The sequence below is a fragment of the Columba livia genome, chromosome 4 (genome assembly GCF_036013475.1).
Source record: "Columba livia isolate bColLiv1 breed racing homer chromosome 4, bColLiv1.pat.W.v2, whole genome shotgun sequence".
In the NCBI taxonomy this organism is placed as follows: domain Eukaryota; kingdom Metazoa; phylum Chordata; class Aves; order Columbiformes; family Columbidae; genus Columba; species Columba livia.
Window position 1 is genome coordinate 58,378,904 of NC_088605.1, and position 144,179 is coordinate 58,523,082.

General features: G+C 40.2%; 1 protein-coding gene and 1 long non-coding RNA gene across 25 annotated transcripts; one reads left to right on the plus strand and one right to left on the minus strand.

Annotated features, from left to right (window-relative positions):
• Positions 1 to 5,962: 5,962 nt before the first annotated feature.
• GAB1 (GRB2 associated binding protein 1) lies at positions 5,963 to 109,435 on the minus strand. 23 transcript variants are annotated; one of them, XM_065061965.1, is made up of 12 exons: positions 108,556 to 109,435; positions 49,101 to 49,395; positions 37,048 to 37,261; positions 33,836 to 33,916; positions 29,026 to 29,630; positions 26,815 to 26,900; positions 26,282 to 26,585; positions 13,695 to 13,784; positions 11,500 to 11,593; positions 8,822 to 8,897; positions 8,094 to 8,216; positions 5,963 to 7,841 (listed from the first exon to the last, which is right to left on the minus strand). In XM_065061965.1, the coding sequence occupies exons 1-12, from the start codon at positions 108,625 to 108,627 to the stop codon at positions 7,683 to 7,685; spliced, it is 2,199 nt and encodes a 732-aa protein (XP_064918037.1). In that variant the 5' UTR covers positions 108,628 to 109,435; the 3' UTR covers positions 5,963 to 7,682. The 23 variants fall into 23 exon arrangements, with proteins under 23 accessions (XP_064918037.1, XP_064918041.1, XP_064918035.1 ...); XM_065061969.1 differs by lacking the exon at positions 8,822 to 8,897 and adding an exon at positions 11,023 to 11,146 and having other exon boundaries at positions 26,282 to 26,492; positions 108,556 to 109,432; XM_065061963.1 differs by lacking the exon at positions 8,822 to 8,897 and adding an exon at positions 11,023 to 11,146 and having other exon boundaries at positions 108,556 to 109,431.
• Positions 16,962 to 20,689, plus strand: LOC110356958 (uncharacterized). Of its 2 annotated transcripts, none has more exons than XR_010472378.1 (3): positions 16,962 to 17,270; positions 18,053 to 18,154; positions 19,881 to 20,689. It is a non-coding gene; the product is annotated as an uncharacterized LOC110356958 (long non-coding RNA). The 2 variants fall into 2 exon arrangements; XR_010472379.1 differs by lacking the exon at positions 16,962 to 17,270 and adding an exon at positions 17,446 to 17,771.
• Positions 109,436 to 144,179: the final 34,744 nt, after the last annotated feature.

Sequence of the window (144,179 nt, forward strand, 5' to 3'; positions counted from 1 at the left end):
CTAAAAAAGTAATGATTTTTCAAGTCTCTAATTAAATAGTATTTGGGAAAAAAAGTCACATCAGAAAGACACAGGAAATCAAAGTAAGACCTCACCAAAGAACTAAGCGTCTCAGGGAAAACGTAACAGCATGTATTCAAATCACTATGATTCTGGGGATGTAAAAACCACAAAGAGAAAAGAAAAATCTGAGAGATTGTGTTCCCAGAACTGAGTTTTAGAGAAGTATCTGACCAGAAAGGAGTCAGACAAAGTTATAGCAGCAGCCCTGAGCAGAAAGGCCCAGCCAACAGAACTGATGGTGTTCAGAAGGAATGTTTTCAGAAAGAAACGGAAAAGGTCCACATGGCTGCGGTTTACCTGGAGATAGTCATACCTATAAATAGAAGATACTAAATAAAGATATACAGTTGAAATCAAGTTATTGGTTCTTTTTTCTCCTTTTGAGGGCTGAGTGATTATGTTTCATTGTGTTTTATTTTTTTCCCATTTATAGAACAGTAACTGCTTGTTTAATATAAAGTTTCCATCTTTCTACACAATACATCCTACTAAAAGAAAACCTCAAACATTTTAAAACTGTCAGCTGTAAATTTATCCCTAAACTTTCATGCAAGTACACCTCGACAAAAAATGCTGGAAACTGCTAATGAATCTGTGTGGTGAGGCACACACCACAAAACTACGTCTGGAATAACCTTACACAAAACCATCTCACAGGTCAAGACCAGACCTGACCATACATCAGCACCTATTCAGCTTCTCACCAAAATCTTCTAAGGGGAGTATGTCCCAGGGTAGCTTGGGTGGCTGGCTCAAGAAAGGTTGGGCGCCAACATTTTCCAAGCCTTAGTGCTGTACTTTAAAAGCTGGCCCTCCTCATGGTACACCAAAAGCAAGGCTAACCTACAAAAACCAGGGACCACAGATACCACTATAAAACTCTGGAGGTGAGCAATTTAATTCATAGCAAGATGCAGCACAGCCTGTGAAGGCTAATACCAAGTATACTTGCATTCCAGTCCCAAATGTTATCCTATTCCAAGCTGGGAAACAAAACCACCAGCCCACTCTAAAATAAAAGTTAATTTTTGCTTTGACTCTTAATGCAGCTTTTAAGCACACTGCTTTTCCAGAACTTGTTGGTGCTTCTCTGGCACTGGCTGCAGAATTTGTGTCCCCTTCTTCAAAGCTGAGCACTCAAATATGAAGGTACTTGCACTCCCCCATAAGAGAGTAAGGGAGCAAGGCAGATCAGAGGTTAAATCCTGCTTGTTGTTGGCTCCTTTATTTTTTTTTCTTTTTAAAAAAGTTCTTTAAGGGCTAAGTCTACTCTGTACTCCCTCATATTGAGCTGTCAGCAAGCAGAGCTAATGATAAAAATGTTATCAGGATGATCACTTCCGTCATTTATGCAGAAAGAAAAAAAGAAGAGTTAAAAAAGTATTTTTACAGTTTTGTTCCTAAACTTATTTTTACTCAGGTATGTAAATACAAGATTATTTTGAAAAAGTTGCTGGAACTTTTACACTTGTGTCTTGACTATTAAAGTCTGCTACTCAGAAGATCATACAACAGATTTGTGTGCCTGGGGAACCTGCAAACCTGTTATATTTAATGCCTTTTAAAAATGCCGCCCCATGCCAAACTAGATTATGGAGCCTCACTCTTAACACCATTTGTTTCAACACTTTGGTCTCAACTGTGATTAATTTCTAAAACGTAACTAAATACGTACACCATGATTTATATGTATTATGATGAAGACAACGTCAGCAGAGGGCTGAATGACCATTTTGACACAATTAACTCCAGACTCAAATTGAGATACTCTGGCAGGCCAGTTTGAGATATCTCCAAAACTCCCAGACCAGCATCCTTCATCATTAATAGGTAAGGGAAAAAAATCCTAAACGAACATTTAAATAAATCTGCATAGTTTACAAGCATGTAAATCCACCACACAAGTACACAGAAACAAGTAGTAATTACTTCCTCTGAAGTATATTCCCTGAATACAGCATAAAAAGATGAAATCTTCTCTACAGACTGGTAGGAATTCAGGAAAAATAAGGCATAATTATACTTTTATCCTATTCTGGCCATCTGATTAAAAAATGTAGTAAATGCAACTTCTATCTGCCTTCAGCTGCCTCATTTGTATTTGCTCACATCCAGTACAAATGACCAGCTTCCCAGATAATGACATATTTTCTGTAAACAGTGTTTTAGAGCAGAAATCTATACTTCACCTGAATCTTTAAGTGTTGTTCCTCAGGCATCCAGTGGCCCTGTTAGGTTGTTCAGCTCATCACAGGTAGTTCAAGAACAGCTCTACTCTCCTGCAATGTCTACAGCTTAACTTGAAAAAAATACTGAGATGTCCTACTGTGAGCTCTTTGTTTTTCTAAATCAAAAGCATTTTATTTCATACTTAAAAGCGCTCAGTTGATTCTAAAAGTGGTACTAAGCCTGCTTCTACTTTGTACTGAGCCTTCAGAGTATCTCCAGGACTGTATTTCCACACTCTTTCCCAAAGGACAACCAAGTCCCCTGGGTACAGTGGGGAAGCCCCACATACACACACTAGCAGCCAGCACCAGCCAAAAAGAACCTCAAGCAGCATTTAATAAAACCTTATTTAAATAGTAGCCAAATTCTTATTGGCCTTTTTCAAAATTTCTGTGACAGGCATTTTCTTCTTGTTTCACTGCAGATACAACTTACCAGGAAAAGGCTTGGCAACAATGAATCTTCAAGGATGAATCATGATGATTAGTACAAACGCTGATTTTATAACTGCAAGAAAATTTTGAGTCTCTGTTTTAACAGCTTTTTAATTTATCATGTAAACTGTATGGATTTTTTTTAATTTTACCATGTTTTTAAACAAAAATATTTCAAAATTAGTAAGTTTTGGTAACATTTTCTTTTTAAACACAGAAGAAAAATACTTTGGCCCATACCTTGTGGTTTAGAAACTCAAAAATAATTCTAATGGCTTACTAAATGTTGCATCACAGTGAGATATTTGTTTTGCAAGTTGGTTTTACCAAAATGTTTAGTCTTTCTTAATTTATGTGTGTTCACTGCAGGTTACACAACTATACACTTTTAATAAATCAAAGCAAATGCAGATCATCCCTTTCAAATAAAACATGTCATTGTCTTTTTAAAAAAAAAAAAATCTAAAAAGAAAACTACTGGTATAATAACAGTCTAGCTCTGTTTATCTAATGATGAGATGATAAAAGCCTTTCAACTAGTCACGCATCCAATACCTGCTACTCTCCCACTTCTGTTACTGAAAATTAACATCAAGGATGCTGAACCGTAAACATATACTGGGAAATATTCAATGACATTCTTCATAACCGTCTCAAACACCTTTTATTTTTGTCCCATTCTGCACCTCATCAGGTTGACACCTGTACCCAAATCGCTTGTTCAGTTAAAACAAAATCCAAACAAAAACCTCACAACTTGGTGTATTTGGTTCATCTACACCCAATCAACACAATGTTTTTGTGGAACATTTAGTATACTAACTGCTGACATGGAGCACATTAGTATTGCCATGTAATAAGACAAGCAACAAGAAATGAACCGTAAGAAGCAACGTTTGGTGCAATACACAGAGACCCAGAGGAATACAGAGGATTATCTCCAAATTTAAGTTCACCTGTGTATAGCACTCAGCTTCTTAGGAGCTACAGGTGCAAAACCTTCTTCTTGAGCAAATAACTATCCTTTGACTTTTCATTACACAAAACTCTGTTAAGAAAGGAGAGAATGGAAGGTTCGTCCAGGGCTGGTGAGTTTCCAAAGCAGTTTTTCAAGACTGGAATATAGATATATTGACTGCTGCAATCAGTAATAGCTAAGCTTAAATTTCACCATGATACAAATCTTGCTTAGCTCACAGTGCAATGTGAGAGCCAGAGAGTTGCCTGTCACTCCCTAATTAGCTATATGGAGCAATTAATTCTAAATTGCTTAATTAAAACAGCAAGACTGTAATTTGCTTGTATGCCCTATATGTGGCACTGTCACAACTGCCATAGGTGAATGGATTGTGGTTTTTCTACATAAATACAAATCTCAGTAAAGTAAAAAAGACTAATGATCACATTTCTAGATTTTCATCTTTTTCAGTGTCACTTTACACATTTTTAGGACAGAAGAGCTGCATGTTTGCACCTGCACTTTATGAGGTAATAGTGATTATATCACAGTGTGTAAAAGTCTGGCCATCAGTACTTACCAGATAACAAGTTGTTCAGGTTATAGCATAGCGACACCAAACCATTTTTAGAGCCCATCTTAGTGCACAAGGCACTAAGATTTCCTTGTGATTTTTGTGAGCAAGGTTTTGCATATTTGTAAAAGACCTATTACACACTTATATTTGTACTTTAAAATGACTCATTAACAACATGTAGAGCAATGAAAACTTTATCCTTAATTAGTAACATACTCTTTTAGTGAAACAAGAAAGAACTTACCTGTCAGAAAAGGAACACTAGACAAACACCACTGACAAACTACTTCTGCACTGCCATCTACTGCATTTTCCATCAGCACCCATCCCCCTAACTAGAATTTCCTTACAAAGTCAGTAATTGGAAGTTACACAAGGCTAACAACAGTCTAGCTTGCTTTCTACCACCTACAATTTTAGTATTCACATTTTCAATATTAACATCTTTAGACTGTCCAAGAACTCAGATCTGCAGCATGAAGCCCCACTCCAGTTTTATAGGTGAAAATGAGATGTATCATCCACACTTAATATAATGTCTCTGATTCTGAATGTTCTTTGGACAACATGTGAGAAAATGTATTACTGGAATTAGGGGAGAAAACTGCTTAAATACAAATTTTAGACTATTACTTAGAAAGCACTAAACTGTCTGTACAGGCAGAAATCTGCTGTTTTCCTTAACAAAAGGAAGGGAAAAAAGTATCAAAATTAAGAGTGGATTCTCAATCGTAATGAACATTGTGAATACTGCCAAATTTGAAATGAAGAAAGAATAAGTGTAATCTGTAAACCAAGGACTGAAATCAGCAAACTTAGAGCAAAACCACCTTGTACAACCAGCTGTACCAAGAGAGGCCAGCCTAGGACACCGATTCTTTTAGGCATATATACTTCACTACCACAGATGCTCAAAACATCTGAAAAAGTAGTACATATATATAAGTATCACTGCTTGATTACAAAAATCCAAAAGTTTTAAAAATAATATATAGTTTTGTAGTTGGTAAATATTTCAAGGACAGATGCGTTACACACAGATAAAAGATGAGCAGCCCTTACAAACCTTCTCCCTCAAATTCTCCTGTCCATTGAGAGAATAAAGAAATACGTGTTTGAAATATTCCAAGATCATCACTCATGCACACGTGAGTGTGCGACTCCGCAGTATAGATTCTTACCCCCAATGGCAAGAACCAAAACAATTATGTGGGATAAACAGCAAAGTGATTATCTAACCACATCTGCTACTGAGTAAGTGGAGATGCACCACTGCCATTCCACCAATGAAATGTTTAAAGACGATGCCCTAAAACAAAACATTAGTTCCCAAGTACTCACCATGCCTACAGGTGCTTCCGTTGTAACATCAGTCAAGAAGATTTTACTACTGGACAGAAAGACCATCAAAGCAGAGTTGAGCTATAGCTCCAGAATCTTTACGGATCTGAGCTACTTTTGATTAAGCGATCAAAGTCCCCCAGCTCATGTTACTTATTCTGGCTCCCAGAAGGCTTGAAATTCAGATTATTTAGCTGCTTGGTGTGGGGTTTTAAATGAGATATTAATTTTGAAGATAGTTTTAGCTGTACTTTTTTTGAGAGGTACTAAGAGGTAATCTACTGTTTTGAAGAAGTGTGGTTGGTATCTAAACACCTTCACAGGCGCATTTACATCGGCTTGCGGTTTCACAGGACAGAGTTTACACATCAAAACTGAACAACTTGATTTATTTAAAATTCACCTCAAAATGCATTGTGTTTAGTTTCTTTTTTTAAAAGGAACATTCGAAGCATCAAAATATTACTAATTTAAAAAGAACCTTTGTTAAGAATAAGATAATTTACATACTGTAGATTGTGGCTGTGAGGGGAGAGAAACAACCAATGGCACAGAACTAAGGCCAACATGCCGGAAAACAACACAGCTCTATGCTCAACTTTTACATCATCTGGATAAAATAAAACAATTGGGTAGGAAAATAAAACCAACCGCTTATTTGAGGATGTTAAAACAGTGTTAGTAAGTTTTCTATCTAGACCTAACTCATTCACATATTTAAAGAACTCTATCTTCTTCCAAATAACAAAAAATGTTTCTAAACCAAGGCAGATTATTATTTGGAACTGGCATAGTAAAATAAAGGATCACAGTATACAGAGCTTAAAATCCTGTACCAGGAAAGAGCAACAAGTGGTTTACAAGGGGATCATTTAAGTATATTATCTAATTTTTTAAAAACAGAGATATAAAATACCAGTTGCATAGGGATTTAAATATAAGGCCAAGCAGGAGATTAAAGTAAAACAGAGATCATAAGAAGGGCACTATGGTGTCAAAACATAGTATTTCCATTTGAATTAATGTCTAATTCAAAATCACAGTATTTTGCTAGGACTACAAACAGTGAATGTCAAACTGTCCCATTAATCTTGAACTGAAAACTGACATTAGAACTTCTAAATAGTACAAAACTAAAGCTCATTGTCTAAACCTGATCAGTGTATTAGCACAATAGTGCTTGGTACGTACCTGATTTATATACTCTACCTTCTGTAAATAATATAAAGGTTATTTCTTGTTAATGAGTGTGAGATCACAATATTACTGCATGCCATCAGTGGTTTGCAGGCTTACTTGGTATTTAATTATTCAGTCTTTAAAAGTGTAAGATCCCACCCTGCAGAATCTTCACCTATTGAACACAGAACACTGTCATTAATAAAATACAATAGAAGTTCCACCACTAACAACTAACGTAAGCCAGGATTGTAGGTCGAAACCCAGTATAGTTCATTATTATTAACTCACAGCAATTTTTGTTAGGAAGGTAACCTGTAGACTTACAAATAATCTTGCATGTATTAAATATAAACAAGTATGTAACTAACGGTCGTCTCTTGGCATTTCAAGTAGATTATTCAATTGTGAAAGTATTTCTGCAAAATCAATTTTAAGTTGTTAAAAATGAAGTTCAAATATTAATTTCCATATCTACATGTAGTTTAATTAACCTAAAATTTTAAGGAATAGTAGTGTAAGGAAAAAATTTCTCCAGATGAACTAGGCGTTAAGGTACACTAACTGGGAATACCTGAACCAACATTGTAACTGAAAAAGTGCATAAACATAGTAATACTACAAACGTGTTAACTACAGAAAAGGTTTTCTGAAAGCTGAGCAATGCTATTTTACATGTTATTTACAGGTTACAATTCTTCCAGAGACCACAGAGCCAATTTACGATCTTAAAAATTCCTTTGATATATCTCAATCGTCCTTTGGCTTCCATCCTCTTCAGTCAAGAACCTATTCACACGCCAGTGAACCAGGTACTGGGCAGCTGAACAACACTGCCGTTGTGGTCCTGCAACTCGTCAAAATTCACTCCTTTCTGTTCTCTGAAGAAAAAGCAGCGTTTTCATTTCACGCTTTTCGTAGGTGTTTCGGATTCTGTTGACTGCCTCCCATCAGTCCACGCCTCTCGTGTGCTCTTCAGCGCTAGCGTTTTCTGCTGGTCAACCACAACATAATCGACTCTTTCGTCTGCCACGCTGCTGCCTGAACCACTGCTCTTCTTCTGAGAAAAGCAAGGGAGAATGAAAAAAAAAGTTAAAATAAATTAACAACAAAAAGTATTATAAGTAGATGTCCCAAACAGATATAGAACAAGTACAGGTTTCTCTGAAAGGCCCAATATAAGCTCTCTGATTGCCTATTTGACCAACTAGTTAGGATGACCTCACTGGAGGTTCCCCCTTTCCCAGCAACTACTTCTGAAGAAATTTTAAACTCTTGATAGCAGAAATACAGGAGTTGAAGCTCTGCTTACCTTACGAGGTGGGGTAGATTTTCCAGAATCTAGGTCCAGATCTAAGTATTCCACTTGTTTGTCTCCTTTAGGTTTTACCATAGGGCTGCTTCCTCCATCAAGACTGTTGCTTCCAAACAAGTTCTGAAATTAGAATACAAATAACTTCAGCTACAAATGTACATGCTGATGGTCCACATCACCAAATATGCTTATTACAAACTGCCGAAATATTAAAGAATTGACTGAGATGTCTTGCAATCAGTTAAACCATGCAAATTTTACTGACATTGTATAACAAGGGGATATATTCTATCTAAATTGAAACTGGGACAGAGTGGAAAGCCAATGAATGGGAGAAAAAAAAAATCACCCAACCAACCCCCCCAAATTTAAGGTTGCCACCAAACCCATCTGTGCCTTCCACCTAATGTCCCTTTCATATCATGAGATAAGCATGGAGTGTGGTTTCTTCTTTTTAAATGCAGTGATGTTACATCTCAAATTTGACATTAATTACCAACTTTTTTATTTCCTTAAATTTCTGTTAAATACCTCACAATAGTGGCAAAACTTCAAATGAGCCATTTGCATTTCATTCAAAAGCAATAATGATTAAGCTGAAAATCGAAAAAGATTATTCAACTGCTAAGTCCAAAAGACTTTGGAAAATTGGTGCAGTGCTGTCTGAACTGAAGTTGCATTGCATATAGCTAAATTTCAATTAGCCCAGACTTTCACAACCTCACCTCCTCTGTCCTCTCCCAGCCTGATCCCTCCCTCTTAACAGGTGTTATAGGAACAGTACAATAGAAGGACTCTTCTCTAAAAGATAAAGAAAAAAAAAGGAAGACAGAGGGCAGCAGTCAGCAAAAAATGAAGAGGAAGGCAGAAGGAAAGACAGAAGGGTATGTCTGACAGCAACTTGAAAGAAAAAGCAGAATAATGCTGGTTTTATTAAATAAAACAGAAGTATGACATGTCCAAACAAGACGCTTCAAAGCTGATGACAGAAGATGAAAAAGTACGTGCTCCTTTCTAAGATGTATTTGGAACAAATAAAAGTTCTGAAACGTCTACGTGATTGGTGCTGTTTTAAAACAAAGGCCTTGAGATATCTGGAAATGCTCAGGTTCTCTAGGAAATAAAATATTTTAGGGTTTAAAACTTAATGGACTGGGCTTTTTACATTGAGGTTATCAATTACATCTGTATCATCCAATTCATTTAATATTAACTGGTAACAAGGACAAACAAACAACTGAGACAAAGTTCATTTTTGTTGTCCAAGTTCTCTAAACAAATTTCTGCACATTTAACATGCAAAAATCAGGTTTTGTATCAATGTTCCCTGCATAAATAAAAAAGCTATTACTCAAACAGAAAATAATCTGTTATTTCAAACAATCTAGACAAGCAGAACATATGCATTAGCAATCAGAAACTTTAAATATACATAAATGAAAATGAAAGGAAATCTGTAGAACAACCTTAAAGAATGAACGGTGCAAGCAAACAGAAGATATTAATGACAGGCTGTCTGAGGTGTGACATTAAATATACCATCTTGGCACTGAAATTAAACCCCTGAAACATCATTGTGAGAATTAACAGAAATCCTCAATTTGAATTGTGATTCTACCGCGGGCAGAACTGTGGGTATAGGTGATTGCAAACCTCTGTGTAAAACGGGACATTTTTCATATCTGTAAAACGGGACGCTACCGATTACTTACCAAAGCCTCTTGCAAGAGGGGGATAAGTTTTTACACCATCAGCTCCCTGCTGCCGGCAGGTCGGACATGGTACTGAGCCCAAGCCGGGATGCTCTGCAGGCTGGTGGGCTCGCACCAAGCCAGAGCTGCCCCAGAGGCATCAGCAGGGGCCTGGAGAGACTGGGGAGGGAGACTGGAGGAAAGTGGGAGGGCATCCAGAGCAGTAGGGGATGGGGAAGCAAGCAGCACTGCGAGAGGAGAGTCCAAGGAGCAGTGAAATAGGCGACAGCACAAGCCAGATAAGGTGGCGGACAGACAAACAGAACAAAAAAAAAGATGCTAGACAGGCCCTCCCCAGAGAAGGTCTTTCATAATGCTTTGAAGATGAAAAATGCTGCTTTATTCCCTGCTAAGAACCCAAGCAGTAAAGACGTGGTGAATGCTTTGAACTGTACTGAAGAAAAAGCTGAGACTCAGGTTTTCCTCCAGTGCTTTAGGGGTATTCTGGACCACATTTAATTCAGGCCTACTGTTTTAGTTCAGATCTACTGCCACTCTTTTACTTTAAAATACTATTATTGGTGGTTCTTCTTTTTCTCCCCCTCCCCAACAAAACCCACAACACACATCATTAACTGTTCCTAAGTAGCTTGACACTTACTGCACTGCAAGCTACAAATCTGAAACTTCATTATCTGAGAAAATTCTACAGATATTAAATACACAAACACCCCTTTTATCCTCTTTTTTGAAAAAAGCCTAATAAAAGGACACATCATTCGGTTGTTATGGAACGTAAGCAACAAATATCAATCCTTTTTTTTTTTCCCCTGTTTCTTCCACATTTCTTGGAAGATGCCCTTTTATTAAAGGTTTTATTAGAGGTCCTAATACAGTTTATTTTCCTTGATGACATAATACTGAACTGGTGCATAGCCCACGACTAGCAATTACAGACAAGAGGAGACAGTTTCTAGGGAAGAAGGAAAAAGAACAAGTAATGTGTTGAACTGTTTTGTACAACAGATATGCATATTATATGTGTGATTACGCTCTTAACTTCCTCAGTGAAATTTTACTAAAATTACAGTTTTTCTGCTGAGATTTACTATTATTTTGATCTAGAAGTATAAAGGAGGTGATGTGGTGATGCTGAGTGGAAGTATTTGTGTTCGCATGATTTAAAAGTAAGGACTGCACAGGAAGAGAGTAGTTAAGATGTAGATTTTACATACTGGATCCTCAGTGGACTGATTTGGATTCATGGATACATAATTCTCTTCACTGTCGTGCGAGTCACTGCTGGAAGTTGTGCTATGAACTGAATCCGGTCTGGGAGACATGGGAAACCTGGAGGAGCTAATTACCAGGAATTATTTTACAAACAATACATCTCGAATATCTTAAACCTCCTGGTAAACAACAAAAATAAGCATATTAGAGATGAAATTTTCATTCAAGTTTACTAGAGTATCACATTTCTTGGTTACACACAGTCCTTTATATTTAATATTACAAAATAAAAAGTCGTATGGACACACTTTATTTTAATGCACATGTACATATATATAATACATACACACATACACACACTTCCAAAGGAAACTTGAAATTGTATGACACAGGCTGAAAACATAATACATACATTTATTAATATTTATTAACTCTAGTCAAGGAAAACAATCTGAATGAGGAAAAGCTAAGAAACTTACTCTCGTGCAAAGCTTCTGGTGATAGGAGATCTAACTGGAGCTTGTAATTCTTCCCATTCAGGCAGAGGTTTAATTTCTAGTGGAGCTGGTTTTGCTATATAAGAAACAGACAATCTTAAAGCACAGAACATTCCCAAACAAAATCAATAGCTTTTCAAAGCCTAAATACAAACATATTACTATTTTTTAAATAGTAAACACCAGTTAGGAAAAGGAGTCACAGTTTAGTTCTCAGAAAGCCATGAACTATTAACTTATATTTTAAAATTTCCAAGTACTGAAAAGCAACAGCAATTAGGAAAAAAACAAAACAAAACCAAACCCACAATTTAAGAATTTTGCCAGTTACGCTTGTACATAGTAATTCTATTTTGAAAAGAGACTCTGAAAATGGCAGCATCACTTTCTGTGTTTGCCACAATGACTTGCTGAACTGACAGGCCCAGGATGGGGCTGACGGCCTGTTTCTGCTTAAACTGCCAGCAGAGCCAACTCCAGGCACCCTCCTTTGCTCACAATTACTATTGAGCAAACTCTGCCCTTACTGATTAGGTTTCACACCTCAAAGAGTGGGCAGGACCTGTAAGCTAAGAATAAGTTTGCAAAAATCAAGAGATGAGCCAACACCTCGCTTCAACTCCAAGGGGTGTTTGGCTGGTTATCCACGGACCAGCAGAGCAGCCGCGTGGTTGTGCAATGACAGCCAACAGCGTTCTGGAAAAGGTGCGATTTTTAAATTCCATTTTCAGAACAGAACCACAAATAGAGCATTAGCAAGAAACACCTTATCCCTCCAGATGGTTTGTTTGATGCCGCCTAAACATTAGAAAAAAAAATTACAGGACTTGTCACAGTTTGAATCTCAACTTCATCCTCCCTAGAACTGTTTTTAAAAATTAAATGCAATGTCACTGTAATGATACCCCTTCCTTTCTCCCCTCAGTCCCCTTCCCAGTTTGCTGCACATGATGAGGTTCACCAAGATGACATATCAGGCACTCCACTAGTTCCCGTGGAGTCAGAGCTGTCCTGAGCGACCATGTGAGGAATGGACAGAAATCAGGTGTTTCATTGGCATGGTTGTCTCACGGGAAAAAGCAGAACTGTACTCATTGTACTTTCATGATACTCACTCTTGAGATTTACTGAAAAGTCAGCTATCTCACATATTGAATACAAGGATTCACAATTCAAATTTTCTGGATGAGTATCAGTCTTTAGTATCCCAAGCAGGTTTCTCCTTTTCTTTGTTAAGAAGACATAATGATGCGCTCAAAGCACATCAGGCCTACTCCAATAATTCTGCCACTTAACTCACTTGCTCATGAAAAGCTGTCACCACAGACCCAGAGAGGAACTACAACTCACCTATCTCAAGATATAAGGTACCGTATGAGATAGGGTGGCAGAACTTGATGTAGGCAAGATGATGCTCAAGCCTGAGAGACACAAAAATGCTGAGCTTGGCTGGAGTCCTCTGGCAAGGCCTGAGACTCCACGGCAGGTACCAGAGGGAAGGGCACTGCTCCAGCAGAAAAAGGGCAATGACTTTGTCTATAGCCCACTGAGAACAGAAGGAATGTTTCATCCAGTTGCCATGGGCTTTAACCTCCAAAAGGTAACAATCAGGGACACTTAGTGAGATATTTTTTAAACAAGATTTGTAATTTCCTCCACTTCTTGCACCAATATAAGGCACCAACTCACCACCTCCGATAAAGCCCATCAGACTAATTGCAATGTGCATTCAGATGCATAACTAAATCTCTGCAGTAGTAAATGGCCAAAGGATCAATATTTTGCTTTATTTCAGTGTTTAGCCAACAGCAGGAGCCCCACATAAACAGTGATTTCAGGTTATTGCCTAAGTGAAGTTATTTCAAGGAACTTACAAGTCAGTCATATATACTTGCTTCTAAATAGACAGCAGCAAATGCAAAATATGAACAGGTAAAACTTAAAGAGACCAGAACACCATATTAAGGAATTGCTTCCATGTTCAAGACAGAAAGACTTTTAAGTCCTTATATAGGAAACTTTTTGCTTGGCAAGGAAAATGCATCCATGATCTTCGATTATAATAGAAGTAAAAAGACTATACAAGAGTTAAATTTATTCTAGAACAACAGTTTTCTTATTTTTTGTTTTATTTATTTTTATAAAACTCTATATACATACAGTGCTAAAGTACATACCCTTTCTTCTTGTAGTAAAGTCACCTACGGTTTGTGAATCAGTTCGCTCTAAACCATGTGGTTTAGGTCTTAAAATTTTAGGACTTTGACCTAATTGGTAAAAAGAAGACTCTCTTAATAATATTCTATTTGTAACTGGAAACTGGAATTTTGTAAGTAAACAGCATGAGCCCCTGCAGAAAGATTAACGCCACAAGCAGAAGCAAGCTGCTGAAAGAGGGTTTTGCAGTCTCACTAGGTCTCTCACTAAGGGCTTAAGCGCCAAACCAGAAACAAAGAAAACACTGCATGCAAGCAACTTGTCGGGGGCAAGCATAAAAGGTGTACAAAAAAGCTAAAAAGTGCATCAACAAATAGTGTGACTGATCATTAACCGTTTTCAACTTACATTACATAAAAAAAAAAATCCATATTTGAGGAATATCTATCATGATAGGAAAATAGTCATGTTTCAGATGCAAGCTATGGTAGTCTCAAAGAAATGAAATCTTTAATTAAATCTCTTAAGTCACAGTATTACTTTGGAAACAGTGATACTCTTGGGGGGCCTCCTGTCTACCATCCATCTCCTGCTTGACAAGCCTCAAGGATCTTTTTCCACACTGCATTTGTTAAACTTGCTCTCCAGAGGTCTACATCAGTCTATATCAAAACCACCTCTCCAAGCTTGCAGAAGAAGCAGGGTGACTTTCTCTCCAAGCGTGCGGACTGTTCCCACAGCAGGGCACAACCCAACCGCCACCACAAATGACGCTGTCAAAAAATGACATTCTCTAAGTATTTTTTTTTAATTGTATATACCTATCCCTTTAGACGACTCTGGTAACAAGTGGAGGAGTATGAACTAAGTAAACATATTGGAGTCAATAGGCTCCCTACAGGCAACAACATAACCCCCCACTCAGCAAGCAAGTTCTTGGCCACCCTGACCAAGCTTTAGGAGCATTTCAGGTCACACTGTCTATATTAAATAAATATGAACAATAACACGTAATAACCCCAACCTGTCATGAAAGTCTATCTGACAAAGTGTGTAATATTAGAAAAGGCAAGCGCCTTCAAGTGGTACACTGAGAAGCCATATGAAACGTAAATCTTTACAACAAACCAAATGAAAAGTATAAGTCTGATAATGTTTGCAAGTTGCCCTACAGCACAAAATGGAAAAAGGCTGGCAGGGAGTCAGATGTGGGCTGGTACTACCAGCAATGAGTGAGAATGCTTATAAAAAATAAACTTGGCAACAAATACCAGAAGCTTGCAAATCTGTACCCCAAGGGTTTTGCATATGAAGTGCTCTATTACTGTTATCACTGAAATATTGGAAATAATAAAGTAACAACAAGCAAGGTAAACAGAAAGGTTTTGTACTGTATCTTAACTTCTACACAGTGCTTGTGAGAGACCACGCAGGTAAGACATATATTATTTATTTACTACTAGTGCTGTGTAGCAACTTCCTTAAAAAGAAAAGGACACAAAGTGATTTTCACACAGACAGTTCTTCTTTAATTTCAAAATCAGATGCTCCCTTAAATGGCTCAAAGTGCTGATGAAAACACCAAGCAGTTGGGCAATGCTGACCAAAGACCCAGACTGTAAAGTGGTACAAAAAGCATTTCTGTAAAGCGTGCTGCTGACTGGGGCCAAATCAAAAGCATGACCCAACATGCTGGCATAGTTCATTCTAAGCTGATTTGATATTCCAGAGTACCTTGCCTACCACTCTATGATAAAAGCTTATCTATATAAAAAGGCCAAGATCTTAAAATCAATTGAAGTTCAAATTCAAACACCTTTTATTAAGAACAATTTGATGCTGAATATAATTACCTAATCATATTATAAAACTGTGGAACACAAGGTTAATCTGATTTAAAAGAAATCTGGCCTAACGCAACTCAGTTCAAAATGCCAATCAGCACATTAAGATATGAGCACAGATTGTAAGTATGATGAGAAATCTAGCAGAGGTACCAGGGTTAATGAAATTATTTAACCAGTGTGTACTTTATAACCTCTCTGCACTTACAACCAAACATATAATAGAGAAGATAAGTGCAAGGAACTCCAGGCTATGACTCATTATTTCTTCTGCTGTTAATGATGCTATGTGGTCTCGTGCAGCTAGCCTTCCTGCACTATGAACATCCCCATTTGTACAATGGGAATATTATGCAATAGCCTGCCTCATACTTAATTTAGCACTAATAAACCATCCTGGGACTTTCAGCAGAGCTATATAAATAAGTACAGGTCCCTATAATATTTATCTTCTGCACCGACAATAACATACAAAATGTTCCAGCATAAAATAAACCTGCTGAGCTTTCACCTCTTGCTTCTGAAAGAGTGTTCAACCTAAATAAATTTGGTGGCAAAACAGCTTATTGCTACCAACCAGCCAGGATAATGCAATTCCTCTGGTTTAATGTGTCACAGAGAATTAAAACGTTTGCACAGGCTTTGGGGTGTTTTTTTGCCTCTCTACAAAACAAAAAACCAAAAAGGTCTAATCTATATTGAGGAGATTATACTGTGCAAAAGAAGAGACCAGACAATGGAAAGGGGAGGGGGATCATAATCACAAAACTGAGGTTACTTATTTGTGTTTGTAGTGCAGAATTCCTCCATCCCGTTTTTGCCCATTTAAGAAGACAAAGTAACATGAGCTAGGGCACCGAAAGCCCTCAATAGTATCCCTTACTCCTTTCAAAAGACATTTTTAATACATTAATCAGGAATTCTGAAAGTGCCACTCTTTATCTAAAAATTGGCTGTTCTATCCCTAGCCAGACCTATGAACAGAAATACATATTTTTTAAAAAACTTAATACCTGAAGTATCATGACTGAAATTCTAAGTGCTGCTCCCAAGTGATCTCACTAATTTTCTCTGACAGCGTGTCCTAGTACCTCCAAGAAGAAATGAGCTGAATATAATCTGGAGAAGAAAGTGCCTCATACTTCTTCAGGCTCACATGTCCAAATTTATCTCATCTAATGTTTAGGCACTCATATAAGACAATGCTTTTAGCTTACACACCTATTCTGGGAAAGATAAGTCTGGGTTAAAAAATATGTAGTTCTTATATATATATGTATTTAAACTAAAAACAAAATAAACTGTGTTACAACACACTATATAGAAACCTAGGGGCGGGGGGGGGAGTTAAGGCAAGTGAAACCAACCAAACAAGAAGTGAAAATTAGATGTTTTCATTGTTCAGTCATGTCACCACCTGTGAAATGCAAAGGGCTACGGCCAAGAGAGAGAAGCTCAGCTTCTGCACGTTTTATCATTCAAATGCTGTGCAAGGGCACGCTGAGCTGAAAAATCACTAATGAAGTCTATTTTTCTAACAAATGGCTGCTTGTAAAAACTGCCAAGTAGAACAAGCGATTATGGATGAAGTGCTCGAGTGCATTCAGACGGCATGAATTCTGCTCCCGGCATTTCGGTGTGTGTCAATGCTGCCTTTGTCTGAGAAGTCATCAGGAGAAGAGTCCATTTCACATGTCCGATTTTGTTTCAAATAATGATTTAAACTGAAAACCCATTTGCTTTTTCCATCAGGTAATCCATTCTCTCTTCTTGCTTTCCATAAAACACTTGGAATATAACTTTTTTTGGGGGGGGGAGGGAAGGTACCACTGCAGCAAATTACTTCAGAGTAGGTGGGTCCTAACATTTTTGGTTTCGGGGATGTATGCCACTCATTGAAGAGCCTCATTTTGTTTGCAAGCCTGGAAGCACTAGTACTAAACCAGATTTCTGTTAAGAACTCTTCCGACTGCCTGCTCACTCCATGGCTTGCTGGCAATGGATTTTACATCAGGAAATTGCAGACGTCCTCACGAAAGAGGCCAACGCTCTATTTAAATAGCAGCTATTCAGGGCTTAAAATTTTAAAGTAAAACTACTAACGTGACAAAGTTTAAGAAACGTGTGATCTGTTAATGTTGTTTCCTGGCCAACGGGACTAATCCTCACAAGACAAGGAGATCAGATGCAGGAATGCCGGAGCACTGCTTTACTTGGAATAGGAGGGGGAGAGCAAGAGGCAAAAACGGCCACGTAAGTGTCCTGCATAAAAAAAAAAGTACTTTCAAAGACACCTAACTAACAGCAGCTTCCATTTGAAAAAAAAAAGGCATATTTCCCCCTTTTCTCTGTAGTCAGAAGCAACTGAAATTTGCACTGAGGTCCAAGAATTCCAGCACTCAGAACCTCTGTAGGTTTTTTCCTTAAAAAACAAGGCTGAAGCTCATGGTCTTACTCCCACAGGGTTTATTATTTGGTTTTCAGTTCTGCTGAATAACCTTCCCCTTTCCTTCTCTTCCTCTTCCTCACCCCAGTGAACTCTGATTCCTGAGTACATGGTCTTCAGCACCGAGCCCTACAAATATCCTGAATTTGCTTTCTCATCTCTGTTTTTATGAAGACTATTTCCTGCCAAGGTACTTCTAACTAGAAACATGTATTTAGTTATACAACGTTCATATTCATTTCCATACCAGTACTCAGCAACAGAGATATCAATAGTGTGCTTAGTTCTGGTCAGTGATACCACATGGATGGTGATAACTGCAGCCTCTTCAGGACAGTAAAAGCAAATTGAAATCAACTTATTATTTCAATATTATGAAATACTAAAAGCAGTCATCTAAAAATATGGTCTCCAGTTTTCCTAGACATATTTAATTTTCTCAGAATAACTTCTCTCAGAGCACTGGTACTCTCAATGCTCCAGAAGTTAAGAATAAATTGGAAAAAAAATCTGGGGGTTGGACTAGATGAACTTTAAAGGTCCCTTCCAACCCAAAGCATTCTAGGATTCTATGAAAATATCTGATTATAAAGAAGTCCAACTGCATCTGACAGCTAAGGTTCACTGATATTCATAAAATATTTGCCAAATGCCATGAAAACTATTCTGAGAATACCAAAGCTATTAATCATTCAAATGCTATTTGACTGCTCTAATTCGCAAGTAATGCTACATGTCTGTATTTAAAAATCTACCCAAGCATGATGAACTAAAAGCACTCAATAGCAAAGATGGTGGCTGAAGACAAAAGTGCAGTGTTCTGATGTTATTGATTAGCAGTTTAAAGCTGCACTAAAATTAATTAAGTCCATGGGATACTACTTGAGATCACTTTCGCTTTTTGTTTGTTTTAAACAAAACAAAAAACTAAAGGAGTTTAACTTATTCACTGGAAAATATTAATCTATAAAAAGCCAATGGAGTACCATGACAATACGTGTATCAAAATCTGAGTTTTGCTTGGAACAACATTAAGTGGTCAAGGAAGAAAAGAAAAATCACATGCAGGGAAAAATAAACAGGGTGTTATTACCCATGTTCCTGCTCTCCGTAGTATCTTTGGAGTTCAATACTGTCATCTCCACCACTAATATCAGAGCAAGTCTTGCAATTTGTCTTCAGAAAACTCATGTTTAATTTTTTTTAAAACCATGACGTCAGTAACCCACAGTTCCATTTGCAGCTGTGATGCAGCCAGCCCAACAAAATCTTTACTTGAAATTACTTGTGTTTCAAAGTTTTGTAAGACCAACCACAGCTGCAAGTTAAGGATGGGTGGATTGTAGGAAGGAGCTACATAAATTTCGTTTAAAACTATTAGGTAAAAAGTATCCTTGTAGAAGTAATTTAGTACAGCTCTGAAGGAAGCGTAATGTTAAGCTAAATGGAAGTTCGCAAGGTGCGGGGAAAAAGAAAAAATAAAAATCAATAAATTTGTATTCAGCCTGTGTTAGGAATTCTGAAGAAGCACCAAAATATCCCCAAAAATCTGATTTTTTAAATTCCTAAATGTAATGATCAGGAAGCGTATCCTACAAGCGTAAATGGAAGCATTAAATGCATGGATTTCCTAAAGAAAAAATGAACAGTATTACTGCTCTAAAAAGGCATCATGAAAATTAGTTTCTTTTTCAATAGATCTTCAGTTCTTGCTGCTGATTAAGAATCATCTTTCACAACTTTTCAATGCCTACTTGTCCTAAAGCCTGAGAAAATGAGTGATCCTTTATTTAAGAATATGCAAGAGAACCACGATAATACAGAATGCTGCAGTGTTGCCAACTTCTGATTTAATCATTATTTTTAAAGAAATGCCAGTTCCTGTGGTCACAAATGTCTTAACTGTTTCTCTGAAGTTCTATTTCAGGGTGCTGATGTGGTGCTCCTGCTACACCAGGATGTGCAACATGTTCACAGTGTCCAACTCAGACACTCAAGCATGTAAGTACTTCACAAGGAAACTGTTCACTAGGCTACTTATAACTAATTTTGTGATTAATGAGGGGTCTTTAATTTCCTTAACAACTACCTAATTTGTTTGGTATTTTTACAGCATCATATCGCACTACAACAACGGGTGATTTTGTTGGTCACCCAGAAGCATCACAGTGGGTCCCATGGGGGCCAGAATGTGGCAGATGCTTCCTGCCATGTGAAAGCTCCGCACACAATTACTTCTTCAAAGAAGTCCTGTGCTCTTAAATAAAGAATAATGGAATTCTCTACAAAGTTAATCTGGATGAGAGATGCTCATAAGTAGTCATAGCAAGATATACCCACATTTTTTATAAAGAATCTGCATACTTGTGGTTTAACCACACAAATTATGTCTTGTAACATCTTAAATGAGAATAATCTATAAGAAAAGCACCCAGATAAAAATTTTAACATTTATAAAACAATCACAAGTCCCAAATCAATGAGAATTCTTCTTCCTCTCCCCTGGTTTCTTTTGGTTGTTTGTTCTCTTGTTTTCAAGGTGCATTTGGGTTTTTTGTTGGCATGAAAAGAAACGCGTGGATGACTAGCAGTCTCTAAATCCCAGTTTACCACTTGCTGGACTGAAAATTACCATGGCCAAGCAGCAGTCTCTTTTAAATGCAATCATATGGACTCAAGTTGTAAGAAACATCTCAAATGAAATGCTGACGTATTTTTGCTGAAAGATTAGACTTTTGTAAAATAAAATAAAAGAAAATAAAAAATTTTTAAAAAAAGGTGAAAATGCACTATGCTTAGCTATTGGTTATTTTTGCCATCAGCAAACTAAGGACTGAACCAAACCCCAAACTAGGACTGAAAATCATCTTTAAAATAAGCTTGAATGTAATTCAACTCTAACAATCTTCGGACAAATGTAATGGCTACAAATGGAGCGAAGTCCAGTACCATTTTGTAGGCAGTGAGGTGGGAATCTGGAGTTCTTTACTCCCTCTGTCAAGAATCTGCTTGGTGATCCTGAGTGCATCGTTCTATCTCAGCTCCCCACAACCCTGCACTGGGATCTGTGCTAAACCAAACTCTCAAAGTGGTTTTAAGTACTACGGATCAAAAACATTACAAAAAAAGCAGTGCTACACTACACTTAAATAAATGAGGTTCAACTTCTGATTTCCATTCCATCATGGTCATGAATTGTTAATTCAGCCATATGCCCACTGCTCATACATTTCTTTCCAGAACCTTAAAAAAATCAACTTTGGCACAGAGACATGCTGCCCCTCAGAAAAGAGAAGTTACCAGTTACATTAAGTCAGGCATTAAACCAAGACTTTGAAGAACTGAGTTGCGCCATCTTCATTTCCTTCACTGACTCAACTGGTTGATTCAGATATTGAAAAACTACATTTTGTCAGTCCAGGTGGCAAGCCTCTATTTCTTAAGAGCTTTGAACTTCAGAGATGAGATGTATGCACCCCCCCCAAATGCTATATAGCTGTAAGGAGTCCTGCTGAACATCTCCTAAACAAGTATTTTATAAAAAGAAAAACAAACAAACAACTTCATTTGTAGATGTTTGATCTTAAAGACTTGCTTTAAAATCACAACCCTGACCCTCCTGCCTCAGAAATAACTCGTGGGGCAGCAGGGGCCATTATCAGGCCCAGAGGCCCACAGATGCCCTCCCACCTCTCAAACGCTACCTCCTGACCTATAAAAAGCAATTTACACCTCATCCCTTTTATTTTCAACCATGCACTTTCCTTCATCTCTAACTTACAACATGTTTGTAATGAAGACTGTCTGGATCACAAACCTCTGTCAGGCCTTAAAACTTCCCTGTGGATGGCCAGACATTCCCTGCGGCCCAGCAAGGTCTCCATCCTGTTGGCAGCATGGAGACCACAACCCTTCCTACATATTCTGAAGAGCCCCAGGGAAAGTAGGAGGTGGAGCAGAAGACAACCTGGCTGTTCTGTGCTGCCTTAGCTGCCTAGGGAGTCTGCACTGCATTTCAGCACCTTTCATTCTGCTGCTCCTTCCTACATAAATGGTATTTTGAAGAAGGAACGTGTGACTGTCAAAGCAAATGTCACAGAATCGCTCTGTGGCAGAACCAGTCAGAGTCTTTTAACAGCTCAGAGAATAAGACCTAACTGCATCGCAGGATGGGATATTTCTTCCGCTTGAAGCCTTTTGCTAGCGACAATGCTTCCAATTTAGCATCACAACTACATGCAACCATGGCAAGCTCAAGCAGCCAAAAAGCAGAAATACAAAATCAAATAGACCATAGTTCTTTATAATAAAATAAATAGCACCTTGAAAAAAATACAAAAGAGATTATTTTTGTCATTCAGTTACAGGTAAATGCAGAAAAGCACCTGGCCAAATGCTTTCCATTTTGTTGAAGCAATATATCACTTACCTTTTGGTATGCTTCTCTAAAGAAATAATAAAGCACTTGATTCAAGTAATTGAGGCAGGAAACAAACACCATGTTTTTGTAATTACTTTCAAGACTTCCAGAAAATACTGGAAGCTCATCGCATTTCCAGAAGTAACTCTGAGCTAGAGAAATGAAGCTACATGAAAATGTAGTGTACTCTCAAGGCTACATATATTTTTATATATATAGTAGATTTGTTTTTAATTTATTGTTATTTTTTCACCCATTTTCTAAACAAAAGCTATTTTAGAAATGGGTGGAAAAAGACACAGGACACGTCATAGCTCACCCTGGCTGTTCAGACGGATGGGAAAACTGAAGAGCCTCAGGCTCTCATAGCCAGGGTGCACAAGTGCCCTCTCAGAAGAATGTGCACATACTTGAGTGAATTTTGGACCTATTTATTACCTACATTTAGTTCATCCAAGCTACTGATTTTCCTAACTCGGTCCTCTGTCATACTCACTGCTTCTATGTAACTGTACCTGTTCTTAAAAATTTGAAGAATTTTAAGAATTTAGTAAGTTATCCAGAGCTTCAGGTGCTTATATCAGACCTTATATCATACCATTAGAGTCACTGCTGCTGATAGACAGATTGCCAGATCCTTGCTGCCCAACACATTATTAGAAATTATTAGAAATAGAAGAGATGCCAAGCATAAACATTTGACAAGAAAAAGCAGCACATTCTTCATGTGCTAGTCTCACCGTGTTATTTGTCAAATGCATTTTTAGCACTGAATGTAACAAACTTCCCTGGCCCACGCAGAAACTTTACTGAGGCAGAGCTAATGCTCACACGAAAGGTGATGGTGATATTTCTCAATGACACACACAGTTACCAAAAAGGAATTGCTACTTGGAGACAGTGCAAACACTATTTTTTTTTTTTTTTTCCCAGCAATCTGTAACAAATAAAAAAAGATCCAGCAGCTTCTTCAGACAGAACACTATATGGCCCTCATATACTTGGAGACCTTATCACCAACACACCTGATCTCTGCAGTAATACCATCTTTTGAGAAGCAGCAGCAGTCTCCAATAGAAATTCTTGAACAAATGGCATATTAAAAAAGGTTTTAAAGGAGCACTGCCCAGGTAACCATTTTAGGTACTGTTTCCTCCCTTTCTACATCTACCCAAGTTTTAATGAACATATCAGCCAACTTGATATTTTCTGTGCAATAATTCGTAGCAGAAAACCATTGTAACGCATTAATATAAGCAGAAACAATCTGATAATAGAAGTTGCTACACGAACTTGAAAGCTGGAAGAGCAACATAAGGCACAAACTTGTTTTAGTTAGGTAAGGGTACACTAAAACAAAAGTTTTGTCCTGCTTAATTCAAAAGGAACTGCAGTTTTATTTTCCCAAAGGTACTTCTGGAAAGAGTTATTTGCATGGAGAACTCAACTCCTGAAATGGCAACATATTACCATCCTGACGTGTCATTGTATCTGCTCTTTACAACAATGAAAGACTCACTGTAGTATGCATGATAAAATTTGAGTGAGCCAGTGTGTGTATGATACTGAGATAAACCCCTCAATGATAAATCAAAATCACTATCATTCCCAGGAGCCCAAGATCTACTACAGTTTTTTTCCAGCCCGAAAGCATTTACTACAGAATATTTACTTCTGGTGAGAGCTTTAAGGTATTTTTATTTTATTTCTCTAAATTATATTAAATAATCATATTATTTTACAGTTATTATTTTAGCTTCTAAAAGTCTACAGAAAAAAAATACAGGCACTCTATACTAATTAAGAGGCACTTTAGTACATCTAAAAATCTGTTCCCTGACGTTAGCTAGGTCTTTCTAGCTGTAAAGCATGTGAGGACGGGAGCAAATGAGGAGCCTGACACGTCACTTTTGGAAAGCAAACCACTAATTCAGTTTCAACAGGGAAGATGCAGGAGCACCGATGTTGCCCCAGCAGACACCTGTGTGACTCCTTGGCATCGCCAACAGCAAAAGTGAGCAGCTTTTCAACACAGGAATTTACCACTTTGGAAGGGCAAACACCTTTATCAGTAAAACACACAAACAGGCCAGTCAGGGAAACTATTTTAAAGCTGTTTAGTGTTTATTTTGAGAATATTTTCCAGTATCAGCTTTCATCAATCTGTCACTGTCCAGCGTCTCTTAAGAACTGAAGAGAACTGCTGTCTGGTAACATGGAAACAATGAGACACAAGCACAGAGGTCATGAAGAAGGCCATGCTGTGTTTCCTAAAGATGGACAGCCAGAACTAGATGTGGTGCTCCCCGTTTCAGACTGATATAATTTCTATCATTACGGTATTATCTGCTTCACTTAATTACAGGCTGGCTTTGCTCAGTGGTACAAATACTAATTTCAAGGTTTAGTTAGTGAATATTTTGGATCATCTGAATATTTGACATTGACTTCTCCTGAAAATGAAGTCAGCCATTCTCAATGTAAATACTAATTTTTCAAGCACATGATTTTCAAAATAGGACTTACTCAAATACAAAATAGTGCAGACAGTTGATCTAATGATTTTTAGCTCCCATTTGTACAAAAAAGTTAATTATCTTGTCTGAAAAAAGAACTGTGTAGTAGGGAAATCAGTTCCTTAAGCATTTACCTGTATTTGTGACAGGCTGGCTGCTAAAATGTTTTAGATTAACTGGAAAGAGATTCTTTATACAAGTATGTCTTATAGACACATCACAGCAGTGTCATCTTTGTTTCCTAAGAACACTGGCCACCCTATTTTAAGGAAAAGTAAACCCAGTACACACCAGATTCAAGACAGGCATTTTTTAGGATAGCTTTGGAGGGGCCCTCTAAATTGGTGGGGTTTTATTCCAATTCTGTCACTGAAGTTGTTGCAGCTTCCTCAGACTCATAAGAAACACCTTCCACACACTCAGCAGTTTAAAATATTTCCACATAAGGCTAGTTTTCCTTTTGCTTTATGATATTGTTTGATCTACCACACTCCATAATGGCAAGAAATTTTTCACCTACTACAGTCTATACAAATTTCAATGTAAGCATGGCACCCAGCTCCTGTGATAAAGCAAACACACCATAAGGGCTTCCTTGAATTAGCGGTTCCCTCTTCCCATTTAGATCTCAAGGAAAATATATACGGTAACCTCATAACCCATATGTTGAGCATCTTCCCGTGACTGCACCATGTGGCCATTAACATTTAAGCACTAAGTAGCCCCAACGTCAAGTGATTTTGCTTGCTTTTAGAGACTGAAATGAGGCCTTAACATTAACCTATTTAGTAGCAAACACTCTCTTTAATCTCATTTTTCCTTCACTCCTCAATTTGTAATAATTATTCTACATAACAATTTATAAGACCACTGCATACTTTCAATGGGACTATAAAGCAGCATGAAGTACAACTCATTCTTGTAATAATTAATTTCTAACGATGTTTACATGAAAAGCAAATACCCAAAATATTGAAATAAGTTATTCTTAATTTTTACTTCATACAGTGAAAATAGGTACTGATCCTGTACCAAGCATTGTTATGGCTATAAATTTGTATTCTATCCAATGCCTTGTGTGCTCTGTCCATCATAATGTGGTTAGCTGTCTTCTATGTATAAGGACTATAACTCGCAATTCTGTGTTATTTTTTCATTAGTATTTACAGCAATAAAATTTAAACCTATGCTTGTATTTGGCACTATTATTGTGATGTCTTAATATGGTGAAAAATAAGCTGTAACTTAAAGGAATTACAGGATAAAAATTATTTCATTAGAATTTCTAAAAATACAATCATTTTCCACCAATCAGAAGAAGGAAAAGCTATGTTGTTTTCTTAAACGATAAAAATCACCTTCTATTGCACATTTTCCTCACCTTTTCTGTCTGGTTTGAGGTTGCGATCCACTGGCGGTGGCTCACACTCTGCAGCAGGTACTGACCGTCTGGGAGGGGTCTTTGGGCTGGACCTGAAACCCATGTGAGCGGGAGGAGGGACTTGCTTTCCAAACAACGGAAAATCAAAGGTGCCTGGTGTCATTGGTACATAGTTCGTTTCCTGGATGGGTTCAGTGAAGCTGCTGGAATGCTGTCGTGGAGGAGAGTTGGGATTCATTGGGACATAATTTTCATCTAGATCTTCACTTGAAACACTTGCCACTGTCAACATGCTTCTGTTTTTCTAGAATTAACATATATTTCCTTTAACAAAATAAGTTATGCAATCAGCTGTGAATCATAAGAGTTTTTAACCTAATCTACTTAGATTAATATATTCTATTGAAACTGAAAAATAAAAAAATAAAATGAAAAAAAAATCACTAATACCATACAGCTTGCTTTTTCACACGGGAACAAAGAACATTCAAGCACTGTCACTGCTGCATCTCATCAGATCAAGTCATACTTACAAAGTGGTTATGGAAGCCCTCCAATGAATTAGATCTGTCATTCGGAAACGTTCGTGGAATATCATAACAGTCTTGAGAACTAATTTCTAAAGAAACAAGAAGAGAAAGCAGCTATTTATCATCCCTGTTCCTGTCACTTGGCACCAGGCACCCAGAGTCTGTTGTTATTTACTGTCTGCTTCTGAGAGCACACAAACACACCTCCTGAAGCTGCGGCCCATAGATTTTATCTATATACTTGACAGGACCGTGTTCACAAACAAACTTTGCACTCATCAGTCACAACTTGAAGCTCTTAGAGTGACATTTTTCCGCGGCAAGAAAATAAAAAGTAATTTCTCCTTTTAAAGGAACAGCAAAGCCTTAATTTCAAATAAGCAGACGTAAGAATTTATTGTAAGGGTGGACTCTGAGATACCAGGCCCTCAGGAAAAGCCTATTCTAAAATAAACAAACAGCAGATGTAATTTATGGTCTTGTAGAGAGGTTTTCTGATGGACCATCCCTCCCTTGGAAAGGGCTGATTTGACAGGATTTAATCCATTGTGGGAACAGGTGACTCTCAGCTACCGAGGGGCTTCCAGTTTGAGCAAATGGCTACAGAACCCAAGATCTTCCAGGTTTCACGGTCCTGGCTCTTGGCAGTTTGCAATAAGAAGGTCCTCAGCTTTGTGGCTTCTTCTCTGGCAGACAAGGGTGTTTGTGAGACACATGACTCCCAGGCCCTGCTGACCCATGTGGGTGACGGGCTGCCCCAGCCTGCAAGAGGCACACTCATCCTCTGGTGCCAAGACAGAAACTGTGGCCAAACTCCAGGTTTTAACCCCCTGCGTTGCCCTGAAAAAAAAGCTCCAAAGTTCTTTGGGGATTTCCACCTCAGAGGAAAAATAAACACCTCTGCTATTAAGCAACCAAATTACAGTAGTATTTTCAGAAAGGCTACTTTTCCTGACACTGGCCATCTCAGCTTTAGCGAAGTACTCGCTTGGACACTTAGCAAAACAAGAGAAGGTAAGTGAAGTGAAACAAATTAGGGTCTTCCAGGGTTTTCCTTTGTCATTTCAAAAAACTAATGACCACCACTATTATTATACTTAGCCTACAAAATAAATGACGAGCCGGATAACACTGGGTGACTGCATGATCACATTAATTCTGTAGATTGCCTCCTCTAAAAGCCCAGTCTCTGTCCCCTTTCTCGTTTCAGCCTCTCATCCCATATCTAGCATAACTCCAAGAATTCTCCTTTAAAATCCCCTCAGACATTGACTAACCAGTTTAAAATCTGACTTTTAAAATAACACTATAATGCTCACCTGCCTCAGGAACCTGAAAGAAATGAAACTTTTAGTCCAAGAGCAGTTAACAAGACTAAAACAACTGCTCTGTGTAACAATAAATATCAGCTTCCCAATCTCTACCTCTCACTGCATTTCTCAAATTTCAATCTGAGAGAATAAGAACAGGGGGGAAAAAAAAAATAGACAGACAACCACAAAATCACAAAAAAATACAACCAGACAGAAAAAAAACTCAAGGAGCAAAAAATTCTTTAAGTAGAAGTAGCTCCAGTAGATTTGCTAGGACCTGAAATACACTCAGCTGCTAAAGGAAAATACAGTTATTAAAAAAACAAAGCACTAGCACATCTGCAATAGTATGTATAGCTATCACAAGGAGATAAATAAAGTTCAGTGGCAATGATCACCCGATCTGGTTGTACATCAAGTCCCATTGACCTTCATGAAACACTTCTCAGCTTCTGCAGATTTGGACCACTATATGCTAACCTTACTTCAGTTATTCTGAAAGACTGTCAACAGCACTATTGAACTCAGCTATATGAGCTTATTCGCTAAAATAAACAAAGATTATTAGTTATTAACTGCTGTTTTCTAAAGACTCATAATTTCATCAACATCTAGGTCTTCAAATATTTTTGGCTAAGACTGAATGCCGCAGTGCAATATACATTCCTTACTGATGTTCTGTGCTTTGCTGTTCTGACAGTTTCCTTCAATAATCTTCTCTTATTTCTCTTTCTCACATAGTATTTTAAGCATTGTGATCACAGACGGCTTTGTGAAGGGCTATACACGTGTTTTTAAAGGCTACAAATATCCCTCATACCATTCAGCCCATTTGTATCATTCATATCGCAAGATTACATCATATTACACAAAAAATGTGAATAAAATACGGCATACTGACCTTTCCGAAAGATGTTCAGATCTACAGTTGAAATGGTATTACTGCGGGAGGGCGGCATTCCTGCCGTAGGGATGCAGTAACTACTATCAGTATCTGAAGCAGTGCGACTAATGCTACATGTTTCCACAGGAGAGCGATCTGTGGCGTGGTGAGGTTTTGGCGGGCGAGGTGGAGGAATATCTGGAATAGTCTCCAGTTTTGAAGTCTGAGACAACGTTCCCTCTGGAAAAGTTCGTGGAATCTGGTAAGTACCTCCAGGTGTGGGGGGAATGTCATAGCTAATGGAGATGTGTCTCATCTGCGCATCTAACGAAGATGTTGCTGATGGGGTATTGAAAACGTGTTGTTCTCCTTCTGCGTCAGTCCCAGACGGAGATGCCGCCTTCGGTAAAACATCCTGGGAGTAACTCCTGGGCAGGTTATAAAGGCCACAGTCTGTCAGCGTCAGTCCGGTACGAGAAGGTGGAGAGTCATAGACACCCTGCTGCTGAAAAAAGCCATTCACAGCATGCTTGCTCGCTGACGGAGCGGGATTTTTGTGGGAGGGCACGTTATCATTGCAGTCTGTTTCAGAACAGCTCGATTTTGCGGCGTCAGCGTGAGATCTACACATGAGATTAAAATGTTGATGAACATATAAAGAAAAACAAACACTACAAATAATAAGCACACCATTTAAAATGTAAGCAACTAAAAAGTCTATCAGTCTCTTCCAATTTATTTTTTTAAATAAAATGCAGAAACTCAATTTTTATATGGATGGTAGTACTTAAGAAACATCCTAAGTAATTACATACATACAAATCCATGCAGGTGAAACAGATAACAAAAGTGTGGAGCTTTGGCAGCAGCTAAACGATAAGTTGATGTTTCATAAAGCAAGTGATTTCCAGGAAGCCAATTTGGAGCAAAGTTTGGGGGCTGGCAAATTTGTTGTTTTTTCTTTTAACCCATACTGCAAACTAGCAGCAAACTTCAATGGCACTCCTAAAGGTAAAGATAATACACTCAGTCCTTGGGTGTACAGTACTTGCTAGTTCTAATCACTGCAAAAAAACCACAAACAACCCAAAATGGTAAGAGGAAAAAACAGGACTGCCTGTAACACCCTGAAGTGCATGCCTAAAGTTAGCTACTGATCACATAACACTGGTCCAAAATACATAGAGGAGAGAGAAATAACAGATATGAACAGAAAAAGGGGGAAGAAAGCATTCTCTCTAGGGAAATTTAAAATAAATAAATAAATAAATAAATAAATAAACCCATCGGATGTATGTGCAAGAGTGCTTTTGTGCTGAATGCAGTGATGGCAGTACTCTTACAGAAAACTGCACAGTAGTTTACCTTTGATTTCTTTGGAAAGTACATCTTTTGTAAGAACAGCATTCATTAATACTGATACTAACCAGCACCAGTAAACTTACATGAAAGTAAACACACTACCATCTTGCAATCTTGCTTTTTTGGTAAACCTCCCCAGTTACCTTGCTCCAGGCAGAGCATTTATCAGCCTGACCCCTTGCTTAAATGAAAGTCAAGACAGTGGCAAAATACTAACACAGGTGGAGTTAGTGCAGTCCATACACTTTTAGATCCATCATAGCATTATATTTCCTACCTTCATCACCACACTACCATACCATTGTGTTAATTTAAATGTATGCGTACAAATATCTCAGCATGTGCTTGTATCAATGAATAGCTGCTATACTACTCTTCCTAAGCTCTATTAAGCAACTGGACCATGCGGTTTACAAAACTTTTGAGGAATAAAATACATTAAAATCAAGGGCATGAGTATCATAAGAACCATTTTTTTCCTCTTATTTTAAGAGACTCTCTGCCTCAAAGTGATCACAACTAGAATTTATTATTCAAATTTCAATTTGTTCATAAGATCACACAAAACTTTCTTTCTTAAGAGACAGCTGGATTTATCTCCCAGGGCTCTGGTAACTTGAGGAGAAAGGAATCCAGTTTAACTATTTGTTTAGGTTTCCTCTACAGACACTGGAGAAATGGAGACTGTGTGAAACACAATCCGTTCTTCTTGGATATCCATCTAAACCCGGTGAATCACTCCCAAAGTGCTTCTCTGCCATCTATCAAGGGAACAAGCACGATTAGCTGAGAGCGGACATCTGCAGTCAAGAAAAATGTCCTTCACCTAACCAACTGCTTTTTGTTCTGTTGAACAGCAGAGATACAACCTTCCATGAGCCCAAATGGCTTATAAGAGTTCTTCTCCAGCTTTAATTATATCACCTTTTTTATTAGCTTGGGGGTTGTTTGTTTGGGTTTTTTTGTTTGTTTGTTTGTTTTTCATTAGAAAAAGCATACTAATTTTGTTCTGGTTACAGTTTTAAACACTGATTTAAGTTCTGTCACACTGATAGGGCTTGGTTTCTAGGTGACACTGACCATTCATCTGCATTTACTTTAAGAGACACCCCCAAAGATTAATGTTCTCATTAACTATTTATCCTTGGCACAACCAAGAAAATGAAACTTCATATATTCCTTATGATGCTGACGATTAAAAACCTATCTCTTGATTGCTAACAGTTTGCTTCCTTTGCCTCAGAGCTTCAAAAATTCACTGCAAAAAATAGATCATGCAGGACTGAAGGAACCACACGAGGTTCCATTGTGCCCAATAAGTTCTGACCATACTGGGTATGTACCAGTACCACTCTGAGCTCAGCCCCAGCTGCAGCCCTTGCTCTTTACTCAAAGGATTCATGCAGAAGTTCCTCACTTTCTAGACATACACTTCTAGTTCTGTGGTATTCATTCGGACCGAAGTCCCAGCAAAAGTCACGTGTGTTTTACAGAAGCAAGTATGGCAAGGATTGCGATCTGTGTTTTATATGATATAAAAATAAAGTGGGCAGTCTAGAGAAGCTGGACACTGACCATCAATTGTAGAACCAAATTATTAGTTCCAGTTCACTAGGATATACTTTAAAATAAATAATAAAAAACATTAAATAAAAATAAAATAAAATAAAAAAAATAAAAAATAAAAAAAATAAAAAATAAAAATAAAATAAAAAACTCCCAAAACAGGCTTACAAAGCCAGAACAGAAATGCACATAATAAAAAAAAGCTACACTCAGTGTTATTTTTCAATTCGCAGCTCATACATAGGATCACTTTTATCCACTTGGCCATGCATCACAGACATTAGGGCACATCATAATGATGCCATGTTATATTTGCCTTTAAAGATGCACAACATGCAAGAGTATGTAACCAAAGCTCAAGATGCAACAACGGCACACGTATAATGCAGTGCTTAAGGATTACCCATCATATATAATCAACAAATGTTATCATTTTTAAAATTAGAAGTTTTTTCTGGGTCTATGTGAATGCTGCTGTTTCTTTCTTGACCACAAGCACTTGTGAAAACAGAGGACTTTCAAAAACCATGACCCATGAAGCAGCCAGGCCTGTCATTTGCTTAGCTGATGGCAACAATTGACATTTCTCATTGTAAAAAGGCATTTCTGATTTACATTGTTTTTAAAAGTTATCTTTTGGAATCAACTCCTTAGCCTACTGAAATAATTTTCAAAATATGAATTCCAAAATCTGATTTTGCAAGACCAAAAGTTTGAAGACAGTCTGAAGCATGGGCCAACAAAGCTGTTTATGCCAAAATGAAGACAGGGAATTCAGCCTCTGAAGTGTAAATCGTTTTCAGAAGTCAGTATTAACCACTGACTATAAGAAGAACATGTACAATTTTGAAAATTTACAACGTATATTGGATACGCGCTACCTCAAGGAAATTAAGGTTAGAACGAGAGTTCAGGGACAGACTTACTCCTGCTTTTTTTTAAAAAAAAGAAAGGACTTTAGAAGCAGGATGCTTGGTGACTTCTGTATTTGAGAAATTTATCTGAAAGCTTTAATTCTTCCCATGCACTTCAGAACAGCTCAGAGAAAATAAAAATAATGAATTGGTTTAAATATTACATTAAGAATTTATTATTAAGATGTTTTAATGTGTTTGTTGTTTGGTGGGTTTTTTTTTTACACCTCAGTTTAAAATAACACCAAAGTTGGCTATAACACAATGAAAACTCCTTACCCTACTTATAAGCAGAGGATGACTGTGATATGGACTGAGTGTTATCACATGTCGGCATCACGTAACTGCAAATTATGCTAAGTGGCCAATCTATTCCTTCCTCAGTGCAAAACTGGACACCACTTTCCATATGTGAAGAAGAAATACCTGCACAGCCTGCTGTCTGTAGAGGTAAGGACTGCAGGATAAGAAGCATGGAGTGCAGGTGAGGTCTTGGGGGCAGGGCAAGCCCAACAAAAATGCTGCCTCCACTTGCTAAAATCTACTTGTTGACAGAGACCCAGCAAAAAATGCTTTTAAAGTGTTTTAGCCTGAGGAGCAATCATCTTATTTTTGAATATGCTGTATTCAGTGTGGCTTGACCCACTCATCCTTTCAAGCCGATTCTTTTCCTATCCGCAAGATCGATATGACCTATTAAACAGATCACTAGGAAAAAAGTGGCAGCAAAACTGCTCTCCCGTGCCAGCAATCCAGGAAAGAAACAGCAAGCATAGTAAAAATGTGGACAGATAAATAAGTGTAGCCAGCTCTATCTTGATTATAGCTATTTCCAGAAAATGGAAGGCCAGAGTCACATAGTTTTTCTATTAAAACTCACAGAACACCATGCAAGACATCTCAAACAAAAAAATAGTTTCAGGCAAGTTAATGGCTCTGTGATTAATTGCTCACACGCGTTCCAAGAATGGCTACTGTTCACTCACTGCAGTGGAATCTTTTTACTTTCAAAATCTTCTAATAGCAGGTATTCCTGCCCTTCTTCCGAGAGAAAGGCTGACCCTTGGCTGGTTCACAAACACCGGAAAGATGAGGAAGACAGCATTTAGTATTTCAATACACCTCTCGAATGAGCCAGAACAATAAGAATTTTGGAGAAAGTTTTTGGCTGCATTTTCTTCTTCACGATCCAAATACAAACCTTAAAAATCTCACTAAATGCTGCAGTCGAACAATGCTGTTTCTCAAGTTCGCAGTGATTAGAGCATAAAACTATTTGAGACAAAATACAGCACGATTACTACAGCTGCGAGTGCTGCACCCAATATATTCTCACAACAGTACACGGTGCATTGCATGACACCATTGCAAAATTATTTGTTAGTTCTGAAACAACAGAATTCTCTAAAATTTCAAAGAGGCAGCTTGGATACTACTTCTTTCTCAGTTACCTGCCTCACCTGGAAAAGAACCCAAATGCCTTGAAATAAAGTTCAATGGTTCCCAGATTACCTATGAAGTAATATGCAAACTTAAACCAGAAAATGTTCCCTCTTCATATCAGCAACTTTGAAGTCTAAAAGGAAAACATCATAGAAATAAACCATCCAACTAACAATACCTTCCTATTTAATTACATCTGTTAAGCTTTGCACTTTAAGGATATACAACCTACAACCTACCTATACAACCTATACCTATACAACCTACTTTTTTATACAGATGTGTAACACAAATAAACTGTTCCAAGTCTAGAAATTAATAGGAAAATGATGCAGCCATTTATTTTTCCTTCATCTGTAAGGATGTGCATGGGGTAGTGTGCAGTGCCCTCTAACTGGTCATCTTAGTAACATGCTATGCAGATACAAAGCTCCAATTCCATCGGAAAAGGTCTGTATCCTCTATACTCAGGCCCACATCCAGCAGAATACCTACTGGACCAGGCATGAAACATAAGCAGCTTTTTTAGGTGGAACTGAAACTCCAGCATACCTATTATTCTGAATTTTCATTATTACAGCCTTCTTAATAAAAGGGCATAGCTATTTACTGAATTTAGTTAAATATAACACACTAATCCCATATAATTTTCAGGTAATCACAATGCCAGTGTTTCACTGTCTTCAAATATTCCCGTAAAAACATCATTTATTTAAACAATCTCTACGCTCCCAAATACTTGATTCAGTTCTTTCTCGGCCCCTTCACCATTTCATCTCCATTTGGACCTTCTGCCTTCCCCAACCCCCAAACACCTCTCTCCTGTGTCACCAAAGTCTTCCTGTAGGAATTCCGCAGGCCATTCACAGAGTCTACACCTTGTGCCATCTTGTGCAACCTTTTATGGTCTCCTCAGACTTTACTCCCTCTACTTAACCTACACATCGCACAACTGCAGAAGTCGGGTCAGAAAGTCAATTACACATCCTGATCTTGGTCATTCCTAAAAACCACACTTCGCATTGAGTCAGAAATCCACACCATGCCTATCCCTCGCTGGAGCAAAAGGGCACTTAAATGAAAAATCAAGATTTCTCTGCCAAGCAGTTCTGGAAGAGATACCAAAGTTTTGGATAGTTTTTGGCAGGAACAGTGATATACCTCTCAAGCACCATCAGCTTCTAAACATCACTAAGCAGTGAAACCTTTAACATTGAGAAAGCAGACGCTGAGGGAATTCTGTTTATTTTTTAAGAAAGATTGTAAAGCGTGGATACTTTTCTACCATGTAATCATCAGTACAGGGAGCAGGAAACTCCTCAGGCACAACAGAGCAAGATAAAAATGCCAAGGGAGCAGAGAGAACACGGCACAGGTAAAACTGGCAGGGCATGAAGGTGTTGATGAAGAAGGCACCACCACTAAAAGGTATGGCCCTAAGGGAGTATGTGAAACACTCATGAAAACACTTTCAAAGGAAGCTTTCCTCAGCCTTCCATGTATTTGTCTGCAATCACAAAAAGAATGTGTCATTTTATTTATTTTTTCTGGAAATGCTCCAGCAAATTTTATTTAAATTAGTGCAGAAAAGAGGCTTGCCAGAGAGATTTATAAGGTTCTCCCACAGAATACTCAAGGTTGGAAGCGACCTCCAGAGATTATCTGGTCCAGCTCTTCCAATACCCCTAAGCAATGCTAACTTCAAAGTCAGGTGAAGCTCCTCAGGAGCTTGTCTGGTCAAGTTCATTTATGTTTTCTGGTTTGATTTCTTCTTTTTTTTTTTTAAGTCTTGGAGGACAGAGACTTGATCAAGTCCTCGGGCAGCCTGCGCAAGGGGTGGCCTGGCCACCACGATCCATTCAGAAAGATCTCTGTGATATTTCTCAGGTAGTTACCATAAATGTCATATCCTCCTATGCAGAGTTTCTGTACATGGATTCAAGTTGGAAAAATAAATTAGCGCTTAATTCAGTAGTTGTTTTCAAATTCATTCCTTAAAATTTCCTGCTGTACACTTCTCTGAAGAACTGTAGGTATACAACTTATTCGGTAAGAAATATGGCTAATTTGAGCTTGGTTTTAGATACCTCTTGTTTGGGAAAAAAATCTAAAGTTCAGGATACAGAAATTAAGTGGTTTAAGTTAAATGTTCTTAGTTATCATAAAATAATTACCTTTTACTCTCACCTGAGAGTCTGAACCATGCTGCTAATAGCCAACTACTACCATTTGAGGATTGCTATATTCAATGGTGTGATAACCTGGCAGGCGATAACGAACATAAGCACATTTTACGGAATCTCTTGCATGGAAACTTTAACTGGTAAAACTAGGGCATCAAATACCGGAATAGAGAAAGGTTAAATTTCTCCAGCTTTTTCCAGTCTTAGACTGGACTAAACACACCAGATTGTGGCTAGAGAAAGGGCACCTCACCTCCCTGCTCTGTGCCATGCACCACTCCAGGCTCTGACGAAATGCTTGGATCACCACATTTATCTGATACTTCGTATTGGCAATTCCTGTCCTTGCTTTTGAAGAACGCAATGCGGGTCTAGCACTGATCAAACAACTTACTATTGCTAGAAGAAGTTCAAGCATAGAAAGAAAAGAAGCAAAATTTACAAGCAGCTTGCCCCCTGCATACTATGTGCATCCAAACGTTCAATGACTCAGCAATTGAAAAAAAGTGCTTTTAGCACAAACATTCTTGGCCTGTAATACAAGTGTTACTAAGAAAAAAAACATCCCTTACCTCGTAGGTTCAGGTTTTTTACTCTGACAGTTTATTAGCAATAGGTAGTCTTGAGGATCTTCTTGACCAGAGGAAGACTCCAGTGGGGGGATGTTAATAAGCTGATAAGGAGGAGGTAGGGAAGACTCTGCTTGCATGGAAGGTGGTGAAGTGTTGATGGGCAAGGGTAACTCGGCAGATGGTTGTAAAGAACTGACTGGTGGCTTCACAGCATCTGCAAACATAGAGAAAAAGCACAGCAATGAAGAAATAGCCTTAATAAGCTACCAAAAAAAAATCATTAACACAGGATGAGAAAAGTCAGGTTTATTAATTCACAACTGTAAAATCAGTGGACATCAGAATATCTGAACATTAACATTTTCTTTGGAGTCTTTCAATTTATATATAAATCTTTATAATCTCTTTATATTTTCTTGGACAGTAATCAATTTCTTAAATATGCCTTGGAAACAGAGGTTATGTCTTATTTAATTACTTATTTAACCAGTTCTCTGGTCACAGAAAGAACAAAGATGCTGACAGCTGCAGTAAGACAGCTAAGAACACAAATCTGTTGTTTTAATCTAGAGGAGACAAAGGCCCATAAGGTTATTACTTGAATATGGTAACCTGAGTCAGCACTTGCATGTATTTATTTGTTTTTGACCAAGGTCACTTGAGCATTTGAGATTAGTCACCAGTCAAGAACTGGCCTCTCTCAATACCCAAAAAGCAAGAGGAAAACCACAGTTTTTGCAACAGAATATCACTTACAACTATAACAACACAGAGGTGTGACAGGTACCCTGCTCCATTAAGCCCCCCTCATGACATACCCCAGCTTTCTATTTTAGTGAAATAAACAAGGTAGTTATGGTTTGTTGTTCTTCGGTTTTGGTGGTTTGTTTTATTTTGGTTTTGTTTTGGGGGGGCTGTGTTTGTTTAGTTGTGGGGTTTAAAAAAACAAAAAAACAAAACAAAAACCCCAAACTTATCTTTATTATTCTTATCCACTTCCTGTTCACCTATATTCTAGAGTAACCTCTTTTTTTCCTCTAAATACATGCATCCTGACTACTAAATTATCTGTGAGACTGGAAAAATATTGACGCTGTGAAACATTAAAAAATCATTTCACTTTTGCAATGTTTTAATGATACTAAGAATAACATAATTAAGCAAATTGTTCCTCAATTATCAAGGCTCCCTTGTACTTTCAACTCATTGCACATTCCGATTATTTGCACATCCCAAGAATGGACGCTGATTATTAGCATTGTTTAAATGAACATTATTATTATCCAGAGCAGGCTGCTCCTATTAGGTTTAGAGGCCAGCTATACACTACAAAGTAATTTCATCCAGCTTCTGCTTCCCAGCAGTATCCTGGGAAGAACCAGATGAGCAAACCAGAAGGCAGCCCTCCCGCTCCCAGCTCCGTGTGCGCCAGGCACAAGTGATTTAAACGTGGAAATCGGACCAGCAGCACTTGCTTTGAAGTCCCATGGCACACCAGCTCAGAAATTAAATCCACCACACCCATGTGGGTGGAAGAAGTCTAGATGTATGAAAATTCCTCAACTCAACCTACCTGAAAAGGTAGGATCATCTAAAAAAAGGGTTTCATAAAAGGTTGTGCCTGACCCATCCATTCAACTAGTTAGCAGAACAAAGACAAAACCAGACTGCACCCAGTGATCACACATGCACAAAAGTAAAATGCTTTCTTTACCGCATGCTAAAATATTAAAATATGAGCAATTTAAGAGAATTTCAAGAGCTTGAAGGAGCACATTTAAGGGACCTACTGATTTAATTCCTCTAATGCCAGGGTTTGATAGCAGGAACAGAGAGGTGTTTGAACGGACCTACCAGGCACGTATCTCTTGCTCTTTCAAAAAAGCTAGTGGGAGAAAGGACAAGTAGCTCTTTGTCTTGTCCCCACCAGAGCAGAGGAATGCAAGTAAGTTTGTGCACAAGTAAAAGTGGAGAACAAAGGTTTCCTGCCAGATACACTATCATTTTTTTGGCCATGCTTACAGACAAGATCCTTAAGGGCTTCGGTGTACCGCAGTCCCCGCCCCTGTTCCTTGTCCTTGACTACACACGACCTTCACGTCATCAGATGTGCTTGGTGCCAAGTTCACACGAGGGGAAGAAAAGAAATCAAGCAAGACGTCCCCGCAGCTCCCAGGGGAGACGGGTGTGTCAATCAGACCGCAGGTAGTCAGGAGAGCTCAGCAGGTACGTAGTCAGATGTGCGCCTACGTGAGGCTGGTGCGTTTAAGCAAACCATGCACCAGCGTTCCCAGGAAGAAGAATAACAAGATGCAAGGGTAACTTTCCAGGGGAAAATAAAATCAAGCAGCTTGAAAGAAGACCAATATATCCACTAAGTTCGGAAAAGGAAGGAGTTACTTTTGTGAGCAGGAGTGTGGGGGGAAAAGCACGTGTGTGAGAAAAAGAATCATAGAGTCATTTTGGCTGGAAGAGACCCTCAAGATCATCAAGTCCAACCATAACCTAACTCTAGCATTAAACCATGTCCCTAAGAAACTCGTCTAAACGCCTTTTAAACACCTCCAGGGATGGTGACTCCACCGCTTCCCTGGGCAGCCTGTTCCAATGCCTGACAACCCTTTCCATGAAGAATTTTTTTTCCTAATATCCAATGTAAACCTCCCCTGGCACAACTTGAGGCCATTTCCTCTTGTCCTGTCACTTGCTACTTGGGAGAAGAGACCAACACCCTCCATGCTACAACCTCCTTTCACATAGCTGTAGACAATAAGGTCTCCCCTCAGCCTCCTTTTCTCCAGGCTAAACAGCCCCAGCTCCCTCAAACGCTCCTCATCAGACTTGTGCTCCAGGCCCCTCACCAGCTTTGTCACCTCCTCTGCACTCTCTCTGGTATTTCAATGTCCTTCTTATGATGAGGAGCCCAAAACTGAACACAGGATTCAAGGTGGGGCCTCACCAGTGCCGAGTGTGGTGGCACAATCACTTCTCTAGTCCTGCTGGCCACACTATTTCTGATACAAGGCAGGATGCTGTTGGCCTTTCTGGCCACCTGGGCACACTGCTGGCTTGTGTTCAGCCGGCTGTCAATCAGCACCCCAAGATCCCTAAGAAAAAAGAAGATAAAGGCTGGCTATAACTTGTAGTTGTTGAAAGGCAGCAAGGCAGTGAAGGCCATTAGGCTAAATATACCAGCTCAGCTCTAGTCTCTGAAGGCCAACACGCCACCTCTGATGGTGGCCTGAGCAGAAGCAAGCCAGACCAGCCTGCCGTCCTGTGCCCAGCTTTGGGGGCTGTACAGCTCCAGCTGCAACCACAGTCTGTGCTTACCAGCCTCTGGCAGACTTCTCTCAGAATTTATCCTACCCCTTTTGAGAACATTTCTATTTCTCACCTCTACTGCATCCTGTGGCAGTGTGTGGCAGGAAAAACAAAAACAAAACAAACTTCATTTTAAACCTGCTGCCTGGTAGGTTGACTTGACATCCTTCAGAGAAACAGTGAACAATCGTCTCCCATTCATAGCCCCCATTCTCAACTTTACACAACTTTATCACAGCTTTACCAAGTTGGCACTGCTTACTTTTTCTTATTATCTAAGCCATTTAATTGCAGATCTGGTCTCCCTTCACCCTCACCTTTCCTAGCTCCACTAATGCCTTCCTGAGAAGGGAAAACAGCCATTGCATAAAATGCACACAAGAAAACCCACCTGGGAAAGACTTACTGATTTACAAAGGCACAACAGTAATTAATTCTGTTCCTATTCTAGCCATTTGCCTTTTGATTGTTACTATTAAAGGTGACACTGCCCAGAAGGTTCATGATCTCTTTTCTGAGCAAGTATTTGGAGCCTGTTAATGTTAATGAATCATTAAGGATACTCTCCTTGTGACAATCTGCCTCATTTATTTTGACACAGATTTCATTTGAAAAAATCCCCAAGTCTTCCTACAGGTGTGTTGTGGGGTTTTTTGGTTGACTTATATAAATATTTGAGTGGATAGAGCACTAAACTATTAAAATACTAACCTTCTGATCTGAAATTCATCCTCGTACAGGCATTTTGTACATATTAAATAGTGTAGGCTAATGCCTGATTTAAAGAGCTGCTGAACTCAGTCTAAAGCACTTCACTGCTGGGCTACTTCTTACCTGTTTTACACATCCAAGTTACATCAAAATTGACTATGAAGAAAACAGAAACGCTAACGACTTTCATCACTAAGCAAATAAATGCTGTTTGCCTATCTGTACCCTCTCAAACATTTTCTTTACCCTGATAGGAAGGAAAGGCTTTATCCCAGCAGCCTACTGTGATTTCAAAGAGGGCAATCATCAGCTCGCTCTGTTTCGGACGAGCAGATTCGCAGGGTAGCGGTCATCTGCACACCAAAGAGCGTTCCAAGGCGCTCCGTTTGTTCCCAGAGCTCAGACACTCAGACTGCTTTGAAATAACCGGGAGTTGGAAAAACATCCAGAATATTTAACATGCAAATGAGCATAACAAGAATCCCATTTTGTGTTTGTAATTCCTGCACTCAGTACAGCCAGAACAAGCAGCTTTCTCAAAACAGCACAAGAGTTTTATCTTTTCTTAGCTTAAGAGTAGTTACAGGCATCACCTTTGTTAAAATTCACACTTTTTTCCTCATAACCATTTTTGTATTTGCATTGCTAATAACACAATCACAAAATTGAGGCAAAGAAAACTTTTTTTGGAACAAGAATAATAAAAGGCTTCCCTGTCTTCCGTCTTAACTATATAAAGCTTCCTTATTCCACATGTTCCTATTTGTGCTTTACAAACAATCTAGAAGATTTGAGTGTGGGAGTTTGCATTTAGGGTTGGTTGTGTTCTGAAGAGACTTTTTGCTGTTGCACTTTGTTGGTTTGTTGATTTTTTGTTTTGGGGTTTGTTTTGTTGGGGTTTTCTTTTTTGTTGTTGTTTTTGTTGGGGTTTTTTTGTGTTTTTTTAATGAGAGCAAAAATTACGTTGCTTTCCACGTTATGATATACAGACTCTTAATATCCTAATTACGTAAATACTTGACATGTTCTCAAAGTGAACAAAATGCAGAAACTGCATTACAGCAAGCACTTCTTTCAATGTCAAAATTGCAGTCAAAGTCAGGAAATGCATTATTTGCAGATAATAGGTAGAAAGACTAAAATAGAAAGGGGATTTTCCTATAGTAACAGTGAATCAGCAACAGATAAGCAATCACATGATTCTACTATTTTTCCGAGATGTTTCATTCAATCCATTTACTATGATGCAGATGTTATCATTAAAACAACCAATAGCAAACAAAATATTGAACAAAAATTTACAGATGCAACAGTGGAAGCCATAATAAAAAAAAAAAACCTTCACTTTAATCCTTAAAAGGGCTTTTTTTTTTTTTTTGCATTTTTAATTGAGTCATTGTCTATGCTGCTTAATGTTATGAGATATATCCTGAAAGACACCACTGGAGTTTCCTCTAGTGTCAGGTTTTACACGGCCTCAAATGAAAGAGCCTGGAACCCAAAGGGACACACGTGTACCTGTGCACGCACACAGCGCAAACGTGCGTACGCTGACGGGTGCAGACAGACGAGCACCGGCTCTGTTCGAACACTTAACTCCAGAGACACGAGCCAGATCCAGCCCAGAAGATGCACCGACACGTTAGTCCGGGTTTGGCAGCACAACAATCTTTGCTAAGAGGTTTTCCGCATAAATGATGAGCTTACAATCAATATGAAGTCCATGAAGTGAGACTCAAATCTGAACGTTTCAGCTATACCCAGAGAAAATCCTTTGAAACACTTTAATAACAAGTCCCCGTGCATTTTGTAAGTTTGAGATTATATTAAACTAAAACCCCAAAGTCCCTCTTCTCTCTTTTTCTGAGGGTAAACATGATAGGCTGTTAACGAACACTAATGAAGCATTCAGTAGTTGCTCACTGTCTATTATGCTCAGAACAACCTTGCCTCCTGCATCTGAACCAGAAACATGACTGACTGTTCTAAGTTCACGTCACATGCTGAAGTTCCCAGCTTTCAGAAATCGCAGCTAAAATTTAGTACTTTCTATCTGCAGTTCATATATAATTCTAAGATGAGCTTTTGGTTACCCATTTAAAATTCAAAAATACCAAAAGCATTTCCACTCAGAATCTCTTCCCCCACTCCACCTGCAAATTTCTTTTGATGTCTATTCACTCAAAGCGGGGGGCGGGGGGAGGAAACATATGTAGCCTGTTCTCTGCATCTTCAGATGGTTTGCAGGCTGGGTGAACACAGGAAATAAAAAATAAAAATCAAGGAACCCTGTTAGAGACTAATTCTGCAGCTGCTTGTGAAGAGAAACAGTGCAACGCACCACGTTAATAAAGTTTGGGGTTTTTTCTTCACTATTTTAGCGAAGCCCAGGGCTTTCCTCAGCACAGCCAGCTGCTATAGCCCCAGGGAGAGCATACCCAGCCAGGGCTGCGGCACAGCACACTCTCTAGAACCACTGGCACCTCTGGCTTTAATGCTCCACATCGTGCCCCACAGCATCTCACTGCTTGATCACCAGCAATCTGCAGAACAGCTTTCCAACCCGCCCTCTTGCAACCCCTTTCTCCTGGCAACTCTCCAGGCGATGGTAAGGCCACAAAAGGTGTCCAGCAGGAGCCCGAGGGAATATAAAGCTAATCACTGATGTATATTAGATTCAATCTTTTCCTCAAGGAAAGAGTAGAATCACCTTCCATATGAATTTTTGTCACATGCAGCTGGTGGCTTAAGATAAAAACCCCAAACAAAAAATTAAGATTCTGACCGCACTCCCAATAGTAAATTACATATTTTTAACATATGCCCGTTTTCCTCACATATTTGTAAGGGAAGACAAACTGTTGAAGATTTTCCGCTCTACTCATCATCTCTTGTAGCCACCCAGCATTTAACCACACCATCAGAGGTCAAAGGTATCTTAGTGTCTGCTGTCTTCTATTTCTCCTTCACATAACAAGAAACAATTATCTCAGCTTTGCTTCCCTTTACTCTGTTTTTAGGCACCAACTACCACCTCTACCAAACCTACCATGCCTAGCCTTGGGTCCTTCCCTGGTCCTGTTTCTCCTAAATTTATTATTGCTCTGCAATTTTGCCGGATGAAATGTTGTAATTCTGACTCCTTCCTCCTGGGGATACCACCCTCAAAGGAGAAAAAACAAAACCAAGCAAAAATGAAAAAAACACACACAATCAACACATATGTACATACATCTCAGTGGCCATTATTCTCCACCTTTGCTTCCTCAAAGCAAGCAACCCAAAAAGCCTCCACAAAAAGAGATACCAAAAAATCTCAGTTTGTAATTAAGTACGTCATCTCTACTGTGCAGTCCTTCCTATTATCACATGCATTAAAACAAGCCAACCCCCTAGACCTAAATGTGTCTAAACTCCTACAGTCCTAAAATTACATTCAGCCCTTTAAAGGCAATTGTGAGGCTGATGTGGCCCCTGTGAAAATGAGTTTGACACCCGCTGAAATAGACTGTTTTCACTGTATATCTAAATAAGGGTAACAAATTCCCATTTTACTGTCCCATTCTTGCCTCACTCATACCCACTGAGAACTTTGTTGTAAAGACTTTAAGCTTGTTACTCTGTCATTGCACTTCTCTCTACGTTCCTCCAGAACCTCCCTTCCTTCATCCAAAAGCCCAGGCTACTTCTCCTCACTTTGCAGCCTTTTCATGATCAAAGTCCCTAATATTCACACAGGTTATCGAGATGGTGATTTTGATTTGCCAAGTGCACTAGGCTTTATTATCCACTTGTTGAAAGCTGTCAAAGGACAACATTTTTGCTTTCTTACAGGCAGACCCTTCATGCAGGAAGGCCACCCTAAACACACAGTGATGGCATGAATTCTGGGGTTGTCCTATGCAGGGACATGAGTTGGACTTGATGATTCTTGTGAGTCCCTTCCAACTCAGGACACTGTATGATTCTACCTCCGATGCCCACTGTTCCTCTATCAAAGACCTCTTGAAGATTTATTCTCAATAAACCCAGAGTCCAACAACAGTCCGACAGCTGAAGCTCTAAGACCGCTTAACCATCACAATAGTCAAAACCGCCTTATTTGCCTTCACTCCTTCCCATGCCTCCACTCCTATGTTGACGCCTCTTACTACAGGTAGTAAGTTCTGAGTGGCAAAGCCTGTTTTCTGTTCCACCCCGTGTTACAGGTAGCACAGATGTATCCTGATCTGACACGGAGATCCTCTCTGCAGCACAGCAGCAGCGATGCCTGACCATCCAGCATGAGGGAACACACAAGGAATCAGGATCAGAAGGTGGAGTTACATTCACCCTGCCAGTCACTGATACCGCACCCAAGCTATCACCAACCTGCAGTGCACGCATGATCAGAATACTGTTTAAAAAGTTATTTGAAAGTAACTTCACTGTTCAAAATGCAGAGGGCATGAGAGCCACATACCAAATAGCATCTGCCTGAACAGAAATACTGCAAACTTTGAAAGAGTTATGTGTAAAGCAAGCTATAGCTCTCGCAAAGCACGGTCCTTACGATGACAGAAACTACCACATTAATTATTTTTGTAAATGTAACTGTAGATTTCAGAGTCTTGTTCTTCCCTTTTCTTTTTCTTCTGCTTTACTTGGTTATTTCTTCTGGTTTACTTTGTTATTGCTATTTTTATTCAAATGAATACATGCAAGTTAAATGTTTGCATATAGTAAGATTATTTCCTCCTTCCCCTGCCCTGCCAAGCATGCAATTCATTAAATTACAGCAACGTGTAGCTGGAGCACGTATAAAACATTCATCACAGGTGTCTACTGAATTCGAGGGAAGGGCTTTCACAGCCTATGCTTAAATATCCTTAGAAGGCTTTTCCTTAATAGTTACATCCCTCACAGAAAAAATTAACAAACTACTTATCTCTTCTGATAACAACTGATCCATGTCCTGCTTATCACAGCTTTTTATATATTGGAAGTCAGCTCTTCCCTCAATATTTTCTTTCTGGGAAAGACAAATCTCTCAACCTTTTTCCTCATTGATTTCTTTTTAAAAAATCCATTTTCTCCGTTTTTACTGTTCTTTAAACATTTATCCTCATCCTTCTGGAAGCTCAGGCCACAGTATTACAGCTGAGGTCTCCACAGCCGCAGGCACAGAACAGTCATCTCCCATGTCCATTTAGCCTCAGCATCCTAGAAAGCCTCACTGGAGTTCAAAGCACACAAAACACTGGCAATACATTTTTGCTTATAGTTACATTTTAACCTCTAAATGACCTATTATATTATGACCTTATTACAAAGAAAATACAAACATTAAAAGTGCAGTATGAAACTCAGTGGCCAACCTAAAACCCATGCTCATGTGCAGCTTCCCTACCTTTGCACATGCCTTTTAGAAAGATGCTACAGAAACAAACATTTTACAGCTTCCATTTGAAAACACAAAACATTAGCTTATGAAAGCATACAATGTACCAATAAATTTCTTTACAGGGGTAGAAGGATTATTTAGCTTATTTTAAAAAATTATTTCCTTCATGCTTCTAAGTTGAGTCCTAAATCAGTGTAAGCCCCACCTTAAAAGAAAGTCCCTATATAAAGCCATATAATATAATTGTGATGCAATCATTACAGATAACACTATACTATGACGCAATCAGAAAGCAGAAGACTCAACGGCTTGTAAAAATAATTAAGGAACATGAATTTACCTGCTCTGTCCAAATACAAATATAACACTACAGATGTCCAGAATTAATGGATTTCATGTGCATAAAACAGTTTCTAATTGGAAGGTCACAATGAAGCATTAGATAATTGGAAATTACTGCCAATACTCATTTTTAAGTAAAAGAAAACACAAACTTATCATCACAGGGATTTCTGAGTCTTCAGAGAGTACAGAAGCAGTCGCTCAGAGCTGGTCTGAAGGGACCTTTATTTTTTCTGTCTCTTCACAGTTATGACGAACTCTTTGTCCCTCATTCCTCCCAGTCCAAAACCAAGAACTCCATATTCATTTTCTAATAGTACTAACCACCACCACCTCATCATTTTTCTCTTTGTAAATCCAAGGAGGCAATTGGACTGGGCTTCCAAATGAAGAGCAGAAGGAGCCATAGGCAAGTGGTACCCCCAGTCATTAGTCAAGTAAAGGGTGCCAATGACAGCCAGCCTTCACATAACTAGACTGGTAATAGTCTGGCAAGAGACATTCTGTTATTCTCCGTACAGTCTCTTTCTGTTCAGTTCCATATTACAGTAACAGTGTTGTTTGCAGTACATTTCACCTATTCTTTAAATTCTCAAAATAAACTGCAGGCTAACACTGACTTCATAAAGTACGTTTATGACTCGGTTTTCCATTATTATGAAGATTTACCTCATTAAAACAAGAACTTGGCGATACACAGACACTCAGCAACTGATTTTCCTTTTTTAATTCTTCATCAACACATTGCAGGACACTACTAAACCCATAAAACAGGCAGTACGGTCAGCTCTCAGCTATGTAAAAGCGCTAGGGTAATTCAGTCAAAGCTAAAACGCCAAAGACAGAAGACGCAATGAGAACACAATGGCAATAAGTTACTGATACAACTGACCGAAGCAAAAACCAGTTTTGGCCTGAACAGCCCGTGAGGGCACTGATAGTTGTCACTGCATTCATAGCACGTTTCATCCTCAGCTCAACAGAAGATGCAACACCAAGAGAAAAAATAGGGATGAGCAGCTCTCAGCAAGGAAAGTCCTCATGGCTTTGGGGTGACGCTACTTCTCCATTCCATGCAATGAACATGCACTCCTTTGCGCTCTCGCAGACACAAGAGCTGCCAGGTAAACGTGTTTCCTCCTCACTCCCCAGATTCCTAGTTTGTCCCCAGAACCCCTGATTTCTGAACATCTCCTGCCCACCTGCCTCCCCCTCTGCCGTATGTACGGGGTGCCTGGCAGACACTGAATCACTGCTGAATCACACGGCAATCGCTCTTGAGAACGTGCTGTGGGTGGTCTCGGTTGTGTTCCAGATGTCACAAAAACATGCTGGAACTGTCAAAACAAGCACTCTTCACTGAATTTGCTATTAGGGTGGTAACTCGTAGACAAGTTTGTCGTGACAGAATTTTAATTCAAAACTGGAATAAGGAGAAAGAAAAGTGCCCCTTTGCTGGCAGCAACAATATTTTTCAGTCATTTTTGAAAATTTGGCTGGAGTAACCAAAGCAAGCCTTTTTTTCCCCACCTCTCTAAATCCACAATCATAAAAAATACCCAGGGATTTAATTCTAGCCCCTTCAGTCAGGCATGATTTATAACCCTCTTATTGCTCCTATTTAATCTTTTCTTGCGACTGTGCACAGAGCTACAGCCAGTCATGCAACCCACTGATCTCCACAAGGAATGCAGGAATAATAAGTAAATAAACAAGGATGGATTCAGGAAAAGCAATGCCCACAAGGTATTTGTCCGAATTAAACACACCACCCTGCTTCCTACAAGCTGCTTTCATACAACTCCTACTTTGGTAGGATTAGAGCTGGATAGTGGAGGACTATGAGTTATTTTTTGTTTGTTCTGGCCAGTGGGGGGTTGATTTTTTTTTCTCAAGTTGCAAAGCAGGCGGAGAAATGGTAATTCTAGAAACCTGACATTTTGCACTGATTCCTGCTTGCATAACCATACGTTTCTACACCAAATAGGATTCCTTTGATGGTTATGATGAACTTCTGTTTTGCATGATTTTACTTAAAAGATTTTTCCCAATACTCTCAAGACCTAACATCATGTCAAACATAAGAGCATCATCTAAGTTCTATAGCCCACTTAATTTGTAATAAATTCTTAGTATCTCCCTCTGTTCTGCTTATTTTTTTTAGAGTAGCAAGAAGTTTCACAACCAACGCATACAAGTTCTAAAACATAATGCCAGCTAAAGATAGCCATCTCATCTTTGAAACATTCTTTGCGTGTAGGTATTGCACTTTCTCAGAAAATACAACAGAACTTACCCTCATCTGTAGGGTTGAACCCACAGATATCACAGATACATCGAACCCACTTATTCATCTCCTCCTCGCTGTCTGCTACCAAATAGAAAACTCTGTCTATAGTGTTGATATCAAAAATATAGCTGTTTTCAAACTCTTTTTTGTTGAACGTTAATCCAGCATCCACTTGTTGACACAAATTTAAGTCAATAATACGGATTGGTTTCTTGGCATGGTCATTTTTGTAGTATTCCAATACATCTGGATCCCCCGTCAAACGGCCGCTGCGAAGCACAAACCATCTCCTCTTCCACGCCTGAAAATTGGAGAGAGAAAAAAAGGAGAAAAATTAGAAGTAGGAAAAAATACTTTAAGGCTGTTACCTTTTGTGTAAGGTTTCAACCTTGGTTAAACTTAGTAATAAGAAGTAGTTCAATTGTAATCCGAAGAGATTACACACCAGTTACCTATATTTGACACAATCTATTTATGTGTTGTTACAGCAGCAGACTAGAGGATTAGCGAATCTGTATTTTAAAGTTTATTACTTCTGTATTTGAGCTTTGCTTTTAAGAAGGGACATATAATTAAGTCACTGTTTACAAAATGAGAATGGACAAATCCAGCAAAGAAGAAAAGGAGTGGAGGGGACCAGGAGAGGGGGAATAAAAGCACGCACACACAAAACAAACTTCTGGAGGAAGCTGACATAGGCATAATAAAATATAACTAATGAACTATGTATATAAACTAAAATAAGCTAATAAAATATAACTAATATAGTGTCTTGTTTCCAATATCTGCTGCTTTGGGCTCATGCACTTTAACTCTGACTTTTGCACTGATACTCATTGATAGCAGCCTGCATTTAAAGGACAGACATTGTTCATACCATATGCTCACCCTGATGTTAGGGGAACTCTGCACTCAGAACCTTGTAATATTCCTAAAATAGCACTCCTTACAGAAGAAGAACTGCACTATTATTTTGGAGAACGTTAGAGATGAGTAGAATGACCAAATGTTTTAGTTTTACTGCATGCAAACAGTCTCTGTGAAAAGCACATCCACAGAAGAAACAGATTTCCCAGCTGGACGCCGTGTTTGTTATACCAACCTTCCCGCCGCTGCAGACAGAAAGCTGGTCGGGGAGAAAAGCACAATCAAAATGCCCCATCTTCCAACTAACCCCCGCCATGGCCTTTCACTCCTATGGGCCTCCACCATCTGGCGTAATGCCCTCCCAAGATGCTAACTCAAACCAAGAGGCTTGCATACAGCTGCCCTGGTGTTACCAACAGCAACCTTACTGCCCCACTTGGCTGCGTTTTGGTTCCTCAGCTCTCGCAGCAATACAGCATCCTATGCTATAGGCTTTCTTCTAGGCACAAATGCCAGTATAGTCGGCATGGTAGAAGAAATCAGACGTTCTGCCATGACCCATGAGATGAGGTGCCTTGTGTTCACAGTTAGAAAGCCTGGATGCAGTGGAGAGCCATCCCTCGTTTGTTCATTTGAGTTTTCTTTACACTTTCTAGCAAACTCGGAGATGAAGACAAATCAATGCAGACGCCACCACCTGTGCCACCCCAGACCCACATCACGCCCCAAGGTGTCCTATTTAAAACTTCTGTAGAATATTCAAACAAGGTTGCAAGCGAGTCCTTTAGAAGTCAAAAAACAACAGGGAAAAATAATAATAAAAAAGACCCACCACCAAACCAAACAGGCGGATGAGCTCTTTTGGTCAGCTCTGGCTGCATGCTAACCAAACAGGAACAAAATCAGCAAGCATGGTCCAAGAAGAGCTCAAGACATGCAATGTCCTCTACACACTGGGACACAGCTTTGAAAACAAGAGCTTCTTACTACATATTAGGAAAAGATTCAGACCCGGTTTCCTGGGGCACAAGAAAGTTTCCGTATCATTTTTTCTGGAGCTGTTACCTACAAACAAACTAGCGGAGGAAGACACAAAGGACAAAGAGCGAGAACTGTGCTGCCATCCCATCTTCCAGCTCCGAACCAGCACTGTCAGCTTTGCTCCAGAGCCTCACAAAACCCTCATTGTCCTGCGGCTCTGCCTTTCTTGGATATCAGGCTCAGGAAGCTCTTATGAAAAGATAATGCAGAAAACAGCAGAAAGGGAAAAACACCAAACAGCTTAATTAAGGCTTGTGATCCATTTTCCAACTACCAAGCCTCTAAAAGTTATTTGATCTTAAGATAACTTTCATACTTTACAAAACAAGTATAGTTATTGTAGTTGTGAATACAGCATCTCCCTTCAAACGTGTGAACCAAGCCAAGGTCTCAAGCAACCATTTCCACAGTAGCAATAAGTTTAACTGGGTGAACAGTAAAACACTGAAGACATAACAAATGAAACTCCATCAATTTAGATTTCAAATGTGATTGTCTGCTAGTAGCGCAGCTGATAAGCACTGTTTAACAGCGACCCAAAAACACCAGCAAAGTTTGTTTTGTTTCCTGTTTCCAAATCAAGTGACAGATTTGATGCTGGGATAACAGGAAACTTCAGTACCAGAGGTTCCCTCTCCAGACAAGGTCGATCACAGATAACAGTTACCGACCAAACTGCCAAGACCCTGTTGCTTCAGAAATCGGTTTTATCTTCAACCTCAGCCTTCAGTCATTCAGATGAAATTTTCAAAGCTGAAGTCAGGAGGAAAGAGACTAGAAGGAAAAGAGCTATTGAGAAGCAAGATGCATTTCGGCTCACGATTCATGTAACCAAAAAATCTGTACCAACCCAAGCGCGCCTTTTCTGGAAGTTTATTTCTAGGATTGTGTCAAGGAGTGAAAAACTCTTAGCAATGCTGACAATCTCTGTTGAGCATTAATCAGTAAATAGGCCTCTTACAAATCTGGAAAAATCAATGAGCTAAATAGAATTTTCTTTCAGCCCTCCGGGCTACAAAATAGCAGCTATAAAGTACTGCAAACATTGAATTTAGCCTACCAGCACCTGCTACTATTTTTGAAGAGTTTTCACATAGTGCATATGTGAATGTTTATTTCAGTCATATAATGAGTCACACTCACTGAAACTGGCACAGATTATATTCAAAAACAAAAGCAATTCCATAAACTACGCACTAATAAGGCAGATACAAAGGTTCTCTGGATTACAGTACAAAGCACAATTTACCAGCAGAATAAAGCTTAAAGCTAGACAAGCGAACTGACATCAGCACCCTTGCTAATCATAGTACAAAAGAGCCTCTATATTTTGTCAAAGTGCAAAATGAGCCCACATAAATCACTCTTTGTTATTTGAAAATATCTGGGATTCTTAAAGCTTGATCTATTTTTAACATTTCAGTATTTGTCATCGTAACGAAAGCTGTACACTGCCCCACTGAAGTACATAATACTGCGCTATGTGTATAAAGAAAAGAGCTTCTTCAGTAATTGCTTTACAAAAAGAAATCTCTAAAAGAGAGCGTGCACACGTGCAAATCCATATTTATGCAAATATGATTTTTTAAAGTTATTTTTTATTTTTACCCCTTTGGACATTCTTGTTTGAAAATTTTGCATTTTCTTTCATAAAGCATGTTACAGACCATACAACTATCACAATCACGAAAAAAAAGGCAACTGGTTTAAAGCACAGGAACATTATAGGTACTAATTATCTGTCACGTTACTGTTGTTATCAGCGATACCTTATCAAACACTGGTTTTCTGTGCCAAGAGCCAACTGCACTAAGTTTGAAAAGTCAAAAAAACCCCCAGCCAGTAGGTTATAGGATTTAAACATTTTGTCGCAATACCAATATAGTTTAATACTAAAAAGTTATTTTAGCAAAGAAAGAGAAGGTGGGTTTTTTAATGGAAGATTTTTTTAAAGAGTTTAAAAAAATACGTTATAAATGTACTAACACCTAGTTACAAAACACTGCATGCAGATCAAATACTTAATTCAGAAGTTCCTCTTAAAAGTGTGGCATGGCAAACGCCATGGGACTCGAGTTCACCAAGAGCTTGTGCAGACTTCTAAAATAATCTACTACAAAACAAGGCTTAACGAGCTTTGCTGCTTTTGTTTCAGAGTAAGAAAGGCCTTGTGTGTCCCCCAGCTTGTTTTCTCCTTTGAGCTGCAAAGCGTATCAGCTGGTCTAACACAGGACATCACCGCTCCTGCCAAACATTGTCCCGTTTGGATCATGAGACCATCGTATCATGAGACCGTCATAACTATAGAAACAAGCTTGTTTGCTTGTTTTTGAAGTAGTCTAAAATGTGACAAGCTGCTCACCCACAGAGCATCAAATGATCAAAGCAACAGTGGAAATCAGTACTTTTTAAAGAGCGTTTTGAGTAGGTTACAAAGCAAAACCAAGAAATGGCAACAATTCCTTCTTCCGCTCACATATATGCAAACTGCTGATTTAAAGTGAGCAAATCAGCTAAGAAATTAGCAGAAAGCGTTATTTAGAAGTGTTTGGTCTTGGTTGTTTTGTTTTATTTTTTGAAAGACTGTAGCTAAACCTGTATGCAGTGAAGAGGATTTGCAAAATAATGTTACAAGAGGTATATCTGTTGAAGAACTTGTCAACCACACTTTAGCTATACCCCCTTTAATTTTTACGTTTATGGATTCTTTTTTTTTCTTTTTCCCCTATCACATATATTTGCCATGTACCTCATTCAGCTACTGGTCATAGTTCAAAGACGTAGGAAATAGGGGATGTATGTGTAAATGGAGAGGGAAAGGAAGGAGGAAGGGGCAGGAAAGAGTTGATAACTTACATGTATGTTTCAAAAGGGATTTAACTTTCCATTTGCATCCCCTCAAGCTGTTGCTCAAGGGACCAAAATAATTACATGAAATGTTTAAATAAAAGTTTACAAATGTTAAATCAGAGACAACTTTTTCTGAACAATTTTGTTACAGTATTTGCTATCACGTGGTAAAATAATTCTACTTACTGACAAACTGGTAAAATGTCCTTCTTTGGTTTGCTAAGTATTGTTACACATAATCCTCACTTCATTTAAAGCTGTTTTTCCTCTTCTAGCGCAATTACCACCTTTTTTCTCTTGGGTAGCATCCAGTCAAAAAAACACTCTGCAAAATTGTTGAGCACTGGCTAAGCCGAAGAGGGTACCACATCCCACTCCGGTAATACCACCAATACATCCTTCCCCCATATATAACCAGCAGACCCAGAAATAAAGTTACAAATTTCAGGCCTTCCTCCTCACCACTCAAGTGTGCAGACATTTATGCTCAGGCTTTCATCTCTGGACTCCACAGATTACTTTAAAAGGGCAGTATTTGGCATCCTCCCTTCCTAGAGGAGTCTACTAAGCCTTGGAATACAGAAGTGACTTACCCAAGTCAACAGAAAAGGATCCAGAGGAACAGATGATATTTTACAAATACACAACAAAACATTTCCTTGCTCTAAGAGAACTTACAAAGTACGGAGAAGAGATGCAGACCGTGAACCAGGGAGAAGTAGGGGGAAAAGACAAATTACTTCAGAATGCTCTCCTGGACATTTTTTTAGGTCCTGAACCTACTGCTGAGGTCTTTTCATTTGTCTGCTGGGAACAAGATTTCATTTTCTTCATGCTTTTTGCTCCCATTTCATCCATCCCTTTCCACTTACTTTTCTTCCCCAGTATGAAGGTTAAACAACAGTGAAATTGCTACATGTCTTTGACAAACATCGTGAAGAAGCATCACAAAGAGAAGCTCCTTTTTGCCTCCGCATTTCTAGTGCCCAGGTGTTCTATTCATCACCAGAGCATCTCTGACAGTTCCACCAACTCATGTAGTAGACCTGTGCTCTGTATCCTATTAGAAGTTCAAATTAAATAAAACTAAGTGTTCCTTCACAGTGTGCTTCTTTATAAACCCTGTTTGCGGTGGGCATAGAGCAGGGACAGCTGCCACTGAGGAGCTCCAACCCACAAAGCACAGATTTGGGAGAACTGCCAGGGGGCAGCTACAAGGTCACATTCGGTAATGGTACTTCAAGTAGAGAACTTTACGTTTTCCACCTGCTACTCTTCACTCTTGCAGAATTAACTCAAACTCGGTGAAATGTCAAAATATCAGCTGACATTTTTCCCAATAAATTAACACTTCCATATTTCTACATCGAAATAAATTAAGAGGTGTTTTTTAGAAAACATTTTTTGGAAATATTTTGATTTTTTTTTTGAAGGCCACCTCATGAGCACCAGAACTGAAGGATATGCAATTACTAGCTACTTCTGAAAAATCACTCTCATAATACCTACTGGCAACTGCCATTCTCCTCTGCAAAAATAATGCCTTTTGGTGCTGTTTTTTTTTTTTTTTTTAACACAAGACAGAACAACCCAACCGAATACAAAAAAGCATGTTTAGTATCTTAATTCTAACAGCAGAAATTACATTTCCAAGATCTGACAGTAGTCCAAACATTCTCCTTCTAGGAGTTTTAAATACCAAGACGTGTAAACAGATGGCTGCAAAATAAACAAATGTGATACAAGGAAAACACTGGATAAATTTTAACTTTCTTTAAATACTTAAGACTTGTTTTCCAGGAAGCACCATCTTTTCTCACTGAGCAAAATAAGGAAAAAACAGTCTCAGTGGAAGTTTCCACTCTCCTGGCCATCATCCTGATCATCTGTTCCGAATACACACAAGGCCAAAATTTCCTGTTTTCAAACTATTGTCACCGTTTTCTAGCCTGTGCTGCTGATTCTAACTTTAGCTTGTTAAACAAACAAAAGAAAACACTGAAAATACAGCAGAACAATCCTTCCACACAGATTAACTGTGAGCACCGCTTTGTAACTTTGATGGTCCAGCATGGGAGCTAGTCTCCCAGTGTTATATCCCTAATTAAAGCATCAAAAATCAGGCAAGATACAATTTGGACAATGCAGCACTAACTGCTGCTACATTTGGTGAATCTAAAACTGAGTGTTTTCATAGTCCTTTCCATTTTACATGTGGGTTCTTGCTTCTCTCCCCTCGCAAAGTCTCATGCTTATTCCCAGTGTAATTGTGCAGCCAGGTCTGTTGTCATCCAATTCACATTAAACTGATCCTTGTTATGATCGGTAGCATCAGTCACTTCCATAAATCATTACTTTTCTGCACTATGTCAGACATTTTCCAATGGCAAACACAAATTTCTCTCTGCCATACTCCTGCACGCCATTGAATTACCATCTTCCTTCACCAAAGGAGAACCGATTCAGAGAGATATACAGAGCAATAAGGCAGATCTGCAGCAGAGCCAGGACCAGAGCCCTCATTTCACCATCTCCAAACTAGGACCAGTGACCAGACCATCCCTCCATCTTTCACATCATTGTACCCACTTCTCATACCTATAAATATTCTGTCATTTCCAATGACTTGCAAGCTTACCTTTTCACTTCTAGTTGTTCTGCTTCACAATCCCCACCCCGTGTGGCTAAGACCTAACTCTGGTTTTGCCAGCAACACCACAGATATTGGCTTTGACATATCCTCTCACTGCTACACCAGCAATCAAAACACAGCTCTTGTCATGGCCTAAGACTTTTCCTTATGCCATAAGAAGTGTATCTCTTGCAGGTCCCTTACCCACACATCTACACGGTCTTTGGTTTGCTGCTTTGTTTCTCAGAACGTTTCCAAAAAGCGACCTTTTCCCCTCTGATCATAAGCATATTCTGATCACCCCCCTTCTCTGGCCTTTCCCACATCCCTCCTGTTCAAATTAATACTGCCAGGACAATCTCCCTTCTCTCATTCCAATCACATCATCTATTTTAAAGTTCTCCATTTAATGACTTGCTTTATTGCAGTTTTGAGCCTCTTCTCCTATTTTTAGGCTTTTTCTTCTTAGGAAAGTCAATGTACTTACTTGACTTCCACCTTCTTGCAATTCACCCCCTATTGCTTTGCTCTACCACCAATATCACGTTTAGTGCATTTTTCTTTCTCTCCGGCATCTTTAATCCTTCTTCAACTTCTGAAGGCTCCCCAAATCAGTAAGAAAGAGCAGGACATCTCCTTCCTTCAGGCTCCTCCTAAAGATTAGCATCTGTCATAGTATTTACCATCACCCAAACTACAATCTAGCTTTGCATCAGATGGATCTATTTTAAAAGTAATAGCTTTGTGTATTCATCAGACAAAGGTTTGTTTGTTGGTTTATTTTTTTAGAGTTGCTCTAGCCTTTTCATCAGTTCTTAAATAAAGCCATTTCGCCCCCTGCAAGTCTTAATCTAAGAAAGCAAAACACTCAGGGTAGGTTCTATCTTTTAAGTGTCCGAACATTACTTAGCACAAGGATTCCTGCAGTGCTGGCAAGACCCCCTTAAGAAGACAAAGCCAGAGAAGACACCAGCGGTGCTGTGTTTGACTTGAGTTCCTCTGTCCTGCGCTGTGTACCCTGTGACAAGTCACACCAGAGCAATGCACAGAAAAATAAAAAACCTGAGGATTTGGAATGACACAATTAATCTAAAGCTGAAAGGTCAAGCCTACACTCCATCGATATCAACAGTTGCTTTCTCATTAATAGCCAGGGATGAAATATTTCAGCATATATTTTTGTCTATTCATTTCTCAGTTCCTAGCAGGACAGCCATTTTGTAATAAGGGATGAAAAATCCCCATTCTTCCAGATCACAAGCCAAGTGCTTTTGTAATATTTTGTACAGACTCAGTTTTCTTCCTTCCTTGCCCGCATAGATATCTATCTTCAGCATCTGTGAAAGGCTTATATACAAGGAAAAAGCAAGAGACCAGAACTATGTAAAAACATGCAATTTCTGATGCTATTTCAGGTCCTCTAAAGCACACTGCAGTTTCAACAAACACACAACACATGCTTCACGGCTTCATGTTTGGGTCACTCGAGCATGCTCATGCTGCATACAAAACAGAGTTTTCCACAGATGACAGAGGCCAAGCATTCTGTGTATCAACTCTTCAGCAAAACGTTCATAGGCTTAAATACCGTGTTTTGTACTCTCCACAAAAGAAAGGGGATTTGAGCTACAGAAGCAGCCATTTCTCCAACTTCCATAGGGAATGATGAATTAAGGGGGATTTAACAATGAATTAAGGAGGACAGTGCAAGGATACCCCCATAATTTCTATAAATTACCCGCAAACTAAATAGCCTACTAGTTATATGCATAATGAAAGAAGCTCCCACACGTCCATTAACACGCGTATAGAAATCTCTAAAGGAAATGGGACATGTTGACGCTCCATCCTTACTCATTCTTTGGGAGAGCAAGGCTGTGCACTAGCCGAAATTTTTGCAAATCAAGTATCTGTAGACTAAAGCAGGAGCCTGAGCCTGTTTTGTAAATGAGCCAGCCACTATTACAGCAATGAAAGGACCAACACTTACTCAAGCCACTTCACTCAGGCATTGCAAAGGGAAAGCTGAAGGAAATGGATTGTGCTGTCAAGGTATTACAGTGAGAACCAACACTGACCTTTTTAAATGCTGTGAGATATTGCAAGAAATTCCTTAGTCCATGGAAGGGGAAGAATTAGGAAGGGTATGTGGAGCACTTACATTTTGGAACAAAAATTATTAGCTTTTCCATTACAAATCATCAGATCTGCAATATGCATGAACCAAGTGTGCAGGCACAGCAGGAAGCTTCGCTAAGAACAGTAAAAGCTATGGTAAAAGTCAGCATTGTGTCCAACATATACATTCTTACTTTCAAAGACTGAGAATAATTAGCAATTAAGCTCAGCGGAGTTTTTTTCTGAACAAAGCTGACCTAAAGAACTCCAGAAAAAAATTAATTTCAATATAAAGAAGCACACAGTCAAAATTATTTGCAAGACATTATGATATATCACATTGTTTTTACTATGGTAATTAAACTGAGCTTCTACTGTAACAGAAATATTGTTTTTCCAATACTGCAAACAATATACTTTCAGATTCAAATAACTCAATGGTAGGAACAAAGGAGTTAAGATATTTAAAAACCAGCTACATCACAAGCCAATAGCAAATTTAACTTCATACCAGCATACTTATTTAAAATTCTTCAGTACAATTACTTTGAGTAGCTTACAAAACGCTCCTCTCGCTCCCATCAACTCACACAAAACAAAGAGTTTCCTATTGTTTCCTGGACTGTAACAGTACTGTTGTGTCACTTATTATTAGATCGACAGCTTTGTAGAATTTAGCCATCACAACAAACTAATGTATTTTTTTTTCCTCCCCACCACAGAACCACCTCCCAAACCCACATTTGATCTGAAAGCAAATCCTCCACAGGGCTTTGCCGGAATCACAGCACCGCGCTCCTGCTCACCAGCCCCAGCGCTCACACCACGGCTTTGACAGCCAAGAAGTTACAGATGGTTCTTGAGTAACGATACAAATACTAAGATAAACTAAGTGTTTTACAGGGCTGTATTAACACACCCACGCATGCCCACATACGCCTGTATCCTACTGAAGCGATACATCACAGAGTTTCTATTTGCACTCTGTGGCATAATTTTCTTTTCTTTTTTCTTTTTCTTTTCTTCTTGAGTTAGCAATACAACTGAACAAACAGGTACAGGTTTAAACTGACGTTTCAGAAACAGAATTCACCCGGTCAGCTGGTAAATCAAAACAAAAGATACACCTCTTTCTGAATAAAAAACATCTGTCAAGCAAAAAGATAAACATTCTTTAAGGAAGCCTCTGTTTACTTAGTCCAATTCATTCACCATATACCTAAGATACAAAGCAGAAAAATAAACAACATCAAGAACAGGGTTTTTTTCTAGTTTACCTCGTCAAGTCTCCAGAAAATTTAAGCAATGTCCTGGCCATTTCTGTAGTTGTGTCTACCCCAAAATAAGCAAAGCTTTCTTTTTCCTGCCAACTTCCCACCTCACTCTACACCACCCTATCCTCGTAACCTTTGACCAACAGGAAGCAGACACAATGGACTGAAAATAACAGCAATTGTAAGATTTCGAATGATTTAATACATGAGGGGTGGGCTTAAGATTTGAAAAACTTCCCTTGCTTTGGTTTTTCAACAGTGGCTTAAAAAGCATGTTATCAACACCGACTCAAAACATTTCTTAGATAGATATTAAATCAACGAGACTGAACTGCGAAACACGCTATTAAGAGCGCAGAGGTACAAATTCTTGCATAAACTGAGAATCTGCATTTAAGTCAGTCACCAGGCTATTATATACAATGAACTTAATTTTCCAACAGTGTAAACAACAGCAGAAGTTCCTTACAGCATTATCTTTTTTTCCCCAAATATTTTTATCACCTGAGCTTTTAAATCAATAATCAGTATGTATCCCACAGAATGATATGACATTCTGATAAGAAATGAAACCAGCAGTTAATTTAAACACTGCAGTTAAAGCTATAAACAAATGTGGTGATGGAAAGTCACAGAACAACCTGCTAATATGAAAACAACCTTTGCTAATTCTAAATAGCCAGGGTGCACTTTGTGGTGTAGAAAGAGGGATCTTTATTCTGTCCTCATGTACCAGCCCAAGCAATAACCCCATAGATATCTTCATTAACAGTGAAAAATTCCTGTGCTTTAAATTGTAATAACATCTTGCCATGAACACTTGAGGGTTACGGATTCCAAAGTCCAGATAGGCATTTATTTTCATTAGTTTCAATGGGTTTTTTTGGGGTGCATCCCAAGTACGAGCTGATTATTATTTTGCAAAGCCACAATCGCATCCTGTCTCTGTCATCCCTCCCCAAAGCCCTCAGGTTCCTCCTTTGCGGTTACCCCACACCACATACGGCTCACAGTGATAAAAGCAGAATGAACTGACTCGGACTCACCTCTTGTATAAGAGCTACACTGTATTTTCTAGAGAAGAGAACAGGGGGGATACGAGTCAGTGTCATTTTTACAGACTTGTCCTGAACACAAGGCAAATAAATCAAAGGTTCTTCCACAATCACAAAAGTTGATAACATCCTCTGCCTTGTAATCATCGAGCGAAATATCAGGCTAGGAGTACTGCAGTAGGATAGTTACAAGTATGCTGAAATGCAAGGTTGTAATAATGTTCCAACATAATTTTGAGTATATTTGCTACCCTATGCACACACTTTATCAGCCATTCACTGCACCTCTATTGCACATTAAGCACTGCTTGGTTTTAGATGCATTTTAATCATGGAATTACACTAGAAATATTCTTTTACTTGCAGCAGAAGCTCAGGCATTGCATTTCTCCAGTGTAAGGCTGGGTCTAGACCATCAATGCCGTATTTCATTAAGGTCTGCAAGTGCTCAAAGTAACTACAGACAAGTCCCTCGTGATATGGATTTCACTATGGTATCCACAACGACCTCAATATCGCACATGTGCAAGTTTCCGAGCATTTCAGCTGAAGCCACCACCGGCACGTTAGAATGGCAGCTTGAAACACAAACTGTTCAACATGGAGAGTTCAAACATGAGGTTCTCTGCAAAGCTGCATTTTAAGAGTCCCTTGAAACCACTTCGTCTGTTAATAGGATCCTCCTTTTCCCTTCCCCTGTTTTAAGACACAACCTGATGCCATCACACCAAGGAATAACAGAGAAAGGATATCCTGCCTAGATTTTCCATTATACAGATCAAATCATCAATCCAGAGAGGTCTTTGCTTACACATCGGATAAAAAGAAGATGCTTCCAACTGATAAACCCTGAGAGGAAGCAAGGTTGGCTCCATGACTATTTTTAAGTAGCTAAGATTCATACAATGGCCTAAAATTAATGGCCAATCCCAAGGGTCCATGAATCCTTCCTTTAAAAAAAAAAAAAATTAAGGAGTTTGCATATTTGAGGGGGAAAACAGAAAACAAAGTAACTAGAAGGTGGCACATATAATCACGTGGAGCGGCTTATTCACGACGTGAATTATGACAGAAGAACTGTAAGATGTACAACAATGTCAAACCATAATTTTAGAACTGCCGATGTAGTATGATTATATGATGATATAATCATGCTTCTTCCCAGACTCACCTTGAATTAAGTTTGCACATTTAGTTTAAGTGAAAAGATAGGAAGCTCTATGTCTTTTTGTCTATAAATGAAGCAATTATTTTGACAATTGCTGGGAGAAGTCTTACTCACAGCTCTTGTCGTTTGGACTAATAGTCTTTTGCCGCAAGCATCACATGACAAAAAGCAAGTAAACACAGAAAAAATACCTTTATGTGGCTGTATCATGAACGAAGGAACTTGTTTCTCAGCCCTGATTTCCAAGGCCAGCTACCACAGCTGTGCCACAGCTTCCAGCTGAGCAGCCCCCTGTATCTCACCACCTTACAGACAAAGGGCATTTAGTTTACCAAATGGCCAGTGTTTCACATTTAGCTCAGTTAAAAGCATCCCACATCTAAGGCTTCATCTAAGCACGATAAAAGAAGTCATGCTTTCTGCATCTGGACAGCTGAATGCAAATGCCTTTGGTATAATCTAAGGATAAAATCATTTCAATGGCATCATTTCAATGGCATCATTTCAACATTAAACGCACTGAAAATGCAATTCTCATGCCAGGCATTTATTTGGATAAACAACAAGATTAGGCAAAAGATCACCTTTGTAATCGAGGAATTACTCAGAAACTCAAGACATTTTAAATATCACCATTCATCCCCACCTTTTAGCACTAAGAAAGATTTCTTCTTACAAGCATTTCTCCTTTTGGAGAGGTTTGGGGTTTTTTTGCTTGTTGCTCTTTGTAATAACAGGGTCCTTCCAATGAGAGAATGACGGAAAATAAAAATTGCCTAGAATTTCTGACCTCATCACAAACTATTCCCTTCCTCCTCTGTGCACTACATAAAGTGAACTATTAGCCTGCTGTTTGCTCAGTACAGTGAGATTGGTCATTTCTTTATTTGTAGCACATCACATCACAGAATAGAGAAAACATTAAAAATAGATTCAACAACAACAAAAATCTATCTTTAAACCACCAACCCTGCTATGACAAACCCTATCAGATTTTCATTTATTTTGTAGTTTTAAGCAGACTGAAGTGTTACAGTCCCTTTACCTTATCTGGCTCGCAAAGTACTTCACGTTTTTAAGGTTTGCTCTTTGACATGAAAAGCAAGCACTGCATTATCCAACCGCTTTTTACACCTTTTTGTGAGAGTTTCATAACTAGTTTCACTTACTATAAAAATGTTTAATTTTTAACTTGCAGGCAGCAACGGAACTCTAAAACTAGATGCCTGGTTACTTTATTTATGGGCTCTCTATACATCTAAACAGCATTTACTTTGTTTACTGACTGGAAGCTCTTACTACTGCCAGCACTTCAGGAACAATGTAACTGTGGAAAGGGGAAAACATGTTTTTCTACATTTTGTTTGTCACCTAACAGAATTACAAGGTACACATGTACCAGTTTGAAAATATTTTTAATAGCTGTTAATCTCAAATGGAGAAAACAACCTACCTCAGCAGGTTCCTTGACTGAACTCGTAACTTAACCCTTTTCATTCTGGAGCTACTTAGCAGCAATAACGACTGCCAGATTTGCTGTAACACCAATTATTTTTCAATATCTGTCTCATAATGACACTGAAAAAGTGTATTCTTTTTCTAAATATGACAGTTTTTTAATCCTTGAAATATGAGGAACTTTGGGACAACAACAAAAGGCACAATATCAGAAAAAGAAGAAGATGTAATATCTTGCACAAAATTTTCCAACTCTTAAAACAGGTATCACAACACCACCTATATAACCCAGTAAGATACACAGAAGCGGTCCTGGTGCAGGAGAGGCCACTGTGCTCTGTTTCAAATAGGTGAGATTTGGTAGAGGAGTGCAGTTTTCTTTTGCACCCCACATCATGTCTCACACGGGTTTCCTAAGCCCTCACCCTCAGTGCTGAACAGATGTGAGGCACATACTGAGGTTTGCAAGTGGATGGCTCCCCAACTTCCACAGCCAACCACCTACCCCTTCCTTCCAGACCTGAAAGTCTAACAAAAATACAGAAAAAGAAGTAAATAGCTACTCTAAGCAACACTCAGCTGACCTTCACGTTTGAACAGACTGCAGTTGCCTCTGCTGCAAGCCTCTTCCAGATACCTGCAGAGCTGGAGCGGCTTATTCACGACATGAATTGTGACAGAAGAACTGGTAAGACCAATTACAACAATGTCAAACCATAATTTTAGAAACTGCCGATGTAGTATGATTATATCATCACTGTCACCGACTGCAAAGACAAGACACCTACTAATATCACATTATTTGTAGTGCTGCAGCCAGCTCCCTATCAGACAGGTGCCACTTCACTGAAGCTACTACATGATTTGAAAGCACTCGTTTTTCTTGATAGGCAGGGAGGCCAATGACTGAGTAATATGGAAACAAATACACTCTCACTTTTGATAACATGCTAACATGCCGGAGTGGCAGGAACATCCACTCTTACTCTCCATTACCAGTATTTTAATAGAAAATAAAATAGACTTCAGCACACTGGGCAAGCCAACTCAGACTTTACTAAAGCAAAATTATCACTGCACTATCAAGATCAGAAGATTTTGAGGATGGGATGATAAAGTGAGAACATTTTAGTATTATTTTAGTTCAAAAACTTACATTGCCTTTTTTTTTTTTGCTCCTAGAAACTATAGTAAACTTTAAAACATGTGGCCCCATGGCACTTTAAGAGTGAAAACACTGCTAGAACAGCTCACATCAGCTTTTGATGGACACCATCCAAATTGTTTCAATCCGGAGGAAAGATATTTTGGTGATCAAAGCCACTGACTCAAAATAACAAGAACACTTACACCAAAGTCTTGGCAGCTTAACCAAAATACACCAAATCAATCAATTTGTTACTCACTTCGTAACCAATAACTAAGCAAACCAGTCTTACTTGTGTGCTTTCCACCCCTCATAACTCTGCTCAGGTGCTACAATAAAAGCACAGGCAAACAATTTAACAGATCAGTATACTACGAATGCCCTCCCCACAGCAGCAGGGAGAGATGATTTTCTGCAATATCACGTGCTTGAATTAGACATATAAACTAAACACCTTCTGCCTGAGCAAGGTGATGACAGCATGCGATGCTGCTTGGAGGAAAAGTTACATCTGAACTTCTCTAAGCATTTAAAAGCGGCATTGCATCACACCAACTGAATTGATAAAAATCCCGCAGAACATCAAGAGGCTTCTCAGTAATTTTATCAGACACAACAGAAATGAGCTGACACCGTAAAGAAGCACATACAAACTACTGCTTTCTCTTTGAGTCACAATATTTAGATTGTTATTTCCAGCTCAGGTTAAACAAATTGGTGTTATGATACTATTGTTAGGCTAGATGTATAAACACACTCCTGCACTTTTGGAGGCGGGCCAGCCAGCTCAGCAAACAGATCACAAAAGAAACAGTGAAGAGGTAGAACACGAGCTGCTGCTGGGGTTCACCCACCGGGCTGTTATGGAGAAGGAGCTGGGGGTGGGAAGGAAGAAAACAGCACAGAACAACAGCGGAGCAAAATATGTTGTGAACACGCTATTTTAAGAAGTGTACATCTCTTAAAAATAAAATTTTAAAAGGCTCAACAGTTGGCTCATACTCAGCAAAATAACTCCTGAACATTTTGTACAAGGACAGCATCAAGCATTTTCAATCAGCATGCTTAACTCCAGGCAAAAGAAACACTGGACATATTATCATTAATAGATTTCTTACAGTGAAAGTAAAGGTAGTGCTCAAAGCACAAAGCAGCAGCAGCAAAATTTTACTCAGCACAGAAAACTGTTTTCATTATGAACAAAGAATAAAGACAGAACATACTTTCTGGGTAGTCCAGATCTCCCACTTTGTCTCTAACGATGAGGGCTCAGCCTTACTCCCTCTCTCTTCTGCAACAGCTCCGGCACTTGACAACAAGTCTCCCTTCTACCCAACGTCTGTCTTAAAAATTACATAATACTCCTTTTTTTTTTTTTCTCATTTCAACCAGAAGAGAGGTTTTTTGAAACAATTGTTTTGGGTTTTTTTGTTTTTTACAGTTGTTTACCAGGGCACACGGTCTACAGATACCGAGTTGAAGGAGGTATATATGAACCAACATAGCTTATGGATTTTTTCAGATATTACAACCAGCCTATATAACCAGGAAAAAAGCTAACAACTTTTACACAAGAAAGGCAGAATAACAAATACAGTAATGGATTACTCTGCCTAGCTTACACTCTGTCTTGGTGAACCTGAATTCACACTCTGTCTTGGTGAACCTGAATTCACTTAACTGTTCCAACAGCCAAAACGGCCAAGACATCATCCCTGCAAGTTCATTTTTTAAGTGGAGCCGACACACAGAAAGGAGAAAATTGCATTAAATAGTAAAGCCAGTAACTCACTCCCTTTGAAAAGGGTCTTGTGAGAGTTCTCATTTATGATTTTCTCTTCTTGGTTCACAGCAGACCCTCTGGAAAGAGTAGGGTGGGTTGCAGACATACCAACAAAGGAGGTTTCTATTTTCATAATCAAAACACTTGCCTTGTTTCACTGGAAATACTCCCTAATCTTAAATTCTATTCAGAGGAATAGGTCCTTAGCCAGCAAAATCCAGCTGCGCACTAAGGCCTTGCTTTGCCCACCAAACAAAAAGTAACTGCAAAGAGGTGCTGTCAACTGAGCACCCCCAGACATCGCAGGCAATGCCAGGACTTGACCAAGGTCTCCAAATAGGAAATCTTGACATACTTCAAGTCAGCCAGCACACCTGGAGAGCAAGATAAAATTGAAATGGAACACATTTCCGTACCTATTTATAACATATCGTAACAGTCAAGTAAGTCATTTCAGTCTACTATACAGAAAGATATGCTTAACTACACAAAAATAATGCTTTGTGAACTGTTTAAAAATCAGAAAAAAAAACCCACAAAAAACTAATCTGTAATACTCACCGGTTCACTTAGTTTCTTAAGTATTTATTCTTTGATGAAATTCAACTTGATTTTGCATATAAATTATTGGCCTGCCTCTTATTTGCATTTACCAATACCCAGTATAACCTTGATTTCTAAAATCAGTCATACAAGGTGCTGTCTCCTATTATCAAGTTATGCCATTTTACTAACCTAAAAAACTAAACCTGAAAAATTCATGTGTACTTGCTCTGCTCATCATATTTCACAGAATATTGTTGCCCATAACTCATTAGTAACTTCCACAAGTTCATATTTTTATTTTTTGTCAAGTAGATAAGTAAGAACATTCTCCTCACAGTGTGCATTATTTCCCCACTTTTTCACACACTGGAACGGGTTGTTGCGGGTTTTGGGTTGTGGGGGCTTTTGTTATTTTTGTTTGGTTGGTTTTTGTTGTTGTTCATTTGTTTGTTTTGTTGTTGTTTTGGGTGTGGTTTGTTGTTGTTGTTGGGGGAGGAGGGGCTGGAATGTTGTTGTTTTTCACACCAGATCCTAAATAGCTCTTAGACAAAGATCACTTCCTTGAAGAACTGCTGAATAAATAGTCCACATCTGACAGCAGAGTTCAGAAGAAATTACACTACTGGGGCTTTCCTTGCCAAAACGAGAGTATCTGTGTTTTTGTCTTACTGGATATGTGTATGTGCTTATTAATGCCATGCAGTACTTCATCTAAGGAACAAAAATGAACCAACCACTCACACCATGCAATATAAGTCAGGAGTGTTTCTTCTGTTTGTTCACTCCGACAAAGACATTAACTCTGCTGTTCTTTAATACAGAAAAATATGATGACTATACAGAGACAGTAATTACTGCCAGTCTCAGAATAGTAGCCTTGACCTTCCAAAATTCTGTTCTAGTAACCCCTGCATTATAAATATTGTAGCACTGGAGTCCCAGACTTAAAAACATTTGGTTTTCATTTTAGCTTGGTAGGAAAAACAGAGCTGAAGTATACAACTAGTCAAGTATAATACTTGTCATTTGAAATTCAGTGTTTTCCAATGAGCTCTTAAAACAAATAGCATATGCCCAAGTGAAATAGGATTTCTGTATATCACCAATTCTGGTAGCAGCATGTGCTACCTGCCATACTATTTGCAAACAGGGCAGACAAGAAGATACGCAGTGCCACTTACGTTACACCTCATCCTAGGTCAAGATAAAGCCAACCTTTGGAAAAAACATGGTTTATAAAAACAGAACTGTGATATGCATTGATATTCTCCATTGCTGTAGGGACATGGGAAGTTACATAAAAACATATCATTTTAACACTGATACTACAGAATTTCATAAAGAACAGAGAAGCATGGTAAACCAAAACTAGCACAAGCCTGACACTGACTTTAAAAGAAAATAACACCATCATCCAGTATCTTACTTTAAAACACAGGAAGATGCATCAGCCCTCCTCAGCCTCCAGCTGCCACGACTTTTATCCAGGAGAAAACCCCAGGAAGATCTCCATTTCAGCATCGCTCCAAGGAGAGCACCACGCTTCTTTAGCATCCGTTCCCAACAGCAATACAACTGAAAGCTCTGCACTCTGGTAGACTCAATGAAGGTTTTAATCATCTAATGAGATTACCTCATCCCTGTGCGGTTTCACAATGCATTCTCAACGGCAGCCCATTACGCCAGTCCCCTGACATGCGGTATCAATCACACTAATCGGCTTATCCCACTATCACTCCTACAGCTGGGTGACTGCTACACACAGAAGCCAAAACCATGAAGAGTTTCTACCTCACAGGATAAATAAAAAAGAAGAAAATCAAATTGTGAACTAAGTACTGCCACACTACAGAAAACACTGATAGCTCCAGACCTAAAATTAATATCACTTGTGTCCAACAGGTACGTAACAAAGTAAAACAGCTCCCTTATGAAGAACATGAAGTTTACTTACAACAATTTAAATGTTTACAGTTAATAAATTTCACACTGGAAAATCGTAAAGCTTCACAGAACATCAGTAGCTGCCTTTTCTGAAACACAAGCTTCCTCAGTTACCATCAAATGGAGCTCACAAAGTACAGCACGCTGGCTGTTTTATTGCTACCGATATAAAAATGTTACAGTAATTAATGCTACTCATTTACCAAAGCAAGAAGCATCCAACCTCAAAGTAACATAACACTTGTACAAATAAGACTTGTTCTATTTGACAGATGAGGCTAATGAGAAAATCTAAATATTAAAACTATTCTCGGCCCATATTTTGCTCTTTGGTTGCAAGTAAAAAAATAGCCTTGAGTCCTGATATCTTTCTAGGTAACACAGGGATCCAGCTGTTGTACACACGGCTACAAAAAGCTGGCCACGCTACACAACTCGCAAGAAAAACAAATAAAAACCCCTCTAGTGTCAGCATTTTACACAAGAGAGATCAAGCAGCTTGCCCAAAGAAGCACAGGATTCATGGGCAAAAATCTAAGACATACTTGCTAAATTAGCACTACCTTATCACACTAGCTGTACCCCTTTTTCTTCCCCAAAGCACTTGAAAATAGTAGTGTTACCAGGATTTCAATACATTTCCATTCAATGCAAGAAAAAACACATAAGCATAAGCACAGATATTAGCACATAGTTAACAATATGATTTTTTTAAAAGGCTACATGTATATCTAGACTTGACTGGGACTCTAAAGCAGGTCTTCCTAACGCAAAACACCTAGTGTATCTCTAGTGTATCCTTTTACCATTAGCTGCTTTCAATAACTTGAAGGAAAGTGAAGGGAAGTTAAATTAAGGAGACCAGATTAGTATATAAGGCTAAAACCTTGTAATATTTAGGTCGGAAATACACAGAACCACTTAAGACTTGACACAACCTGTAAAAAGCAAGACTCTCAAGACAGAAAACCCAACCAAAAAGGCCAAAAACCAAAACCAGAATGCACAACTACCATGAAGCAGCCTTATGATGCCCTCAGAAACATGGTGTGACTTCTGGACTCAAAGATCCTTGTGAGTCCCTTCCAACTCAGGACATTCTATGACTCTGTATCTGCTCATTTTGGAACACCAAGCATCCCCAAATGCTTCTGCAAGCATCTCGACCCACTGCCAGGCTGCTCATCGGAAATGGGAACGTAAAAAGGGAAAACCAGCATGGCAACATCAGGGAAAAAAATATTTTGATCTTCTTATCCAAAATTAAGTGCCTCATAAGCCGCTGACTCAGTTGGCTCAACTGACACCAGAATCTGACTTGGGACTCCTGCCTTGCTGAGCAATCCTTTTTTTTAGGGAACAGATACCAAAAAGCAACCTTGTGGCATTTGACGTTCCAGATAAAACACATCATATTGTGAAAAAAGCACCTACATTTTCTCCTGATTTCCCACATGCATACTCAATCCAAGCAGTTCAATAACTTCACATTTTTATAGGATATCATCTTTGCACATCGCAAGTGAAGGCAAATAGCTCTCTGCCTTTCAAATAGAGACTCACAAATAACTTACCCTGCCACCCAAAGGGATACTACCCCTCCAGAATAAAATATAAGACTGGGTGATGCTGGTTCTCTCACCCAGACTGGATTACTTTTACACTGAGTGAACACTTTTGATTTCTTGACTTTCCAAAAAAATGAAGGACAAGACTACAATTGGGAGTAGTCACCACAGATTTATGAAAGGAAAACCATGCCTGACCAACCGGGCAAAGTTACTGGCTGAGGGGATTATGGGAGAGCAGTGAAATTTAATTATCTTGACTTCAGCAAAGCTTTTAGCAACATCTCCTATGGCATCCTCATAGACAAAGCCAGTAATATATGGCCTAGACAAGTAGACAGAAGAATGGCTGTACTTCTAGCATCAGAGGCTTGCCATCAGCAGCATGAAGTGCATGCCAAGGCAGTGTACCTCAGGCATCAATACTGGGGCCCGTATAGTTGAGTATCTTCATTAGTGACAGGACAGGATGTACCCTCAGCAAGTTTTCAGGTGACAAAAAACTGAGAGGTGCAATTGATAGACCAGATGGCTGTGCTGACATTTAGAGGGACCTCAGCAGGCTGAGAAAATGGGCCAGTGAGAATTTCATTAAGTTCAACAGAGGGAAATACAAAGTCCTGCACCGGGGAGGAACACCACCAGATATCAGTGCAGGCTGGAGACAGCCAGCTGGACAGCAACTTTGCAGGGAAGGCCACAGTACAGAAGATGACCATAAGCCAGCCAATGGGGCCTCACAGCCAAGGAGGCCAACAGCTTCTTGGGCTGAATTAGGCAGGCATTGCCAGCATGTCAACAGAGATGATCCTTCCTCTCTACTCACTCTGGTGAGACACATCTGGAGGAGCTATAGGTCCAGTTCTGGACTCTACAAGAGAGACATGGACATGCTGAACAAGGTCCAGGGAAAGGGTGGTTAGATAATCAAGGGCCTGAAGCATCTTTCATATGAGGAGAGGCTGAGAGAGTTGGGATTGTTTAGAGAAGGGTCTTATCCATGGGTATAAATACCTGGTGGAAGTAAAGACAATGGAGTCTGACTCTTCTCAGTTGTGCCCAGTAAAAGGACAAGATGCAATGGGCACAAACTAAAATACATGACATTCCACTTCAACCTAAGAGAAGTTCCATTTAGACATAAGAAAAGCCTTTTTATTGAGAGGATGACTGAGCACTGGAGCAGCTTGCCCAGAGAGGTCTCCATTCCTGAAGAGGCTCAAAACCCAACTGGACATGGCTCTGAGCAACCTGCTGTTGCTCTGAGCAAGGTAGCTGGAGCATATCTCCAGGGGTCCCTTCCAATCTCAGTAATTCTGTGAATATATAAATAAACAAGAAACTGTCAAACATTGTATTTGTTGACTGTTTTGAAGTTTTCTTTTTACCACAAATACACAAGCTGAAGAACAGTCTGCATAAACAAAGGCCTTTGAATCCTTTGCCATTTGAAACATCTACTGAGCAAGAGCCTTCTAGAAACTAATAAAATCACTTAGGTGTTTACAAAGGACTTTTGAACAATCTGTGAGATATGCCAAACAGGGAATACAATTGAAACAACAAGACAGGTAGACAAACTACAGCACAATCTGATCCCTCCACATTTAGAGATTAAACTGCTAATACACTTTAAAAAAAAAGGCATAAAATCAAAACTATAGCTACAAACCAGCACTGCTTATTCCACTATGCTGTCAAAATAACCGCACTGATAAAAAGGAGACAAGACAGGGGAGAGGAGGAAAGATGCACTTGACTTAGCTTCAAAAACAAAAAAGAGTTGGAAAAAATACACATCTCTAATAATGTTTTACTCTCTCTTGAGTACCAAATATTGGCACTAGAAGCAGCATTATTGTTCTGAATAGCACTGAAAACTACCTAGGAAGAGCAATGTAGTCTCTGAAAGCATGGAACACCAGCAATGCACAAGTGTCTGGCTTTAACTTCTGGACCTTTAATAGACGCAAATATTTAATTCTGTCCCACCCAGCAACTTAATACTGTTTCCAAATTTGAACAATATTCCAAAAGTCTGCTAACAGCCTTCTGAAACCAAATGTTCTTTTCTACCCCCAATAAAAAATTCCTATTGAAAAAGTATCTAAATGCCTCTCAGAGTCTGTCAGCCCTGCTACTGAAAGAATTTAATGGGGGATTGGGAGGTGGGGTGTGTAGAGAGAACAGGGAAGGCCATCTTCCTTAAACAAACCAATAATTACCTCATTTTCACTCTTTTTCTCACACAGTCAACTTACGACAGATATCCAGGACAACAAGTCATTAGCACAACCAGTTAAAACATGATTTAACTAAGACAATACTATAATGGGAGATGTTAGGCAACCTAGAAATATTAAATTCATTGGCTGGTCTATCTGCAATAAGATTCCTGATGTTATGATGTAAGTTTCCATAGGGATTCAAAATGCCAATTAAATGAAAAGCCAGAAAAAGTATGAGTTGCATTCTTGGTGTAGAAAAAAAAAATACCAAAAAGATGAACTTCATACAAATCTTGTTTTACCATTCATCCCAAGATTGCTTAATGTCTCTGTTTAATCTAAATGACAATTTCATGGAACATCAAAGTAATTCTAAACTCAGGTAGGAGAGTCACGTAAAGCATCGGGAAGCACAGCTGCATTAGGATGCAAGAATTCATTTCTAATAGTAGAGTGCAGACTTCACTGGGTTTCTGTAACTCATTTATCAGTGGTACCAGTATTTTCCCACAAATGCTTTTGTTATTCCCAGCAGAAAGGCTCACACTCTCAAACAAGCACACTACATTGCTGACTAAACCCAGCCTGAGCATCATACAGAAATTCAAGGACTTGTTCATAATGGTAAAGCACCAGTGAATCATCAAGAGTGCTCAGAGGATAAAAAGGGAAAAGAAAAATATGTCACCCTGAAAGAAGTTTATTGAGCATATCAAGTTCAAGGGTGTGGATTTTTCCTATTATTTATTAGAAAGTTGCCACTTTCTACAAATATGCAAAATTTAGACTGTGTCTTTAGCAATTCTTCCTGTTGGTTTACATTTATGTAGATATTGTTAAAAATTAGACAAATATTGTTGAATTCAAGTGAGGAGTCATTATTCACCTTTCTGACCATTTCTCTCAAGGATTTGAAATGATGCACAGGGAGAATTCACTCATGCAGGTGACCCCATTCAGAATAGGCTAAGACTAAACTAAGAAGTATTTGTCTTTTTGACAGACATGAAGCAACAGATTCATGTGATTCCTGAAAGTGTTTATTTTTCTTGATCTCCTAGTTCCTAAAATACGTTTCCCAGTGCAAGGTATTGTACAAGCGTGGTAACATTGCACAAACATGTAAGCAACCAGTGAATGGACAAGAGAGAACGACAGGAAGAAACTGATTTGCAGCACCTGAGCACCAGGAAACAGGGATTTGTAAACTGCAGTTTTAAAAATAATTCAAAAGAATTTTCCAATCACTGCTGTTACCTCTTCCCTAACACTGCACAAGAAGTAAGTATCACAAGCTTGGCATGTAAGACCACAATAATGTTTCAGGTCTGACAAGTCATTTTGGGCCAGAAAAACATGCCATTTCTGACACATTTCTGTTGGTCAGAACATACAGATTGCTCCACACTCTTAACCAAGGCATTGCAATAGGCGCAAATGTTGAAAGAAGGTTTTAAGAAATATCTTCCCACCTCACAGTAATTTCTTTCTGACTCCATTATGATGAAGCAGAGTGTGAAGCTGTACTGGAATTTACACCCACAGAAAACTTTAAAGATGAGAAAATGCTTCTGGAGATGGACATTTGACCACATTACGTATGGGATTGGGGTTGTTTGGGTGTTTTTGTAGTTTTGCATATTTAAAAGAGTCTGTCCTGGGAAAGTGCAGGTGCTCCTTAGGCCAGCATGCTTTCAAACCTCACCTACAGGATTTACAATGGATTTAGTTCAGAACCACAAACCTCAACATATACGCTGCACGGCACCGCCAAGACCACGTCTGTGAAAAGGCGTATCTCAGCCTGCCCTTGCAGTTCCTGTCTAGTATTCAGAAAAACCTAAACGAACAGCACTAGACAAGATACACAAACAGATATATATAGTTTGATAAACACACTGTATAGGAACAGCTCAGAGCAAGGAAGCCTCATCACTTCTAGTGATATTATTCCCTGGCCGACCCAGACAGGTGAGCAGTGAACAATCATTACTAGGGGACAGACCATCTGAAGAGTAACAAGCTCCAGGGCGTTGTCTTACTAATATTCAAAATAAAAAGCTGGCCTAGACAAGTCTTCAGAGGCAGCAGAGCTCTAGCAGAATGAACCCGAGACCCAAGATGTTGCTAACAAGAGATCTGTGATATCTTCTGATCTCTGCAGTGTGGATTCAGGTCTGAAAATAAAGGATAACATCTTTTTTTGGGGCTCTGCCTCCTGCCCCTAATTTCTGTTATACATTATTACATAGAGATATGGTATGCATACATCAGAAACAACATGATTTTACAACTATAAATTACCAACATTTGGTAAGACAGCAATTTCAACCATTGTTCCAAGACTACCAAGTAGTCATTTGTTAACATATGAATTGAAATTACACAATATTTTACAGCAATAAATTTACACTCAAAAAGCCAAACCAAACAGCCTTACTGATTTCACTTGATTAAAAGCACGCTTGAAATATTTCACGAAGTACAGCGGGTTTTGTGGAAGAGGGGCAAGTACTGATGTGAATGCATGAAACAAGAGACCACACATCTGTATCGCTAAGCTGGTCCAGGTGCAAAGCACCATGGAAGAAGCAGACCTGCAAGAAGAGGGAAAACCAACTAATCGGCCCCAAGACAGACCTGATGAAATAACTAAGCATTAGCAAACAGTAACACACTACGTGCATTTATGCAAAGCCCTGCCAACCCAGGACCAGCTTTGTGCACTCTCCCACTCTGGAGGGAGATGTGCTGCAGCAAACACCTTACCAGCTACTCGACATCCTTCTGGGGTGCAGTTTTTTGGCTATATCTTTGATACTTCATGATGCTGTCTTAAAAAGCAAAGCCAATTGTATTTCTTTTGCTCTCATTTATACTTGATCAGAGGCACCTCTTAAGATCAGAAAGAAAATCATTTTTGCTCACCGTTCAAGACTCCCCCGACAGCTGTGCCTGGGTGCACACACGCTTGCAAACATGTATTTGAAAGGAGAGGCAGAACAATTGATTTCCTGGAAGTGTCACGTCCTGTTGTTTTTCCGAGGTGGCCTAGAGAATTATCACAATCCCAGATGTTTATAAGGGGAAGGAGAAACTGTAATGGCTTTGCAGAGGATGAGACAGTTGACTGCCTAAGCACATTACTCTAAACACAAATTCAAAGCTTCACTACTTTTTTTCCTATATGGGCTCTCTGTTCCAAGTCCTGGAGTTGCAAGCTGCAGGACATTAACAAGCACACATTTGAATTTCCAGCCCCTTCAAGTGTGCATGAGGCAACGAACTTATACGAAGTATTTTTAGACTTCCTGCAATCAACTGTCCTCCCGGCGTTGCTCAATATGACGCACAGTTGTCTGAATTATGCAGTTGTGCTAGCACATGCTCTATTTCTAAAATTTCATTTCTATGTTTTCCATAAAATAAGTACTGTCAAATTTGCTCATGCAAGAAGTTGAATCACAAGTGATTAAGGGTCATCTAAGCTAAACCATATTGTGTAAGTTCTTATTAAATTACGCTTATAAGAAGTAATTTGTTTTATCTACATGAAATAATTGTGTAAACTGAACAAAACACTAATAATGCTTGGGTGTGTGTAGAAAGAGAAGTGGTAAATTCTGTACAGTGAAGTTTTGTCATTAGAGTCACACAAGCCTAAGGTTAGGCTTGCTTGGAGATAACATGCATTTTCTGTAAAAGAAAATAAAGAAAAAAACGTTGCCTTAACTTTACAGATCCTGTAAGACAGAACAGCTGAACTTGTTAGGAATTGTCCTGTTTTCTGGCGTGGTTCAGAAAATATTCATCAGTTGAATTGTTTCAAGGAAGAGGAGGAGTTGGGAAGCGGAGTGATGGTTCGTCTCGTCTAGGCACTTCGTGTGCCCAAGAAAGGATCAAGTTATAGCTACATTAGTGGCACGTATGGCAAGCCAGACAGAAGTATTTCAATGCAAGATTTTCTTGCAAGGAATAACCATGGATGGGGTGATTACTGGAACACCCTAATTATTCCAGTACAATTGAGTAACAAATCACTATTTGATGCAGCTCCAGACTATACACTATTATAATAAACACTGTCATTAACCATGATTATGCATTATCTCTAATGAAGAAGCTTTCAAATTAGCTGCATCCTATACCTCAGAGCTTACAAAGGCATCTTAGATGTCTTCTGCTACCAATACGCAAAAAATGGGGGACTAAGATTGGTCCAATAATATGCTGATGACACTTCTTCCATTAAGAAAACAAAAGATGCCATGAAGATGTGACACTGTGATTTTAAAGTGCTACTGATGTGTTTCTTCTGGACTATGACTGCCCTTGGTGTACTTCAGCACTGACTCTCATTTACAGAAGAAACCAAGTGTTAGTTTTGGCAACTGCCTCAATTCATCATCCCCTCATTATGACCATTATTATTAGAACACTAAGACGTAGGAAGGGGGGAAAAAAATATATATATACATTATACATATATATATGTGTGTGTGTGTATATATATATATATATATATATCGATCACACTGTCCCAACTATTCAGAAGAAATGAGAACAAGTTTCACAGAATAAAGCTGATGTAACTGAACTGTCTTTGACTCAAGGCCCAGCTGAGATTGCCATGCAAAAAAGTACTTTGTTTTTAAAAGTTTCCACAGTAGTGTCCTGTTAGAAAGAAATCAGAATTCTTTCTGAAGAATGAAATAAAAATAATCTGTTTCATGTTAACAAAGATGACTGTTTTCCTCAGACTAAATGATAACAGGCAAAGAATTTAAATGAAGGAAACAGTCTCTGGGGGGTTTCCTCTAAAAATGGTGAAGAACTAATCAAAACAATCAGAACTACACTGACTGATTCAACACTGCTGAGTCTTACTACAGTATGTGCTAGTGACAGTGTGTTCCTTTTTCACAGTTACAGTCTTGGCCTGGACAAAACCAAGAATAGTTCAAGGAGTTAAAAATTAAGCCATATATAAAGTTAAGGATCCTCTCTTTACTAAGCACACAAAACACAGTTAATCCAACCCTTTTTGAAGTAAAAACGAAAAAAAAAATGAAGGCATTTTTGCTATTTGAGTTTTTAGAACCCCTCTCCCCTTCTGCACTGCATAACCAGCAGCTCCACAAACGGATTATCCAAATAGAAGCTTTGCTAATTTGAACAAGTTTTGTACATGTGGTAAAATGTAGATGGCTCCTCATTGGGCAACACATATGCAAAAACGTTCAAGCAAGTGTTTTACACGCTGCTTTTTCCCTTTTGCGTCACATGAAAGGAATTTTCCTGAAATATCCCCTGAACATGAGACTATTCGTGCTATCACCTGCAAGCCCAAAAGTAGCATGGCAGTTTCAAAGAGATCTTGCCCACACCTGTGAATTCCAATAGTTTGGCTATAGGCTACTGCTTTTACTATGAACCTGATCCATTCTTAGACATTCAGGAGCTCAGCAGAACCAGCAGTAGCTCCAAGAACAATCAAAGCTCTGAGCTTGTCAGAAATAATTAAAAAAAAAGTCACCAGGCAAAACTCCAATTACCATATTGGCTTTGGGTTTGCACATGTGGAATATCCACAGTCATGACAACAGGTCACACGTAGTTCAAACTCCAACTCTTGCATCAAACGATTCAAAGGAGTCAATATGAGCAGAAAGAATCAGTTCCTGAACAGAAAGCGCCAGCTCCTGTCATGCATCATTTTTCCTTTGTCTTTATATCATGAAAGAATGAGAATAAATACTGCAATAGGAATTATGTAAATGTTTCCTTAACAGGAAATTATGATCTGAGAGCTAAAAATAATTTACCTAAAAACTATGGATAAGAGCAGAGCATAAACAGAAATTTTTGTTGATGGCAAATCTATAGTGGGGTGATGCAATTAGGTTGGTATTTATGCCAAGAGTACACAGACTATTTGTAATAAACCACAAGGGATACTCCTGGTACTCCTAAGAACTACTATCAAAAACATACAGACAAGGAGAAGGATGCACACAGAAAATATTCAAAACCACAAGAGAGCTCAAACTCTAGTTTTATGCTATCAGGTTTGAAATACTAAGAGGGTGAAGTGCTTTGCCATCTCCCCAGTCCCAGACAAAGTTGAAGTCACACTGAAATATGTGACTGGAAACTATTTCACTTCTCTCTACAGATATTCCCATTTCATACTACTATGAGATCCTGACACCTGTGTAAGAAAGCCTCATTATATTTCATATGGGCCATTACAGAGACCTGCTATTCAAAATGTACTTTTCAAATTACTCTCCTATGCTTTTAACTGGATAGTTAAACACAAAGAAAGTGTTCAAGCTTTATAAAAAGAAAGGCAGAGGTTAAAACTGCATGTATAGGACAAATTTACACAAATCAAGTAGTATCTCAGGCCCAAGTCTTAGAAGCACATATCCAAAAGTTTACAATTAAAAACAAAAATGAAAGGAAAAAGAAAAATACATAAAACAAACCCCACACACAACCTTTCACAGGGGTGTTACTGCTATGTAGTTTGTTGGCTGAATTAGAAGGCATAGTCAGAGAAAAGTTCCTCAAAGCAAAACCAATACAATTCCTTCTAAAAGCAGAAACAGAGCAATAATTAAGTTCATTTTCGGTATCAGAATACCCCTACCTGGAACATGACAGCAGCCGAGGTTAGTTTTTCCTTTCCTCACTTGAGGAGTGAACCCCAGCTATCTCTGGACAATACAGTATCTGACAGTGGTTTCTTTAACAAAGGTGCTGCGTGAGGAAAGAAAAAGCCTGTTCTTCACAGGGAGAGAGACAAAGCATGTAGGACATCTCCAAAACACGCTTTCCTTCCTCTCATCTCTTTGCCTACCACAGGGTTTTTCTTAAAAGCAGGGCGTGAGTCACTTGCCAGATACATCTACCTAATACACTAGGAAGAAACAAGATGTTTTACAAGTCTTTTTAAACTAGTAGTCACAGATGTAAACACAAACCAAACCACTGCAGTATCACAGAAGTTTTTAAAAGTTACTTTAACAGCAAAGACTATATTTAAATTTGTTTTTAGGCTTTTTCAGATAGTTTTGAGAATGTAAATGGTTAGCAATCCCCCAACAGGATTTTTTTTTCCCTCCAAGCTAAATGTTCTAAGGAAGCATAATCCACTGGAGTTCTAATTAGCTTTTGTGGCATGTTTTCAAACATTCTCCCTTTTATTATTATAGTTATTGAGGAGAGCTTATAAAAAGATTACAAGCAACTGCTTTCTCTAAAAGTTGACCAACACTGTTTAAAGGAAAAGCATATTAAACACCATCATAAATCCAGTTAGTGCTTCACCACACATTTAAATCTCTTTACATCCAAGTAAAAAGTCACTGAGATTAGAAGCAAAGAGAAATACCAAGAACCAGGCTTGTGAAACAGGTTTATCGAATTATGACACAAAACTCCTGTCAAGATGATTTCAGTTTTCACACAATGTTTTCAGCACACTTCAGTAGCCCCTACAATATTTTAGGCAAAAAAAATTGATGGCAAAGTTTGAAATTTTGCAAAAGAAAATAAAGTAAATACAGAAACCTTGAAGATGAACTGAATTGCTGCTTCTATTTATTGTACCGGTGGTTATGATGTGCAATGGAGCTCCTGCTATGATTTTTACAAATGTGGCGTGCATGACATGCTTAGAGCTGCACGCCTGCAGTTACACACACAGATAGCGTGCTGCCCTTAAACGCCAAGTCTGTCAAACGAGACTTTCACCAACGAAACGCGGTTGCTTAATGACTTAATGGAGACAGACCATTAGCTCACAAAGCAGCGTCGGTTTGTCTAACCAGAAAGATTTAAAATTATCCCAGTGGGATGGAAAGGGAGGCTAGTGAGGAGAAGAAAGGAAAACGCCGAGCGCATGAGCAGGATTTGGAAACGCTGAGGAGGGCAGGACAGAAAGACAAGACCTACCTCTCCTCGGCGCTGCCTCTGTCTCACATCACCCCCGCCGCACATCAGAGCGGTCTTTGCAGCACACGCAGCACAAGCTGGCCCGTGGCCAACTCAGTGACTTCAACTGCTCCATATTAATACGGCCACAGAAGCGACAGGCAGGGGACGGCAAGAGAAAATGGAGGGGGCTGGACCCTGCGCTCGGCTCCCCCTGCCCCAGCTGCCAGGAGGCAGCCCAGCAAGAAACCGGCTCGCTCCAGGGGGACCAGCGCACCTGCTGTGCCACCTAACGCAGGCCACGATTTGGTTCGAAACAAACAAACACACACACACACAAAACCCACGCATGCACATGCCAAGACAGACAGACATTTTACCCCGCTTTGCTGGGTAGTTGTCATTGTTCAAACACCAACCTATTTATTAAACAAGGCAAGCGGACCCGGCCTCACCAAGGTACGCACAGCAAAGTGCACCAGCCACACGATCGAGCATCTTGCTCGGACACTTGACAAGCAGGACTTCTGCACAGTAAAAGGTAAGGTTAAAGAGAGGAATTTTCTTTTTTTTTTTAAAAAAAGGCCTTGAAAGTTCCAAAGAGTGATAAAATGCACTAAATTCCTGCAATAAATTATCCTGCACATGCTCAACTATTTCCTGATACATGAGCTGCTCAGTCAAAAAACTTAAAGGTCAAATTTGCATTGATAGCCTCGCCAAGAAATTTTCTACAGAGAAAAGAGGGGAGGAGGAAAGCCCAGAGAAGCAGACAAGGCAATAAAAAACCAATAACTATATTTTATGCAAGATAAAAGTCACACGCAATTCAGAATCAGCCTGAAGAGGTGAATTATTATTCTTGTTTTAACCAATGCTCTTCTAAGTCTTTCTACTTAATTATATTTATTCTTTTTGCAGTGTTACTTGGAAAGCTTTCTTTCCTTAAAAAGAGGGGAGGGGGATTACTGACTGTCTCAGTTTTAATCTTTCCTCATACTCCCACACAAAGAACTTTTTCCTTAAGGACAGTTCACAAGCACTTCATTATGTCAGAATATTTCTTCCACAGTATATATAAACCAGCTACTCGCCATTTTTAACTCATTCAAGTTGCAGCAAGGCATCTTTCCACAGAAGTTTAGAACCAGGCACATTACTGTTAAGAGAAAGATCTCTAAATGCTTAAGTTATACTACCATGTTTAAGCAAGTAAACACAAGAAAATGCCAAATGTAATTTTGTACCTAAGTCACTTGCAGATTTCTAATGAGCTCACATGGGGTTTTTTTACACTTCCTTCTAATGAAGGAGAAATGGAAGCACCTGTATCTAATAGGACCAGCACATACCAATAAGAAAATTGAAAATCCTAACTACTCAAACCTGTCACCTTCATAACTAATCAAGAATGCATTACATTAAAGGTCCTGAATTCAACCAGCTGCTATTTTAGTGAGATCATATTCATATTAAAGCTGATATGCTACTATACACAGATAGGGAAGGAAAAAAAAGCACAGCCACATGCATGCCTTATTTTTCACACCTCATACTGTCAATAAAGCCTTTCAAGAACAAAACACTGGAAAAGGAAAACCCTGTCTCTTAATGCAACCTGGCACTGATTTGCAAAGTAAACAGAACAGCATTTAAAGCCGTTACAGGCTCAGTACTAGTTTTGGAGTGATCAAACCAAAATAAGCCACGCACAACTAATATCCGCAGAAGACGACTTGCCAGTAGCACAGCTTCCAGGTTGCCACTCCATCCCCTTCAGTTTCTCCACCTGGGAAAAGCTGAAAGGCCCATACCCAGCACTGCTGACACCTTTCATACCCCAGTGTAGCTGTGCCACCCGGCACACAAGGCACAAAGAGCCTTAACTCCATTCCGCCCATCCCTCTCCAACGCAGAAGTAGGGGAGACCAAGATCCCAGCACCTTTTCCACAACTTGCTTCAGCTTTCCCCCCTGTAAGGTCACCATTTAACCCAGGGACACAGACACAGCCCTGAAAAAAAAGCCCTGTTACCACCAGGTGCTGTGATCTACCAAGGAAGTGTTACTGAAATTCTCCAAGTGAGCAGATTCAGCCCAACTGACAGTGACTGTAGGTCTGAATGACATATTAAAGAGCAATCAAGCTGATTACATTATGCATCAAAACATGGTTAAGTGGTACAGTTTTGCTGCAAAGAACATCTGATCTTCCCCAGAAGAAGTAAGGTTTAATTGTCAAGATACAGGCAAGAAAACAAACAAAAAAAACAAACAGCAATGGAAGAAGCAGTTTTTCTTCAGTCGTTTCTGGATTATAAGGCTTCCCATATCACAAGAAAGCTTTATGGAAGCCAAGGGTGAATTTAGTGACCTTGCCTTAGGCAGATGGAAGAGACTGTAACATTACAAAGTTCTCCTGTTCCTTTTGGACATTTTTTGTTTGTTTTCTTAGGTACTAGTTATTCACGCCACTCCCTTCTCACCAGGTGTAGGTTCACTTCTAAAGCTCCCAGTACACCACCTCTCCTCTCGAGCACAGCCTTTCTGCTGTTGCAGGCCGGCTACTCTCCAACTTTCTATACACAGAGATGAAAATTAAAATAAAAAAAGCAAATCTTCTGTTGAAGGAGAAACATTCATCAAGTCAAGAGAGAAGGAACCCAGCAGAGACAAGCAACAGCAGAAAAAGAAGTCCGTCTGCGAAGAGGCAGCTTATCTTGTTCTACAAAACCACTTTTCTTAAAATGTCATTCACAGAGACAGCAAAGAACTCCATTGTGGATGTGCTACACTTCTGCTGCAGACAAAAAATACACACGCATTCCTCCATAGCAACCACAAATGTCAGGTGGTGACCGCTTTGCTCCAGAAGAGGGAGGAGAAGCTTATGAAGAAAGGACACTGGCAGAACTTCACCTGCCTTTCCAAATGCAAAGGCTGCACTAGACCCAAACAACGAGCTTTTGAGCCCTGGTAAGTTCAACCTAACGGAGAAGCATATGCACGAGATGCCAGCCAGCCACCAAGAAGATCTCATTAATTCCTCAGCAGCAGTGACAAAATCCACAACATGCAGCAGAGACCTTATACAGGTCCTGCTTAGCTAATTTGACAATATAGCGTAGTGATTTCAAACAGGAGCTCTCCTGTTATTTTGCATTAAAGACTTTCCACCTCAAGTTTCCTCCAAGTTTTGGATGCTTGACTAAGGGAGACAGTATTAGTTTAAGTCCAAACAGCTGCAAAGAGAGAAAGACACATCACAAGTTTGTACACAATTCTGCATACCTTTGCGTTAGTACTTTTAACTTGGTATGGCTTTTTCTTTGAAGGCCTAGGGAATCTTACAGAGTAATATCATGTGCTGGTTTGACTGAAAACGAGTTAATTTTCTTCACACAGTTAAAAACCTTTCTTTTCCATAGCTAGCAAAGTCATTGTTTGAATCAGTTTGAGAACAAGAAAGAAAACACCAGGACAGAGTTAATGTTCTTAATTGCTCTGGTCCGAGAGCCAAGGACACTCTGAGTGCTCTGCCCACAGGTGCGAGGCACCGAGGAAGGGCAGCTTGACTGACATCCAGACTGATCAATAAGAGTACTCCATCCCATTAGCATCACGCTCCATATTTAAGCAGCATCAGGATCTCCCAGTCTCTTTCCCTTATCTTTGCTCTCGGAGACCTGTTCAGGGGAGTTCCGTTCAGGGCATTTAGTTCGGCCTTTGCCATCCTGCTGTTTTGCTGAGGCCTCTGGGCCTTTCTGCCTTTTTCCCCTCTTTTCTCTCTCCAGGATTGACTTTGGGACCAGCTGCTTGGTGCAGACAGAGCTCATGAGGAATTGCATCAAGTAACTTTTATTTTATATTCTATCTGTTATACAGACTTACTAGTACTGTATTAGTATTTTGTTATTCTATTAAACTGTGTTTATCTCAATCCAAGTTGCCTCCTCCCTTTTGATTCTCTCTCCTGTTTGGGAGGTGAGATGGCAGCGAGGGAGCAGCTATCGCAGTTAGATTGCTAGCTCGAGTTAAACCACGACATATTGTGAATGTTAGATTTATGCTTGGATTCAAGGAAGAGTAAAGATTAATCAGAAATATAAAAACACGCATTGCTGGACCATCACCAATTCTACCTGGGAACCTCACAAAGCTCCAGAACTGAACTTCTGAGGCTGCACTGTTGTAGCCCAGGGGACAAGCAAAGTGGTCCCTGGGTGGCCTGCACCCATACATTAAACAGTACAACACTCACACAGCATTTGGACCAGTGAGCCTGTTTTTAACCCCAAAGGGTTTTGCTGATTCCTCTCATTAAAAGTGATGCCACAAGACAACTCCCAAGACTAAGGGACTCTCTTGTAAGTACTGCAGTTAGAAAAATGCCAAATTTAATCGGCAGCCAAGAAAACACAACCAGAATGAAACAGATGGAACAATTAACACAAGACTTTTTTCTCCCAACATACTATTATCAGTCTGTGGGTCCTATACACAGTCTTGCACCACATCTGTGGAATAAAAAGCAAAAAAAGTGTCACTTTCTAGGGAAAAAAAGCTTATGCCCCACAAAGCTCTCTGCACACAGCAGAGGAGTGGATGTCTCCTCTTCATACACAGCAATAAAGAGGCTACCAAAGAAGCAGTTAAGCCAACCAGCATGCCAACAGGAACGGTTTCACATTTCAGCATTGCAAAAAAACCCAAACAAACCCAACAAAAAAGGAAATTCTGCTTCCATGCATCAGTCCTGAGAAGGAACATCCACTAACGAAGGCTTCTGAGTCAAGTAATAACTTCAACAGAAAAGTTCTTCCAAGTCAGTTTTTGAGTTATTCAGTTAAAAGTCTTTGCATTTTATATCGTGATCCAACTAATGAAATTCCTTCCAAAACCCCACCCTCCCCTCCATGCCAAAAGTTCACAAATTTGAAATTCTAGCCCCATCCTGGATTAACAATTCACAGCGCTGTCACCAAGTCATATTTCGCAACCAGCCTTTCATGTACTTGTAGCAAGAACATCTATAAAATCCTAAGCTGCCAAGACCTGCTCTGGAGCCACCAACTCCACTTGCTCCCACCCTTGTTGGAGGCTCCGGCACAGCCTGAAGGCAGAGACACAGGAAAGGGCATCTCTGCCAGGAGCCCGGGTCTGTTTCGGCTACAGCTGCTGAGGTATCTATCGATTTAAATTGAAAGATTCATAACATGTCGGTAACTCTAAAGTGAAATCAATGAAGTTATTTGTTTCATTTCATTCTCCCCTCGTGAATTAAGGGAAAGGAACAATTGCTTCCAACTATTAATCAGACACTGGCCCACCAGTGTTCTACCTCAAGACACTGCTGATCACGTAGCATTTGGTGTATACACTGACGATATTAACTGAAGAAGTCTTCCAGAGCATAGCACTCTCAGTTACAAAAAAACACACAGTTTGTTCTATGAGTGTGCTAGTATCTATATATTCTTAATACTTTAAGTTTTATTACTACAGACAGTTATTTCTGAGAAAGCTTGTCAATAGCAAAATTGATTTCTGAACATGAGGAGAGAAAGCTGTAGACAATCTGAAACATAAGGCCTAATAAAGAGCACTTGGTTTTAGGACTACTACTAACTTTTAATAGGACAGTATGAAAGTCAAAGACGAAAAATTTTAAAAGGCAAAGCTATCTGGAAGCAAAGCTCTTAGGAAACAACATGACAAAGGAAGTATATTTATAGGTCTGCAAACAGGAGGGGGGAAATCACTGAAGCAGCTGCATGATTCTTGCACAGTAGACAAAAAAAAAAACCCTACTACCACAACTATCAAAAAAGGAGGAAAAGGCAAACAGGGAAGAAATTAGTTTAACACAAACGCTGCAAAACTTAACTTATTCCTGTCTCAGGTTATTGTGAAAGTGGTTTGTTGTTGTTGTTTGGGTGGGCGCACGTTTGTTTTCTTTGTTTTGTTTTTTAACTTGAAAACCAGTGCGCTTTTTTTCTCCTACCTGATGCACTTTTCTTAGGTGCCTTTCCCAGTTTTCATAATTAAACCCATTAAATAAATAATTATGCAGCTATGACGCATGTTGCTATGGCGAGGATTGCGATAGCAAAGATTCAAGCTTTTATGACTTCACTACAAGGTCACACAGAAGGCTGCAAACAAGAAAAATACATGGCAAAAAAGGTTTACTGCCATTAACATCAACTGCAAGGAGAGTCGTTCAGATGAAGTGCGTGTCTGCACTCCGGAGAGTGGTCTGAAGCACAAGTGTTTCATTTTTCACTCTAGCCTCTGCAACAAGTCACAGGAGGAAGGGAATGTGACTATCTCATCCTTCTGGTTTGGTCTGACAGGCACGTCAGCGCTATCCTCAAACAGCGCGCGAGGCCCCAGGGCCACGTACATTTGTTTGCACACTAACCCAGCTGAACGCTCTTTTGCCTTTCAAAGCATCCATATAAAATACGACAGGGCTGTGATCTTTAAAGAGCATGCATTCCTCGCCGGCTGCCTTTCAAGTGGCATTCGAGGAAGATAAAACACTAAAGCCTGCCTTCCAGGAGGAACATCGGCATCTTCCGCGCCCGCCATTCCCACCAGCAAAGCACGAGTCCAGCGCAGGTGAGGGACATACACCAAGGTGCACAAGTCAATGGCCTTGCCAGCACAAAGCGGGCTCTGGACAGTCGGCTGCAGTCAGTAGCTGTGTGGTGGTCTCTTCACAAGGTGCCACCCATCGTGAGACAGGGCCCCACAAATCCCTTAGCTGGGGACAGAAGGCGAGGGGAGCAGCCTTTGGCCCTACACCAGGCAGAGTTTAGGGAAAAGAAAGCCTGCCCTCAGATTTCCAACCAAATGTGGTCCCCAAAAGGTCAAAAACCCCCTCAATCAAGTTAGCTGGGGGCTGGCCAGCAGCTACTTGGAGCAGGTTGCTGCTGGCCCAGCATCAGGCACCAGAGGGACACGCGGCACTGCGCCTCAAAGACACCCACAAACCCCACTTCCTAATGAAAAGCATCGCTAAGATAAAGCAAAGTGCCCCACACCTGTTACTATTTTTAACAGTAAATTCTTGCCCTAAAAAAAGTATTTGCGTGGGGGGAGGAGGAAGACAGGAGGATTTAGTGGGGTGTCAACTGAAAACTTCTAGTCAAATACATACGTGTTTTTGAAGGCAAATAAACCACTTTGATGCTGCTCCGTGGTAAAGCCTACAATTTAACATAGAGGACGAGGCAAACAGACTTTCACATTAAGAGAAGAGACGGGAGATTCAAAATTAGAGATGAAGAAAGCACACACTTGTACTGAACTTTCAAAACAAGTTATTCCAGTTTAACATTTTTCCTCCTGAACTGACGTAGCATAAATAAGAACCAATGAACTAATGAAATGCAAAGCTTATCCTGAAGCATGAAAGTATTATAATTGTGCTGTGCTTTGCTAATTTTAGAAGACCAAGAGGAATGACTATACTATAATAAGTGAAATGTAAATATACAAGGCCATCCAATCACCCATAGCACACACGGGCCCACACTATTCGATTCTTCTCCGCATCATCTCCACTTAAGGCAGTAAGAGCAGCAAGGAATCCCTCTACTGCTTCCAGTTTGTCAGATAAACAAATCTATGCTACTCCAGAGAAAAGTTTACCAGTCACAAAATCTCCTTTACTTCAAGACTAAAGTTCTGCCTGAAGCTTTTACTGCCCGAGACACACTGAAATGTCGGACAGTGCAATAAAAGAGTGTGAAGTCCACCGGGCTATCATCAGTGTGGTCTGGAGACTGTGGTTTCTTACATGACACTTAGAACAACTGGACTGAAAATGGAAATTTAAAAACAAATAACAAAAAAAAAAACACCACAACAACACACACACAGCCCCACCAAAAACCACACCACTACTGGCAAGTTCCAAACAAGGGAACATCTTCCCTTCTAGCCACTATTTCCAGATAAAAATCACTACAGGTCATGGTCTCTCCTGTTATAAAAGCCAGCGTTTTGCACAAACTTTTCTTCCAGTAACATAGATTAAGAAGGTCAGATAACTACATGGAAAAAAAGTGAGATAGAAGCCACAAGGTAGCTATACATGAGTACATGGTTAGTACCTCTGTTTTAAGTTGCCATGAACAAACTGAACAATCTATCCTAACCAAATCGTGACATGCACATTAGGAAGGCTATCAAAATAGAAAATGTAGGAAACCCCAAGATGATGAAGCTGCATTTTCTTCCACCCTCTTGAAAGAGTGGGAACACTAGAAGTGGAAAAAATAACCTGGAATTATTTTGTTTCAGTGGAGCTGTACTTTCAGTCTTACGAAAATGTTTTACTGTTGTTTCATGTTAAAATATTTGGGGTTTTACACTATGACAGAAATAACAATAAAATATCAAAATATACAGTTTTCTAACAAAGGTCCTTAAATCAATGGGTTATAATGAAATATTTCAGTTCACCTAGATAGCATTTTTGATAGGACTCTGTTGTTGGAAACTATAACTTACTCTATTCTTTGAGAAACTTGAGGTTTCTACAGATGTGCAGATGTTACATGCTAATATCCAACAGGGACAACAAAAAGTAATTCTAAGCGTAAAAAGAACTTTTACAACATACAAGATTCTACAGCTGATGCAGTTCTCATGAGAAAAACTGGCAAAAAAAAATATTAACTGCAGAACTTTGTTCAAAACCAGACTTATTTCATGTTATTCTGTTTAACAGAACACCAGTCAGCTTACAGGAGCTCTGAATAACTGGTTTACTTGAAAAAATCTTTACTAAGTGTCCTGGTTTTGTTAAAAACAGGTTTCTCTTTTAGTGAATTTTGCCTGTCAGCTAAAGCCTTCATATTAGCTGCATTTTCCTGGAGAACCAGATACATGTTTTGGTAAAACTAGCAACGGAATGCAAACTTATTGATAAGCACGGATGGACATCTCGCCAGAGGGACAATGAGAAACAAGTGACCAAGAAACTGACCAACTGTGTATAACATTTCATTCACGTGAACACTTCATATAAAAGTGGGAGATCACGAGGATCTCGTCCCTTTTCCCTTCTGCTTATGGCCGACATTAGGAGATGACCTTGCTAGTCGTCCCTGCGAACTGAGGCCTAGTGAGAGACTGAATCCAGCTCCGGCTGGCTGCAGAGTCTAATCCAGGACTTTGGTTGCCGGCTCTGCAGTTGCTGAGACTTCCAAGATTGGTTTTGTATATTTTGTATTATTTTCTCTATTCTTATTAGTAGCATTAGTAAAACATTGTTAATTTTTCCAACTCTCTTCTCTCTGTCCTTCTTTCCCTCCCGATCGCCTGTCCTGAGTGGGAAGGGGGGAGAGGGAGGGGCAAAAGGGGTAGTGGGGGGGAGAGGAGGTTAACAATACATCTGCCAGGGTTTTATTGTCACCCTGCAATCTTAACCCTCAACACTAAGTTTTGCTTAGTATTAAGCTTAGTCCAAGAAAAAAAAAATTGTTCGCATTGAAAGTGTTATGCTGCATGACTATTACATTCTTTTCACACTAGATCTTCTCAGTAAGAGAGGTTGTTCATAGTAGCTATATTATATGAAATACCAAAAATATTGCTATGATGAACACCAAAAGCTCACCAAAAGACAAAGAAGGCAGAGACCTTGGGAAGTCCCAGGGTGGGAGGATGTGCATTTAAGAAAAAAGCCACCTCACCTGATACAAATATCCATCAATACAAACATTTTCAATTCATTTCAGAACAAGTCCAAAGACCACTGATAAGAAAACCTTGAACTTCCATTTACCTTCCTTAGGAAGTCAAGTCCCTGCCCCCCATCTTGGATTTATTTTTAAATACATAAGGATGCTTACAATATGTCTTGAGCATGTCTGATTTCCCACAATCTGCAAGAAAAAAAAAAAAAAGTGATATCATCATGATGAGGTGTGTCTCAAAAGCCTAGAGATTTCATATGCCATTAATGTGTCATTCCACAGAGGCATATTTTGTCAAGGCTGTTTAAGATATTACAGCACCTTCACTTAGCTCTGCAGACTTTAACCACACTCACCCAACAAGACAGGCGAGTTTGGCTTATACAATACGTAAACAAGCCTTAGAGCAAACACACAGCAGAACAAGTTGAAACATTGGTTACATTAGTTAAACCTCATTACACCTGAGTAGCCTCTTCATTTCCAGTTATTCCCATTAAGAACCCTGCAGGTTAGCAAGATCAGAAAATAACAAGCCACCACCTCCTCCATCGCCCCTGTTCCAGGAATACCTTGTGCAGAGAGATGTGGCAGAAGAGCTGCGAGAGCTCACAGACAGCTCTGGATTCCTTCCAGGTTCCTTCCACCTCCATAAGCAGACAGCTCTACCTTTTCCCTCCCAAGCATGGTCACAGCAAAACTCAAACATCCAGGCTGATGAGTTTTCACTCCATCAGGAGCAGCCTTGGTACTGTGAACTACATGCAGGAGCCTGGTGAGGTGGTTCACGCAATGACCTCCTCTTCCATCCCAACAGGCTCAGGTCACAGTATGGCATTTGCGACAGAGGTGGCCTCTTGTGCAGAGTAATTAACTCTGTTTTTCCACGCACCATTGTCAGATCATTTTGAAAACCAGAAAGCGGCAGCCCCAGCAGCCATATCATTGCTGTGAAGGTATCTTCCAGCTCCAAGTTCCTTCAGAGTTGCTTGACACAGGCTGGGAGAAGAGGACCAGCCAGGGGCTGGGTCCTGGGAAGCCAATGCCAATGCTGAAGGAAGCACTTGAAGACTGCAAGGCTTTTTACTCTGCTCAGATGAGGGAACACACATGAGCAGATTCTGCTGGCTTCAGGGTTTGGGGTTTTGTTGGTTTGGTTTTGTTTGGTTGTTGTTTTGTTGTTATTGTTGTTTTTACATATTGATTTTATTATTAGAGTAGTGAGATCATCAAACCAAAGAAAAATTGGCTTTGTAGTTAAAGTTGCTTTCTTTTAGGAGCTGGCTTTCATATTTGTGTTTGCTTTTCAATCTCAGTGGAATTTGAATCATGTATGCTATTTGGGGCTTTACTGAAGGATGACCACAAAGCAACTCTGCAGCTGATACAGAAGACAGCAGCTTATCTTGGCAGCGCTCCTAACAGAGCACAGATAATTCCCATGCTCTCCAGTCTGTATTCTGTCAGTTGTTCCTATGCAAAAATCCAAGCCATTTCAGCCTTATGGACCTCCATATAGGCAAAGTTCTAGCTACAAAATAATCTCTTGCTCTACCCAGATTAGACTAAAAAAGAAGCGTAATTCTGTTAAAGGCCGCTACGTGCTTTCCAAGCAGAGAGACGGACAGTTTTTCAGGGTCAACTGTCCTGAAGACATCATCCATAGTCCCTTCCCTCAGTAACCTACAATCTCAGAAAGACAGAAGAAGAAAAATCGGGAAAACAGTTATTTCTGTTATTTTGCTCTTTAAGGTGTTCGTGTTCTTTACCATCCTCGTGGGGGAAAAAGTTATAACTGTCATTTTTAAACCTGACAAATAATAACACGCCAAAAAATAACATGCCTAGAGTAACAAGTATATTCAATGCAAACATCCTCCTTGGCTAAAATCAAACCTGACTTTTCTAGACATAGGAGCATTTCACAAAAATACAAAGGTGAACAGAATAACCTACAAACGTTCGTATAGGTAAGAAATTAGCCTTAATTAAGAACTGAATGAAAAAAAATACTCGAGTTCTAATAGTTCAGAAAATAATTTAATCAGTTCACCCCAAACTTAGCACAGAGTTTAAAAACAAAGAGAGAAATCCATTAGAACAGATAGGGAAAATAACGAGATTTAAGTCTCCATAAAGATACAGTGCAGTTATGAAAAGCTTTAAATACAAACTTCAATTAGTCCAAAAGTCACAAATTATGAAGAAAATAAGTAAAATAGTTGCTGCATTTAGAGATATGGAATATGGTCAGCAAGCCTGACCAAAAAAAGGCACCAACTATACTTTTTTCTGTCTGGAAAAAGTCTCCATGCCCACCCAACCACACACATGGGCCATGTCACCTACAGGTTCCTGGAACTGCAACTCTAGGGCTCAAAAGACTTAATAGTAAGGAAAATATGGGTATATTTTAGAGGAATAGAGAATGTGAACTGCAAAGGTAGCTTCCAAGAAAAGGTAAGATATACTTTATTTGGCAGGGAAACGTTAATGATAGCAGCATACAGAAGGCAATTCAGAGGACAAGAGGCAGCATTTAGGAGCAGAGAGAGACTGGAGGACGTGCTATTGATGTGAAGCGTGCATAAAAAGAGCATGGGAAGTCATCCATGGACAGGTCAATGGCAAGAAGGAGAAACAAAGACTCCCAAGGGAAAGCAACACCCCAAAAACATAAGAGAAGCAAAAGACTGATACCTTTTAGTAGAGACATCAATCAGGTTATCAGAGTAGCAGGATATAGTGTCACGAGGCTAAATACAAGAGCTCAAGCAAGGAGTTATTGATTGTTTCTAAAGTGAATAAAGATGAAAGGGGAAAAATCTGAAGAATGAACTAACTACTGGCACAAGTATCGGCTTGGAAAAGGTTCCCTGATCTCGGCAGGCATCTGCAAGAGTCACGAGGAACGACAGAACCAGGCAGAAGCCAAGGCTTCCCAAACAGGGAAATGTACCAGGAGACAGTTTTCTGGGAAGGATGTTGGCTCTGAATTTTGCTCCCGCCTCTCCCTTACAGATGACCTTCTGGGCATACTGCAAGGCTTATTTATTTACCAAGGTTTTGCCTGAAGAATACAGGGATATGCATGAAGATTTTTCCTACTAGGAAGGAAGGCAAAGGGATTATCTTTTGTTGGCACATCACTAATTTCTAAGATGTTTAGGTTGTTTTAACTAATATACACAACCCAAAAAGTTATGGTAAAAGCTGAAAAATATATATTGTAGTTTACTGTATCTGGGATATACACTTATTTGGACACTGAGATGAAGTTTTACTGCACTCAGGGAAAGTTCAACATGTTCCTTCAAATTATTTCATTAACAACACTTAATTTTTAATCTAGAACTGAAGCAAGTTCAAAGGACTTTCTCATTTTGTTTCTTTACGTTAAGATAATACAAGACCAACAGAGCTAGGTTTCAAGGAATGTGCCCTTATTATCACATAAAATAATCACCCAAAACAAACTTTCTGAACTATGCTACTGAAACCTTAAAGACAGGGTGCATTGAGAAGATCAGGCAGAACCCAACCATAGGTAAACCTGTGAAGTTACCCTTGTACATCAAAAGCTACAATCTGCAATTGCATCTGGGGACCTTCTTCCACAGGCAAGTAAGAAAGTGTCTGAATGGTACCTGGGAACAACTGCAGTTCACAGAAACTACATTCAATGGCCTCAACCAACTTGCTTCCATCAGTTTATTTTTACCTACACAGACAGTAGTTTAGGGATCTTTAAAAAAAAAATAATAATCAGTGTGTGATGCTGCACTTTTTCATGAAAAGCCAAGATTAACACATTGAGTCAACAACTTCTATTTTGAAAGGGTTCAATTCTCCAAGGACATAACTGCTTTCCCCAAATGATGCAGACATGTCTGCCGCTGTCTGGGCCAATTCAGAGACTTGTTATTCACTGCTCCGTTGATTTCAAAATCAGACTACCCCTTCAAAAAGTTGCAGAGACTATGACATCACATTTATGATAATTTATTGCACAATTACGGTGGCTACATCCTTGGATTCTATTTCGTGGGAAAGCACGTTTCTACTACAGTCTCAACCATTTTCTTGGCTTACGCCTGCTCTCAGACTTAAAAGTTTTGGTATAAAGTCCAGCATGACTTTTTCATACCACTAAGAAGGTGTTTTATAGCAACTTCAGGATGTGTAGTTCAATTGCCTAAATAAATATTTGCATTTTAAATTGAGACTTACAGGAATTTCACAAGCAACTCACAGAAGCACTGCTTAACTACTTGAAAAAAGTCACACAACCCTCTACCAGATCTGGCTTCGACGCTACTTCTGTCTTCTTAAAGAAACAAAAAGCCCAACATTCTTTGAGCAGGCAAGATTGTCATCTCCTTAGATGAATTACAGTAATGCAATCACTGAAATTCAGTGCAAGAGAATAATTTAATCACCTCAAGTTCAAATGAAAAGATATGCACACCAATGTGAAATTTATTGACTAGAACTGATAAAAAAATATTACCATACAACATTAAAAGACAACTTAAAGTAATGCAAAGGATTGAAAAAGTTGGTTTCATTATACTTTGGTCAGCGTTATCTTCATTCTAGACAGAAATACTTTATATTACAGGCTTAAATTAAAAGGCTTGTAATACTATAATTACAGGACCCAACCCTTACATTTTTGCTTCTGATTCAGCAAAACTTTCACCATACAATGTACAAAGGACACAAAAGTATTTTCTATGTTATTTAACATGGCATTTGTTTGAATATGTACTAATCGGTTTCAAGAATTCCAAAGTGCATGTAACAAACAGATAAAATAAGAATATTTTCATATAGTTGTTTCCACATTCCCGCACGGTATAGTGTTCTCAAGAAATAAGCTGCCATCATTTTAGACTGGAATTATAAACAAAATACCGTCACCTATCACGCTTCTTTCTTCCCAATTCCCTAGCATCGTTCATTATCCAAGTCACATGCCCAAGGAAATTACTTTCATACCCCAAATAGAGAAAACTCATTTCAACCCCAGCCATCATTGTGGAAGGAAATTATTTCATTACATGTAAGGAAACTGTAGAAGTGGGCAATGATGGCAGAACAGGTGTCCAACTCATTCAAACCTTTTAGGATGAGCTATCAGGTCAAAAAAATCTCTCAAACTTATCTGTCTGAGAAACTCCATCCTTCACTGACCAGATAAAAACAAACTGCACAAGGGAAAACCCCGTGACCTTGTGCAAGTGCAACCTCAGCCAGGAGAAACTGGAACATGAGGCGTTCCTATGGCATGTAACAGCAGGGCTCTTTTGCTTCAACTGTCTTTTCTGAAATGGGTATTAAACTAGGGTAGAGTAATATTCTATTGCCTCGCTTTATCAGCACAACCTGCCAAAGTTGTTGGGCTTTCTTTAAATACAGTTAGGAAAAAAAAAACAAAAACAAAATCATTGGCATGGAGAATATGCTTTTCATGCTATATGAAATGCAGTCAAAAAAATCAAGGTAAGTTGTAACTGCTGAAAAGAAGGCTCTCTTTTACAAGAAAGAACAATTAACAAGTCAGGGTGTTCTTACCTCATCTAGCCTGTCCTAAACAAATCTGACTTATTTTCACCCCCTTCTCAACTTAGTAGCAGGAATCAGAGAGGGAAGTGAGGATGCACAGCTGCACAGAAAGGTACAAATGCAAAGTCACCAGCAGAAAGACTGGAGCCTTCCCCTGGATTTACCAAGTTACATGTATTTAACAGTCCCACTTGTAGTTGCGGAGTAGGAGCTGTAGTGTTCAAACACACTGTGAGACTGGTCTATCATGATTCAAGATGAACTTTCGCCATGAAGGACAGAAACCAGCAGAGAGAGCGGACATCAGGAGAGACGGGGGTCCTCATGGATGTTAGCTTGTGTCTTCTCTGCATCACACTGGAGTCACAGACAATTTAAAACAACAACAGCAAGAACAAAAAGCAAAAAACAAAAAACACACAACTAAAACAAACAAAACAAACAAACAAACAAACAAACCCACACAAAGGATTTTCAAAGCTTAGAAAAAATAGTAATAATAGGAAAACTTAGGAAGACACTCATCATTTTGCCTCTTTTACAAATATGGCCTAAGAGGTCCAGCAGGCTGATGGAGGCAGATCATGTATCCCAAAGTATCTTGCATTATCATCTTGCCTTGTGGTGAAAGAATCCAAAAAATGAGCAAAGCCTCAGTGTTGCACCAGACAGTGCTTATCAGAAGTGACTGATTAAATGGCAGAGCCTGTGTATCTCAGCAGCATCCATACATACAGTACATGAGAGAGAGGAGAGGCAACACCACCAGCAGGAAGACTTGAGGCAACCTGGCTCTGCTACTGTTGTTAACTCCAGAAGCTCATCGCTCATTGTTTATACTGTTTTTATCATCCACTACCATTCACCTGCTTGTCCTGATTGGCCGAGCAGCTACAGCAGTTTAGGAGATTGGAATGACAAGGAACTCCGCTGGCCACAGAAGCGTGCAGTAAGCAGCTTATCCCGCCCCTACACAAGTGAATTAGCTTCCCAAGCACATTGCCAGAGGGACCCCCCCACCTTCATTAATACACTTTCAACTTTGGAGAGGTGCCACAAGTAAAATGTTTGTTTACTGCAGGCAGGAAGAGCTACCTATGATTCAGATATTAGGAAGTGACAGGAAGGACTAAATTATGCGATTTAAAAGTAGGAAAATAAACAACAAAAAAAAAATGGTTGCAATGAGAGGAAGGAGGAGGAGGAGGAAAGGACATGAGACAGAAGTTTTGGATCTCTCTCACTTGTGCAGGGCTGAAGCCATCAGAGCAGCAGGAGGCCCCCATAGGATTTCTTCACCTTTTAACCCTCATCCTAGAGCCCCTGGCCAGGGACTTTCCTTGTTCGCACTGAGTAAGAAACATCTGTCCAGTTCAGTCTCCCAGTTGAAAAAAGACAAATCAAGAGTCTTCCTTACTCCCTATCTTGTTTAAGCAGACCGAGATTTCAGAGAGGAGCACTCCATCCGCCCTCCTTTCAGGCAACAGCTACCAGAAGCAAAGGATCCCAAGGCGGACAGAAAAGCGGCTCATTTTTCGGCCAGCTAGGGGAGGCAGGAACACACTTCAGCTCTGTTGGACAGAGCTGGTTGCAGAGACCGATAGGAAAACCTCTTCCCGTAAGCAGCAAGCGGGAGAAGCGCCCCGATGGGAATAGCGCTGCCTTCCCAGCAGTTGCTGGAAGCAAACTGGGCATCTCAGCTGTGTTGCTTGCGACGTCGCACCTCCCCTAGACCGTTTGTTTGGTCGATTCTCAGCAGCACGTATCTAGTAACAATTTTAAGTTGTAATTATGCAGACTCTTACTGCGATTTGACCACGTGCCCATTCCAAGACTAAAACACTAAAATAAAAGGTTTCAGTCACAGGCAGTTATGCCTGCACCGTAACAAAATGTCACCAAAGAAAAATCATCAAATTTGTGTAATTATGATGATGGTGCCTCACTTTTATAATCAGTAAAGATGTTTCTGCCACTCTCTCTATAAATCAGACAATAAATTCCTACCCTTTTTCCCCCTCCGCCATCCCTGACCCTGGAGCTGCAGAGATGCACAGATAAACAGAGCTGTCAGGTCAAGGAAAAACGCACAGGAGTGTGAATTAACTTAGCACTGAAGTACATACACACCATAGCAGACAAATTTACCCTGGGATGAAAACAGGGTTAAGTTTCCCAGTTTACACTAATGAGACATTAGAATGCTACTCTTCACTTTATATCTTCCCCCTGCCCCATTTCTTCGTTCACCTCCCTAAAACTCCAAAAAAGAGAAAACAGGTTTTAACCAAGTAATGACTGACCCCTGAGTCCATGTAAGTGTTCTGTCTGCTGACAGACCTTCAGTAGTGAAGAGTAACTTGTTTATTTTTCATAGTGCTGACCAGCTTATGCAATCTGACTTCATTTGTGCACACAGACAACTGTATCAGATAGGTCATTACTAAGAGCGTGACATGACCTCAGCTTTGAGCTTTAAGGGCATTATTTCACACTGAGTAACAAGTCATTAGACTACAAAAGTTATCCACATAGCGTGACGCAAATAATTTCAGCAATAATTGTGTAGAAACAGTAAATGGGAATGCATTAGAACATGCAAGATTCAGGAAGATACACTTATTGTTTTACCTTATACCTACTCTTACACTTCTTAACATAATCTCACTTAGCAACAGGAAATGGTTTTTTAAACAAAAAGTTTATCTAATGCCACCATGAGAGCATCACCTAGTGTAACATCTAATTGAAAGGAAGAAACATTTCTTTAATGAAGAGCACCACAAGATATCAGGGAATTATATAACAAGTTATATATTCAAAAGGGATGAGTTTTCTTCAGTTTGTAGCTTACACCTCAAATCAAATTCATACAGATCACTGCATTCTAGAAAAGCAAAACTGTCAATAGCCTGCCCCCAACACTTCCAGCATTTCAGCACAACTAGGAAAAGACCATATTGCAGAGGTCCAACCAAAGAACTGGTTACAACACAACGTTTTAAAAGTCTCTTCTTGTCACACTCCAGATCCGCAAGTGCTCAAGCTTGCAGCTGAGGGATTTACTAGAGAGAGTGCAGAGGAGGCCACAAAGCTGGTGAGGGGCCTGGAGCACAAGTCTGATGAGGAGTGGCTGAGGGAACTGGGGGCTGTTCAGCCTGGAGAAGAGGAGGCTGAGGGGAGACCTTATTGCTGTCTACAACTACCTGAAAGGAGGTTGTAGCATGGAGGATGTTGGTCTCTTCTCCCAAGCAGCAAGTGATAGGACAAGAGAAAATGGCCTCAAGTTGTGCCAGGGGACGTTTACATTGGGTATTAGGAAAAAACTCTTCCCAGAAAGGGTTGTCAGGCATCGGAACAGGCTGCCCAGGGAAGCGGTGGAGCCACCATCCCTGGAGGAGTTTAAAAGGCATTTAGATGAGGGTCTTAGGTACATGGTTTAGTGCTAGAGTTAGGTTATGGCTGGACTCGATAATCCTGAGGGTCTCTTCCAACCACAATGATTCTATGATTCTCTCCAAACCCATGGAATCTCCCACATCCCTGATGCAGGTGCTACACGGCAGAGCGCTCCACTGCCTCATCTGTTCTGGGACAAGCAAGCCTCTTCTGCTTCAAACTGCACTCCATGCCCTCTCCTCCTGCACCCCCTGTCCCCCCTTTTTTAACTAAACTATGCAAGAACAAATAGCCAATTCATCTCAAGTCCATGAGTTACTCTGACATCCTCTCTCTTAGTAGTTTGTTGATAAAAAGAACACAATATCAATTCGCAAAATATCCATCACATAAGTTATCCTCACCACCTCTTTCCTAATATGCTCCTTACTTCTCAGTATTTGCTGGGAAGGGAAACACTTGCTATTAGCATCAAACATGTTTTTAAGGATCACAAATATCTATATGCTTTTTGTTTTTAAATCATCATAACTGTTTGCTAAATCCTGTATATGAATTTTTGACTTCATCCTCCTGTGCACCATTCCGATAAAAACCAGGTGCAGCTTCTCTACTATGGCTGACCCGGCCTAAGAATCTACACAGAAACACAAATTTCCAAAAGTTGTAAAAGAAACACGTATCAAGCGTGAATGGATACATTTGTCTAGCACATTACATGACTCAGTGTGGTTATTCTTCATACAAAGGGAAAAATGAAAAACTGACACACTATTTTCAGAATTGCTTCTTTTTTTATAAACGGCTGTCATCCCATTTGAAAACTTAAAATTCAAAATCCATTTCTTCTCTGATATCATGTGTATATTTACCCTTTAAATAACTCTCCCAAACAGACTGTAATTCTTGTGTGTTGATTGAATCAAAGGTCTATTTGAAGGCAAGGGTATTAACTGTGTTTGAACAGCTTCCTGTATTCTTATTCCATACCCCAAAACTAATCCCATGAACTCCTACTGTCAGCAATAAACACCTACAGAAGGTTTATGTTGTTTTTCATTCCCAAGCACCAGACAACACAGAAAAAAACAAAACAAAACAAAAAACAACCTAAAGTCTCTCTGTTTTTCACAGAATCACAGAATGTTAGGGATTGGAAGGGACCTCGAAAGATCATCCAGTCCAATCCCCCTGCCAGAGCAGGAACACCTACATGAGGTTACACAGGAATGTGTCCAGGTGGGTTTTGAATGTCTCCAGAGAACACGACTCCACAACCCCCCCAGGCAGCCTGTTCCAGTGCTCTGTCACCCTCACTGAGAAGTTTCTTAAATTTAAGTGGAACCTCTTGTGCTCCAGTTTTTCTTTTTTAACTCTTCTTCTGAGGCAGAAATGCCGCAGCACCTGGCGGCTGCTGTAACCCCAGCAAGAAGGAGGAATGTGCTGGTCTGCACCGAAACCCACAGCGCTCACGGAGGGGCGGGGACAGACTTACCCCGGAGGAAGGCAGCAGATCCGCTACCGCCCTGCCCCAGGGCTGCCCGTGCTGCGAAGTGGGTGGAGAAGCAGATCCGAGCTTGTGCCAGCCACCATCGCCACCACGGGGTTATCTGCCCTCGTTCCCACTTATCAAGCAGCAGGACAACCAAAACTACCCGCCAGTTGGAAAACACGCATGTGGAAAAGGGACAAAGACACAAGGCTGCTTTTCTCCTGCTGGGGAAGGTCACCCCTGGGTGGCACAGGACAAAAATTACCTCCTTTTGACAAGTAGAGAAGGCAAAGCTCTCTTCTGGCTTCCTAGAAATTCTCAGAGAAAAGCAGCAGCAAAGCTCCTGAAAAAGCAATCAGGTTTTCTGTGTGTTTTTAGTTTGGTTTGTGTTTTCTGCTGTTGTTTCTTTCTTTTATATTTTTTAAATCATTCTGCAAATAAGTCACTGTATAAAATAAGAATGAGCAAACGCTTTTTCATTTAATTCAGTTCTCGGTGTGGGGCCTAAACTCAGCAGTAACAAGCTGGTGTACTAACGTGGCACCGCCTCCTAGCACAAGTGTCACCTCTTTTTAAAGGTATGTTTTTACACATACCTATTTGTATTATTACATACAGATATTATGCATAATAATACACAAGCCATACGGATGTAACTGCCTGACTTTTTTAATTACAAGTTATTATATCACCAGTTCCAAGAGAGACAACTATCAGGCTGTCATTTATGTCAAATAACTGCCATTTACCTGAAAAAAAGAGAAAAAAAAAAAATGTGTCACCGTAACCTCAGGGAATTTAATGTGTCATTTTGGTGCATAAAATGCAATTAAATATATTCCTTCTCCTCAGTTAAAAAAAATACTACATAAGATTTTTTTTTAAAACTAAAAGCAAGGTGGCATGCTCCAAAAGGCCTCAAAAGTTAATCATGAGAAACAAAACTTCCATCAACAGCTGGAAGCAAGACCAAACACAAGCACAAAAAACAGACTACATAACCTTTTATGGGAGGCCAGGTTGGTTTTCTTTAAAAAAAAAGATCAAAAATACAACTAGCATATTGCACCAAACAATATTTACAAAGCTAACACTATTTGTACAGCTATGAACATTTTTCCTAAAGTAAACAAGACAGAGATTTCATAAAAGTGAAACGAGGATAGCCTGATCAGGAATTGATAAAGCAGGAAGAGAGAAAAACAATGCTTCATTTTTGGGCTGGAGGTGGCAGAATCCCACCCACACCCTCCCCCCCCCAAAAAAAGCAAAATGTAGTATTTATTGCATTAGAAATACGTTTTTGTATAATGAAAAGCTGAATTCACATTAGAGTCCCTAAACCAGCAAATTATATTTGACTAACAATATTCACCTGCACACAAAACGTACCTGCCTTGACAAGATTGTCCCTTTCTGTCTGATCTTCCCGCCTGCCTTGCTCAAGTAATTTGCATAAGTTCTGTCCCTCCTAATGAAATACTGCAATTAAATTACAACAGTTAAAATTGCTTCTATTGGCAATAAAATGATTAGTCATTGAAGCACGGAAAATTTTAAGGACAATTTGAAAAAGTCTCAAGAGGACTATGACCTCAACACTACAAGAGAAGTTGGGATGAAAAAAAAATAAGGACGTATGCCTTTGCTTTATGTTTTTTTGCTCTATATTGAAACAGAACCTGCACCTCAAGTGTGCTCTCCTTGATTTATGAAAATATTCCACCCAGAATAGTTTGGTGACATCTATTTTTAGACTAGAAAAAGGTGACAGCAAGACTAAACAAGTATGAGATACCCACGCCAAGGCTATCTACAATACACAAAATTACCTTCTCCCTTAAAATTACATTTTGAACCACTGATGTTTCTTTCACATTTTGCCAAGACTTTTCTCAAAGCCATGAGCCAAATTTAATGAGAAATACATGTGTTCTAAATGTCTGAAAGAGATTACAGTTGATTCTAATCATCTGATCCAAAAGTTATGTCAAAAAAAGGCTAAAGAAAAACAATAAAAAAATCCATGTCTCAGAAGTGTCTAAACCATCATTCCAATATTTTTAAAATTCAAGGAGAAAGAAAAAGATGCTGGAAAAATTCCTCTTCTCAATACATCCAACTCACATCTACTTCACACAGCTACCTTCCCTAGCACTTGGGCATACGATTCACCAAAAGACACACAAAACAAGGTCATCTGCATACAACTGGAAGTTAAATTGATTTTATTTCATTATTTCCTTTGGTTAGTGTATTTGTTGCTTATACTGACTAGTCAATGTTGCAGGATTTTGTGCATATATGAAAAAGCAGCTACTACGCAGCATCAACAAAGCTGGATTTGTGGCACTGATTTGTTTTTCCACTTCCTCGCCCCTGCTCCCTCTTAGTTCTTCGTGGAACTGTTATCCCCTGCAACTACCTGCACCGAATCTTACCAACACACCTACCAAAACATGAAAGCACTATGCTGCTGTAAATCCAATTCAAAATGAACTCCAGCATTACTAGTGTCAGAATTTGACCATTTCCTCATCTATTATGGTCACACATTAAGGGGTACTATTAAACAGCTGTTAAGAAAAATTGTTCACATCAAGAAACATCTTTAGAATATCTGGCTTACTTCCAATGTCCAGCAGTTCACCTGCACTTCAAGAAGAATGGGACAATATCTGTTACTCAAATCTCCAGCTTTCCTATCTACACCAAGAAAAGCAGCATTCAAGCAGTTCAGGTACTGTCTGAACACCCAAGCTCAGAAACATTTAAATTAACAATGGAAATCACTGTGGTACACTACATGAAGATCAGAATAACTAGCGGAAGAGACTTATCTTACTTAGCGTATGTATTTGGACTTCTCAATCTCTTTTACATACTGCCACCTGCTCTTACCCTCTGAAATGATCCCCTGGTAATTAACTCAGAGCATAGACCAGAGCTCAAGCACTGACAGTGCTGAAGCGCTGGCCGCAAAGTCAACACCAGCTGCTAATGTCCTGTCAAAGACGACAAACACTCGTATGATGAGTTCCATGCTCCGCAAGCGAGACTTACACCCAAAGAGCAAGCTGAGTAGATGGGCACATCCCCAATGTCACACCCGAGATCATTTCAGCATCTTCAGCTGGCACACAAAACAACATCGCTTCCTTCTATAATCAGCAAAAGCATTGTGTTTATTCATGCTTTCAAATTAATGGTTTAGAGTTTACTAACACATGTTTAAAAATAACAAGAGTCAAAATACTCCTTCCTGCACAGTGCACAGCAGAAGGGAAACTTCCTTCCAGAATGAAAGGTTTCTGCATGAACACCGATTCCTGCAAAGTCCTCAGCAGCTCCTGGAGAAGCACAAGCAAGTTCAGAATATTAAGTTGTCACATAACATTACTTGATTACACTCATCTGTTTTCAGTTAATTTGAGTTAACCTGACCCAGTTCTACAGGGACAGCACTGAATTATGTCAACCAAGCTCACCTCGTTGTTTGGGTTTTTCTTCTGTAAATCAACTGGCTTCTTAAATGTGCTCACTATGCTGATGCAAGATCACAAAAAGCTTTAATGCAAACGGGTACCTTCCAGAAAAAGGGCTTTTGTCAGGCATCACAGCTTTTACCAGATTACAACTATTCTGCTGAATAAAACATTTCTTAACACCATTACATAGCTTAGCACATTTAAGTATTACTCAAGACTGAAGAAGCACCTACGTGACTACTGCCAAACAAAACCACAGTAAAATATTCCACTTTATTCCTTTTGTACTTATGCCGTCCTAGCCTATAGTTCAAACATCAACAACTAGCTTAATAGTTTGGCACTTTTTTTAGTCACCATCTGAGAACTGAGAACATTAGAATAAGACAATGCTTTGTGTAGCCTTGTCTGAATTATATCACTGCCCTTTAGGTCCTAGGGAGATCAAGCCTATTTCTCATTTTAAAATAAATGTATAATCAACAGGAACAGTCAAATAAAGTGTTCTTTCCCAATATAGCTTACATGAGATGTTTTTAATCAAGCTTTACCTTTTATAAAATAAGATATATTTTACTGTCAGGAGGACACATTAGAATACTGAGAATTATCATATTCTCACTTAAAAATCTAAGCTGCGACAACAAACTTTAGCTTCAATTACGCCAGACTTGATTTTAAAACTACAAAAACACCAATCTGCTCTTCATATTAGTCAGCTTTCTACAAACCAGTTGCATAAACCGATCATCAATGCCCAAAATCCTGATTTTAGGCACATCCAGTTGTCATACCGAGCACCAGCCACCACCCAGACACAAGTGCAGTAGTTTCAGGAGAGAACTCAGAACACTGTTCCCATTCCCTCACACTTTTCTCCCTCACTTTACTAAGGACAGCTGTGTTTAAATATCTGGTGGTTTCTTAGCATAATGGCAGTAAAAAGTCCTCTATGCTGCTACCACAAAGAATTGGCTATTTTAACTGGCATGTGCACAGCAGAACTGCAGTGTAGCAGAAAACCACAAAGCCAGGGTTTGCTATCACTTTTTAAAGGACAGAGGGGGGGGAAAAAGGGACTTCAAAAATAAGGGGACCTGAGAAGAAAAAGTGCAGTAGCGGAAGGTGAGAGCAAAAACGTTTGCAACAGAACAAGTGTGGAAATAAAAAATATATATATATATATATATATATATAGCAGGTATCAGAAGCTGTGAAATTTAGTAGTTCTCCATCCCTATGGACAAACAAGTTCTTTCATGTACACATATAACCACTGTGCAGGATTTAGCCCCAGCTCCGTTCTTCTTCTTGTCTACTAAATCCACATCCCCAACTTGGACCCCCCAGCCAACACCAAAAGTCACTTGTATTTTTCCTAGAAATCTGCTGCTGGAAACAGCCAGTCTATTCTAGCAAACAAACTCTTCTGAACACCAGCTCCAAGGGAACCAACAACAGGTGCCAATGGTTATCAGAAAGTTACTTCCATACCAAAAATGCATCAACAAGACCTGAAAAGAGGACTCTTTTTAAGGGGAGGGGGCAAAGACACCCATGGCATTAAAACGTATATCCAAGGAAATCTGATTTTTCCACCTGCAGCACAGCATTGGTTGGGTGTTTATTTTCTTTTTTTACCCTCAAAATGATTGCAAGCTAGCTTTAATACCCTGTCCAACTGTTTCAGACTAAAAATTGAAGTCTCTGCAAAACACATGTCTATGTACTAGCTTCAAAGCACTCCTTTTCACCCACCCTAAGAACTGATACCAGATTTAACTGCAATTTCAGACTTTTTATCTTCCTTCCCAGATGGTAACCTGGATTTGCCCCAACACTTGCCTGCAAAAACTAAAAGGGCGTGAAGTTACAATTTTCCATATATATATATGTGAAAAGCACGCGTTGCAGAAAAGCAGTTTCCTACTGAAATCACTTTCCCATCTTTTTGTCTGGTGCAGCCCCTTGAAATGTCACCAGTATAAAACAGGGCTTTAAAAACACAGCTCTTCTGTGCCTCTGCGTGAGCACAGAATTACAGAGCGCATAAGCCAACACTTCAGTCGCTGCACTCAGTTAAAGTTCATTGTTTTAAGTGCATCAGCTTCTTGTTTGCTTGAAAATGCTGATGTCAAGGTCACTTTTATGTCTTCGAAGTGAGCGTGAGCCTTTAGCCTACAACTGATCAGGCACCACAGACAAGCAGGAGGAATTTTAAGGAGTCATCCTTTAAACGGTATATTTCTCTTACGCAAGCAGAAAACGCGCAAGATATAAAATTATGACCTCATGGCCTACAGTGCACACATATGCTAACCCAAGTCATGCTTGTATCAGCTTGCCACACTATCACTCTGATACTCTACCTCCTCAAAAAGCAGATCCCACTTGCAAGTGGAAAAAAAAGGAATTTTTAATTATTTTCTTTTAGTGGGGAATGACCTGACCCAAGCTGTAGCCAGGGTTTTCACCTCAAAGGTTCTGATGTTATTCCAGTATGGAAGCAGAGCTATAAAGATACTGAAAGGCCAGTTATGTGGTAAAAAGCTAGCATATTTAGAGACTGATTTATGGTTTTGATTGAAGAGAGCAAACTCTTGCTTACAACTCCATCCAGCATAACTGTGCATGATTTAGAGTTTGAGCAGGAAATTTACTCAGACTTTAAAAACATTAATTCTGCTCTTAATTCCTACACATTGGTAAAGTGACATACTCTGAATATACACATACAGACAGTGAATCAGCCAAAAATACTGCCCGTGTCCAACACAGCAGGGAAGCACAGCCCTGCCATGACCCACCAGGACATTCCCTCTGCGAGTCTGATCCTGTGTCCTTCACAAGAACAGGATTTTTGGCACTGGGACCCAGCGAATGGGCTATCCCAAATATTATTTTTTAATTTAAAAAGAGTCCCATATCACCAGCTTCCTGGCATTTAAAACAACCTGACCATAGCAACGACAGTTCTTTGAGAAGCGATTTTTAATTGCTAACATACGAAAATAACATGGTCACATTAAGACACACGTTCACAGATTCTCAAACTAATATGAAGGTTTAGCTGCTTTAAAAAAGCCTCAAAAACTGATAACTGCAAAGGCCATTTCTACTTAAAAACCATCCAACTAACCAAGTGTTTGGGTGATTTTGTTGTTGTTGCTTTTGGTTTTTGTTTTGTTTCGGTTTTTTTAAAGGCCCAACATGCTGTCCCCGTTGCACAGACCCCACGAAGCGACCCGGGTGCCAACGGCAAGGGACTCAGCAGAGACGACTCCTGGCATCACCCATTGCTCCTACGTGACTTGACAGCGTCCCAGCCAGCACCGAGCAGCCCAGCGCCCAACAGCACCGCTGCTGCCCTGTCCCGAAATCTGCCCTCTCAGCAAACACGCTCCATTTTCCTGTGAACTCAGTGTCAGCTCCGCTACAGCCTCTGCTAAAACACTTACTTCTGAGCAACAGCAGGCTGAAGTTTAAGTAGAAAAAGGCACTTTTCTGGCAACTCCCTCCTCCACCCCTCCCTCCCTCTTTCGCGATGCAGAGGGCTCCAGTCCCAAGGGCACAGGCCCCCCGGCCCCAGCGGGGAGGGCTCCCGGGACATCGCCGACTCCCGGCCGTCCCCGGGCCAACAGCTTCGGCCGCTCCCCCGCCAGAGCGGCTTTCGGGCCGCCGCACCAAGAGGAGTTACGGGGCGCCCCCCCTCCCCCCTTTCCTTCCATCAGGCACCAGCACCGGGACGGCAAGTGTTTACGTTTGAAAATACATATATACCGAGCCCCGGATCCAAAGGGAAGACGGAAAAACTCCGCCCCCCTCCCTCTCCCGACTCCCTTGGAACGGCGATAAAAGGCAAGGCAGAAACGTCTGACCGCTCGGCGCCCCTTTTTTGAGGGAAAAAAAATAATAAAAGACGTTTTTGAAAAAGGGAAGAAAAAAAAATAAATAAAAGAAGGGGTAGCGGATCCCCGCGGGACGCACCGCGCAGCAGTCCCGGCCGAAACCGGGAGGCGGCCGAGAGGGCGGCTCGTCCGCAGCCGCGGAGCCGCCGCTGGGCCCGGCCGAGAGGGACCGCGCGGGGAGGCCGGGCCGGGCGGGAGCGGGAAGCCTCGCAGAGGGAGAAGCGGGGAAGGGAGGGAGGGGGAGCGCGGACCGCGGGAGGGAGAGGGCACTCACGTAGCGTTTCAACTTCTTCTCCGGTGGGGACTTTCGGAGCCAGCCCGAGCAGACCACCTCCCCGCCGCTCATGGCTGGGCCGCCTGCCCGCCGGGGCAGCCCTTCTTCTCCTCCTCCGGCGGCAGCAGCGGCGCCCGGCCGGGCCGAGCCGAGGGAGCCCCGAGACGCGCCTGCAGCACCGCGCCCGCTCCGGCCTCCCGGGGCTGCGGGGCGAGGGAAGGGGAGGGACGGGGGAGCGGTGTGTGTGTGTGTGAGTGTGTGTGTGTGTCTCTCACGCACAACAACTGGCCGGAGCAGCCAGCGGGGCTGAGGCGGGAGGTTCCCCCTTCCTCCTCCTCCTCGCCGCCGCCGAGTCACACGAACATCGGGAGAGACGACAGGGGCGGCCGCCGCCCCGCCGCAACTTCAGCTCCGGCGTCCCAGGGCAGGATCAGGATCCAGCCGCCGCCCCGCGTCAGTGGCGCCGCCCCCCGCGCCGCCAGGACCCTCCCGCCGGGGAAGGGCCGCGGGGGGCTTCCCCTCCCCTCGCCCCGCCGCCGGGCCGAGCTCAGAGCCGGCCGCCACGGCTGCCCGGGCTCGCTCCTTCCCCTTCCTCCTCCCCCTGCGCCGGGAGGAGGGGATCGGCCAGTGCTCCTGCCTCCTTCGCCTTCACCTCCGGGGGGAGAGAGGCGGGGCGGCCGAGGCCGGCTCTCGCCGCGGGGCTGGGGCCGGGTCCGCTCCTTCACGACTAGCGTGGGAGGGGTCTATCCCGGGATTCACGGCGTCCCCTTCGCCGACCCCCGACCACTTTTCTCCACGGCGGCAGCAGGAGCTCCGCGTCCCGTCCCGCCTGCTCCCGCCGCCAGCGGAGGAACCGCGGCGGCTCCCCTCGAAACTCTCCGCCGCAGCCTTTTCAAACAACAAGGGCCGGGAAGAGAGGGAGGGGACGGTGCCTCCCAGAGGGATCCTGGGAGCTGTAGTCGGCGGCCGGAGGGCCGCGGGGACTGCGGCGGCGCGGCCGTGAGGGGGACGCGGGGAATGGGCCCGGCGGTGGCCGGCGGAAGAGAAAAGGGGTGAGGGGCGGGCGCGACCCCCCGCCCCGAACCCGCACGGTGACGGGTTTTGCCTTTGTTTTCGGTTCCGAAGGTCGGCGCTGCGAAGCGCGTGGCGATTTGAATAACAAATATTAAAATCACGGCTGTAAACGCTGATTCTTCGAAAGGCACGGCAAAATTGTTGAGGTGGTAAAAAAAAAAAACCCAGCCCTTAAAAACCGTGTTAGAACAACTGGCAAGAGTAAACTCCTCTTAGCGGGTATAAAACTGCCTTCGAAAAAAAAGTTTAAAAGTGGGGGTACTAGCGCAAAAAGGCGAAACGCCGAGTGCGGTCATCTCCCGGGACCGGGGGGTGATGGCGTTTCCCTGGCAAGGAGCTGTAATTAGGAGCCGGCCTGTGACAGCCGTGATGGATTCATTAGGGTGGGAGCATCCGAAGGACTTCAAGTCTTCCCTGCAGTCACCAGCGCCTGCCCGCGTGGGTGCACCCCCCACCCACCCCGAGCTCCACAGCACCGCTCCCTACCAAAACCCCTAAAAAAAAAAAGAAAAAAAAAAATATATATATAAAATCCAGTTTCGACTGTTCGTGCCTGCTTATTGATATGCGCCATTTATGATATGACCATTTTTAAGCGGCGGGTCTGCGGGCTGCGAGAATGGTCCCATCTGGCTTCCCGGGGAAAGAGCCGCAGCCCCCGGTGCCGGGGTGGCCCCCGAGCGGGCCCCACCGGCGGCGGCAGCACCTCCCCGGGGCGCGGCGGGCGCCGCCTCGGCTCCTACTGCCGGGAGGCGGCGGGGATCGCCCGCGGCCGGCACCTGGGGCGTACGCGGCTCCCGGTGCCTTTTCTCTCCCCTCCTGGCTGAGGGCCGGACGGTGAGCCCCTCGGGGCAGGGCTTACTGCTCTGTCTGCGCACAGATAAACACACACCGAAAAAGAAACAAAAGACAAACAAAACAAAACAAAAGGAAAAAAAAAGGAAAGTGATTTGCAAGGCAACCCTAAACACTATTCAGTTACTAAGGAAAGACAGAAGTCATTCCACTGTTGGTTCTTTCTGCCTCTTACACTCGTCCAAAAAAGATCTCCAAATTTTTTAAACATATATATTTATTTTTACAGATTATTTAACTGCAGGCTTCTGGCATGGGACCGCTGTGGTGGTTGTGAGCGCTGGTGCTCTTCCACTGCAGAGATATAGTCCCCCTAGTGTGCCGTTGTTGAAGGGAGCGCTGTGATACTTGCTGTGATTCACCAAGGTATGTTGCATTAAAAAGTTATAAAGCAGCGGCTGTAGCGTCTTAACACGGGTATTTGTAGAAATAACAGGAAAATTTAAGGTGAAAGTCTGAAGGCATTATAATCAGTGCATCAATTTCACCATAAATATTTTCAAAATAATCTTCATTCTCAGTGTATAATGGCAGGTAAAGTACTACAAAATATTAAAAGATAATGAAAGAAAAAACTATTTTACCAGAAACATCTGAAAAAAGAAAAGTGGTGAGTGTTGGATTTTATCAGTGTCAAAAGTGCACAGATCTAGCATCCAAACCATCCTCACGTACATTTCTCTAGAGCATCATTTCAGCTGCCCCAGTGGGGCTATTAGGAAGAGTAAAAAAGTGATTTGATGTGCGCAGTTGGTAAGCACGAACTCAACTTGTACTGTTAGGTTTAGATTTCAAGCTTGGTTTCAGTATAGCTCTTTTGTCTAAACCACTAATGCCATTGTTTAAGAATCTCAACATTTGAGATTATTTCCAAGTGTCAGATAAGACCACAAAATTTTCGAGCTTCCGTTAGAATCCTGGAGAAAATTTAGTATCATCAGAGCAACAACATGTGGAATCAGTATGAACTTACTAAAAATGCCATTGGCATTAGGATGTTGTAGCATGATCCAATGGTTTGTTTAAATCTCATTAATTAACTTGTGTCTTGAGGGTTAATAAAAGAAACTACAAGTCTTTTGACTTTAGCAGACTGTGTGGAGGTACCAGCCAAACACGTTATCTGGTCCAAAGACACAAAATTGTTCCTGAGTTCAGATTTCAAAACATCACATTTCTGTTTTGAAACATGTTGAAAACAGCATTAGCCTGGAGTCCAGCATTAGTTTGTCATATATTTGCCATATATTAGTTTGTCAATTCACTTTCTTGAAAATAGCTATCCAGAGACAAATTTTGTGTGTGGGTTTCATCCCTGCCGTATAACGATAAATCATAGGTTAGGGAAAAGGCGTTAATGTCAAAAATAGCAATAAATAATAAAAACTGCCTTTTAGACCTTACCTTTTTGTTGAGTCTAGTGACAAGCCCAAACTCTGGACATAAAAATGATTTATTAGATTGTTGAATTGGAGAAAATGCAATATAGCAAAGAGAGATTTCCAAGTGACTAGTTAAGATGATGTTTGATGGACTGCTCCCTTTCTAGTCATGACGATGAATTTCGCTTCCTGCTCTCAGCCATTTGACTCACCCATTTGCAGTTCCACCAGGGCTCTCACTAATCACCCCGAGAGAGGGCTGCTCTACCTCTCTTCCCAAGTAAGTGAACAGCTAGAAAACCCAGGAATATTAATACATTGGGTTTCTGTGCATAACCAGCAATGCTCCACAGTTCATAATTAAGACATCCTGTATTAGGGTAAACCAAAGCAATTAAGAACACTAATGAAACGCATAAACAGCACAATTTTTAGGTCTGACTCTTAACATCTGCATATTTACAGCTGTAAAACTGTGAAGAGAGGTTAGTGGGCACAACTGAAATGATTACACCAGCCAGTTTCTCCATGTAGAAAAAATCCTTAGCTAAATTAGGCTAGGCCACAATTTCCTGAAATTAGGATGAAATTCACAAAGACCTCTGTAAAGAATGAATGTTTCAGCTAGTTTTCCTGCTACACTTTTGTTCTGAAAGTTTAAAAGAGGTTAAGAATGGTCCATTCTGAAAGTCGTCTGAAACATGGCTTGTACTTGGAAGTACCCAATACCCCCGGGGCGAGTCCCTGGCTTGAGGGATGTCAGGACATGACCACCCTCTCCCCTCGCTCTGTCCCTGCCAGTGTACAAGTGTGCTGTTACTCAGGAAACCCAGAGGATAAAGGTCCTTTGAGCTCAATTAATTGCACTATGGAGATCTTTTGTGTTTCTGCACAAGGCCAGTGTTTCTGCACAAGCTGCCTGTGGCCAAGAAGAGGATGTGCCCAGCAGAGCAGCTGGAGAAGGGAGCTCAGAGGGCATCCTCACCGCCTACAACGCCAAAACCTCTTCAGGCCCAGTGACCGCACAGCTACACATATTGCCGTTTCTGAACCCTGCATAGCTGTTGCCGTTCAAACCAGTACCCTTGTGATCAGATACTGTGGTGAAAAAAACACGCTGACAAGCTGAGAGCGTTGGGGTTGTTCAGCCTGTAGAAGAGGAGGCTACAGGGAGACCTTTTTGTGGCCTTTCGGTACTTAAAAGGGGCCTGTAAGAAAGATGAGGATGGACTTTTTAGCAGGGCCTGTTACAACAGGACAAGGGGTAATGATTTTAAACTAGAAGAGACGAGATTCAGGTTAGAAATGAGGAGAAGAAATTTTTTGCATTGAGGATGGTAAAATACTGGCACAGGTTGCCCAGAGAGGTGGTAGATGCCCCATCCCTGGAGACATTCAAGGCCAGGCTGGATGGGGCTCTGAGCAACCTGATGTGGTTGCAAATGTCCCTGCTCATTGCAGAGGGGTTGGACTAGATGACCTTTGATGGTCCCTTCCAACCCAAACTATTCTATGATTCTGTAATTCTAAAACGACACCTTGCCCTGCTATGTGACAACTACACATGGAGTCACAGCGCTTGTGCCACCTTCCAGCTCATTGCACTCCTCTGACAGGGGTTCCATCTGAGCTACCACCTTCCTTCCCCAAGCACATGCAAGGTGCCTTGATTCCTCCGTTGATTTTGTCTTCTTTCACGAGTGCGTTTCAAAGTGTTTTAAATGGGTTCTCCAAAATTGCAGAGTAGACTATTTATACATCTCACCACATAAAGTAGATCATGTTGAAATCCATTTGCCTGTGGTTTGTCTGCCAAGCCCTCTTGACAAAGGAAACGGGAGCTGATAGAAGAGGAGATTAAATTCATATGCATTTGTTTTTAAAAATATAAGTGACGCTAATTTCTCATGCAAATATCTTAGAAATTCTGGACTCACATAATAAGATGCTGCTCGCTACAGCTCCTGACTTTGTATTACAGTTCTAATATGAAAGCTTCTGTAGTTTCGCATTGCAATCAGAGTCAGCTGTGGTTCTTGATAGTGATCCCAAAAATCTCCTATGCTCTCTGCTTACATTTGCAAACAAATTTTGTACTTCATTATGACACAAGAGACTTAACACTATAATAAAAAAAAACTAATAAAAAAAAAATAATGTAATTAAAAAATTGAGCATGTCAATCCCAAAACATGTTTGAGGTGTTTATGCAATAATGTATCAGTGCAAAAAGACAGATAACTTTTAAGCTTGAAAAAAACATGCTTTTTGACTTTTGGTTTTGTGGCAGATATTTCTCTTTCAATTTCAGAAATATTCCCAGGTAAATTTAATCTACAGAGCTCTTTTGGTCAGTTTGTGGGTGATGTTATCTACAGTTTCTTTCAGATTATAGTTATTCAAATTACTTGGCAAAGAGACTCAGAAAAGTAATACAAAACAGACATAATTAAATAAGATGACTGTATGTCGGCACACTTTAGGATTTCTTTACTAGTTGTTAAGCTGCCTCTTGTCTTTTTTCTAGTATTCATTTTAATACTGACATAGGCAAACAAAGGCAAGAATATACTGCAGAGCTCGTATAAAAAAGAGCTGCTTTTCAGTTCTGCATTTGTGTAATACCTTGAGATTTCCTTTGTGATTTTTGTAGGAAACTCTCCTTCCTACTTTTGGAATGGAAATTCACTGGTAAATGTTTGCCCTCTGTTTTTTTGCCAGGGGATCAGTTGACTACCTGAATTCACGCAAGGGAATTTCCCTTTTCTTTCTAGGCTAGGCGATGAAGAAGGAGCAGGCTGGCTAGTTGGCCAGTCATGCAGAAACTTCCTCAGGTCTATGCTGTCCAAAAATTAAACAGTAAGATTTTCCCTCCATAAGGACAATACCTTTGCACCTGTCCACGTGTACTGAAAATGAGTGGACTTTTTCTATCATAGGAAGCATTTTACAAAGTCGGTACAATGGAAACTTAATAGTTCAGACATGTTTGGTTTGGTCTTGTAATAGAATTAAGAATTACTGTAGAGATTACCATGTTTTCACAAAAATTAATGCATGGTCATGTAAGAGACCAATACTCCAATGCTATGCATAGTCAAGAAAGCATCACACGAGCTGTTTGTTTGAGCATGGTTTGTCTGCCAAAAACACAAGGTGGAAGATGTATTGAATACCTCCCAAAAGAGAAATTTATTGCAATGTGGAGTACCTGGGGAGTAGGTAAAGGCTAAGAGGCAGCAAATATGTGGACATTGCAGGCTGGTGGTTTCTGTTACAGCATTAAAAAAAGCAAGCTTGTATCAGAGAATATTTTGGTTAGACTTTTCATACAATACCACAATTTGAATAATTGAGCTTACAATGCAAGTATAATAATAAGCTATATCAACTAGATATTCTGCTTTTTCTTACCTTTGTTAGAATCTCCATGCTTAAGCAGTTCCTTGCAATGGGTATTTTGAAAATAAAACAGGGATATAAAAAGATTACCTACTAGTATTTGAAGAAAGAAGGAAAATATCTGATTGCTAGATCAGATGTGTTTAACTGAAGCTCCTGTCTTCCCCAACAGATTAATCCAAGAACTATGCTATAGTGCTCCCAGTAAATAATTTAAATAAAAAATGAAAGTCACCAAATGTCTTGGAATATGTTTGATACCCAGTGGGAACATACAGTCAAAACCAGGGAAATCAGGCAGTAAAAAAAAGATGCTGGTGAGGCGATGTCCGCCTAACGAACGCACAAATGGCTTTGAGGATTGCAATAAAAGGACCTACCACCACAAGACAGAGAGGTCAGCAAGAACGTGCCTTTCTAACATGTTCTCAGACTACAGGGTGACACATTAGGGCCCAAACTACATTAGGCCAACTAACAGTGCAAGTCATCTAGGCTGGGATTCATCTCACTGTAGTCACCTGCAGCGTGGTGGTTTGCATATTTCTTTATAGTCAGTGGTGAGACATAGACAACTAGGACACATCTCATCTTTTCAAAAAGCAGATGTGTAAATTTATTAGGTGAATTGTGTTCTTGAAGTGCTTGTTTATCTTCATTGACTATGAAAAAGAGTCTAAACAATGAGCTTAGAGGTAGACAGTCACGCTTGCGACGTGTAAAGTTAGGTAAGATGAAACCTTAGCATGTGAGTGAAAAAAGCAACCATAGTCTCAAAATTGAACACCAGTCCTGAATGGAGATCGATTGTTTGATTGATCTATCTATCTATCTACCTACCTACCTACCTACCTACCTACGTACCTATTTCACTTTAGTGTTTTTAACAACTTTGAATATCCTTGGCCTGTATCAATAGGCGGTCTAATGAATTTACAAATTGGATTAAAAATCTGAGAGCCAGAGTCAAACACTTTGTACTGAAGCCAGGACAGTCTTGTATGGGCAGAGCAAATAGGAGAGACATAGTCTTTCTGCAGTTATTTATAAAACCTTTTGTGCTTTGGCTTGAAACTTCAGCCTGAAGCTAAGGAGATTTAAATGTGTTTCTACTACTACTACTACTACTACTACTACTACTACTACTACAACTATTATTATTATTATTATTATTATATTTTATCAATCTCTACCACAGTGTCTAAGATAACTACAGCATTTTAAATCCCCAAATATGAAGCAGGAAGGTGTACTTCTTTTCTGCCTTTCCAAACAGCAGAACATAGGTTATTTTTTTTTCTTTGCAAGATTTTAATTCTTTTATTTTGTTTCATTTTGAGAGTTTTCAGACTGGACTCTGGCTCCATGAGAAGAATCTTTTTCATAGATCTGAACTCTTTCAGGCTCAGTCTGATGTTTTCTGGCAAGAATCATTGCCATGTCAGGAGTGCATCATAGTGGAGTAAAGCGGACTGTCTCTGCTGAGTGGAACATACCATGTTGCCTGAGGTTCAATTACATCTTCCAGATGTTTCTGTAGTCCTCAGACCGGAAAGAAAAAAATCAGATTGGAGATGGCAGGCTATAGACCTTGCTTCTTCCATGCACAAACAAATATTTTAATTTTTAAAAAAATCACAGGATGTGAACAACTATTTCTAAATTACAGGTGATCAGATATACTGTTCCACTTGTATTTAAAGGCAAAAATTTAAGTTTTCTAAAAATCATTATACATTCTCTCCTATCTCTATCCCTCCACCTGCCACTGTCTCCTTGAGGGTAACAATATCCCAGTTCACTGATTAAGCCATCACCTTGTCCACAAGGTCATCCAAGGTGGTAAGAAATAAAACAGTTGTTTACTTGATCAGCTGCACAACTCCAATATTGATACGTGAATAGTCACTATGATCAATTCATTAGCAATCCCTGGTCTGCAAAAATAATGAATTAAACTGTTCACAGGAAACTTATGATCAGGTGGAAGAGCTATGTTTGACCTCGAAATAAATATTTTCCGCTTATTGATTTGTCTACCTCTACTGGGAGACTATTACATCATATTTTAAAGGATTTAATGTCACCATTTTTTCTAGACTATAAATCCTGTGCTCATCTGTAAGCCGTCCATATTTACTGTGGGCTTGGCTTTCACAGACAGATAGCTCTGTGGTTTTTGAGATGTAAGCCTTTAGTAAAGGATTTGGTATTTCAGGAATCGAATATTTATTTTTATAGATTCATTTTTATGGTTTAGCTGTTATGGCATAATCTTGAATTGGTCACTTCATTTGCTGAATGCTGAAATGTTCCAGAATAATCACTGCTGCAGGCAGGCAGGCAGGTACAGGCATTCCTGCCATTCAGTATCTATTACACAAATACTACAGGAAAAAGGCACTCCAGAGAGGTTCATCCTAGGGACATTGGTGTGGGCCTCAGGTATCATTAAAGCCTTTTGTCACATGAATATTTTACAAAGTGTTCCAGTGGTGTGGTTTTTTTTTTTTTCTTGATGAAAAATTAAACTTGTAGAGTTTGGATGTTAATGAGCAATTCAAATCATAATTTTGCTAGGTAGTGATTAACAATTTTTTTTAAAGGGTAGCACCGACTAGAATTCTCATTAAAAACGTTAATGCTGCTTCTTCCCAGTGCTTTTAGATGGCTTGAAAGCTTCCTCTGGGTATTCCTGTTCATCTGGAAGCTGGATAGCTGGCAGTGTTTCCTTAATATGTGGAAGAAATCAGTGATCCAAACAAAATCCTCATGGAAAATGGGGAGAAGGATGCACACAGAAGAATATGGGGTAACCTGTGGGTAACTCACCTCCTCAGAGCATGCGAGAACTGCGAGGCTGCTGTGACGTGGCCAAAATGGTGCAAAGCAGCAGCTCAAGCCTGGCCTGTAGAGAGCCAGTGTTTTCAGGTGGACTCACAGCAAGTGAACCCTTCCCGTGCCAGGTCCTACACCCCTAGCAGAGACGGCCAACAAATCAAAACAGATAATGTGGCTGGAGGTTATTGAATTACTTGTTTGGTTTAATCATGACATTTCCTCCAATGTGCTGCTGCTCGACATTTTAGGAAGAAGGAGAGAAGGAAGAAATAGCTCTTTTTGAGGCATTAGCTCCCCCAAAAAGGAGAGGAGTATCCATACATGAAAACAGCTCACCCACAACCCCATATGCAGTATGTTGTCTTGAAGGTAAAGATTTAAGATCAGCTTTGCACTCTACCCACTGAGTAACTTCACAGACACTGTTTCTGTTTGCCTGGCAAAGCACTGACTTTTTTCTTCAGAGTGCGCATTGCTGAAGAAAATTCACTGTTATGCTTGTTGCTGCTTAATATTTCTAATGTGTTAATTTCCTAATTTACTTCTGAATTTGTCTAATGTGTGAATCTTCTATATAGAGGCAGCAAAAGGCTTTTCAGAAAGGTAGGCAAACTCGAATTTTGCCTTCCTGCAGGGAAGGATAAAAACGACTTAGGCTATTTTCCATGTGTCTCCCACATTAAATCCTTTAAAATATGATGCAGTAGAGGTAGACAAATAAATAAGCGGAAAATATTTATTTTGGGGTCAAATATAGCTCTTCCACCTGCTCATAACTGCTTGCCCAGAACCGAGGAACATTACTGTGGATGGGAAAGGACTCTGTCTCTCTCCGCTGGCTAAGACCTTTTCCCATCTCATTGGAAGGACAGAAACCCAAGGCAGACGTTGTGGGTAAAAGAAAAGCCCAGTTTACTGCTTAGGCCATCACCTTGTCCATGAAGCCTAGGTCATCCGACATGGTAAGAAATAAAACTGTTGGTGACTTGATCAGCCACACGATTCCAGCATTGAGTGCTGGAGAGGGTGTGTGACAGGGCGCTCGTGACCCCGCCAAGAGGCCGTGTCTTGCTGGGGTGTGAAGCGAGCTGGCACCTCAGCTCACTCCCCGCTGGAGAGGAGGAGTGAGGATGGAGGGAGACAACCCATCTATCACCACCCTGTTGTTCCAAGCAACTGTGTGTGCACAGTCAGCTCTTTCCCTGAGAACACCACAGTCATACAGCAGGAAGATCTCAGTTTGCAGCACTAATTTCTGTGCTAATCCTTATTAGAAATAACCAAGCATTGTGATCAAAAAGGCAGGAAGTCAGGGACTTGTTTCTGCAAACAGCTTGGGCAGTGAGAGAGGACAGGTAACACCGAATAACTTTTGGACAGCTGTGGACTTCAAGACAATATGAGAATTCTCCTTCTTTCGCCACCCCCCATCTTTTTTATTTTTTTGGGTGGTAGGCCCACGACTTTTGCTCCACTGTACCAAGACTCTTCCAGGAAGGGAGCTGCTCCGGTGTGCCTTTTCCAATGCTTGCAGTGTCCCTCCCCAATGTGCCAGGGAATGAAGGCAATGGTATATTTTCTCTCTTCCTGGCACAGCTGTAGGTGAGTTTACTGCAGTAAAAAAAATGAAGGGTTTAATCCCATTTCAAAAGTGCCCAACCGACCTAATCAAGCAAAGCCAGACACAGTAATAGGGATAATAAGCTAAACTCTTAATTTGTTACACACATGTGCAGGCTTGATAAAGACATATCTAGGAGCTAACCAAAGGTTAAAAATGACTTGAAATCAATCAATTAATATAATAAGGTGAGAAGTATCATAACCTCAGCTGTATTTTATGATCTTGATCATTTTAACATCTGTCAGTGATTAGACATCTCCATTTATGTGGAAGAATCAGGCTCTTTATTGCAAAATAGCAAAATTTGCACCACCACATTTTGTTCAATAAAGGTTTCACTTGCAAGAAGAGGTTGTTCTGTTCTGGTTCAATAGTTAATCTCTTTCAGTGTAACTCAGTATCTTGGTTCAATATAGCACATGATATACTCTTCTTCCTCTTGAAAATGATCTAGCTTCCACACTAAAATTTTCTGGATGAAAACTGAAAAGCATACAAATTGTATATAGTTCATATTTTCTTATGAATAGATAATTATAGACTCCCATAAAACAAGTTTATGAAATGTGAACTCTTCCTCACTAGTAATGTCAAAGTTGTTGCAATGGCTTATTTCCATTAGTTGCAACATCCTGTAATCTTAATAAGAACACAGCAACTTACATATCTAATAAAAACAGAGCAGGAATGCACAAAAGAATCTGATTTAAGAGTCTATTGGTATTAATGGGCAACAGTGATTTTGATTTAATTTTATTCTGCAGCAATCTAGCTACAGCATTCACAAAACCACATTGCAGGCAATCAAGGAAGGTGTATTTACTATAGGACAAGTGTTGATGTTATTAGTCAAGCAAAGACAAAGATGAAATAAAAGTCAAAAATGAAAACCAAAGAGCTGTAAGCTGAAGGAGAGTGCAGTGCTTTTATTGCCCTTGGGGTTTTTTTGGTCTCAGATTGTAAATTCTTTGAGGCAGGGAGTGTCTTTCTGCCTGCATCGAGATCTAACTCCAGGACTTCTCAGGCATTAAAGTCAGTTTCATTCCTCCCAGGGGGACAGGAGGAATGAAGAGCCATGGGGCAGTTTTGGGGGCTCATACTCAGTACACCTCTCAGCAGATGCAGGATTGGGGGACAGAGTTGGAGGCTCTTCTGCGTCAACCCCTTTCTGACTCACATCAGGAATTTAATATGACAGCAATGCTCATTATGGAGATCCGGTAAAGAGAAAATATGCACTAAAACTGTGTCTGTTTTACATCCAGATCAGCCTTTTGCCATAAGCAACTGCCAAGTTTTCCCATGAATGCTGCCACACCACTTGTGTTTCTCCAGCTCAGTAAAAAGTTGGTCCTTGTTGCTACAAGCATGCAAATAGCAATCAATAATAATGTGGCCTCTGATTTGGAAACGCTTAGAATAGTAATGTTTTTGGAAAAACCTCAGCAAATATGTAAAAATAAGACACAGTGCTACAGCTCAGCTTTGTTGACTTTGAGAGTGTTCTGGAATCTTGTATTTGACCTTCCCAAACCTAATTAAACTTTAGCACGCAGATACACACACTGCTCTGTCATACTTCTCCAGATGGGCAGACTTCGACTGGTATAAGCTGAGCTATTTTGGGGGAGCACGCTGTGCCTTGCAGGACTGGGGTGCTGAATATGTGCGTAACAACCAGCATGCACCCAGGCCCATTTGTACCAGTGGCAGATGTTACCTTGTGTCAGCTTCATATTTGCGTAAGTTTGCAAGTATATGTATTTTATTCTACATAACACACTTTGAAAAACCCAGATGCTAGGAGACATTATGATTATGTAGTTAAAATACTAAAAAGTTCGTGTGCAACTATAAATCTGCTCTTACATGACCATACTTCTGTATTGCCGTTTCCCCTGCCAAAATCTCCGGGAAAAATAAAGTCCTGCAAGTTGCTGAAGACAGTGGGAATTTAAATAATTTTGCACTGTACTAAACTGAGGGTGGAAAGTGTGTGACATGTTCTTCAAAGCTGCACAAAAATTTAAATAAGAGGCTATATCATGGTGCAAAATTTGTATTTGCTCTAAACAAGCTGTAACTCAGCATTTAAAAAAATGCAATTTCCTAAGTTTCTTTAAGGGAAAACAGCAAAAAGAGAAACATGTCTCATTTGCTGTTTTCTAGTCAAAGCGCCTAGACAGCACTAGTGATGGGGAAGTGAAATTGCTTGGGGTAGATGGATTATACATTAAAAATATTATAGAATGTGGTTGAAGTGTCTCAGCTTGCAGTAATCTATTTAGACTCCTGATTACTGTGTGTTCTACCTGAGTCTATTTTGGGGATTTAGACAGGCTGCATGTGAGGCACAGGCCTCATCCCAGTGCTTTTTATGGGGATGCATTTCATCCCCATTGCATAACTGTCAACAGCTGCAGTCCATAATAAATGTTGTATATGACAGTTGTTAAATGGACCTTTCTCGTTTGCTGCAATGTAACTATATGGAAAAGGTGCAAAGCACAGTCACTGGGAAGCAGCAAGTGACGATGTAATGCTTCAGTTGCTGCACAGATCTTTTCTAGGTGAGGGGAGAATGTTTTTCAGTTCCAGGCAGCACATATACACTGACAGGAATTCAGTTTAAACACGAGATGCCATTGGTAAGAGGCCACAGACACAAACACTGGCTCACACCGCGTTGTGACCCAGCTTTTTGGAATTTGTGACCTTCAGCTCCAGAAACAAGGGCTTGGTAAGATAAGAAGAGCAGCTCTCCTAGCTTACCCGTAGATAGGGAACTGATAAACACTTAAGTAGTGTGGCATTCCTTTCTGCAGAGTGCAGGGCTATGCACACGTACGATACAATTACAGCTCAATTTCTTACGCTAGTAGTTTTCATACACCATCATCAACCCAGGCAGACCTCCCACAGCAGGAGAGCCCATATGTCACAGGAATCAGCAAAATAACTTGGTAAAACAACACGGTTCAGAATGTCAGCAGCTTTCCAAGTGATCTAGTAAATGTCAGCAGATTCTTTAAGCGATCGAGTAAAGCGAATATCCCTTTGATTTATAAGCCTTCCCATTGTAAGGAACACCACCAAGGTGCATGCGTGAATATATCCGTAACTATATTCCTGTAATCTTCCAGTGCATTACCGAGGGAGATTTGCCCTATGCAACCTCCTGGGCTTAAGAGCATTTTCAGTATCCACAGACATAATGAGCTTAGAAGACTGAAATAATCAATACTCTTTATTTATGTTTTTCTCATACACTGAAACAATTAATAAAGGTTTGCAAAGCCTTTGTGGGCATATTGTTACAGGCACCAAGACCTGCTACTGCTGATGCAGCAGTGCAACATGCGGAAGGGGAGGTATATATCCCTATAATAGTGTTTCCTTGGTGGGGGAAATATACCATAGGGTAATCAGAATTGTAAGTGTACATGATACCAAATGATACCAAATGATACTGAAACAACTAAGTACTAGTACTATTGCAATGTGTCGGTACTAATAGTAGCACCTTTATGCATTGTTTTGCATTGCTTTCTATAATTTACAGATCCTTCTGTACAGAAGTAAGGCAGTGGTAACCACACGGCCTCTTGGCTCATGCAGGGGCCTTTGCATCCAAATTGCAGGACTCCTCCCTCTGTCCTGCTGAATGCCCCGGGGTCTGCTGTGGCACACAGGACCTAGGAAGCAATTTGATGAAAGGAGAGGTTGGGCTGGGACACAGAGGGCTCGCTGCAGAGGCTGTGGGGAGCTGCAGGTGCTCCAGGGCAGCGTTGTGCTGCAGCTGTCACCCCAAGGTGATGATGGACCCAACAAACCCAGTGAGAAGAGGAAGCAAAGGAAGACAGTCCCTCACACAGCCCTTGAATCCCACTGATCCCATGTCATGCCAGTTGTACCGTGAGCCTTAGTAATACCGTAATAGCTTTTGATTTAGTATCGAGACAGATTCAGATAGCTGGCATCACTAACCTTCCCAAACACTAAGCCAAGCCTAGGAAGTGCTGCTCAAGATTATCTCATGAGCTATAATCTTTCTCTAAAGCAAGCAGTAAGCTGTATCATATGTCATGTAATAAATCACGGTATGTTATAGAGAGCTTCTTGACTGAAGCTCATACTGACTTCGAGTTGCATCAACTCTTCGTTTTCTTTCCAAGAAAGAATATCTTTGCTTTGTATGAATGAATAACATATCAGCAGAGTGGGTGATAACACTCTCTAGCTCTTTCTATATAAAAAGTTAACCCTGTATCAGACAATGTTTCACCAGCAGAAGTCTTGAAAATGAAATCCCTTATTACACTAATTGTGCAGATGTTGGTGTGCACAGTGGCAATGCATTTACACACAGTGGAAACACCCGTTGATGGAAGGTTTCACAAGTAAAGGCTCAAATTTAGAGAAAGTGCCAGGGGAGAAACATCTTTTTGAGGAATCGGCCAGTTCTAGGAAGCTGTAAATCTGTTCTCTGAGAGCTCTGGAGTGAAAAATATAAATGTGCAGCAGAAGTGGGAACACACAGCGGGCAAGATTTCCAGGGCGAAAGGAAGATGGAGTTGCACCTTCCCTTAGCTCCAGCTATTCCCTTCACTTGCAATGGGGAAGGAGCAGGGTGGGAGCAGCCGTCTGACCCAGCTTCCACTAAAGGAGCTGCCTTCACCCACAGGCAAAATCTTACCTTGTGTTATGCTGATACCGGGGCAGTGAAGTCCATTTGGACTCACTGTCTAGACTCAGTACTTAGACCACGGTCTTTCATCATCGTTTGAACTGCAGGTAGCTCAGCGATGCCCTAGTGAGGGGTGTGACAAGGCTTCTTGGTGTAGGAATAACGCAAACAGCAATAACACCTGCTGGACTAAAGTAGTATTTGATTCTCACTTTGAAAATTTCATATATTGCATCTTTTAGCCCCAGGTTTAGCAATACACTGTATATTAAGATCCAAGCTACTTTGGCCAGATACATCACCTCTTGATATTTGTACCAGTCAAGGCAGGGATAGGTGAGGCCTCAATAACAAACAAGACCACAGCAGTAAATAAAAACATTATAGTTGCCTCTGGCTTGCTAATAGTGTACAGGTTGCCTGTGTAGGCAGTGGTTTCCAGCTCCTATTGCACAGCTCGATGGCATCCCAAGCCTGTGTGAGGACATGACTATGTTGTGCACTCAGGGAAATCCACCTGAGCTGCACAGGAGCCACATCACGCTCTGACAGGTCTCCTGGATGGAAGACCAGTGATGGGACATACCTATAAGTACACCTGCCTTGAACACAGACAAAGCACTAAGTGCTGTATCCACGAAATGGATGTACTGCTCTCTGCTAAGATGGATTTGCTCCTTTTTTTTCCCCTCCTCATTCAAGCCATCAGTTCTTTTATGTGAAAGAAATCAGGATTGGGCTTTTTGTAATTTACTTAAAATAGCAAAATTTCAACCTAATTTAATTTTTCCAATGTGAATCACTTCATGTCATTAATGAATAAGTACTTCTACACCATTTTGGAGAACTGCCACCACTAGGAAGTCTGCTTTCTTCAGAAGGAAGACTATTTACTAGGAAAGGAAAGGTCAAAGGCAATTATTTTGTCTAAATGGTCATGACTGTTTTTTGACAAGCACTATAACAATCCCTGGCATGATCCTTAAACTGAGTGAAAACCTAGCTTGAATAGCCTGATCATTGAATGTTTCAACTGTAATTTTCTATGCTGAGTTTTTATTTTAGACCAGTACTGGAAATGAAAAAATAATACTGTCTTGTTTCTTCCTGAAATGTACCAGGCAGTATCTCAGGGCTTCCCACTTCCTTTCTTCCCATATTACACCCTGGAGAAGGCTTTGGAAGAGCTCACTTACTGAGACGGACAGAGGCTTTTTCAGGCATTTCTAACAAAAAATTCCTGCTTAGTTCAAACAATGCAATGAAATTAGCAAGTGTTCCTCATGGAAGATCATTAGAAACTTTATCAGACCACCTGTACCAGAGACCTTACTACCAGCAATGCATTTAGGTATTTAGTTAATTATATGTATTTAAAACATACAATTGATGAAGTAGCAATCCCTTCCAAAGCCCTACCTGACATTTCTCTGCTGCTCACATCGCCTGCTTCTCACTACAAAAATGGCATAGTAGTAAGCTTTGTATGAGGTTTTTAGGTATATTCTCCCCATGTCAATTTACTGAAACACAATGGACTATCCCCCCATTTAACCTGGAGAACAGGAACCCCTCTTACCCCCATTTTTGCAGCGTGGCCCCAGGCTTGCCCTGTGCATCTCTGCACTCTCGCGTGTCCCAGCAAGCAACAAAGGGTGTAGGAGATCACAGAGAAATAGAATGTGTTGTGCCCTTGAATCTTCTGTGTGTGACAGCAAGTGATGGCAACAACAAGCAGTATTGCTGCAAAGAAAAGCTCAGCAAAAAAATGCTTGAATAGTATTTTACAGTCGAACAACCTGAGATTCTGCAGAGTGGTCATAAAACTGTGCCAGCTGCAGTTTTCTTTTCTCAAAGTTTTCTCGTTTCTCTAATCAGCTGTTTGTACAGGAATGTTTTGCTGTAAGAAGCCTTGGGGCTTGTTCAATGACTTGTATGTTGGATAAAACCCAGAGCAGTAGCTACCAACAATGCATCACGTGTGACATCTCCTTCGGGGTATGATAAACTTTTTGACTCCTGTTTCTTGATAAGAGCTGGAAAGAGGCAGCACAGACTCGGCTGTAGGAGGAGTTGCAAAGCAACCAACTGCTTTGCCACCCATTTCCCACCTCCCTCCTCCTGCTCAGCATCCCCCTTCCCTGCCAAGGGAGAGGTGAGCTCCATGGGACGGGCAGGAACAGTAAAGCTGTCAGCCACCAAGGGACATTTCAGCCCCTTTTTCTGTTTAGAGGTCTGGGTAGGGTACAGGTTTGAAGTAGATTTAGTTACATCTCAGTGATAGATTTCTTAAGACTATTAAATCCTAATCAGATGTGCCTAACAACAGTAATAATAATAACAACAACAATAAATAGGAACTCTTGTCACACACACAATCCTGTGAAATTATATAAAGCAAGCCAAAACTTTATAGGACAGAACAAAACCAAGAATGGAATAAAAAGCAGATGGGAATGTGGTTAACAGAGACTAATATATTTTTGATATGGGAAGGCAGCCTTGATAAATTTTTGACCAAACATATCTGCACTTTCAATGGAAACCAAAGTGAGGCTGCAAACCCTGAGGCAATGTGTTCTTACACAAACATATTTTGCTTAGGTAGTTCTCAAAGGCTAAGTATGCTGACCACTGATAATCCTTTGCAGTTGCTTCTGCACCTCTAATGTTATTGCCTGTAAGAAATGTTTGTAATAACATATTTGATAGTTTTAATTTCCATTAAGGAAACAATAAATCATGTCATAGGCTTCTGAATTCACACGCATAGGGAAGGGATGACTTTTCTGGGACAGGATTACTTTCTATTACTTTCCATGCACATGCAAGAAGTCCGGCCGGTTCCAGTAATTAGCGTGCAGCTGAAAAACAATGTTTGTTGCCTAATCCCATACTTCTGTGTTCTTACACAGCCCATGCTTCCAGAGACATGTCAACATGGGGACATTCAAAAGCCCCAGCTCCCACTCTTCTCTAAAAAGCTCTGAGGTTTCCTGGTTGTAGACAAAAGTTTGGAAAGATGAATGCAAAGTCCCACATAGATCTACAACTTATCATTCAATCAGTCTCATGATTTTGGAATACCTCGGTTTAGCAAAAGTATTTCCCAACCCATGTCTTTGCCTCCTTTTTCACAATATAGAGAAAGGCACAGATTGAAATTTTATTTTTTGTGTGAGTCGTGCGAGGAGAAAGGCGGGTTACTTATTCTCCTTCCCTGACACACATAAGGACCAGGCACACTTTGGCTCCTACGGCAGAACCAGTCATGGTAACAATTTACTGAAAAACGTGATGAAATAAGATCCTTAAAGCTGACAGTCCCCGATGTTTGAAATTAATTAAAATATATTTTAATTCATGCAACAGCATGAACTAGACTGCTCTCCCTTCTTCAAAAATACAAAAATAACAGGAGGCTGCTTCCCGTCAGCCAGAGCAAAAGACACTTTATGCCTTTGGACCTCAATTCCAGGCACCAGCACGTTCCAGATTGAGCTTTTTTTTTGGCCCACTTTACATGGACTCTTTATTGCTTGAGTTAATCTACTGGCTGGACTAAATTCTTGTTTTTAAATCTGAGAGCAAAATGGACAAAAGAGAAATACAAGAAGAAATTGAGCAAAACATGACACGGAGGTGAAATCCTGTTTTCCACATAGAGGGCCAAATGTGAAGTCAGTGGAGTGACTGAATTTACAGTGGTGGAGCTGAGAGCAGGATTTGGCCCTTGAAGCGGTGGATTACTAGGTTTGGAAGAGAACATCGGTCATTCCATTTTAGTTTGGCTCTGACAAAGTATGACTTCTGGACGTAGTCCCAACAAGACGGGAATTATTTCAAACAATAATAATTTTGTTTGCACAGCATAGGATTTCACTCAGTAATAAATACATCTTTTAAATTAAATTTCCCTTGAAAAACAATGATTTAAGGAACAAAGTGGTTAATTAAATTCAGGGTATTCCTGGTGAAATCTAGAACTTGGGGTGGGGACTATTGGAAGCCTAAACCACTTAGTTTTTGCCATGACCACAAGAATAGGATGTTCAATCACAAACAGGGAGCAAGTTGGCCTCATGGTTTCCTTTGTCGTTCCTGTAACAAGACAAAAAAATTCACAGGCAGCAATGGCACAGATTTTTCTTCCTCTCTCTCTTCTCCACCTCGCTCAATGAGGAGAGGTAAACCGTGTCTTTCAAAACAGTTCTTCTGTGGACCACCCACAGCCTGAGGTTAACACTATTATTGCTCCTTTGTCAGGCCTTTTTTGTCTGCTCTGCCAAACAAATTGCTTGTTTCTTTATTAAATAGGATTCTTTTCCAGTAGTTGCCTCCCTTAACCTCAAACCCCTTCCCTAGAAGAGAAAGATCAGCTGTGTACTGTTATCCCCTTGGTGAAATGGCTGAGACAACATTTCACCAAGCGAAGTTACGGAGTGCTTCCTGAACCTCTTACAGAAAAGGCAATGCACACAAAATATAAACATATTTTCCCCCTCACTTTGGAGCTGAAGAGTAAGTATATGGTAGTCAGGTTGAACCCTGATTACTCCAACTTCTTCAACTCATTTCAAAGACAACTGACCCTTTAGGAAGTTAAACTCAAAATAAGACTCTTTTACAAAATATCTCTGAGATACAAAAAAATCTATCGAGAAAGCCTTTCTGCTTTCTGAGATTTTTTGAGGAATGAGCAGGGCGGTTATCTAAAAGAAAGATTTCTGCCTATGTGTTTGGAATATCTGTCACTTAATGCATCTTTGGTCATTATCAGCATTTCAAAGACTTCAGAAGGTTGCCTAAAATATCTACAGGACTATCATTATCTTCCCCTCAGTTTTCAGTTATCTACTCTCATATTCATATTGATTCTCCTCATTTTCCCAGGGTTATGAGAAGTCCTGTATCCAATGGTCCATCTTTCTCTTTTTATTCTCTGGACAGTAGATTTCCTTCTGGCACAGTTGTTTCCCCCCTTCTCTTTGTCTTCATCTTTCCTCTCACCAGTTTTGCATGTTAACCCCTCGCTCGTTCATCTGCCCCATTACATCTTTTATTTCATCTTCACTCTCTGCCGTTTGCCTTCATGATCAGCCTGACTTTCTGCCTCCGCACCACACATCGTTCCTGGCTGTGCCGTTGGCTTGTAGAGTTGTGTTTGCTGTCAGGCTGGGAGCAGAGCACACTCTGGAACGGTGTGGTACAGCTCGGTGTGAACCCCAAGGTTAATGGCCCCCAGGTATCACCTTCTCTGTTTCAGTGCCTAGTAGCTCTGCCCAGAAGCACTGGGCTAATAGATGTACAGTCCCGATCTAACCAAGCCAAGATCTGATCTCTTCTTTGGTTGACTGGCAGGTATCAGTTAAATTTTTCAGTCTCACTTCATGGATGTGGGAAACAGTTTGATTTCTACCATCTGGGATTTGTCCAAAACAAAATACATCATTCCCTATTTTTCAGAGAGTATGCCATCCGCAAGTGTGGTGTATTCCAAAGAAGGATTATTTTTGCAGGGGTATTTCCCCCAGAAAGGACAACCAACATGCCCAATGTGAATGGAAACCCTCTGATCAAATCCAAACTAAGTAACTTTCTTTACTTATTCTGGTTAACTGTGCTGTGCTTTGAAGTCTGCTCTGTTCAGGGCAGAGGGGAAATGTGGGCAGCTGTGAAGCAAACCTGCTGGCTCTACGGCCACAGGTAGGGCCACCTCCACTGGTCCATGCTCTTCTTACTCCCCTACTGCTTCTTGTGTCATCTGTGTTCCTCACAGAATGGGAGCATTTCTTGGTTGCTTTGATTTGGGGGTAGAGAGACTCAGTGCACTCCCACCACCCCAGGATAGAGACAGGCACAGACAGCTTCCCAGGCTGACCCACGAAGGAATGGCAGGGGAACTTCGTATCTCTGCTTCTCCTCCGGAGCAAGCAGATGTACACAGGGCCTACAGAGACAGAAAAATATTTCTTGACACACCTTAAACTGGGGTCAGTCAGCACCTTCTACTAGAAACCCCATGAACTTAGCCAAAGAGACAGATTTCTGATGACTTTGAGTAACAGTCAGTATCTCAAACATAAATCACAGAAGGGACCTCTGGAGATCATCTAGTCCAACCTACCTGCTAAAGCAGGGTCACCAGAGCAGATTGCACAGGAATGTGTCCAGTTTGGTTTTGAATGTCTCCAGAGAAGGAGACTCCACAGCCTCTCTGGGCAGCCTGTTCCAGTGCTCTGCCAGCCTCAAAATAAAGAAGTTTTTCCTCATATTCAGATGGAACCTCCTGTGCTTCAGTCTGTGCCTGTTGCCCCTCATCCTATTATTGGGTACCACTGAAGACAGTCTGGTCCCATCTCTTGACACCCATCCTTGAGATATTTATTTATATGGTCCGTTCTCAGCCTTCTCTTTTCCAGGGTGAACAGACCCAGCTCTGTCTTTCCTCAAAGGAAAGATGCTCCAGACCCCTAATTATCTTTGTAGTTCTTCGCTGGACTCTCTCCAGTAATTCCTCTGAATATACGATTCAAAGCATTCATCATTCCAGATGAGATCTATGTTTAAATAGTAAATCTCAGTATAATGCATATGGGTTAAAGCTGTTAGAAGCTGGCATCTATGTTTTGCATTGGTGTGTGACACCGCACTATTTTAAGATCAATTCCTGAGAAAAAATGAGCAGGAAAACGTGGGTTTGTACTGTTAAAGCTTCCCCAGAGAGTAGTCAAATCAGTTGGCTATCATGTTGAGAGGATGAGACTATCTCAAGTAGCATTCAGCACAAGAATACCTAAAAGAATCATCCCTTTGCTCCGTAGATGGAGTACATATTGCTGAAGGAAATGTGATTCACACAGTGACATCCACAAACTGCCTTTTTTAAACCAAAGCAAACTCAAGAAAATAAAAAATCTATGTGTGTCACTGGGGTGATAAGACTTTCCCGCTGCAAGACACGTGGCAAACTATACTGGGGAAGGTACACAGGAAAGCTGCTGGCTGTGTTAAGACAGCGCTGAACCAAACATGTGGGTAAGGAAAATGTACTGACATCTGCACCAAAATATGGATTGTTCTGAACTTGTGCAAACACATAATTAATGTCATATTATGCAAAATGAAGTTTCTGTGTGAGGGAAGCTTACTTCTGTGACCAAAAATTTTAAAAAATGTTCTATGTATAGATCTAGAACAGAAGAGCCACAGGGAATAGTGGGAGTTTCTTCTTTTCAATTTGTAGATATGCAGAGGATCACAACAAGAACAACAGAAGAAAAAACAAAGAGCTTGTTTTTATCACACCCAACTGGAAATCATAGCATATAACCAATAAGAATCCACTTGGTGTTGAAATCCTATTGGAGATACTGCCGAGATGTAATTTTGGCCACCTCAGCAGACCTGTTCATCGTATAGGAGGTCAGAGAAGAACATATGGATCTGATGGCCAGACACTTGCTTCTTGCAGGAGGAAGGACGCGTGGGGGTTGCGAGCCTGCCGTCAGCATTGCCTGATGCCAGCTGCACACTGCGGAACACACGGGCGGCTTGGAGCTGCTCGCTCCCCAGCAAGAACATGGCTGGACCTGCCTCATGAGCCACCCAACTGACTAGAGGAAGCGGGATCTTCTCTTCTGAAAAGGGGGCCTGGGAAAGAAAACACCAGGCAGAGAGGATATGCCAGAAAGCTTGTTGTGAAAAGCAACTGGCAAACCAAAATATTGATCTCTCCTGATCCTGTATAGCTAACTATGTAGGTGTCTGTGTTGTGGTTTAACCCAAGCTAGCAATGCAACCACAACAGCCGCTCACTCACCCCCTCCCTAACCAACCCCCCAAACAGGGAGAGAATTGAAAGGGAAGGGAGAAACTTGGATTGAGATAAACACAGTTTAAAAAAAATAATGACATACTAATACACTACTAGTAAATATATATATAAATCAGAAATAGAATATAAAAGAAAAGATATTCAATGCAATTCCTCACAAACTCCGTGCACACCGAGCAGCCAGTCCCAGGAAGCAGCACCTGGTCCTGAACAGCTGATCCTGAAGAGAGAAAAAAAGGAAAAAAAGGCAGAAAGGCTCAGAGGCCTCTGCAAGATGGCAAAAGGACAAGTGAACGTTCTGAACGTGACTCCCCAGGTCCGACCAAAAGAGCGAAGAAGAACGCATGCGTGTGAGAGAGAGCAGAAGATCCCAACTCTCCTTAAATAATTAGCATGACACTAATGGGATGGAACACCCTTATTGATCAGTCTGGATGTCAGTCAAGCTGCCCTTCCTCGGTGCCTCGCACCTGTGGGCAGAGCACTCAGAGTGTCCTTGGCTCTCAGACCAGAGCAATTAAAAACACTACCTCTATGCTGGGGTGTTACCTATTGTTCTCAAACTAAGTCCAAATAATGAGTGTGCTAGCTATGAAAAATAAAGGTTTCTAACTGCATGAAGAAGGTTAACTCATTTTCAGTCACACCAGCACAGTCTGGGAACTGGCTAATGGGATGGACAAAAGGAGTTATTCTCCCTGAGGAGATACGAGGAGTTGTAATAACGGTATGATTTCCTTGATACTGCATGCAAATGGTTTCTGCTCAGCAGAGAGAATTGCACAAAGGGTATAGTCAACAACAGAACCCAACCCGTCACCCCTAGGCATGATCATGTTGCCTGCTATGAAATCAGAAATGTTCACTGTGTCACCAAAAAGTGCAGGGAGCACTTTTGAGGGGATGTTTCCCTAATGGGTCTGAAGTCAGCTGTGTTCTGTATTGTCCATGGAAAACACTGGCAGGCACAATTTCAGCGTCTCTCTGAGCTCACTGCAAACCTCCACTATCAGCAGCTGACCATGGCGTGTACAACAACGGGTGACAGCAAGGGGGAAAGCCATTAAATCAAAATGGCATGCTCTTCTTTTTGGCAGTCACAATGCAACAAATGCACAATACAACAAATACTGGAGTCAATAACATCAGATAACGAGGAGCCATCACCAAATGTGGTAAAAACAAAATTCGGATGAGTTATTCTAAATAAAAGCAGAAGGTGAGCAAAAAGTCACTATGAACTGCAGATTCAGCTAGCTTGGAACCACATACAGCCAGCCAAGAAGGACATTCCAAAGAAACTGGGGAAAAACTGGGAACAGCGTGTTCAGCTAAATTCCCCGACAAAAATTAGAGTTAAAATAAAAACATGACATCTCAAAATGTCTGACAAAATGCTTGCTTTTCCCATAGGGCCTTGTGAATGTGAATTACAAGAAGTTAATGTTGTTGAAAGGAAGAAAATGGGACAATCTGAAATGTGGTGCAAATATCCTTGTGTGCCTTCTGGTGAGAAAAAAAGAAAAGCACTAATGTTAGCAACACTACTAGAAAAAGGTAGACTCTGTTTCCAGACCCAAGCAGCCATGGACATATGCTTTGATTGTATCAGATGTAGTGTCCTAGTTTTGTTAAAAACCAAGGTTCTCTTTTAGTGAATTTTGCCTGTCAGCTAAAGCTTTCATCTTAGCTGCATTTTCCTGGAGAACCAGATACATGTTTTGGTAAACATAGCAATGGAATGTGAAGTTATTAATAAGCATGGTCGGACATCTCATGAGAGGGACAACAAGAAACAAGTGACCAAGAAACTGACCAACTGTGTGTAACATTCCATTCACGTGAATACTTCATATAAAAGTGAGGGATCATGAGGATCTTGTCCCTTTTTGCCCCTCTTTTCCCTTTTTCCCTATGGCCGACATTAGGAGATGACCTTGCTAGTCATCCCTGCGAACTGAGGCCTAGTGAGAGACTGAATCCAGCTCCGGTTGGCTGCAGAGTCTAATCCAGGACTTTGGTTGCCGGCTCTGCAGTTGCTGAGACTTTCAAGATTGGTTTTGTATATTTTATATTATTTTCTCTATTCTTATTAGTAGCATTAGTAAAACATCTTTAATTTTCCCAACTCTCTTCTCTCTGTCCTTCTTTCCCTCCCGATCGCCTCTCCTTAGTGGGAAAGGGGGAGAGGGAGGGGCAAAAGGGGGAAATGGCGGGGAGAGGAGGTTAACAATACATCTGCCAGGGTTTTATTGTCACCCCGCAATCTAAACCCTCGACACATAGGAACGGACATAACTATAAAAACGTCATCATAGCAAGGTCAGGGAAGTGAAAGCAATTCATTTGATACAGGTTATTATCAGAAATTTTTGTGCAGCTCACATAGCAAAGTACTATGGAAGGAGCATAAAGAAGGTCTGAAGGATACACAAGGAAAAACAATCCCTTATGAAAAATATATCTGAATATGAATGTAAAGAATACAATGAATTTCCAGTTATTAGAAAGAAAGATATTATATTACCACAAGATTTTCTCACCAGACTCATCTCAGGTTGACACGTAAGCAAGGGTCATGTCAGAAAGAGAAGCACATCAGAATAAGGGCTGCCAAATTTACATCAAGTGTGTTAAATTGATTTTTATTATTTTCGAAAGATTTTTTTTTTGTCCCTTCAACAGGTAGTTAATCTAACAAAGTTTGTTAACAATATGTTAGCTCCCATTTGTATGGACGGTCTTCCAGGATGTGAGGGATCAGCTTAGCAGTATTTTGTGTAACTATCATTCTGCAGTCCGGTAACTGCTGGCCACCTCAAGGTGTGTAGATCTGTGTGAGGAAACTGAATATACGTATGCGTACATATTCTTAGTGGATAAAAGTGCTTGGCAACCATCAAGTAAAAGGAAATGTACTGGCTTTAAAAATTGATGAGGCTCACATTTTTTAATTTCTCACTTCTAAGAGATGTTTTCCAAAGGACTAAGTACATCTTTTCCGAACACTGGAACGCAGCTTAAAATGCGGTGTTGCAATAAGTGTCTATCTAGTCCAGTGAAACAGTTTATGTTTTCAGACATATTAGCAAAAACTGCATAAACCCATTTAAAAAAAAATTGTTTAGCCTCCTGCATGAATGAGAGGAACGAATTTAAAATATTAGGCCTATGAATACCTAACATATTTTCTGAAGTCCTGACTAGTAAGGGGAGCTGAATTTTACTGTAAAACACATTAAAACAGGTACTGATGCATGAAAAAATATTGTTCTGTCTCCAGTCATAGCTGGCATTGTTTCATCAATGCTGAATTGTAATTTTTCTGAAAATACTGTGACATAAATCCCAAAATGTAGTAATTTCTGTATCCCATGGATTTTTTAATCTGAAAGACAAAACGAATAAGCCAGGATACAAGGAATGATTAATTCAGAAAATCCCAGGTTTGTTTGTGTTTCTCCCTCCTCCGTTTTCTTTGGCTTGATGGTGGTCCGCAATCCTCTCAACCCCCATCTCCTTCTGATGCTAATGCAGTGGTGATTGACTCCCGTGCCAGCAGCAAATCAAACTCAAAGGGCTTCCAGTCTGCGCCTTGTAGAACTGGCTTTATCTCCATGAAAAGACAAGTTTACTGGAAGGCAAAATCCTACATTAAATAAAAACTAATGCTTGTGATTAAGAAATCTTGGCGTAAGTTTTGCAGTGCAGCAGCAGCATCAGCGTATGAACCACATCTGGAAGGTGCTTCGGCATATTCAGGAGGAGACACTGGAATGTGAATGTGGGCTAGGTTGGGCCCTTATAAACTTGAAGAATGTAGGTCAGGCACACAAGAAATCTGTTATCGTGTATTTTTTTTTTTGCCAGAAACAAGATGAGAACATTTAAAAAATAAAAGACAAACAAATCCTTAGGGTCAATTATTGATCAAAGTCCATCATTTACAGTGAATGATCTTTTAGTCATGCAGTTAGATGTTGATCACTATTTCACTTTTGATGTCTTACCAGCAGTTTCTTATTTTCCTTAATCTTCATTCTTCTGCACTGCGTATCACCAGAAAAAAAATAAACTTCTAAAAAATCTGCTGTTTTCTCTGAATGTAACACAGGTTGCAAGTAGAGAAATGGTGGACAATCCGGATTGCTGATGCTGTGACAATGTCTAAAAATGAAGGCTCTTAGGTGGAAACTCGTAATGGCCTTTCCATAGATAACCGCTATTTTTCACAAGTTTGTCTCAGCGATTCCATGAGCAGGACCCTTCTCTCTGTCCCTTTCTGCAGTCAGGTACACTTCCAGCAGATGGGAAGTTAAAGTTTTTTCTTTCCCAGGGCATAGATGGTAATTTTCCTCCCAGACCCCATCTCTGAAGCTGTTAAGCAGATGGGAATCGACCATTTAGATATGTTTTGATAATGAGAATCATAGAACAGTTTGGGTGGGAAAGGACCTTCAAAGGTCATTTAGTCCAGCCCCCCTGCCATGAGCAGCAATATCTTCAAGCAGATCAGGTTGCTCAGAGCCCTGTCCAGCCTGGCCTTGAACAGTTCCAAGGATGGGGCATTTACCATGTCTCTGGGCAACCTGGGCCACTGGACCACCCTCATTGTACAAAACTTCTAGCCTGAATCTCTCCTCCTTTAGTTTAAAACTATCACCTCTTGTCCTGCTGCAACAGGCCCTGCTAAACAGTCTGTCCCCATCGTTCTTACAGGCCCCTTTTAATTATTGGAAGGCTGCTATCAGATCTCCCCAGAGCCTCCTCTTCTCTGGGCTGAACAAACCCAACTCTCTCAGCCTGTCCTTAGAGAAGAGGTGTTCCAGCCCTCTGATCATCTTGATGGTTCTCGTTTGGACTCTCTCCAACAGGTCCACGTCCATGTTACAGTTATATCATTCTAGCCTGTTTTCTGCTCTCAGTGGTACGCCAAGGAGCTAGGAAGCTGAAGTCCTTCCATTCACAGTTTGTGGTGCTGCTTCTCAGGTCCCTCATCCCAACCTTGTCAAGCTTGGCCATTCCCTTCAGTATTGCCTCTCTCAGAGCAGAAGTCCTAAGACTGACAGGACTGGTTCTTCTCCAGCATATAAGAGTGGTGTGAGTGACAACAGCCACTGAGTGATGTTGATTCTCCAGAACATTTATTTGCAGATTTGTGAGGCCCAAATCACCAGGGTATTTTGCAGATTAAAGGAACCGGTTTCTCCCTAAGCACCAACCAGTTAATACAAAGTCTTTTGAACGAAGAGGCTGTGTACCCCCAAGTTTCTGCAGGCTCCAGAATCACAGGAATTATATGTGTGCAAGTCTGATTCCTCAGGTTCGCTATTAAAAGCTTGATTTTCTTATTGTGCATAAATGGATAATGAGGTGTAATTTTGTGTGCTGATGGCTTTTGTCCTGTACATTTCCTTTTCCCCAGATGGTAAACACTGCAGTAATAATTTTAGCCGTACAGTGGATATTACTTTTGTCTGCAAAGTGTTTAAGTACTGAAAAAATATACCTGAGACATTAGGAAGTAAAAGAGGGTGTAGTCTATTTTAAAAGGCAGTTATCCAGTTCCAGGTGGTTGGAGGGCAACATCAGAGCATTCATTCGTGATGTGGGTGGTCTGGACTGAGAGCTGAACTCTGTGCAAGGGAGTGGACTGCACAGTGGGAGAAAGAAAGGTTGAAGTTATTACTTTCTTACTTTATTCTGTTAAGTAGAAGTTATTAATGAAATATCCATAAAGGCAAAGTTGTTGGTAGAGCTGGCAATACTTAGTTTTAATTTACTTAAGATATTTAAGAAGACCTTGGGGAAAAAAAAAATATTCAGATTAAAAGTGGATATGGGGTAGGTGCTCAGTTCTCAACTCCGAATTTTGGAAAATCTGGTTCCAAATCTCTTGGGAAAGGGAAAGATCTATTTCTTTTTTTTGTAAAAATTCTTTGCCTTCTGTCCCCAGGGGTCTCCTGACCATAATGGCCATTTTAGGAGGGGCAGGGTAAGTGCCTTCCTCTGGTGATGGCATAACAGCATCCTCACCATAAAGGGGGTTTGGAAGCACTACAGTAGTGCAAATTAGTAAAATCAACTTGCTGGCCAATAGATATGGACTCCAATCCATTACTCACAGGCAAAATACTCCACAATCATATGACTAGCTTTACAATCAAAGAGTTTTCAACCACATGCCAGTCTGGTAGCCGTTTATCTGTCAAAGAGAGAAAATGCCTTTTTGTTTTGTTTTGTTTTGCTTTAATTAAAAAAAAAAAAAAAAGTACTTAAGCACTCCATGGAACATTTACACCCAAGTTTGAGATGCACTGGAGATGGGAGCAGGTGCATAACTTCTGCAGCACTGCTGGGAAACACTGGATCATTGAAAGAAGACCTATTATTAGTGGCTCCAGTCCCAGGTATGACAGCATAGAGTTTGGCCCATCGTACTTTCAAGGTCACTAAAGCAAGGTCACTAAAGATAGCACATAGAGAAAAAGGAAAAAAATATTCTAGAGCAGCTAGATTGGAGCAAGTGAACAAGGAAGCAACTTTACCATCCATTTTGTATGTAATACACCCTTTCAAAGTCAGCTACAATTGGTCTAAAAGGTTTAACCTATTTGATGCAAGTTTAAGGTTGGAATTTTGATTAGAAGAATAGAAATCTATGCTTCCTAAATTCCTGGAAAAACAATATGCTCAAGTGTGTTCTAGTTAGAATTTCTTATGAGCTATTCCCAAGCAAAATTGTACAGGGACAAGCGAGGATGTGGCATCTCCATCCCTGGAGATATCAGACCTCATGGGTACAGACCTGGGCAACCTGCCCTGGCTCACCCTGCTTTGAGCAGGGGTGGAAGAAGACCAGCTCCAGAGGTGACTGCCAGCCTCGGCAGTTCTGTGATCCTGGGACTGCATCCCGTCCTGTTTTAAACAACATCTGGAGGACATCGCTTCCTGGGACTCGAGTGGTTTAGAATAGCACCCAGCCAGGGCTTTAACACTGTTACACTTCTGCTGTGGGTTAACCCCAGTAGGCAGCTAAGCCCCACACAGCCCCTTGCTCACTATGGTTACTTTACATTGCCAGCAAAACCAGTATTTTTATAGACTCTGTAGCTGTCCCAGCATTTTTCTTTTGTTTAAACGGCAATTCCAACAAGCTAGTGCTGCAATTAAATATATATATATATATACATATATATATATATATATATAACTGCATCAGATGTATTCAGTGACTCTGTAGTTGTAAAAGTCTTTGCCAGAAGGAACCCCGTAGCTGACTGGCGTCACACCTCACAGCCCCAGCAAGAGGAGCTCTGAGCTCTTAGCTGCTGGCTCTTTTCCAGTCTGCTTTGCATCCCTATAAATCAGGAGCGAGTTATGTCAGATTCGAAGGGTTTAAGTGGGAACTGAAACTGGCTTTAGGCTTCCCTGCTTTGCACTGGTATCAGACGTGCTGTGGGCAGCCACGAGCTACCAGCTGTCCCAAAGCCACATCATCTGCAGCTTTCTAAAGCCATTGTAGCTTACAAACTCACCCAGAGGGAGGAGATCAGTGTCGCACACATTTTTTACTTATTATGGTAACTAGAAGAGGTGTTGATTAAAAACAAAAAGAAAATTAGAAGGCAGTCAGTGGAGAACAGAGAAAAGGCAACTGGGACAGACTCAGCAATGGGCTGAAGGAGGAAACCAAATATTAACACTATTAACTATTGCATGCAGCAGAGGAAAGCTGTTGGATGGCTGAAAGCAAGCAGAATAGCCCAAAGAGAATAATCTAGTGATTGCCAGCCTCCTCCTGTGGTTTATCGCCTGCTGTATAATGTTCTGAATACATTAGATACTACAGGCTCATTCATTACAAACACAGTTTAATGGAACTGGAGGTCAGGGGCAAAATTAACGCTGGGGAGAAGGAATGGCATAAGTGTGTGTGGAAGGGGGGAGACGGTTATTTCTATGTTAGCTTGCGTTAAAAGATTGCTGTATGTTTGTGTATGCAAAGCTTTTCACTAATAGCTACTGAAAGGCCACAGAAGCAAGCAAAGAGTACAGTATTTCTGGGCTTATGAGCATACAAATGACAGCTATTATAGAGCTCAATTTAAAATTCCCAGATGTACTAGATGTTTTTAAACTAACTTAAAAGATGTTTTTAAACTAAGAAAAACAAGAAATGAAGATGCAAAAAGATGCAATCCATCCTTGTTGTGAGAATCCGGTAATACTTAGCCACAGAAAGGGGACTCAAGCATGCAATAGGAGCTTTGTCCCAAGTTATTTCATTTTGCTTTGCCAATTTAATTCAGATTTTTAATGTACCTTTATTACAATCTTGAGAAAATTGTACGTAGAAGACTTAGCAAGAGACTCTCTTGCAATTGGGACTTTATGAGATGTCAGAGAAACAAATGTGGCCAAGACTTCAGAGATTACTAGGGTCTCCAGCTGAGCCACTGAAGAAACTGTAAGCAAATACTATGGGAAGCACTACGTCCCACTAGAGGCTGTATGCACATTTCTAACTTGCTCTGCACGCAAAAGCAGCTCAGAAAAAAAATCCATACTTATGAAATCCGAATTCACTTCACAATATTTTAATAACAATAATAACTTGATTAAGATCTAAGTGAAAATACGAAGCTCTAAAATGAGTTATTTTAATAATACATAATTTTCTCTTTTGAAGCTTTGCCTCAAAAGGGGTTAACCCTCATGGACTAAAGAACACAATACACATAGGAAAAAACTTTTGAGTGGTTGTTCATTTCTGTAATGTTAATGACACATAAACAATTGCACAGGCCCACCCACACAATTAAGATGACAAAATCAAGCTCTCTTAAAACCAGGTATTGCCCAAACTTAGATTTCCTATACAATTGCTGTTCAGCCCCCGTCCACACGAGCACTGCGATAACGTCACTAGTTTTATGAGTAAAAACTATTATTTTTACACCGGAGTCTGCCTTTAAGAAGTGAACCGAGTGTTCGAAGAAAGAGCTCATAAGCTGTGAGATATTTAGTCTTCACAATTCAGCTAGTGACCTACTTATTACCTACCATCTGAAGCCTACGCAGCGTCTTTCATTTCTGCACGGGAAGGGAAGCTACAGGAAAGATAATGATGAGATCGTGCCATTGAAAAAGGTACCATAATGCACACAACACAAGAGGACTAAATTAGGGACACTCACAACAACCTCAAGAGCTGCATTTTCGAGTATTTCAGTACTTCCTAAATATATTTCATTTAATTATCTGCTTTCTGAATGTACAGACTGCAACATTTTGTTCAGCCTCCTGTAGCACAAAGCTGAGCTCTGCAAAGCCTTAAGATGCTCAGTTTCAACAAGGGTTGTGGCACGTTGCTAAACAGGTGACACTGTATTGATGTCACAAACACAGTCAACACTGCCTGTGGCATCAATAGATAATATTACTTTGGGAAGTACTGTCTTCTGAAATAATAAGTTACAGCTCATGGTTTCTGAGAGATTTCTACGTCCCCAACTCTGTCTGTGAAAAGGATGAATAGGTCTTTCAATGTTATTGCTCAGGTGTATAAACACCCAGACGTTTACATTTTTGGATTTCAGGCAATGACTTGTGCGAGACATGGTATTATCTCCTCACTGGTGTCACATAAGCTCGTATTTATAGGGGTTTATTTCTTGGCCATCTCAGGAGGAAATTATCTAATTACAGACTAATATAGTAGGATCATTATTATGTTAGCTGTCCAAGTCTCCTCATTGTAAGACCTGTTTTTTGCATCATCTGTAATTTTGCAGTTTTAACTTTTTGACCTGTTTTCTTTCATCCCATGAGGCTTCTTCGGCCTTTTTAAAAATAAATTTTTCTGCCAAAACCCATAGTAATTTCCAAGAATGCAGCTGAGAAGAGAGATGCTGTTTTCATGATGATCTTTCATCTGAAAGCTCTAGCCTACGTGTACCTTTGAGCAGGGATCAGAAATTCAGGGGATGGGAGTTAAGAGATTGTCCTTTGAAAATAAAATGCAATTTAGTGATGCAGTAAATGTCTGGAAAAACCGCAGTTTGCACATGTTCAGTAGCGACTTTCCAGAACTTCGTAATGTAACTCTTCAGAGATACAGCCTCCAACGAGCATACTGGACTTCAGAAGACTTTTCTGTGGCAGGAAGGTTTATGTCCTAATACCACTAACAATTGCTCCTTCAGATCAAGTTGCAGGTCTGTGCAGCAGATTTACAGTTTCTAGTCTGCTGACAAACCCTGTTATTTTCAGTACAATTACACAATTGAGTTTTCCTTGTTTGCATCTTTCATAAGCTTAGGAGATTTAGCATAAAAACTCTCCTTTAAAAAAATACAGTATAAAAACCATGCAGATAATTACTGCCATTATGCATTCTGAGATACGTGACGTTTAAAGTCAAATATATCCATTGATTTTGGGGTATCCAGCCAAGAAGTAAAATTGGAGTTTTCTGAGCACATGGCTTGGCACAGCTGTAGCTGCGCATTCTCAAACTCCTGCAAATCCATCTCAGGCCTCAGTCAGGCACACCCAGAATGAGGAACGTACCAAATGAAGACTACCTGCGAAAAACATGGGAAAAATGGGATCTCACACAGCCCGTATCTGAGCTTGTATTATGTGGGGGAGTACAGCTAACATTGGAAAGGCACTTCCCAACCAGGGACTGACTTACTGTAATATTCTTTTAACACGGTATTTCTGTAAAGTTAGCCACTGAGATTAAAGTTTATATGGTGTAAACAGGCATACTCATTTCCCAAAAAGTATTTGGTCAGACCTCTTTCAATATCAGCTGAGTCTTTCTGTGGGTTTTCTCTCTTGATCCTTTATCTAAACAAAAATAGTATGGAATTATTACTATATTTTATCTTGAAAAAGTATAACCATTGTTTGCGCAATAATTATGGCAAATGCTTGTGTAGTAAAGACGTTATGTTGATAGAAAGATAACAATTCCAAGATAAGATTAAACTTTTCCTTCTCATGTATTATACAGCAATACTTTTTATTTCAGGTAAACTGAAGTCTAGCTACAGTCATCACTCTTATACTGTGAACTTGGGCACTGGAAAACGTTGATGACAACTAGACGTAATGTTAGTCACACAGTATTAAAACATAAACAGAGGAAATAAAATACATAATATTTTCTTGAAAACTGTTGAACCATTCTAACACACACAGAGAGCCACTTGTAATGAAGATAAACACAGCGACGTCTCAGCACTGCTGTGCTTACAGCTCTCTCAAATAGCACACATGGTTTGTGCTTTTATCAATGTGCTTACACCCTTTACTCCTAAGGAACGATTGTCTGCGTTGTAGTTGGGAAGCAAAACAAGACCAAGTTAAATACACTCTGGCTGCCTTAAGTCAGAATTTCCTTGTTTTTATACATTTATATGAAATCCCTAAGGTTATTTAAAAATTGTTTTCAGTGTTATTTTATCATTAATCTTATTATCATCCAAAAAAACTGGTGGTAAATGATTGCTTTGAGGATTGGCAAACACATTTGGACAGCTTGAAACAATTTACTGAAAACATGTTGCTTACACAAGAGAACAAGCTGTCTTCAAATTCTGCTTGTAAGAAATGATCATTTCTTGAATTTCCATTCTATTTATGGACTCTGAAAACAAGAGAAATACAATTCAAAGTGCACCTATGGGTTGCGTACCTTTTTACGATCACCTTGTTTTAACGTAAAGAGCAGGAGTATTTATTATCCAGCCGTGACTTTGCAATGGGTTCCTCAGCGGTGGCGCACAGCAGCACACAAGCCAAAGTAACATGCCTTTTTCAAAATATTCGATTTTTTCTCCAAAGGAGAAACCCATAACCAGCCATGTTGTAAACTAGTGAACATTAGCTTAAAAATGAGAAGGATTA

Bases quoted from the DNA above. Each gene is read 5' to 3' on its own strand.
- GAB1 (XM_065061963.1), bottom strand. From the start codon at position 108,627: ATGAGCGGCGGGGAGGTGGTCTGCTCGGGCTGGCTCCGAAAGTCCCCA. The intron at 33,917-37,047 runs GTAAGGGATGTT...TTTGTGAACCAG, and splicing joins AAAAAACCTGAACCTACGAG to CCAAGGGTCAGCCTTTCTCT. The intron at 11,594-13,694 runs GTATGTACTTTA...TTTCTTATATAG, and splicing joins CTTTACTACAAGAAGAAAGG to CAAAACCAGCTCCACTAGAA.